The following is a 143169-nucleotide window of genomic DNA, read 5'->3' as shown; positions in this document are numbered from 1 at the left end:
CTATCGCTCTACGTGTAGGCCATTTATATATCTGATGCTGTCTGGTCTAAACAAGCATGACATTGTTGCCGCCCGTAGAATTGAAGGCAAGCGAAGCCAGCGAGCCCCTATCAAATCCCATTGAGAGCATACGTCATTGACAGAAAAACATGAATTGATGCATCTTGTTGTTTTGTCCTTCGGTGGCTAGCTTGCCAACTAGCTAAAATTGAACCTTTCCTAAATTAGCTATGGATGGAGATAGGGATTTGGACTTGTGGTTTTACTTAATTCTCCATACTGGCCAATGATTATAACGGTGAATGATTATAATTCTGATCCAACCATTAATTCATACATTGTTGTGCCCCTGGCCTGAGATGGAAATTCAATATGTAGCTAGATGTAGAAGGCTAATATTAACTAGCTAACGTTGCCCATGAATGGAAATTAGCAAGCATTTTAGCCAGGTAGCCTAAGATTTTAGCCAGGTAGCCTAATATAACAAAAAATACAAGTGTGTACTGTATGACAGAATCATATACATTTTCTTCAACATGAAAGAGATGAGGATGGCATTGGCGTTTCTCTACAAGTAGGGTGAGTCGACATGTTTTCTACCTGAACCCCACAGATAGAAATCAGAACCATGGACAGCCACATCATATTTAGCTTACATTGATTGGACTACATTTTTTTGGCTTCCCCAGTGATTTTACCCACGCACTGGTACTGCAAGCAGACCCGGATGCCAGCGACAATGAAAAATCTGCTGTGGCGACTGTGGACTTTGACCGCTCGTCCTCGATGCAATTGGTGCATTTCCCCACAGCCATAGACAGCCGGATGGCGATGAGTGCGGCCATGATGGAGATGACCACCAGGGCACGGGGTGCCTGTAGCTCCTAAAGTAGTGCCAGCATGGAGTCGAAGACTAACACTGCATTTGCCCCGTACTCTCTACCACGCAGTTAACCCAAAGGCCAGCCACATTATATGTGCTGTGACAATGTTGTTGCCAATAAACGTGATCACTTTCCAAAGGGAAGCGCACAGATAATAATGTATCCAAACCATCCGGGTCACGCCGAGGCTAATGCCCAGAATTTGCGAACAAGCTGAAGGCATTGTAGGCTACTTCTAAATGGTGCTACGATGCCAACAGTGGTTACCTTTGATTAAAAGCCTATGATTGTACCTGTCGACCATGCCATGGCAAAGCGGTTTGTATGCACCTGTGGGGTCTAGATTAACCGCACTTGATAACAATTGTCTGGTGCTGTGCGGATTGGCCCATTGGTGTGATAGACGAATCAGTAGGTCTGACTGAAACCTAATGTAATAGGCCTAACAATGACAGTAGGCTACAGATGTTTTAGAGGCAGCATTTACACAGGCAGCCCATTTCTGATCTTTTTTCACTAATTGGTATTTTGGTCAATCGGATCAGCTCTGACAAGATCTGATGCGAAAAGATCTGATGTGATTGGGCAATTAGTGGAAAAAATATCAGAATTGGGCTGACTGTGTAAATCGCTTACTGTTTTATGGTCAAGTCAACATGCATCTCTGATTGTTATCAAGCATCTCACAAGTCATTCTAAATAGGTCAAGGTTTACCCACCAAGCAGAGCAGAGCATATAGGGGTGTATGTACTGGTACTGGCGCAAATGTTTTACCACAACAGAGAGATAATGCTCACTAAAACTCCAGTCAAAGTACACATTTGAGGGATTAATTGTTGCACTTTCATAAATAAATGGACAATACGGACTGATTATATTGTACTGTTTATTTACAATGATCATACAATTGTTTTAAATCACAGGAACAAAGTTAAAACAGTGCCAAAATGGAGACATAACTCCATTGATATATTCCTAACCTAATGGATTTAATTGTACATTAATGGATATAAACAGGGTACTTTAGTGGTTGAGAAAACAGGTGTTTAAAAAACAACAATATTACACTTATAAAATAACTCACAACATTATTACTTTTAACTCAACAAAGCCATTCAAGTTCTTTGTGATTTCAACACTCACTGTTTTCGCTATAAGAACTGTCAGACAAGTCCTTTGAGCACAGTGTCCTAATTTAAATTGAATTAAGTGGATCTTTGACATTACACTGACATGATCAACATCTCAGACATTATGGCACACATGCAGTTAACAAAAATATATGGAAATGTCTGCTCTACTCAAAATGACAACCAACTAATTACAGCATCATCGCAAAAATGGAAGAGGCAAGTGGAAGGGGGAGAAAGTAAGGAACATGTCTGTCGGCTCTGCATTAAAGACCAAAATTGGTTAAAGAAAATTGTGATGAACAAAAAAGTATACCAGTTTCATTTAAGCTGTGCCATATGGATTGGAAATAAAAGGCGCATGGTTTATGAACTGATACACAAAACTACGCTGGATTCAAAACTTCAAGTTTTTCTATTTAAATTATTATACAAAATTTTTGCAACCAATAGAATAATATATATATTTGGGATAAAACCATCCCAGCTGTGCAGATTTTGTTTGCGAAGAGACAGAATCATTAGATCATTTTTCTTGGTACTGTCCATATGTCGTTTTTGGTCGCAGGTTCAGGAATGGCTGAAGAATTGCAACATTTACCTGGAGCAAACTCTGCAAATAGCACTGCTGGGTGATTTAAAAACAGTCATAGTCAATTGATCAATAATATAATAATACTCTTAGCTTCATGATTATCTTTCATTTACAATATGCAGAGTCTGAGAATAGAAAGGTTCAGAACATTTGTGAAACACCACAGCACAGTTGAAAAATATATGGCAAATACGAATCAAAACTGGATGGTGTTCAGAGATAGATGGGAGGTGTTGAGGGGAGCTGAAGGATGGGACTGGATGGTGTTCAGAGATAGATGGGAGGTGTTGAGTAGAGCTGAAGGATGGGACTGGATGGTGTTCAGAGATAGATGGGAGGTGTTGAGTAGAGCTGAAGGATGGGACTGTATGGTGTTCAGAGATAGATGGGAGGTGTTGAGTAGAGCTGAAGGATGGGACTAAAAACAAACAAAAGATAACTATTGTAAAATATACTGTGTCTGTGAAATGTATATAGTATGTATAAGCTGGAAGTAGGAGCTTAGGTATTGTTGTCGATTAGTATACTACAATTAGGGGAGGGCTGGTAGGGTTAGTGGAAAATAATAAAGGAAAATATATGAAAATATATGTATATTTTATATACAGTACTAGTCAAAAGTTTGGACACACCTACTCATTCAAGGGTTTTTCTTTATTTTTACTATTTTCTACATTGTAGAATAATAGTGAAGACATCAAACCTATCAAATAACACATATGGAATCATGTAGTAAACCATTCTTTTTTTAAACAAATATTTTATATTTGAGATTCTTCAAAGTAGCCAGCCGCCCTTTGCCTTGATGACAGCTTTGCACACTCTTGGCATTATCTCAACCAGCTTTGTGAGGTAGTCACCTGGAATGCATTTCAGTTAACAGGTGTGCCTTGTTAAAAGTTAATTTGTGGAATTTATTTCCTTCTTAATACGTTTGAGCCAATCAGTTGTGTTGTGACAAGGTATGGGGTGGTATACAGAAGATAGCCCTATTTGGTAAAAGACCAAGTCCATATTATGGCAAGAACAGCTCAAATAAGCAAAGAGAAACGACAGTCCATCATTACTTTAAGACATGAAGGTCAGTCAAAATGGAACATTTCAAGAACATTGAACGTTTCTTCAAGTGCAGTCACAAAAACCATCAAGCGCTGTGATGAAACTGGCTCCCAAGGGGACCGCCACAGGATAGGAAGACCCAGAGTTACCTCTGCTACAGAGGATAAGTTCATTAGAATTACCAGTCTCAGAAATTCTGGCCCAAATAAATGCTTCAAAGAAGAGACTTGCTTAGGCCAAGAAAGATGAGCAATGGCCATTAGACTAGTGGAAATCTGTCCTTTGGTCTGATGAGTCCAAATTTGAGATTTTTGGTTCCAACTGTCTTTGTGAGACGCAGAGTAGGTGAACGGATGATCTCCGCATGTGTGGTTCCCACCATGAAGCATGGAGGAGGAGGTGTGAGGGTGTGGGGGTGCTTTACTGGTGACACTGTTGGTGATTTATTTAGAATTCAAGGTACACTTAACCAGCATGTCTACCACAGCATTCTGCAGCGATACGTCATCCCATCTGGTTTGCGCTTAGTGGTACTATCATTTGTTTTTCAACAGGACAATGACCGAACACACCTCCAGGCTGTGTAAGGTCTATTTGACCGAGAAGGAGAGTGATGGAGTGCTGCATCAGATGACCTGGCCTCCACAATCACCTGACCTCAACCCAATTGAGATGGTTTGGGATGAGTTGGACCACAGAGTGAAGGAAAAGCAGCCAACAAGTGCTCAGCATATGTGGGAACTCTTTCAAGACTGTTGGAAAAGCATTCCGGGTGAAGCTGGTTGAGAGAATGCCAAAAGTGTGCAAAGCTGTCATCAAGGAATAGGGTGGCTACTTTGATTTGTTTAACACTTCTTTGGTTACTACATGAGTTATTTCATTGTTTTGATATTTAACTAGGCAAGTCAGTTAAGATCAAATTCTTATTTACAATGAAGGCATAGGAACAGTGGTTTAACGACCTTGTTTCAGGGGCAGAATGACAGATTTTTACCTTGTCAGCTCGGCGATTCAATCTAGCAACCTTTCGATACTGGCCCAACGCTCTAACCATAGGCTACATGCTGCCACAAATAGTGACCCAATAGTGATGTCTTCACTTTTATTCTACAATGTGGAAAATAGTCAAAATAAATACAAATCCTTGAATGAGTACTTGTGTCCAAACTTTTGACTGGTACTGTATATATTTACATAAAAATATCTGGGGGATTGGAAATTATGCAGACAATTACATTGATGGAAACCACAATCTATCTGCAATATTAAAGCTAATCTGCCCCCTATTATTAATTTTTATATATATATATATATATATAAAATTAAATATACACTACCGTTCAAAAGTTTGGGGTCACTTAGAAATGTCCTTGTTTTTGAAAGAAAAGCACATTTTTTCTGATCAAATTGATCAGAAATACAGTAACATTGTTAATGTTGTAAATGACTATTGTAGCTGGAAACTGCAGAATTTTTATGGAATATCTACATAGGCGTACAGAGGCCCATTATCAGCAACCATCACTCCTGGGTTCCAATGGCACGTTGTGTTAGCTAATCCAAGTTTATCATTTTAAAAGGCTAATTGGTCATTAGAAAATCCTTTTGCAATCATGTTAACACAGCTGAAAACTGTTGTGCTGATTAAATTAGCAATAAAACTGCCCTTCTTCAGACTAGTTGAGCAGCTTGGAGCATCAGCATTTGTGGGTTCGATTACAGGCTCAAAATGGCCAGAAACAAATAACTTTCTTCTGAAACTCATCAGTCTGTTCTTGTTCTGAGAAATGAAGGCTATTCCATGCAAGAAATTGCCAAGAGAGTGAAGATCTCGTACAATGCTGTGTACTACCCCCTTCACAGAACAGCGCAAACTGGCTCTAACCAGAATAGAAAGAGGAGGGGGAGGTCTAGTTTGAGAAACAGACGCCTCACAAGTCCTCAACTGTCAGCTTCATTAAATAGTACCTGCAAAACACCAGTCTCAACGTCAACAGTGAAGAGGCAACTCTGGGATGCTGGCCTTCTAGGCAGAGCTGCAAAGAAAAAGCCATATCTCAGACTGGCCAATAAAAATAAAAGATTAAGATGGGCAAAATAACACAGACACTGGACAGAGGAACTCTGCCTAGAAGGCCAGCATCCCGGAATCGCCTCTTCACTGTTGACGTTGAGATCCCTCCTCTGTTGTGCAGTTGGTGCATTTCCCTCCAGTGATCGACAGGCAGATGCCGACGATACCGGTCAGGAGGGAGATGATGATCATTAGACCTGGAGGCCTGGAGGTCCTGGGGTAGTGCCAGAATGGAGTCGTAGACCTTACACTGCGTCTGGCCCGTGCTCTGCACCACACAGATCATCCACATTCACTCCCAGATGGTTTGTGCTGTGACAATGTTTGCTCCGATGAAGGCTGTGACCTTCCACATAGGCAGGGCACACACGATGATGAGCGTCAAACAGCTGATCAACAACATTACTTTTCCCATGATCTGGATCCCCTGGGAAACCATCTTGACTAAATAGTTCCTCACACACACACTGTCAACTGATTGTTCCTGACCTCACACACTCCAACCTGAGTCTCACACACTCCAACCTGAGTCTCACACACTCCAACCTGAGTCTCACACACTCCAACCTGAGTCTTACACACACCAACCTGAGTACGGACAGATCCCGAGGAGTCCAGCTATTCCCAAAGAGTTCAAAGATGGTTCACACAAAAGAGACCAGTATTTTTAGAGTTGTGTTGTAGAAGGTAGATTTTGTAATGTGTTAAAAACAGAGATATGATGCAGGTATGTGTTACTAGAATTCCCTGCTCTGCTCCCATTTGCTGAGAGATGTTTATACACAAACAGACAGAAGCCCAATAACCTCTAGCAGTGCTGACCTAAGAGAAAAGAGCAGCTTCACGGTCATATAGCCACTTGACGCAGAAACAAAACAGCTATTCCTTCTGACTCACTAGTATGTGACTGATATCAAAGAATGACTTGGAAACTGACTATGGAGTTTTAACAAGAAGACTGTGAAGAAAGAGTTGGGTTATTAAGAAATGTGTTATTTGGAGGTGTTTAAAACTATCATTTTTTATGACTGCACACTGATTTACACTTCTATCAGGACACACAATGTTTTCACTGAGACTGCCAAAATACAAAATGAAGTGGGGTGTAGTTAGCAGTGATGGGGACCATGTAACAGAATGTTGTTTTTTCTTCTTATGAGGATGTTCTATGTTTCTATTCCTATAGAGGGCATCATTGCACAATGAAGGATTCTCAAGATGCTATGGGAACTTCAAAGGTGTGTCATCCTACTCTGAATTCTAGTGTAGGCTAAAGTAACATTCTCATTCCAAAGGCAAAGCATTCCTCAATCTCAGGTCTTATCTAGCCATCAATCAGTTTTTTTCTTCCCCTTTTGTTAAATGTACCAATTTTGGTGTGGGTCATCAAACTAGGCTACTGTAGGAAATGTTAGGCCTACATTTCAGCATGGCTAGAGGCTATATATGGTATATATTTAAAAGAGAATAGAGATGTTTACTCTTAAGGTGAAATTGTCTACTAATCTATCTACTCTGTGATTTCTCTAATCTATCTACTAATCTATCTACTCTGTGATTTCTCAATGAAATAGTCTGTTTGACGGTCGGTGTGGGGTGTGGCTGAAGAGCTAAGAATTAGCATGACCATGCTGAGGGATAAAGATTCATTAATTTGATATATGATCAAAGCTTGTTGCTCATGTACAGTCAAAGAAAACATGAGACAATGCATTTGAAGTTGAACAAAAATATTTATTTACAGTTTTATCACCATTGAAATTCACATTTTCTGAATCACACACATTTAAAAAATATATTTAGTGAAAATGATGAATGAAATGTACACTTTCAATGCAAACGTTATGGGAAACCCATTCAGATCATTCTGAAATATTTTATACAAGTTTTCAAATAATAGCTTTGGCTAGTTCCTATTCCTATATAGCTTTGGCTAGTTCCTGTTCCTATATACCTAGCTATTCATTCTATGTATTGTGAATATACGTCAGAAGGAGTATTAGCTGGCATTGTCCATCCACACCCTTTTCTGGGTGCGTTACATGCCATCATGTAATTTCTTACTTATACAAGTGCCACTGTCTGGAAGTCTGTCTTTAATGAAATACATTGGAATTTTGTCATTTAGCAGTGGAACCAAGCTGTGATATCATACAGACATGATCGAACAATCACAAAATCACAATGTGAGACAGTAAGGATCACACTGCACAGCACCTGTATAAATATACATAGTCTCACTCTGTCTTTTATAATCTCTCTTGCTTTTCTTTCTCTTCTTTCTCTCTCGGGCATTTCTCCCACTCCTCAAACATAGTCCCTGGGTGCTGTGGACCTGGCAGCTGAGTACTTAGTGGGGTAATTGTCCTCTTTAGGGGGACAGTTGGCACAGAGGAACCCTCCTCCCATGATCATGAGGGCCGCGGCCCCCCATCCGATGTAGAGCGCAGCCCCCAGCTCCATCTTCTGAGAGCTGGTCAGCATGGGGTTGTAAAAGTCCCTGATGATGGTGTTGGCCGACCAGCAGACGGGGATGAGACACAGGACGCCAGCGATGATGAAGACTACACCCGAGCCCACGCCTATTCTGGATTTGGCCCTCTCATCCTCCACGCAGTTGGTGCACTTGCCCCCGGCCACGGAGAGCAGGATGCCCACCAGGCCCATCATGATAGAGATGATGATGAGAGCACGAGCAGCCTGGAGGTCCTGGGGTAGTGCCAGCATGGAGTCATATACCTTACACTGCATCTGACCTGTACTCTGGACCACACAGTTCATCCAGATGCCTTGCCAAGTGGTTTGGGCTGTGATTATGTTCTCGCCGATGAAGGCTGTGACCTTCCATTGAGGAAGAGCACAGACCACGATGGCCCCGATCCAGCCAATGATGCCCAGGGCTGTGCCCAACATCTGAAACCCAGCAGATGCCATCTTTACTTCTTCTTTAAGTCCTGGAGGAGTTGATGAAGGAAATCTGCCGAAAATGAGTGTCTTCTTAGAAATCAGTTGCTTGGTATGTCTTGCTTGAAAAATATCCAAGTGTCAATGTTTAAGCCATACTGGGAGCAGGTGCTTTTATACACCTGACTTGGGAGGGGCTTGGCACACAAACGTTCCAACACACCTTTGACATGACTTGCCGCTTCTCCCTCAAGGCATGTGTCGTAATTCTGTTTTTTGTCTTCTCTTGTCAGTTAAATGGTACAAGTGGAACAGTCTCATTGTGACTCACCATTGTTCAAATAGTTTTGGCCAAACTAAAGAGGAACTGTGTGTGCCAACACCCTTAAAATATAAACACAGTATCAGGGTTTCAGTATTCTCTTCTCTCTGTTGCCAGTTTCATGCTGACACTACATTCTGTTGAAAAATCTGTGAATAAGGATTTTCTACTTTTACATCAAAACCAAATATCAAAATTAGACAGGTATAATTATAATCTGACATTTACACAATTATATTGAAATGAGTTCCAACCTCTTTCCTCTTAATATGAACAGAGCCCTTTAATTTCTCAAATGAAAGGGTTGGCTCTATATAGAGCTTTAGATTATAGAGTTTTAACAAAATGTTATTTTACTTTGGCTATCTATTACTTGACATTCACTATTCACCTTTGACCCCATGGCTAACCTTTGCAGCTCTGGGACTCCCATCAGATCATATTGACTTGAAACAATGCCAGAATACACCAAGATATTCACTTATTTAGTTATGTGAGAAAACCAATGTATCATCCTACAGATCCCCTTGAATACATAGGCCTACCGTAACTTATTATTTTCCTGCTTGACTTTACAATCCCTCACATGGAATATGTTAGAAGACTGCAACAACAGTAAATATGTAAGGTGCTCTTTGGTTTCCCGGGCTTGTGACATTGTCAAAAGAATGAAGACATGTTCCCTTTCCAAGAGATAATCTATTTTCCCTTACAGAAACAGTACAACTATTTAAACTAAAGTTTCATTTCATCAGGGGTGTAGGGCTGCAGGAGCACAAGGAAGCAGCGCTCCCTCACTTTTTTCAATTTGAGAATACATGGAGCTGGTAAAGATATTTATTGAAAATGATTAAGTTGAATCAATTACTAGCAAGATCACATAATGATGAATTTGTATTTTAAATAGCGTCACCGAATATAATAGCATTGCATTGTAGGCCTATAACACCTCCTCATTTGTAGTGAGATTTTAGGATGGTTAGTTGAAGCTGAATAATCGCATTTATTTTCTCATGCAGCCAAAACTCAACAGTGGATGCCACTAGGCAGGATTTGCAGTATGCTTTGATTGAAACAAAATGCAAAGGCTAATTGTTTGTTAACACCCTCTGTTCTAATTCACTCACAAAACAGTAATTCAAGAAAATGTAAATGCATATTCCCATGAAACTGATTGAGAGCTTGCAGGTGCAGCTTGGACATTTCACCGGTAAAATGTGAAAAATGATCATTCATGATTGACAGTGATGATGGCCTATTTTGAAATTAGGAAAGCCTAATTTGGCGTTTGAGGGTATAAAAAATAAAACTTTTCTTGAGACAATATGTGTGTGGGCATAGACAGACGTTGCATTTGGAGGATGCATTTTAGCATATTCTATAATAATATTCAATAGGCTACATCTGTCGGTACAAACTTTGATTTAGAAATGATGATGTAATTAAACATTTTGGGGGCGATCCCGCACCAAAAAAAATAGCACTACACCACTGCATTTCATTAAAGCTATTTCACAAATTTGAACCTTACAATTGCACATAAATGTACAGTCTGATAAAGACTAACGTATTGAGTCAGTGAACGATTGTCCTGTTACTCTACTCATTCTCAAGAGAGAACTCCCCTCTAGCCATGTCTGTTAAAGTATCAATCAAATCTTTCTTTATGTCACCTGAGCAGTTGATAGATTCACAGCTGACAAGTCATTCAGTTCATCCACCATTTTGTAAAGAGGCAAGAGAGAAAAAGAATATTTGAAAGCTGACCTTGCAAGGTGATGTCAGTCCTTGGGGGTTGGAGGGCTATAGACTGTCGTTCTTCCGTTCGCCTGGAGGACGTGTCTGCTTTGACGGACAAGGAGTTTGACAGGTTAGTTCTGTGGACGGGTCTGTCTTCAACCTGCCACAAATAACACCAAGGTGATCACAGTTGTCGGACCGTAAAGAGAATGGGGGGGAGAAAGAGAGAGAGAGAGAGAGATACACATTGTTTCCATATATGAAAGAGCCCACTGTTAGCGAGCTAAAATGACCTTTAGGAACAATGCCTCTATTTTACCCAGGCAGGTAGCACGTTAAAGATACCTTGGCATGGAGCAACCCAAGGAGATTGAGTACCACACGCAGGTACTACACATTGAGGAGGAGAGATTGTTTTGGAGCGTATTTCCTTCAAACTGAGATTATACTCCAAGCACTGGGGATCAGCTAGGCCTCAGAGGGTCCACTATTTCAGGATCAGGAGTCCTACACCAGATCATGTAGTAAACATGTAGTCAAACACTCAAACATCAGCTGTGCTACTTCAAACAGCATACATCTGGTTCTATGGTGTAATGTTAGTGATTACTGTCTTATTTCACTATAGAGCCTCTAGCCCTGCTCAATATGCCTTAACCAACCATGTTGTTCCACCTATTACATATGCGATGACATCACCTGGTTTAAACGTCTCTAGAGACTATATCTCTCTCATCATTACTCAATGCCTAGGTTTACCTCCAATGTACTCACATCCTACCTTACCTTTGTCTGTACACTATGCCTTGAATCTATGCTATCGTGCCCAGAAACCTGCTCCTTTTACTCTCTGTCCCAAACGTGCTAGACGGCCAGTTCGTATAGCCTTTAGCCGTACCCTTATCCTACTTCTCCTCTGTTCCTCTGGTGATGTGGAGGTTAAATCCAGGTCCTGCAGTGCCTAGTTCCACTCCCACTCCCCAGGTGCTCTCATTTGTTGACTTCTGTAACCGTAAAAGCCTTGGTTTCATGCATGTTAACATTAGAAGCCTACTCCCTAAGTTTGTTTTACTCACTGCTTTAGCACACTCTGCCAACTCGGATGTCTTAGCCATGTCTGAATCCTGGTTTAGGAAAACCACCAAAAACCCTGAAATCTCCATAGCTAATTATAACATTTTCCGCCAAGATAGAACTGCCAAAGGGGGCGGTGTTGCAATCTACTGCAAAAGATAGCCTGCAGAGTTCTGTATTACTATCCAAGTCTGTACCCAAACAATTCGAGCTTCTACTTCTAAAAATGTACCTTTCCAGAAACAAGTCTCTCACTGTTGCCGCTTGCTATAGACCTCCCTCTGCCCCCAGCTGTGCCCTCGATACCATATGTGAATTGATTGCCCCCCATCTATCTTCTGAGCTCGTGCTACTAGGTGACCTAAACTGGGACATGCTTAACACCCCGGCCATCCTACAATCTAAGCTTGATGCTCTCAATCTCACACAAATGATCAATGAACCTACCAGGTACAACCCCAAATCCATAAACACGGGCACCCTCATAGATGTCATCCTAACTAACTCGCCCTCCAAATACACCTCTGCTGTTTTCAATCAAGATCTCAGCGATCACTGCCTCATTGCCTGCATCCGTAATGGGTCTGCGACCAAACAACCACCCCTCATCACTGTCAAACACTCCCTAAAACACTTCTGCGAGCAGGCTTTTCTAATCCACCTGGCCGGGGTATCCTGGAATGACATTGACCTCATCCCGTCAGTAGATGATGCCTGGCTATTCTTTAAAAGTGCCTTCTTCACCATCTTAAATAATTATAAGCATGCCCCACTCAAAAAAATGGAACTAGGAATATATATAGTCCTTGGTTCACTCCAGACCTGTCTGCCCTTGCCCAGCACAAAAACATCCTGTGGCGTTCTGCATTAGCATCGAATAGCCCCCGTGATATGCAACTTTTCAGGGAAGTTAGGAACAAATATACACAGGCAGTTAGAAAAGCTAAGGCTAGCTTTTTCAAACAGAAATTTGCATCCTGTAGTACTAACTCAAAAAAGTTCTGGAACACTGTAAAGTCCATGGAGAATAAGAGCACCTCCTCCCAGCTGCCCACTGCTCTGAGGCTAGGAAACACTGTTACCACCGATAAATCCACGATAATTGAGAATTTCAATAAGCATTTCTCTACAGCTGGCCATGCTTTCCACCTGGCTACCCCTACCCCGGTCAACTGCCCGGCACCCTCCACAGCAACCCACCAAAGCCCCCACCATTTCTCCTTCACCCAAATCCAGATAGCTGATGTCCTGAAAGAGCTGCAAAATCTGGACCCATACAAATCAGCCGGGCTAGACAATCTGGACCCTCTCTTTCTAAAATTATCTGCCAAAATTGTTGCAACCCAAACTGCTACAGACCTATATCTATCCTACCCTGTCTTTCTAAGGTCTTCGAAAGCCAAGTTAACAAACAGATTACCGACCATTTCGAATCCCACCGTACCTTCAATGCAATCTGGTTTCAGAGCTGGTCATGGGTGCACCTCAGCCACGCTCAAGGTCCTAAACGAAATCATAACCGCCATCAATAAGAGGCATTACTTTGCAGCCGTCTTCATCGACCTGGCCAAGGCATTCGACTCTGTCAATCACCACATTCTTATCGGCAGACTCGACAGCCTTGGTTTCTCAAATGATTGCCTCGCCTGGTTTACCAACTACTTCTCTGATAGAGTTCAGTGTGTCAAATCGGAGGGCCTGTTGTCCGGACCTCTGGCAGTCTCTATGGGTGTGCCACAGGGTTCAATTCTCGGGCCGACTCTCTTCTCTGTATACATCAATGATGTTGCTCTTGCTGATGGTAATTCTCTGATCCACCTCTACGCAGACGACACCATTCTGTATACTTCTGGCCCCTCTTTGGACACTGTGTTAACTAACCTCCAGACGAGCTTCAATGCCATACAATTCTCCTTCTGTGGCCTCCAACTGCTCTTAAATGCAGGTAAAACTAAATACATGCTATTCAATCGATCACTGCCCGCACCTGCTCGCACCTCCAGCATCACTACTCTGGACGGCTCTGACTTAGAATACGTGGACAACTACAAATACCTGGGTGTCTGGTTAGACTGTAAACTCTCCTTCCAGACTCACATTAAGCATCTCCAATTCTAAATTAAATCTAGAATCGGCTTCCTATATCGCAACAAAGCATCCTTCACTCATGCTGCCAAACACACCCTCGTAAAACTGACCATCCTACCGATCCTCGACTTCGGTGATGTCATCTATAAAATAGCCTCCAACACTCTACTCAACAAACTGGATGCAGTCTATCACAGTGCCATCCGTTTTGTCACCAAAGCCCCATACACTACCCACCATTGCGACCTGTACGCTCTCGTTGGTTGGCCCTCGCTTCATACTCGTCGCCAAACCCACTGGCTCCAGGTCATCTACAAGTCTCTGCTAGGTAAAGCCCCGCCCTATCTCAGCTCACTGGTCACCATAGCAGCACCCACTCGTAGCACGTGCTCCAGCAGGTATATCTCACTGGTCACCCCCAAAGCCAATTCCTCATTTGGTCGTCTTCCCTTCCAGTTCTCTGCTGCCAATGACTGGAACAAACTGCAAAAATCTCTGAAGCTGCAGACTCATGTCTCCCTCACTAGCTTTAAGCACCAGCTGTCAGAGCAGCTCACAGATCACTGCATCTGTACATAGCCCATCTGTAAACAGCCCATCTATCTACCTACCACATCCCCATACTGTATTTATTTATTTATCTTTCTCCTTTGCACCCCAGTATCTCTACTTGCACATTCATCTTCTGCACATCTACCATTCCAGTGTTTAATTGCGATATTGTAATTTCTTCGCCACCATGGCCTATTTATTGCCTTAACTTACCTCATTTGCACTCACTGTATATAGACTTTTTGTTTTCTTTTGTTCTACTGTATTACTGACTGTATGTTTTGTTCATTCCATGTGTAACTCTGTGTTGTTGTATGTGTCGAATTGCTACGCTTTATCTTGGCCAGGTCGCAGTTGCAAATGAGAACTTGTTCTCAACTAGCCTACCTGGTTAAATAAAGGTGAAATAAATAAATACAATTAAAAAATGTATCTCATTGTTGTGGAAATCCTAATAACGAGGCAGCTGAAACCGAATAGTAGTATTTCCAGAGATTGTTATTGTTGTTTTGGGTGTGACAAATAAAAGGCTTGTTGAGACACATGCAGTTAAAATAAAGGGCACACACTACTCCCAGGATCACATGACGTTGGTCACAAAGACACAAAAACAACTACTCCCCTTGTTTACACCAGGGTTGTTCAATGTCTGTCCTGGATGGCCAAAACACTTCTGGTTTTCATCCTCTCCTTCTAATAAGAGACTAGTTAAGACCTGGGACACCAGGTGAGAGCCATTAACTACCAAAACAGAACTATTTCGGCCCTCCAGAACCGGCATTTAACATCCCTGGTCTAACCTGTACCTTTAGTACTTTTCACACCACAGAAAGTGCCAAAAAAGGTGCTTGAAATTAAACCCATTTTGGCATGTGAAAATAGTTTTTGAGCTAAATTCCAGTTGATTTTACAGTGATGTCACAGATTAAGTAGAACATTTCCACTGTGAATGAAACAGTTTGGCACTAAAGCTAAGTTATTTCACATTACAGGTAGTTCAATCCACCTGTCAGTAAGTCTTGGGGGCGGGGTAATACATTACAAGTGTCAACAGGAACAGAGGGCAGGCCGGGGCCTCATACCTGGGCCTCACACACTCTAACGGATGCTGGCTTTGGATTATAAAAGTACAACCGAGTAAACTGGCTGGGTCACTCTGGCTGTGTTTACACAGGCCACCCAATTCTGATATTTTGTTCCACTAATTGGTATTTTGACCAATCACATCAGATCTTTTCACATCAGATATTTTTCAGAACTGATCTGATTGGTCAAAAGACCAATTATAAAAAGATCAGACTTCGGCTGCCTGTGTAAACACAACCTATGTGTAGTGCTCATAGAACTATGGGTTGGATAGTCAAACATCGTTACTGTACCTTTTTGAATGAGTGATTCAGAGATCAAGGCTTCTTTTATATAATACTAGGTGGTATCACCCAACCACACATTTTATAATTCTTAAAAGTGTGAATTAGCTTATATAGAGGCTCAATAGTACTATTTTCAGATATTGTTGTTGTTGTGGGTGTGAACAAAAATTTAGAAGGCATGTTGCACCCCCCTGATGCTACTATGGGAGAATTTGTATTTGGTATCAGCATAATGGTTGAGGAAACTGGGATGTGTGATTTTCCCCTACAAATACGGATATCTGTGTGTGTATCTGTGTGGGTGGTTGGGCAGGAGTTAGCGGTAAGTTGTTGTGTGTGATCTGTGATGTATTATTCCGTGCCCAAGAGTCATGCTCAAGGGGACGGAGTCACAGTTTCAGTGGGTTATCCAAGCATGCCACAAAGATCTCACGTTACCTAGCAACCACAGGACATTCAATGACTCATGTGGTTCTGGATTAACAGAGCATAACATGCATCATGACATGTAAATTAAATCAAAGGGATTCAGGTGTAATAAGAGTTGATATAATACTTTATTTCTTATCATGAGAATCTTTACCATTCTCAGAAGATTTAGGTGACTATCCTCCAGACACAGTCAACTCACAAGTTCCTTTAAACTCACATGCTGAATGTATCCCCCTGTAATTTCATATTTTTTAATAAGGGATAAATTTAGAGGCAGTGATCACTTTTTTCATTTTTTTTAATGCTGAGAGATGTGCCATAGTGTGTTGTGGCATCAGAGACACCAACAGTTACAGCCTGGATTGTGCAATAGGTAGGGAGTGACAGGGAGAGAGAGGAATTCTGCCTCCAGGGATTTTCTGTTATTTATTTTCTGGAACCTTACCTTAACTGTGAATGTACTAGAGTACAGGAATGTCAGAGAAAACCATTTCTCCCAAAGTTCTCTCTCTGTTTACTTTTGGTTACTTATAGTATTTCATCTATGTTGTTTCATTATTTCAGATACTAGAAGAAAAAGAGTCACCAAAAAAAGTTTAAAATTGAAGAATTTCCCTTTCTACACTCTTCGGCTGTCCCCATAGGAGAACCCTTTGAAGAACATTTTCCACAGAGGGTTCTACTTGGAACCCAAAAGAGTTCTACCTGGAACCAAAAAGGATTCTCCTATCGGGACAGCCAAAGAACCCTTTTTCTAACAGTGTACCTTCCACTCTCCCTCCCTTTTTTATTTTTACCTTTTTTTAACTAGGCAAGTCAGTTAAGAACAAATTCTTATTTTCAATGACGGCCTAGGAACAGTGGGTTAACTGCCTTGTTCAGGGGCAGAACGACAGATTTGTATCTTGTCAGCTCGGGGATTTGAACTTGCAACCTTTTGGTTGCTAGTCCAACGCTCTAGCCACTAGGCTACCCTGCCGCCCCCCTCCCCCTCGTAGGGCGAGTCTCTACTTAAGCAATAAGGCCAGAAGAGGTGTGGTACATGGCCAATATACCACGGCTAAGAGCTGTTCTTATGCACAATGCAACACGGAGTGCCTGGACACAGCCCTTAGCTGTGGTATATTGGCCATATATCACAAACCCCCTAGGTGCCTTATTGCTATTATAAACTGGTCACCAACGTAATCAGAACAGTAAAAATACATGTTTTGTCATACACATGGTATACAGTCTGATATACCATGGCTGTCAGCAAATCAGCATTCAGGGCTCGAACCATCCAGTTTATAATTGTTAGTTATTAATGTAAGGCAGGCAGCTGCCTGGTGTGTATAGTTTAGTGTATTTATACATGGGCAGGAGGTAGTGACGAGCTAGCCAGGCACCTGTAACCCTGGAAACTGGTCTAACCTGCTCCCGTTCCCATGGCAGGTGAACAACTGGGAAAGTGTTTGTGCTTGTTCCCTTTCCAGGGAGAACTCTTACCAAATACCTGCTTCAAACCTGATGACTCCCTAAATTATACCAATAGTAAACATTTAATTTCCACATAAATAAATGTGTTGGTCAGTCGCACCTAAATGGTCAGAAAATAACTTGTATCCTAGAGTACAGTCCTTCATAGTCAACAGTTAACTTCCTCCACCACATGGTGTCTCCTTCAGTTGCAGTCTGTTAGGGTGGGTTGCACCAACATGGATTAACTCCTAAACTGGGTTAAATCTATTAATCTTGTTGCACCAAATGTTTAACCTAGTTTTAAATTAATCCTAGTTAAATTAAATCCTTCCTCTAATCTAAATTTAGTTTTCATTTTAAACCTAGATTACTTTTAAGTCTGTTGCTCAATTTTTTTTTTAAATAAGATACATTTAGATTGGAAATTAATTCTAAACTGCCACTTGAGGTTGCATAACTGATAAAATGGCAGCATATCTATTGCGCAGAGACCAAAATGACAGAGTTCCTCTGAGAATAATTAGAGGCAGGTTGAATCCTATTGAGTTTTATGATAGTGATCAGTTTTCAAGGAGATAGCGCTTCCCCAAGGACTCTGAAATGCAACTGGAAAGAAAGGCTGGGCCAACCATTAAGCATGGGCGTGATGGGAACACGGCTGAACCCTAACTACTTCAGCTCCACATGGTGGATGGCGATCTTATTGGACTCCACAAGTCAACCGTCTGCAGGATTGTAGTCCGGGTCCAGTGCTATTGCCCCTCTGAAGAATCAGTACATAAGGTTCAACCCTACAGAGGAAACAGCAGCTTGATTTTACAGAAGACCTAGATTTTCCCAGGTGTACTAGGGGCAATAGACTGTACACACATTCCTATTCCCAATCCTGGTGGCCAACCCATGAGAACCTTTCACGATGGAGTAGCAGAGGTGCTACATAGTTATTATTTTATAAGGAACAACTTTGTGGCCTCATTTGTCAAGTTAGCTAGCTACTTCGTTTCAACTCCCGAAATACCTCATATATTGGTGTAACATGTCACTAATCATAGTTTAAAAACGTTAATCATAGTTTTACTGATCCAGATTTAAAATTAAGTGGTGCAATTCATCTCCGATTAATTATAAAAATAGATTTACCAAATCTAGATTAGCTCTAATCCTAGATTAATTTAACCAGGTTGGTTTAACAAGATTAATAAACCTTGATTTAACCCAGTTTAGGAGTTAATCCATGTTGGTGCAACCCACCCTAACAGGCTGCAACTGAAGGAGACACCATGTGGTGGAGGAAGTTAACTGTTGACTATGAAGGACTGTACTCTAGGATACAAGTTATTTTCTGACCATTTAGGTGCGACTGACCAACACATTTATTTATGTGGAAATTAAATGTTTACTATTGGTATAATTTAGGGAGTCATCAGGTTTGAAGCAGGTATTTGGTAAGAGTTCTCCCTGGAAAGGGAACAAGCACAAACACGTCCCCAGCTATTCACCTGCCATGGGAACGGGAGCAGGTTAGACCAGTTTCCAGGAGGTGTTCTGTCTGTGGGGAGCCTTCTCTAGGTGTTCCTGGACAAGTTTTGTTGTATTGTAATATGAGTCTAGGATTATAGCCAGTCTCCCTAACGCTACCACAGACTGGTACAAGGCTGCTGCCAATTGTTAGGAAAATAGGCATTTTGCAACAACGAAACTATGCATTTCTGATTCATTTTGAGTCGCAAAGCTGCTCACACATATTTTGTTTGCGAATATTATAGTAACTACAGTAGCAGGAGCTAATATATACTACATAATTATGTTGAACTTAATCGTAGCTTCAGTTTTCATGACAAGGCTTGTGTTATTGATGCTTATCCTCACACAGCACTGAAGTCTTCAGTAAACAGAGATCAATCGTCTCTTTTTACTCCTCAGTTCCCCTTCGTATTAGGAAGTAACCACTGAGATCTTTGAATGTTTAGTTGACACTTTTTAAGTTATTTTTGTAGTTTGCATTTAACACCACATTTAATGAGCTTAATACAATGTGCTGGAGGCAAAACAGCAATAGGGTCAACCTGAGATCTGGTGTAAACCAGATCCTCTTTGGACCATTTCGACAGACAGACAGAAACAGACAGACAGACAGCTATTCAGTAAGACACTCACAGGATGATAATGTTCAGTACAGTTTAACTGAACCAGTACTTCACGTTGCTCCCTCTGGCTGCAAAAACATTATACACACACCCATAAACAACTCTGGCTGCAATCACCCCGTTCTGATCTGAAAAGGACATTCTGCATCTCACAAAAAACAGAGATTTCATAAGGTAATCCAGGGACATTCGGTGATGATTCAGTGATGATCATTTTCTAGCCTTCCAACAACCTGTAGTGGAGATCATCCAAGTGAGATGGTATGTGTTAGGTGTTGATTTCACTATCAGGTGGGCGGTATGAGAAAGCAGTGACCCCTGTTTTGAGCTATGACCCCAATGATGACCCCTGTTAGTGAGACAAGGGCCTATAATGGGCTATAGATCACATAGAGCTGCCCAGCCAACCCTAACAACCCTACCAGGACAGGACAGTTGTTTGATAAGTGTAGTGTAGCCACGCTTTATCATTTTATTTACATCCAGAGAACATCCATTACAACTTGAGTGAGCACGCTAACAAATAAGGGCAAACGGTGATAGGGCTACTAGAGTTTTTCCTGTTCAGGTGACATGTTTTTTTATGGTTTAAGACAAACTTTATTGAACAAAACAGGCAGAGAGAGACACATGTTCAGTGCCAGGCCTGTTCTGAACAGAGCAGTTTTTCCCAAGAGGTATAATGTGTCTGTCTAACTGACTGAACAAAGCCTGTCATTTTCTCTCGTTTGCAGAGACGGTGATTCAGCGTTTGGTGTTATTTGAATGTAAACTGACTCCACCTTACAGTCTTCTTAGCAGTATAAAGAAAGAAATAATCGGTTTATCCCACTCTTCTTTTCTTTCCCCCTCTCTCCATAACTGACTAAAGTATTATCCAGGGCATTCTGAGCCAAGGAGATCTGATATCGTCTTTAGAGGTCTGTGCTCTGACACAGAGCACCTTCTATCCAGACCAGACCTGAGAGACCTAGGGATAGGGAGTGACTGCTGCAGCCCAACACCAGCCCAGAGAACCAAGGGACCGAGAGAGACAACAGCCCAGAACCAAGGGACAAGGGGAGACTACGACAGCCCAGAATCAGGGACAGACATATTTTTTTTCAGACCACTGCCCCAGATCAAAGCACCAAGGACAAAGAGAGACAACAGCCACAGACCAGGACCAGAGCACCTAGGGACAGGGAGAGACTAGTTCCAGAGATGGCCTCGGCCGGCCTGGAGATCCTGGGTATGATCCTTTGTGTGTCAGGCTGGCTAGGGGTCATGGTGGCCTGTGGCCTGCCAATGTGGAGAGTAGCCGCCTACATTGGCCAGAACATCGTCATCTCTCAAGTGATCTGGGAGGGCCTGTGGATGAACTGTTCTGTCCAGAGCACGGGCCAGATGCACTGCAAAGTCCACGACTCCATGCTTGGGCTCCCTGTGGACCTACAGGCGGCCCGTGCCCTGGTCATTGTCTCTATGGTGCTGTGCATCATGGGCATCGGCCTGTCTGTAGCCGGGGCCAAGTGCACCAACTGCAGCTCAGACACAGGCAGCAAGCCTCGCATGGTGCTGGGGGCCGGGGTGTCCTTCATCGTGGCGGGGCTGTTGCTGCTGACGGCCGTATCGTGGACAGCTAACACCATCGTCTTGGATTTCTATGACCCGATGATGGAGGAGACGGGGAAGAGGGAGTTTGGGAACTCACTGTATTTTGGATGGGCTGCCTCCTGTCTGCTTCTCCTAGGGGGAGCTCTGCTCTGCTGCTCCTGCCCCCTGAAAGCACCCCAGGGTGTTAGCGGGGCTGGGTCTGGACCCAACAGTGTGGTGAACTACTCTGCGGTCAAATACCCCATGTCTGTCAATGGATATGTGAGGAGGGACTATGTGTGAGAGAGAGTGTGTTCAATGGCTTTTGTATAGAGACAGCCCCTTGAGACTGATGGGACTAAGGGGAAAGCTAGTGTTAGTGAACCCCCTTTCCTGACTGCACACTATAGGGTTAGTGAAGAATAAATGCAGTATGAACGATTGGCGATTAATGCTAGATTGTGTTTTACATATATGATTTCTGTAGAGTTGGAGACATGCATTTATAGACGATTCAAGTAAATGTAGATGGTAGGATTAGAGAAATATCTTATTCATGTTTTGCTGTTCGGAAATAGTTTTTGTACTAAATTTCACATGAATGTTACTCAATGATGACGATGTAGATCATGAACATTTTTCTTTAGATTAAAAAAAATAAAAATAACATTTCCATTTAACCTTAAGTCATTTTTGCCCACTCAGAATTTTCTTGCACATGACTGCAAATGATGATACAAAATTAAGATAAGTTCACTCTTGATTTCATAATGTGAGGAAATCATGCATTGCGCTAACTAATGTTTGTATACAAGCAACTTCTTTTTCTTTGCTTAATTGGCTTATAGCAGGGCAATTCCCATCTGAAAGTAATGTCTTATCGCAGAGGATGTCACCACAGGAATGTTATGTGAGTGAGGAGAGGTAGTCTTGCCTACATTTAAGGACAAATCTGGCTTAATCAGGTCAGGCTACCAACAGAACACTGAGACAGGAAAGGACAGGACATCCCATCGAAGACACAGGGTCTAAAGAAATAGACCAAAATATCGGGCAGGAATGCCTGCAGGTCCATATCACCTGAAATCTAGAAAACCGAGCACCTCTACCCCGCACAATACGGTTTATGATTTCAATGCATTTGTGAGCAGCAACATTGTCCCTTTTGTTCCATTTGGGTGAGTGAAACTGAGCCTGACAAAAAGCAGCCATTTTGATAAGGAGGGGAAGTAGGTAACCCACACTGTAATCATGGGGTGAACCAATTTCTTTCACAATGCTCCCATTTATTAAAGATAAGACAATGGCTTTATTTACATTGTAGTCTAAGAACAAGATAAGGGAAAATACTTTTAAGACAGTCTTATAGCATAGACTTAAAGTACTTCCTAGGGAAGTTTGAGTGTTGTACAAACAAACATAGCCTCCAATAGCTGTATTGTGACAGTCAATCTGTTCACTTGTGGAGTATAAGTACTCGTCTTTAACCAAGTCAAGTGCCTGTGTGTGGAACGTCCTATGCTGATAGAAACTTGTCTAACTTTGATCCCTAAATCTGTCAGCCAATCAAAAAGACAAAAGATAACGGATTCTCACTTTTTGTCATCAATCTTCAATGGCAGTCAGAAATAAGATATAATTTACTATGAAATTCAGGCTTGTCTGTTTCCTGAATCATGGCAGTGGGAAACAATGAGCACATGCAGATTTGCATTCATTCATTGTGCAACGTCATCTCCAAAAATGATCTTATCTGGTACCAGAGAGAGCGTTCATTGGCTCCTGACCCAGATCATTTCATTTTGAAAGAAACGGATCCAAGAAAGAGCCCTGCTGCTGGGGTTGGAAACCAGATTAAACAATATTAAGCAACTTTTTCTATAGGTCAATGGAAGTTTGTTTAAAAATATATTGATTATTAAAACCAATGCAATTCAGCTTATGACTTCATCGGGGTATTTGGGTTGGAAACTAGCCAATAGTGCTTGTATACAATAGGCTACCACAGTTCCTAGGCAGCTCTCTCTCAGGGTTAGCAGTAAGTCACAGAGGTTAATGCTCCATAGAGAGCTAAATATTTGTAAACTGGTAGACACCTGTTGAACGAACACATTAGTTAATGTTATTCCCAATTCCTCCACTTGTAATTATTAACTTGTCTATTCTTAACCTGTTCGTTATCCTTTAACTATTTAGCATCGGTACTTTGGCCATTTATTGACCTTCCCCCTCAGCCCAAACAGCGGGGGAACAACCATGGCCCAACCGTTCAATCATTAATCTGTGCAGCCAAGCCGTTCACATGGGGGTTGTTGAGAAGAGAGAAAAGAAAAAACATTTGAAAACCTCCTTGGCCAATCCCCATGAGACTACCTTCTGTTGGTGGAGTGCTATAAAGATAGCTCTGAGTATACAGACGGTGAGAATTCCAAAGCAGAACCCAGACAGTGAAACACTTTTGTGTGTGAAGTTGAGAAAGTTAAGAGAGTGAAGACACATGTAGACTTGCTTACAAAGGAAGGTAAAACAACAAAATGGCTGTGTTGGGACTAGAGATCTTGGGGGTGATCCTGGCTGCCCTGGGTTGGATATTGAGCATCGTGTCCTGCGCCCTGCCCATGTGGAGGGTGTCCGCTTTCATCGGGGTCAACATCATCACGGCTCAGACCATCTGGGAGGGCATCTGGATGACCTGTGTGGTGCAGAGCACGGGCCAGATGCAGTGTAAGGTCTACGACTCCATGCTAGCCCTCAGCTCTGACCTGCAGGCAGCCCGAGCCCTCACAATCATCTCTATAGTTGTGGGCATCACGGGGGTGCTGGTGGCCGTGGTGGGGGCTAAGTGTACCAACTGTGTTGAGGACGAGACGGCCAAGGCCCAGGTGATGATCGCAGCGGGGGTGGCCTTCATCGTAGCATCCCTGACCCAGCTGATCCCTGTGTCCTGGTCAGCCAACAGCATCATCATGGATTTCTATAGTCCTATCACTCCTGAGGCTCAGAAAAGGGAGATTGGAGGGGCTCTCTACCTGGGCTGGGCAGCAGCCGCATTTCTCCTCATCGGGGGGTGCATCCTGTGCTGTAGTTGCCCCCCACAGCCTGAGAAGAGGTATGCAGGGCCGCCCTCGCGGATGGTGTACTCCCCAACCAGGTCTGTGGCCCCCAGCAGCTATGACAAAAGAGACTATGTTTGAACTGACCAGGGTATCTGGCAGAAGCTGCTTTCTGCTCACCTTTTTCCCACAGTGGATGAAGGATATCTGATACCAACTTTGAATTGTAGAACATATCAAATGGGGGTGATTTCTACTGAAACTATTTTGTTATATGTTTTGACATGAAGAAAATACTGCTTTTTAGTGGATCATTTTTGATGGTGCTCTGTTGAAGAGGAACAACATCAAACTGGACTTGATGTACTTGTATTTCATACTGTATGCCTATTTAAAACAAACATAGGTGTTGTAAATATTGTTTTGGAATCTTAATATTTGAAAGGAGTTTAATTAAAACCATCTGCATTGTTAGATTTTATATTCTATAGACTGAATTAATAACAGCTTATGTTGTGCATATGTTGGATAACAATGTGCCAAATACTGACAGTTTAGCATCTTTCGTTAAGTGTGAAATATTTTATTTTGATGTTTAAAGTGTGTCAATTTCACAGTAAAAACTGTTTCATAATACTTGCATTTTTTTTCTTCAAATATTTTAATACGATGACAGAAAAATACATTGTTGCTATATGTTACTTTATACAGTACATTTCATTAACATTAGTAAGTGCTTTGCTACATGAGAAGTGCCACTAAGTCCTGTGGTACTAGCTATGCCGTTTACCAGAAAAATATGTTTGAATCTGCTGCCAAAAAAAGACGTAGGCTAAGGCTAACTGCCTCTGTGTCATTCATTCTGCCCAGATCAGGATATAACAGGCATTTTTTTTCACTGATCCTTGGGTATCTATGGTAAAGATGTGTTGAGTTGGATTGTCTTTCATAGCTGCTATCTACCTGGCTGACTCTCATATCTGTTGGCCCTTAGATAACAAGAAGCCTTGCTTTGTCAGCCCCCCACTATTCAGCCATTCCAAAATGGCCCCCAGAACATTGGGTCCATTTCATAGCACGAGGGAGGTCAGAGTGAGTTATCAACACTGGGCCATGAAATGTTGGGGGAAAGACTATTATCCCAGTTTCTGGGGCATAATTAGGGGAGACACTCCAGTTGTAAGGAATTCAAGGGCACTGGAGTCAGTGACAGACAGACATGGCCATTAGACCACATCAAATAGAGTGAACAAGATAGCTTATTGCAAAGGAACTGAGGTCAGGCATTCTTCTTTTACAAGCTGCTTCAAATAATGTTGTGAGAGAGTGATTGCTCTGAGGAGACAAGATTAGGGCTAATCTATTAATGAGTAAAGAGCAATTCCACCACTCTTCAACCTCATTTTCATTATGTCCAACACATTATGTAAAAACTGTGCATTTATTTAAAAGGTTAAACGGTTCTACCCAATGACATCATCAAAAGTTAAAACATTTTGAAAACAGTGATTTTCAAACACTATGAGATTCGCAGTGATGTGGGGAGCAAGATAATACCCTCCCTCTGGCTAGTAACTCCTTGCAGGTTTTGAAAGTCGCTATAGGTTTTCTACTTTTAATCTCACACTGTGATGTCACAGATAAGCTTTTTTTTTTACCTTCCAGGGCTCCTCCCTTCAGCTGATCTGGGATATAAAGGATACCAGAACATCACACATCACACACTCACAGGTACTCAGGCTAAATTAAATCAATTGGTGTTATTGTCTCTGGCTCTGTCTGGTCTCTTTCTTTCTCACAGATCCTCTGTCAGATCCTCTCAGGTCTCTCAGGTGTGACGGAACACGGAGCACTGAACGGAACACCGAAGGAGCTCCAGTAACATCAGGATTACCACCATGTCTGCAGGGTTGGAGTTAGTGGGGATCGCTCTATGCATATTAGGATGGATCATTGCCATCGTGTCCTGCACCCTGCCCATGTGGCGAGTAACGGCCTTCATCGGCAGCAACATTGTCACGGCTCAGATAATCTGGGAGGGTCTGTGGATGACCTGTGTGGTCCAGAGCACAGGTCAGATGCAGTGTAAGGTCTATGACTCCATGCTGGCTCTCTCCCAGGACCTCCAGGCCACCAGGGCCCTCACGGTCATCTCCATCCTCCTGGCCATCCTGGCCGTGCTCATTGCCATCACTGGCGCCAAGTGCACCAACTGCATCGAGGATGAGGCATCCAAAGCTAAAGTCATGATAATCTCTGGGGTGTTCTTCATCGTGTCAGGAGTCATGCAGCTGATCCCAGTGTCCTGGTCGGCCAACACTATCATCAGGGACTTTTACATCCCGCTGCTGACTGATGCACAGCGCAGAGAGCTAGGGGCAGCGCTCTACATTGGCGGGGGGCCTCAGCCCTTATGATCCTCGGGGGAAGCCTCCTCTGCTACTCCTGTCCCCCTCGGGAGTACAATCCCTCACAGATGGCATACTCTGCCCCAGGCTCTGCCCCAGGTGGGCCCGGGTTCCAGAGAAAAGACTATGTGTGATGGGACGATGGATGGGACAAGGACTATTTATGTAACAACAAAACGTTATTCTACACCTGTTTCTAATGGTGTGTCTAAGAAAGGGCTTCATGAATCCCAAGGAGACTCCGGGATGAAGGGATGTGTTTGTTTAGGCTTTTTTTACCATTGTTTTGTTGGATTTGTCTATGTGTGTACAGTATTTGTCTCTGTAGTATCTATTCTGAAAGGAAAGCATAGAAATTCTGGCTGTGTAAGAAAAACATTTGAGAAGGATCGTGTTCTTTTCATTTGGGTTTAATGAGAACAAAGGAAATGAAGAATAAGATCAGTAGTTAGTAAATGTATTCATTATTAACACGTTTTAAGGGTTGGATTATTGGTGAGCTATGCATATTCATTGAAACTATAGCAAGCTCATTTAAAAACATTCACAAGCCTCATATAATTATTTACATAATGTTTGTACTTTTTTGAATATTCCTCTCTAAGATGTTAGTCATTGAGTCCATTAATATATTAAATCACTAACATTGAATTATTTTCCTAGCTTCAGGCAACTACACTACATCAAATGATATCTTGTAGAATATTCAATCACTATCTTCTCATTGACATTTCTCTATGTTATTGGCTCATATAAATGAGGCATTGCTTAGGCTTCAGAAACTAAGGAACACTGTTAAAAAGTCAACATTTGACTGATGCTTTCACAAAAAGATAGAGGTGGAAAGGTTTTTATTTTACTGCAAGAATACAGTAGAGTGTACAAAATCAGTATGTTCACATCGTTTTTAAGGAACTATGTTTCTTTTTTATGTAGGCTTTTTTTTATGTTGGGAAATGTTGTATATTTTTTCCCAAATCATTTGTGAAAGAGATGCATTTGTGTGATGGTGATGTTCTATCATCAGTGTTAAGGGTGTGACTGTGTGATGTACTCATCTGTTTGGACCCGAGCAAGAGGAGCGGCTGCCGTGGCAGCAGCTACCGTAATTTCCGGACTATAAGCCGCTACTTTTTTCCCACGCTTTGAACCTCGCGGCTTAAACAATGACGCGGCTAATATATGGATTTTTCCCGCTTTCATATATATATATTAAAAAAAATTAAAAACACATTCTGTGACGTGCTCTGTTTTTTGGCGGCATGAAGCTTTCTTTAGACCAATGAAATTGCCGAACGGGTTAAGGTCAAACAACTTTTTTGTTTACTGTTTAGATTAAATTGAGCGCGCTCAAACTTCCCATCATTCTGATTACGGTAGTCATTTTGTCACCCTCATCATGGCAAAGACACGGAGAAATGCATATGATGCAGCTTTCAAGTTGAAGGCGATTGATCTGGCTGTTGGAAAAGGAAATAGAGCTGCTGCATGGGAGCTTGGTCTGGAGCAATGACTTTCTTGGTAGGCTACTGTTTACTGCTAATTTTTTTTTTTTGTTACAAGCCGTGTTTCGTTAAAGCCTATTTCTTTTTGTTACAAGCCGTGTTATGTTAAAGCCTATTTATTTTTTGTTACAAGCCGTGTTATGTTAAAGCCTATTTATTTTTTGTTACAAGCCGTGTTTCGTTAAAGCCTATTTATTTTTGTTACAAGCCGTGTTATGTTAAAGCCTATTTATTTTTGTTACAAGCCATGCTTCGTTAAAGCCTATTTATTTTTGTTACAAGCCGTGTTACGTTAAAGCCTATTTATTTTAGTTACAAGCCGTGTTTCGTTAAAGCCTGTGTAAAGATAATTTGTTTCAATGTACCGGTAGGCACCTGCGGCTTATAGACATGTGCGGCTTATTTATGTTCAAAATAAAAATTACAAATTAATTCAGTGGGTGCGGCTTATATTCAGGTGCGCTCAATAGTCCGGAAATTACTGTAATTGGGATCCAAATAAAATACAAAATACTACTAACATACAGAGTACTGTATCTATCTGTACTGAATGCTGTCACCTGAACTCCAGACAGATGACAGATGTATTAAACAGAGTGTGGATAGCAGTGCACAGAGGGAATGGGGAACAGGTTGGGAGCAGACAAACTGAAGGCCTCAGTGTTTTGGGGCAATGAGGAGTAACGGGGGCATTGTGCACCTGTGTCCAGCCAGAACAGTGCTAATGTGTGTGTTAGTCCTGCAGTGTTAACTGCACATCACCTGCTTTTTAATAAAGATAGTTGTTGTTTTATAAAGGTTTGCACCTCAACTGATTTAATTCAGAAAGCAATAATCAATTTTGGATATTTTCCTCTTGAATTACCATCTGCACACAGAGGTTCACACTATCAACAATATATTTGTTGGACTTCAGCAGTTTTGTAATGTATTTTTTTAACCTAATGAGAAGGTGACGGATGCTGGGATAAGGATCAGTACATGAGCCAGTGTAATGGTAGCCTGATATGCAATCCAAGAGGCCATGTTACCGGCCACTAATCAGCAACTTCATCACAACAGCTCTAAACAATTACCAACAAGAGATCACCTCATAGGTGCAGGTGACAAATGTTATGTCAGCAGAGAAGGACAAAGAAGACTGAAAGAAATAATGAAAAGGTAGAATTATAATCAGTAGCAGCAGGCCTAGAGTATATGTCATCTCAATTAAGGAAATAGAAATACACAGGAGTCAAATTTTCAATTCTTTCTATAAGTAATTTCAAGTCTGTTTCCTGCATGCTGGCTGTGACTTTAAGACTTCCAGTCTCATGTTTAAAACAAGGTACTAAATGAAAGTTAGGATAATGGGATATAATTTATATTTCTAAGAGGGTTGGATATCTTGGAAGTGTGATGTCCAAAAGCTTCAGTTTCAACACATGTAGAGCTGGCGAGAGACTATTATTAGACTGACCACGTTCAGTGGTACCTGCTACATATGAAGTTCAGATGGCTTTTTCTACATAAGACGGGCAGTATAGTGTGTTTGAAGGGTGTTAATCGTTAGTATATTTGGTTTGGGGGTTATACAGCAGTCAGTGCAACATATTAAATTGAAAGGACTAAGGAAAGTAATGTTGACATAGTAAACAAAGCATTCTATGACATGTGTCATAAAATTGGAGTTCAGAGGTGGCGAGAGACTATTATTAGACTGATCACGTTTAGTGGTACCTACTGTGTTACATATGCAGTTTAGATGTCTCTCTCTCTCGCTCTGCTGGCTCTGGACAGCGAAACCCTGGCTGATCACATGACCGATACTGAGCTATGTGAAGGACGGAACAGAGAGAGAAGTCGCTAGTCTGCTGGAGTTTCCAGGGAAAAGGCCTTCCTTTATTCATCCACCATGAAAGGAACAACACAGCCCCTTTGAGTGGGTCCTGTCCGGTCTACTCTGTCAGAACAAAAACTTAGACACTACCGTTGACTCACATGCTCCCACAATAAAAAATATGCTAAGACCTACAGTATGGTTCCAGTGGCATGTTGCTTTGCAGATGAGGCACAATATTTTTGGTGCAATAAACCAAGTGTGGCTAACAAAGTGGCTGATCTGCGGAAGCTACTTCCAGACATTTCTTAATATGTTGGTTTGTCTTCTTCCTCTATCTTCATCAATAAATTGAAGATAAACTAACAACTAACAGCTAACAGCCAACAGATAATGATATCATGAAGCAGGTGAGCATAATGATATCATGAAGCAGGTGGGCATAATGATATCATGAAGCAGGTGAGCATAACGTCTTTATCTAGGTCCATCCACACACAGCCAATCATTCTAGATCTATTTTGTGGCGGTTTCACAACTGTCTTAAAGGTCCAATCAGCAGTTGAAACAATACTAAAGAGTACTCCCTGCCATTGTTTCGGTAAAAAGCTGAGGGATGATCCACTCTCAAATTCATAGACAGAGCTATGGATACAAGGACTGACCATCCATGATATGAAAATGATAGTTTTAACCATGTTTTGAGGCCATAAAGTGTTTGTTAGTATTTACTTTGTTTACAAACATTGGAGTAAAACAAGCTTATATTTTGGGTTCTGATGGGGTACGACAGTTAAACTAAGCTCATGAGGCATTTATAAGTTATATTCTTCAAGAATCAATGGGTGCATATATTTAAATAATATGTCCAAAAATAGATGTAGAAACTGCTGATTGCCCCTTTATTAAGTCTACTCCTGGGGGATTAATATCCAAGCAGACCCTCTGCCAACAGCCTCACCTAAGGACGGTCAGAGACAGAGAGCACGGCCTGTACCTGACACCCATCTTTAATAAACAACAGTTGCCTGATATCAGTGTTTTTTCTTGTTGCTATTAACCTCCCTACATTCCTGTGATCCGTCTTCCAACTGACTTAATCTATGAAAATAGCAAACAAGGCCTGAGATTGAAGCCCAACCACACAGGCCATATATGCTTTCATTCTTTTATCCCACTCCAAAACACAGCCAGAAGTTTACTGCCTATCATGTTCCTATCTAAACACCTCGTTATTGTGAGAGAGATGCCCCATTAGCTGCATACCGGAACATTGAAGCTACACTCTAAAAATAAAAAGTTCCTGGAGTATCCTTTAAGGGTTCTTCAAATTGAAACTGTGAGGGAACCCCTATATTGTCACGTCCTGACCATTGTGTGCTCTTATTTTCTATAGTAGAGTTGGTCAGGGCGTGACTGGGGTTTTTTGTCTAGCTTAATTTTTCTATGTTGTTTTCTAGTTTCTTTTTTCTATGTTGGGGTTTTCGTATGATTCCCAATTAGAGGCAGCTGGTCATCGTTGTCTCTAATTGGGGATCATATTTAAGTAGTTGTTTGTCCCACTTGTGTTTGTGGGAGATTATTTTGAGTTAGTGCATGGTGCACCTCTTTCATCACGGTTTGTTGTTTGTTTGGCTAAGTTTCACTTTCTAATAAAAGATGTGGAGCGATATTCACACTGTGCCTTGGTCTGTTCCTACACACATGCGTGACATATAAGTGGATCCTTGAATGGATCCTTGAATAACCTTTTGAAGAACCTTTTGGGGTTCATTTTTGAACTATGCCCACTCCACTATTATTATAAACGTTTTAGTTGTCAGTGTTTATTATGATTTTAGTGACAAAGCAGAATAAAAATCCAAATATGAGTTAAGCTCCCAGCAGAGCCCCAAGTCCAATGGGTATTCATACCTTGTATTCATACCTTGTTTTCTGTGGTGAATGTGAATGAAAAAAACTATTTTGACACATTTCTTGTCCATAATGTAGAGGCCTATGGGATATTCATTGACGAGGTAAGGGAGGAGGATGGTGAATGTGATCTGCATAACATCTGCATAAATGGGAATTGCATTTGTATGCCTCCTCGTCTGTACACCTGCAGACACAGACACAAAAGTGAGCAGCTCAGTCATCTGCACCTAATACAGCTAGCCTTCAACATATTCTTATAGCCTACAGTACATATTCTTACCTCTTTGTTGATTGATACCCATTGAATTTTGTTCATTTTCTGTTTTAGAAAGATTTGCAGAAATATGAAAAGATAGATCGTATCATCATAAAACACTATCAATTTAGATCATACAAGGGACAACCCTTACCTTAAATTGAGACCTTTACATTTGTCAGTTAAGTGCCTGCACCTGCTGTCCTTTCAAATTCAAATCCCAATGTTTCAGTTGTTTAGTTAGGTTCTGCAAGAACCCCCACCAACTAAGGAGGTTCCTCGAATAACATTTTGAGGGCAATTTTCAGTGCCTAGAACCTTAAGGTTCTTCGAATAACTTTGAGGATCTTAGCAGAACCCTTGTTGAATCCCACATTTTTTTAATGTACAGTGGGGGGAAAAAGTATTTGATCCCCTGCTGATTTTGTACGTTTGCCCACTGATAAAGAAAGGATCCGTCTATAATTTTAATGGTAGGTTTATTTGAACAGTGAGAGACAGAATAACAACAAAAATATCCAGAAAAACACATGTCAAAAATGTTATAAATTGATTTGCATTTTAATGAGGGAAATAAGTATTTGACCCCCTCTCAATCAGAAAGATTTCTGGCTCCCAGGTGTCTTTTATACAGGTAACGAACTGAGATTAGGAGCACACTCTTAAAGGGAGTACTCCTAACCGCAGCTTGTTACCTGTAAAAAAGACACCTGTCCACAGAAGCAATCAATCAATCAGATTCCAAACTCTCCACCATGGCCAAGACCAAAGAGCTCTCCAAGGATGTCAGGGACAAGATTGTAGACCTACACAAGACTGGAAAGGGCTACAAGACCATTGCCAAGCAGCTTGATGAGAAGGTGACAACATTTGGTGCGATTATTTGCAAATGGAAGAAACACAAAATAACTGTCAATATCCCTCGGCCTGGGGCGCCATGCAAGATCTCACCTCGTGGGGTTGCAATGATCATGAGAACGGTGAGGAATCAGCCCAGAACTACACGGGAGGATCTTGTCAATGATCTCAAGGCAGCTGGGACCATAGTCACCAAGAAAACAATTGGTAACACACTACGCAGTGAAGGACTGAAATCCTGCAGCGCCCGCAAGGTCCCCCTGCTCAAGAATACATATACATGCCCGTCTAAAGTTTGCCAATGAACATCTGAATGATTCAGAGGACAACTGGGTGAAAGTGTTGTGGTCAGATGAGACCAAAATGGAGCTCTTTGGCATCAACTCAACTCGCCGTGTTTGGAGGAGAAGGAATGCTGCCTATGACCCCAAGAACACCATCTCCACCGTCAAACATGGAGGTGGAAACATTATGCTTTGGGGGTGTTTTTCTGCTAAGGGGACAGGACAACTTCACCGCATCATTTGACGGGGCCATGTCCTGTCATATCTTGGGTGAGAACCTCCTTCCCTCAGCCAGGGCATTAAAAATGGGTCGTGGATGGGTATTCCAGCATGACAATGACCCAAAACACACGGCCAAGGCAACAAAGGAGTGGCTCAAGAAGAAGCACATTAAGGTCCTGGAGTGGCCTAGCCAGTCTCCAGACCTTAATCCCATAGAAAATCTGTGGAGGGAGCTGAAGGTTCGAGTTGCCAAACGTCAGCCTCGAAACCTTAATGACTTGGAGAAGATCTGCAAAGAGGAGTGGGACAAAATCCCTCCTGAGATGTGTGCAAACCTGGTGGCCAACTACAAGAAACATCTGACCTCTGTGATTGCCAACAAGGGTTTTGCCACCAAGTACTAAGTCATGTTTTGTGAAGGTGAAGGTGGTGAAGGTGGTAAATGACCTTTTAATGACGTCAGACCGAGGCTCTGCATCTGTCCTCGTGCTCCTAGATCTTAGTGCCGCTTTTGATACCATCGATCACCACATTCTTTGGAGAGATTGGAAACCCAAATTGGTCTACATGGACAAGTTCTGGCCTGGTTTAGATCTTATCTGTCGGAAAGATATCAGTTTGTCTCTGTGAATGGTTTGTCCTCTGACAAATCAATTGTAAATTTCGGTGTTCCTCAAGGTTCCGTTTTAGGACCACTATTGTTTTCACTATATATTCTACCTCTTGGGGATGTCATTCGAAAACATAATGTTACATTTCACTGCTATGCGGACGACACACAGCTGTACATTTCAATGAAACATGGTGAAGCCCCAAAATTGCCCTCGCTAGAAGCCTGTGTTTCAGACATAAGGAAGTGGATGGCTGCAAACTTTCTACTTTTAAACTCGGACAAAACAGAGATGCTTATTCTAGGTCCCAAGAAACAAAGAGATCTTCTGTTGAATCTGACAATTAATCTGGATGGTTGTACAGTCGTCTCAAATAAAACTGTGAAGGACCTTGGTGTTACTCTGGACCCTGATCTCTCTTTTGAAGAACATATCAAGACTGTTTCAAGGACAGCTTTTTTCCATCTACGTAACATTGCAAAAATCAGAAACTTTCTGTCCAAAAATGACGCAGAAAAATTAATCCATGCTTTTGTTACTTCTAGGCTGGACTACTGCAATGCTCTACTTTCCGGTTACCCGGATAAAGCACTAAACAAACTTCAGTTAGTGCTAAATACGGCTGCTAGAATCCTGACTAGAACCAAAAAACTTGATCATATTACTCCAGTGCTAGCCTCCCTACACTGGCTTCCTGTTAAGGCAAGTGCTGATTTCAAGGTTTTACTGCTAACCTACAAAGCATTACATGGGCTTGCTCCTACCTATCTTTCCGATTTGGTCCTGCCGTACATACCTACACGTACGCTACGGTCACAAGACGCAGGCCTCCTAATTGTCCCTAGAATTTCTAAGCAAACGGCTGGAGGTAGGGCTTTCTCCTATAGAGCTCCATTTTTATGGAATGGTCTGCCTACCCATGTGAGAGACGCAGACTCAGTCTCAACCTTTAAGTCTTTACTGAAGACTTATCTCTTCAGTAGGTCCTATGATTAAGTATAGTCTGGCCCAGGAGTGTGAAGGTGAACGGAAAGGCTGGAGCAACGAACCGCCCTTGCTGTCTCTGCCTTGCCGGTTCCCCTCTTTCCACTGCGATTCTCTGCCTCTAACCCTATTACAGGGGCTGAGTCACTGACTTACTGGTGTTCTTCCATGCCGTCCATGGGAGGGGTGCGTCACTTGAGTGGGTTGAGTCACTGACGTGGTCTTCCTGTCTGGGTTGGCGCCCCCCCCCCCCCCCCTTGGGTTGTGCCATGGCGGAGATTTTTGTGGGCTATACTCGGCCTTGTCTTCGGACGGTAAGTTGGTGGTTGTAGACATCCCTCTAGTGGTGTGGGGGCTGTGCTTTGGCAAAGTCGGTGGGGTTATATCCTGCCTGTCTGGCCCTGTCCGGGGGTATCATCGGATGGGGCCACAGTGTCTTCTGATCCCTCCTGTCTCAGCCTCCAGTATTTATGCTGCAGTAGTTTATGTGTCGGGGGGCTAGGGTCAGTCTGTTACATCTGGAGTATTCTCTTGTCTTATCCGGTGTCCTGTGTGAATTTAAATATGCTCTCTCTAATTCTCTCTTTCTCTCTTTCTTTCTTTCTCTCGGAGGACCTGAGCCCTAGGACCATGCCTCGGGACTACCTGGCATGATGACTACTTGCTGTCCCCAGTCCACCTGGCCATGCTGCGGCTCCAGTTTCAACTGTTCTGCCTGCGGCTACGGAACCCTGACCTGTTCACCGGACGTGCTTGTTGCACCCTCGACAACTACTATTATTATTATTATTTGACCATGCTGGTCATTTATGAACATTTTAACATCTTGACCATGTTCTGTTATAATATCCACCCGGCACAGCCAGAAGAGGACTGGCCACCCCTCATAGCCTGGTTCCTCTCTAGGTTTCTTCCTAGGTTTTTGGCCTTTCTAGGGAGTTTTTCCTAGGGAGGTTTTCCTAGCCACCGTGCTTCTTTCACATGCATTGCTTGCTGTTTGGGGTTTTAGGCTGGGTTTCTGTACAGCACTTTGAGATTTCAGCTGATATACGAAGGGCTATATAAATACATTTGATTTGATTTGATTTGATGTTTTGCAGAGGGGTCAAATACTTATTTCCCTCATTAAAATGCAAATCAATTTATAACATTTTTGACATGTGTTTTTCTGGATTTTTTTGTTGTTATTCTGTCTCTCACTGTTCAAATAAACCTACCATTAAAATGATAGACTGATAATTTATTTGTAAGTGGGCAAACGTACAAAATCAGCAGGGGATCAAATACTTTTTTCCCCCACTGTATAGTCTGCGATTCGAAAAACAACCCAACAACATCCCCGCCACATGTTTTGGTTTACAGCTGAGGGATGGTGCTGGGGAAATGTTTAACGCCTCTCAAATTCTTTAGGTTGTGATAAAGACAGGTGTGCTAAGCTCATAAGGCATTCCTAAATTATTTTCTTCAAGAATCAATAGGTAAATATCAAGAATTGAAATGACCATTGAACAGATTCCCAGATCCCAGACTATTTCAGGTGAAACTGTGAACAATATGAAATCTGTTTTAAGGATCAGTGGTGGTGTCAGAACAGAATAGAACAAGACGTATAGATCCAGGTTGTTTGGCACTGCCAGATGGACGTAAACCAAGCGTAATACACACCCTTATTATGAGCCTGGCCAGGCCAGAGGGGTATACTTCAAAGCAGGATCAAGAGTAAGCCAGCCAACTTTTATAAGCAACCAGAAATAACTATTGATTTTCTGGGTCATTAAGAAAGTTCAACTTATATATATGTTTTTGGTTGTTGAGTCAATTAGACCATGCTCACTTCAAGTTTATCTTTCCAAAAAAGTACTAAGTTATTTCAAAATATTTAGCCTTACTGGTATGCAGTGCCGATGAAATAAATACTTCCAAATCTGAATACTTCTACAGTACATTTCTTACATATAGCAGATATAGTTTTGAGAACATGAATTTGTTACAATATTATGTTTTAAAATGTATTCTTGACCTTTCAAGTTTGATCTGAAATTATTTAATGGTTTTTCAAGGTGAAGATGCTTCTATATGGAGTTAATGTGGATAACCAGCTGTATCTTGTAGGCCCATGTGATGTATGCAACAAAGTATTTTATGCAGTCCATGCAAACTATCAATCAAAGGCAATAGCATATTAAGTACTGTATGAAAAATGACTTTATTTTCAGTGTAAAGGACATTGTGTTCACTAATACATTTTTTTTAAAGTATAGATTTTTTATTTATTTAACTAGGCAAGTCACTTACTATTTACATAAAAACCATCTACATACAGAATACATAAGCTACATACATCATGATACACAACAACATGCATGCACTTTGATAACATTCATATATTACAACAATAAGTAATATGAATCTAGATTTTTGCTATATTTCTTCTGTAATAACAGGTATTAAACGTTTTCAGTCATTCAATCAACATTGTCCTGTGTTTTCACTAAATCAAATAATCTGAGGACATTCTGATTTTGTCAAAAACCTAAATGAATATAAACAACTAGCAAATGTTGATGAACAACAGGACAACCTTACATCATGTATTGACAACATGTTGCATGCATTCGGTCCATTAGATTATTCTGGTACTTTGATCAAAATACCTTATATGACCTTACATGACCATCCTAGTTAGAGTTGATCTATATTGGACCCTTCCCCCAAAATGTCCCCTTCAGTAGTGTGGCAAAAACTAAGGCACATAAGGTAAGAATACAATGCATGAAATGCATTTTGGACATATTTCATAATGCATCTAGTTCCCACAACATTTCACATGAGAACTCATGACATTCTGTAGATGATTGGTTTATTTATGAGCACCAATTTTGTATTTGGTTATGTTCTACTAAGGCCTGTTTTCTGTGAATACATAATGGCAAATATTTTGCTTCGACAGCAGGCAACATTTAATCTTATTTCATCTTTTGAAAAGACTGTAGTGAGTGGAATACCACTTAGATCTGGATCCTCTGTGTTTCTATAAACCTAAATATTTACAACATTCATTATGTGTTATGATTACGAGAAAAAAAATGTATGAAATGAATTGAAATGTATGCATTCACTACTGTAAGTCGCTCTGGATAAGAGCGTCTGCTAAATGACAAAAAATAAATAAAAATAAAAAATTAATTAAAAAAATTAAAAAATAAAATGATTGGAGTCCAGTCACTCTATCAACGTCATGTCCCTTCAGTCTGTCTGCACATTACCTAAATAAAGGTTGGATGAAATAATTAGTCTGAGCAAAGACTGTCAGTGTTCTTTCAAACATTGACATTCACACATACATTTCCAATCTCGGGCATCAATGACTTCATTATAAGGCAGAAGACGGCACAACTACTAAGCATCTTTCGTTGTCGTGACTCTCACCATCCTAGTGTGTGACTCCCTGGCCATTCTAGTATTTACCATGCTAGAGGCTTTTTAACCCGCTCTAACATGCTTTTTATGTTCTTAGGTTCTTCTCAGTGACCGTGGGGAAACTACTGTCTACTTATTGATAACTCTTTGTCCATTAGGGCTCTTATCTGGTCCTTGTTTCCAACACACCATGGTCTTGAATTCTAATACTCTACTGAAGTCTACTATATAACATGACTGAGTGTTCGGCCTGTCCTGTTCTGCTTGGTACTCTATCTACCAAGACTGATAGTTCCACTCAGTAGTGTTAGTTCCACCAGCTTGTTCTTGCCTTGATGACTTGACTCGCCTTCTTCAATGGCCAGCTGGTCAAGACATCTCTGTGCTATGTGCCAGTCCTCCAAGGTGAAGCAACAGACATTCCAGCTTACTATTTGCCTGGTTGTGTCACCTTGCCCCGTCGAAGCCAGTCTCTCCAGGGGGACTGGGGCTTCTCTTGCCCAGCTTCTGAGGTCCAGGAAGCGGGGGAGGAGGAGGGCCGGCGGGGCCTGGTGGAGGAAGCTGTGCTGGGTCTCCTCCAGAAGGACATAGGGTTAGAGGCAGGCTTCTTCTCGACCTGCTCCAACTGCTGCTGTGTCCTCAGCTGCTGGTTGATGATGATCTGGATATCGTCCTGTAGAAAATAAGTAAGAACATTACACCTCTGTTGATAATGAGCCTGATTACACTTTACATACATTTTAAATGCAAAAGCTGCATATAACAAGAGATTAAATACACTTCTAATAGCATGAGGTTGAAATTGTGGGAAAATTTCAATCGTCTCTAATGAACTGGCCCGTTACAGTGAATGTGTTGCCATGTCTTCATATGACCACTAGAGGGAAGTAGTCACCAAGCAGATGGCCTGGCACTAGCACCATGACTCAGCAGTAGACTAGCATAGTAGAGACTCTTCTAGTCTTGGCCACCTGTTGTTCAGATCCCTTCAGTCCAAACTTAGAGGGCTGTTTAAAGGTTGATGTGTCCCTAACACCAGTGAGGATACTACAGTTAAAGAGCAGTCTCTATGGAACACTAGAGTTCTGACTCTGTGACCAGCGATTAGATTGCATTTTGACTATAGGAGGTGCCGTAAAGATAATAGGCTTAATAATATTTTCACAGAGCTTATGAAAGTGCCCTAATATGTTACGAGAGTGCAAGAGAGGAGCAGGGGAAGGGAGAGGCAGAGATAGATAAAGAGAGATCCAGAGGCGGAGAGAGAGCGAAAGAGAGACAGAGAGAGAGTGAGGAGGGTGACAGAAACAGAGACAGACAGAGAGACCGTGGAAACCCACCTGCCAGGCCTCTAGCTCCTGAGACAGCTCCAGCTTGCGTTGTATAGCCTCCAGCAGCTGGTTGTTCAGACACATCATGTCGTTCTTACTCCTCACCAGCTCCGCCTCCATCAGGTTCTTCCTGCCATGATGTAACAGTGGGACAAACACATGTTAGGTCACAGTGACATCATCATAGATTCATAGAAAACAAATCTGGGAATTTTCCAACGACAACCCAGCACAGGGATGGACATATCTTACACTTACACATGAAATGGCATGAACTACATATAAATGCAACATGTCATTTTAAGAATGATAAATGCTGTGTGAAAATTACATTGACGGAAATTACAAAGAGTGAAAATAATTCAATGATAAAGACAGAAAATAACTAAACGATAAAGGCAAAACCACACCTACTTAGCTATGGCTTCATCTCTGTCTCTGATGGCCTGTTGGGCCACCTCTTCTTCATCCTGTCTGTTTCCGAGCCTCAGCCTCAGCTCAGCATTCTCCTCCTGGAGCTGGGAAATTTTAAAGGAGGGGAGAGGACAAGAGAGAATATAGTGAACTGAAACCAGAGTCCAATATAAGCAACTCCAATGTCTTGGTTTCAACTCCTGCTGTATCAAGAACTCATAACCAAAATGACCACAAGGTGGTGCACAAACCACACACACTGAGATGAGCCAATGTAACCACGACTAAAGCAGAGTATTCAGTGTCTGTGGTACTTAGTTATGTACAAATTAGGTTAGAATTACATTAGAGGGCATAGTTTCTAGCCTAAGGTGTTCTATTGACCTGCCACTCTATGAGTGAACACACAGGACAGGAAGGTGTTGTGTTATAAAACAGTAGCTCATGGTATTTACTGGACATTCAGAGCTGTAAACTGACTGTCATTGTACCGAAAAACCCCTCTCGCTCTCTCTCCAGCCCAGTCCCCAGCCCCTAGAGTCCCACACAAATAGGCCAGCAACACAGAAACACATTTTATTCAGTGGTGGAAAAAGTTCCTAATTGTCATACTTAAGTAAAGATACCTTAATAGAAAATGATTCAAGTAAAAGTGAGTCACCCAGTAAAATACTACTTCAGTAAAAGTCTAAAAGTATTTGGTTTAAAATATACTTAAGTATAAAAAGTAAATGTAATTGCTCAAATATACTAAGTCTCAAAAGTAAATGTAAAAGTCTAAATTAATAAATTCCTTATATTAAGCAAAACAGGCGGCACAATTTCTTGTTTTTTTAATTTATCGATAGCCAGCGGGACACTCCAACACTCAGACATCATTTAAAAACAAGCATTTGTGTTTAGTGAGTCCGCCAGATCAGAGGTAGTAGGGATGACCAGGGATGTTCTCTTGATAAGTGCGTGAATTGGACCATATTCCTGTTCTGCTAATAAGCATTCAAAATGTAACGAGTACTTTTGGGTGTCAGGGAAAATGTATGGAGTAAAAAGTACATTCTTTTCTTTAGGAATGTAGTGAAGTAAAAGTAAAAGTTGTCAAAAATATAAATAAAGCACAGTACAGATACCAAAAAAAACTACTTAAGTAGTCCTTTCAAGTATTTTTACTTAAGTACTTTACACCACTGCTTTTATTGTGTCTAAATCTAAATCTCCATGGAACGCAGGCTTGACTGACACCTGATCTCTGTGTTAATGTCTCTGTCTCCTAGGGGATGAATCAGGGCTTTGTTGTCAGGGCCGGCAATCCATGTGAGAACCCGGGCACTGTACTGAGGACTCTGAACAATGAGCCCTCGTGTGCTGGGCTGAGCCGACTGTAAGAGGTGGAGGGTGATTTAGTATTATCTATGTATCAGTGTTGACCTTGTTGCTGTACCTGTTGTCCATCTCATATTCAGTTCGGTTCTCCTGTAGACTATGTTCATTTTCATCTTCTGTTAGTGCTTCTCGTTTCATCCTTTGGTTATTTTCATTTTTTGTCTGATAACATCATGATTTCACCAGTCTCGTTTCCCTTTCCCTCTCTATGACCAGTGTAGGCACTAAAACTAGGGGAAACAACACTTGCATTGTTTTGACAGGCACTTTCCTGGGAAAGTGGGTTTCCCAGTGGGAATAATAAACCTTACCTGCTGTGATCTGTGAAGCATTCAACATTCCCAACCACTCCTCTCCCAGATCGCAGCCACAGGCTTCTAACAACAATGCCTCAACAGAGACGCAAACCAAAAACCACAGCACTGACATAACTCCAACGTCATCTATCCTTATACCGGTACATGGTATTGTATGACACAAACACAATAGCACCTTACAGGTAAGGAAGACTGTGGTGTTAATTTAATTAATTAATTCATTCATTCATTCATTAAATGGGGGAATTGAATAAAAGCTTTGCATTTAGGTCAGAAAGTGTATTTCTTCACTGTGTTTTTTGCAGTGCCTTGTTGCATACAGGATGCATGTTTTGGAATATTTGTATTCTGTTTATTTGTATTCTTCTTTTCACTCTGTTATTTAGGTCATTATTGCAAAGTCACTAAACTGAGGATGGATCAACAACATTGTTCTCCCATCACAGCCATTGATATCTGTTTTAAAATCACCAATGACATCATGTTGACATCACTGAGCAGTTTCCTTCTTTTCCTGCAGCTCAGTTCAGAAAGATGACTAACGTTGATGTGTCTGGGTGATTTAATACATTATTCAGAGCATAATTATTAACTTGACCATGCTTAAAGAGTTATTCAATGTCTGATTTGCTGTTGTTACCCATCTACCAATTACTGCCTTTCTTTATGAGGCATTTGAAAAGCTCCCTGGTCTTTGCAGTTGAATCTGTGCTTAAAATGCTATACTTGACTGGGGGACCTTACAGATGTTGTATGTATGGGGGACAGAGGAAGGAGTAGTTATTCAAAAATAAAGTCAACCCCTATTATTTGCATGTAACTTATTATGCGATTTGTTAAACCAAATTTTACTCCTGAACAAATTTAAGCATTAAGATTTCATTTGTATTCATTTGTAAAAATGTAACTTTTTTTTTTTGTAGATCAATAACAAGAAAATAGCACAATTAAATATATTTCAATCCCACTTCGTAAGGCAGCAAAATGTGAAAAAATCCAAGAGGGGTGAATACTTATAATACCCAATGTAGCTAAACTTTTGTATTTTTCAGCAAAGGTATACAATAACTGTACATAGTTTCCATGATTACATTGGCTTGTACTCTCATCATACAGTGAGGGAAAAAAGTATTTGATCCCCTGCTGATTTTGTGCGTTTGCCCACTGGCAAAGAAATGATCAGTCTATAATTTTAATGGTAGGTTTATTTGAACAGTGAGAGACAGAATAACAACAAAAAATCCAGAAAAATGCATGTCAAAATGTTATAAATTGATTTGCATTTTAATGAGGGAAATAAGTATTTGACCCCCTCTCAATCAGAAAGATTTCTGGCTCCCAGGTGTCTTTTATACAGGTAACGAGCTGAGATTAGAGCACACTCTTAAAGGGAGTGCTCCTAATCTCAGCTCGTTACCTGTATAAAAGACACCTGTCCACAGAAGCAATCAATCAATCAGATTCCAAACTCTCCACCATGGCCAAGACCAAAGAGCTCTCCAAGGATGTCAGAGACAAGATTGTAGACCTACACAAGGCTGGAATGGGCTACAAGACCATCGCCAAGCAGCTTGATGAGAAGGTGACAACAGTTGGTGCGATTATTTGCAAATGGAAGAAACACAAAATAACTGTCAATCTCCCTCGGCCTGGGGCTCCATGCAAGATCTCACTTCGTGGAGTTGCAATGATCATGAGAACGGTGAGGAATCAGCCCAGAACTACACGGGAGGATCTTGTCAATGATCTCAAGGCAGCTGGGACCATAGTCACCAAGAAAACAATGGGTAACACACAGTGAAGGACTGAAATCCTGCAGCGCCCGCAAGGTCCCCCTGCTCAAGAAAGCACATATACATTCCCGTCTGAAGTTTGCCAATGAACATCTAAATGATTCAGAGGACAACTGGGTGAAAGTGTTGTGGTCAGATGAGACCAAAATTTAGCTCTTTGGCATCAACTCAACTCACCGTGTTTGGAGGAGGAGGAATGCTGCCTATGACCCCAAGAACACCATCCCCACCATCAAACATGGAATGGAAACATTATGCTTTGGGGGTGTTTTTCTGCTAAGGGGACAGGACAACTTCACCGCATCAAAGGGACGATGGACGGGGCCATGTACCGTCAAATCTTGGGTGAGAACCTCCTTCCCTCGGCCAGGGCATTGAAAATGGGTCGTGGATCGGTATTCCAGCATGACAATGACCCAAAACACACGGCCAAGGCAACAAAGGAGTGGCTCAAGAAGAAGCACATTAAGGTCCTGGAGTGGCCTAGTCAGTCTCCAGACCTTAATCCCATAGAAAATCTGTGGAGGGAGCTGAAGGTTCGAGTTGCCAAACGTCAGCCTCGAAACCTTAATGACTTGGAGAAGGTTTGCAAAGAGGAGTGGGACAAAATCCCTCCTGAGATGTGTGCAAACCTGGTGGCCAACTACAAGAAACATCTGACCTCTGTGATTGCCAACAAGGGTTTTGCCACCAAGTACTAAGTCATGTTTTACAGAGGGGTCAAATACTTATTTCCCTCATTAAAATGCAAATCAATTTATAACATTTTTGACATGCGTTTTTCTGGATTTTTTTGTTGTTATTCTGTCTCTCACTGTTTAAATAAACCTACCATTAAAATTATAGACTGATAATTTCTTTGTCAGTGGGCAAACGTACAAAATCAGCAGGGAATCAAATACTTTTTTCCCTCACTGTAAGACTACCCCGAAATGCTAACAATTTTTCCCCACCTAGTAAGGTCCTTCAAAATCTCACGGTTTTCCTTTACCTTAGCATTGTGCATGGTGACTTGCTGTTTTGCTGCTCATTTAACAGCAGATCGATCTGTGTGTCCCCCAATTAATTTAGGGTGATCTGATGTTGGATGTGCAATGCCAATTTTTCGTGTTTGCTTCTTGTATTAATGCTTCTTGTATTGCTTCTTGTATAATGGATGGGACGGTAGGCACAGATCAACAAGAGCTTTTGATGCAGCACATTTGGGGATTTTAAGCATAAAAACCTTTAAACAACAGCTTTTTTTATTCTATTAAAAAAATCTACCCTGCCTACCCTGGCTGCACATCACTGGCCTATTGTTAGAGTTAGTTAGCTTGCCCTGGTTAGTGGCTTGGTTTCAAGGACGACATCTCACCTGAGGGATGTGGGTGTGGTTGGCCAGTTTTTGAGCTAAACCCTTTAACTGTAGCAGCATGGCCTGCAGATCTCCTTCCTCCTGACCTATAAACTCTGACCTCTCTGGAGTCTTCACTACCCGGGTCAGGGGTCGCAGGAGCTCCAGGATGGACAGAACCTCCTGGGTCATCTATTGGAGAGAGAACAGAGAGAAAGAGAGAGAGCGAAAGAGAGAGATGAGATTCAAATTTAAACCAAATCAAATTGTATTGGATAGCGTTTATAACAAAAACATTTTAACCCAGATAAACCGGCCTAAACCTGTTCGCCTTTAACAAGCAGTAGCACCGTGGCAAGGAGAAAACTCATTGGAAAGATAATAAAACTAACGATGTGACTATGGTGTGTTAGGTCAATGAGTTCTGTGTTATTTTAACACTACAGTATGAATGTGTAGCTCAAGGCCGCATTATGTTCAGCCTAAATTATGACTAGTCTTCTTTCCTTTCAAAAGTGTCAAACTCATTACTGAGGAGAAAAGGTAAAAGAATAGTAAAAGTGGGTTAACAATATTAAAAAGTTGGTGATCCCATTTTCTTGAACTTGACAGTTCCTAGACCTAGATGACATCAGAGGAAGGAACATTGTGCAGGGCTGTGTTCATTATTTAAATACTTTCCGAAAGCACTGTACCTCACCTCACTACCTAATCGGTCTTTCCCTAGAGCTTTTATGAGTCAAAGATCACAGTTTCTTTCTTTGAGACTACTGAGTTCTATAGGAAAAAATATTCCATTGGTATAACCACTAACACAAAACCTGACTGAATGTGTGAGCTCTCTGACAGTGAGCAGTGGAAAGATCCATCTAGTTTATGTGGTTCAACCAAACAGGAAATGTAGGCTAGCGAATGACTCATGGGATGCACTAAAACATTAGTTTCCTGGTATGGAACAAAACAAACTGAAATAATGACAGAATCAGACAGTCAAAATGTGGTATAATTTGTCTCTTTCTTTCTCACCTTTTATGCTTGGTTTCAAGCATTCATTATCACAATGGTTTCTAGTAATTGTACCCTGTACTCAGGAGCTGTAATACGTTCACACCTCAGTAGCTAGTGGCAAAGCTCTTGCAAATAATGTTCCCCTTGTAGTTTCTTTCTCTTTGAAGACAGGACACACAAGGTAAGACATGTTCCTTTACAGAGGTAGGTACTGTACCATCACACAGAGTCACCAAGAACATACCCAGAATGTTATGTTGCTATGTATCATTCTTCCATTACAGTGTAGTGGGAATATTTATGTGATCAACACAATGTTTAGCATATTTGGAGTTTCTGTAATACACATCATTTCCAGTGTTCAATTTGTGACACTCAAGGTTTAGACTGATGGTCACTAGACTTGACGCTGAATGTTATGGATTATTCACATATCTGTTGATAGTGATTGATGCCAGACTGGAGGTACAAGGACAGAGGACACACTGATTATTCACTATTGTATTGATGACATTCTATGGGCACTGTGCGATTCTGTAGAAGCTGACAAAGTTACTGCCTTTTTGTTTTGACTTCCTACAATTAGGATATAAAGGGCCTGTGTCCAAGAGGCTGGTGTTTAAAGAACATTTGGTGCTGTCTGATTAGGATATAAAGGCCAGTTAGACATGTTCTCTGCTTCTGGTGTCCTTCTGTTGCAACTTGTAATAAAGCAGATAGATTTTTGAAAGACTGCTATCCTTTTTGTTCACCTGGAAATTCCTTTTACATACCGGGAGTGGACTTTGATTGCATATATATCTCTTTATCTGTCTAACACCTCATACTGTATACACTTTTTTAGAAAAAAGGGTTCCAAAAGGGTTCTTTGGCTGTCCCCATAGGAGAACCCTTTTGGTTCCAGGTAGAACCCTTTTTGACTCCAGGTAGAACCCTTTTTGGTTCCATGGAAAGGGTTCCACATGGAAACTAAAAGGGTTTCACCTGGAACCAAAAAGGGTTCTCCTATATGTACTAAGACTATGTATGTACCAAGAGTATTAACCCAGCATAAGTGTGCTAAATCTTGCCTTTGTCCTCTGCACCCCATCTCTTATGTCCGAAGAACTCTTTTAGGTTCTAGATAGCACCTTTTTTTCTAAGAGTGTAAAGATAAATATCACAACAATCTAGGCATCTAACTCTGATATGTACTAAGACTATGTATGCACCAAAGGGTATTAACCCAGGATAAGTGTGCTAACCATTGCCTTTGTCTTATGTCTCTTATGTCCTATGCCCCCTGTCTCTAATGCCCCAGGTTCCATGTCTCCTAGTTTCTATAGTGTTACCTGTTCTCTGTCATGGCCCAAGCCCATGGTGTCCAGACTGGTCTCCAGCTCAGACAGTAGGGATGTGTTTCCATGGCTACTCCTGTACTGCAGGGAGACCTCCTCCTGCAGCTCCTCCACCTGAACCTGAAGCTGCTGGGAACGCCCCCTCGCAGCCGCAGCCTCCTGCCATGCCTCTGTCAGCTACCCACACAGAGAGGGGCACACACACATACACACACAGAGAGGGGCACACACACACATACACACACAGAGAGGGGCACACACACACACACACACACACACACACACACACACAGAGGGGCACACACACATACACACACAGAGAGGGGCACACACACACATACACACACAGAGAGGGGTGCACACACACACACACACACACACACACACACACAGAGGGGCACACACACATACACACACACACAGAGAGAGGGGCACACACACATACACACACAGAGAGGGGCACACACACATACACACAGAAAAACATTCAGAGGGAAACACACACATACACACAGAAAAACATTCAGAGGGAAACACACACAAAGAGAGATACATAAGGTCTGGTCAGTGTGATCTAAAATCAACCACATTATTCAAACACAATGAGATTCAGACCCAATCAGTCTGAGTATTGCAAAGCAGATCTAGCTCTAGAAACACACAAGTGTACATAACATGCAAATGGCATCCATAAATCACATATTAGACAACGTGCACAATATCAACATACAGTGCTATTGTAAAGTTATGTCAAAAATGTAAACTGACATGCCAGAGTCCAGCCTGGTGCAGAAACTCCACTACGGCACGTGTGGAATCCAGCATTGCAAGTTGAAATGACACTTGACAATGGGAGGGATGAGTCTATTGTATAGCAAAGTTTTCCATAGATCAGGGGTTCCCAAACTTTTTATCCCCGGCCCCCCTTGCGTGCACCACGTCTATTTCTATGGGCACAAGCTCTGTTCATGACACAAACTGTTCACACCCCTTTTGTTGGCAAAGAGAACATTTTGGAGGTTTAAAGCGTATTTCCTGCAATTCTACACATTTTGTCATGGGCTGCAAAGAAAATGTTATCGTTTTAAAGCACATTTTCTTGCAATTTTACACATCATTCAATTACCAACAGTGTATCCCAGGGTCACAGTCACTTAGACAAGTGTGCACTATTGACGTGATATTAGTGAGTAAACAAGGAGAAAGATACCGAAACTAAATTGTGTGTGTTTACCTGTTGGCTCTGCTGCTGGTTGTGTTGGTCCTGCAGAGCTGAGTGTGTGTGTAGGGAGGCCAGTCTGTCCCGTAGGTCTGCGTTCTCCTGACACACACTCTCCAGCCGCTCCTCCAGAGCCTGCTCCCTCTGGGACAGACGCACCACCTGGACACACACAGGGAGCGAGATAAAGTGTGGGTATGTGTGTGTGTTTTTGTTTAACAATCCTTGTGGAGACCAGAAGTCTTCACAAGGACAGTAAAACTAGGAACATTTGTTCAAGTGTTGCCATTTTGCCCGTCCCCACGAGGAAAAACGCTATTTTAGGCTTAGGGGTTAGGTTCAGGGTTACAAGTAGAGTTAGGGTTAGAATTAAGGTTAGGGTTATGGTTTGATTTAGGGGTTAGAGAAAATAGGTTTTTGGATGGGAATCAATTATTTGGTCCCCACAAGGATAGCAATGCAAAACTGTGTGTGTACGTGCGTGCGTGTGCGTAGCCTACCTGCTCACTCATGGCACTGAGCAGCTCCTCATCCTGTGCTCTGTTATGGTGGCCTCTCTGACGGAGCTCCAGTTTCAGGGTCTGCAGTTGACTGGTCATTGCCCTCTCCACCTCCATCGCCTAGACCGCAGCACAGACAGACACCAGAGACAGGTATTAGATATACATAGAGAGACAGAGGAGGCAAGAGAAAGAGGCACCCGGTTCAGGAGACATGAGATACCTGAGACTAAAATAGTAGAGACATTTAAGTCACTAGATATTAGATCCAGAGATAAATATCTAAAATATAGACATAATACGAGGGAGTGTAATATTAAATAAGTGAATCTGTATTATTGGTTGCTGTTAGCTACGCTGCAAATGGAAAACTAAGATCACATAATACAGTCAAAGGAATGGTTCTTGCCTCCAGCACATGTGCTTATGTTTTCGTCATAACAAAATAACTAAAAACATCTCTCTGTGGGACCATTGTTCCATTAACTGCCAGATGGCATAGTAAGAAATGATTGACATATGCCTACACAAAAGGTGCTATCTATAACCTAAAAGTGTTCTTTGTTTGTCCCCATAGGGGAACCCTTTGAAGAACCATTTTTGGTTTCAGGTAGAACCCTTTTGAGTTCCATGCAGAACCCTTAACACAGATGGTTCAAAATGGAACCCAAAATAGTTATACCTGGAACCAAAAAGGGTTCTCCTATGGGAACAGCCGAAGAACCCTTTTGGAACCCTTTTTTCTAAGAGTGTACCAAGAGTTGAGGAAAGTAGAAGTTTTCTCCCGTACTAAAAAGGTTATATGCCATAGGTTCCAATGTAGAACTCATTTTGTGTAGCTGAATGAGCACTGACGAACAGAAACAAAAACAGGGGGCATGTAGACACACACTGTAGGAGGAGTGGCAAGGATGCAGGTTCATGTCAGTCAGCCCTAGAGTCCCGTCCACGGCTGATCTTGGAACGAATACGGACAATGGAGCAAGCGGCCCACTAGGAATCCACAGAGGGACGCTCCATTTGTTAGGGACACAAAATCAAATACAATACCCCCCTACTGAGCTACAAGACTTGGCCTTCCCTTGTCTAAACTATGATGCACATAGAAGCTGATTCCTATCGCAGTAGTAGACCCCCAAGGGCCCTCTCAGAGTGGTGGGACAAAGCATTCCCCTGGGATGGGAGGACTCATAGATAACATTAGCACACGCACCATGGGAGGTAACCCCTCAATGGAAAGAATGATAGATGTATATCTTCTCCAATGATAGATCTTCCTAGCGCTTCCCTCTCTAAACGGCGTGACGCTGTCTGAGTCAAAGGTCAAAATTGCGTGTCTAATTCTACATAAACGTAAATCAAGAGTGAGGGATATAACAGGTGCCATCACTATGGAAATCAAAAGTATATCCTGTTGGCCAAATCCCAAAGAAAAGTGCGGGTGTTTCAGGTTACAGAGTAATTTTATTGGTGTCTAAATCTAAAGTTGAAAACCTTAGCTAAACCATTTTAGGTTGAATGCTTTTTTTCACCTGTAGAATGGCATGATTCATCACACCAGTGATCAAAAGCAATCTTATTCACTTCCTTGTTTGAGACATGTGCACTGGTTTCTTTCCTTATGTTGGAAAAATAAATGATTTCCTTGAAGGCCTTTTCCTGTAAGTTAGATTGGACAATAACGTAATTTCTGAAAAGGTACTAACAAACAGAGAGATGTTTAATCAACCAATAGTTGTTCTCATTTCCAGCTTATCAAACTGCAACCGTACTCCCTTCAGAGTAACATGTTCCTTCGCCAAAAGTATGTGTACATCATGTTATTTCCATGCAAGTGTTTGACTTGAGCTTCCACAGAACATCTGTATGAAGTACACTAGAACCAACAGAAGTGAATGCTAGACTCTGAGTGAAGCATTGTTCACAGAGGAATACGGATGAGGTATTCTGTGGAACAGTGAGGCCAAGATCCATCAATTCTTTTGTATCATCTCCATGTTCACATTCAAAACTGCTGACAGGATAGAGAATGTAAAAAAAACAATGCCACTGCCAGGCAGTCACAGATGTCAAAATACTAATTTCCTCTCACACTCAAATGTTTGAATAACCTTCATAGATGCAGCAAAACCTGATAACGAACCAGTTTCTGACTGCCAAAGATCAACATAGTTTTCACACTTCCTTTACAACTGAGGTGAACAGCAACAGTAAGCATATCTAGTGGTCTCTAGAGATATTTATTAGCTGAAAGGGATTTCTGTTTTCCTGGTAGTGTGACCATAGGTTGTTTTGTGGATGTTAGTTTAATACCTGGTAGTCAACGTGACATATCGAAGCTCTATGAGTGGTAACCTCCCTCCCCCTGATTCCTGTCATGCTCTGTCTAATTCCTCACACTACAGTTAGGCCCATCAGACCCTGGTAATATAGAACCACTTCAACCACACATACAATCCCATTCAGACACTGTTGTACACATACCCTATTGAAATCTCTCTTTAGGTACACTGATTGTATAGTTATACAAACCACCATTCAGATATTAAACACATCGATGCCTCCCCCCTCTCTCTCTCTCTCTCTCTCTCACACACACACACACACTCACCATGCCAGGCAGTGCTGCACACCTGGAGAGAGGGGTACCACCATCACCGTTCACTACCACGTCCGGTAAGAAGACGTCAGCGACCGGACCGAGAGAAACACTCTTCAAACCTTTCCTCTCCACAACAACAGCTTCTGAAGTACTACTCTCTAGCTGTTCTTTTACTTTAACATTTCCAGAGAACTCAGAGTCATCCATGGTGGAAGCCAGTCAGCAGAATGAACCCACTTCTCTCCACTTCCTCCTCCTCCTCCAGAACTCAGATAGAGAGCTCCTGTAGATATAACGTTTTCTGCCCCTTTTGGAATTCTGGGAGACTGTGAGTGATAAATAGAAAATATTTCCTCTACATCTTCTGACCACAGGGTGGTGACGATCATGGTTCCTCTATCTGATCTGAAGAATACTGAGCAGTCAAAAGGAGGTTGTGCTTTTTTCCATTGACTTATGTCCGTGCACTGGAATGAAGTTAGATATTCAACTTCCACACTTAAGACAAGCACAGAGTCCAGGTGGTTAGTCATGTGTTTCACTAACTGTAAGTTTACGTCACAATCATAAAATTCAACAAAACAAAACCTGTTGTTAGTTGGCATAGAACTAGTCTAGTGGCCCACACAAGGTTGCTAGCCTAGTACACAATGGCCTGTTATTTAGCCAATCAGTTCTTCTACTGTACCTACAAAACTGATAAGAGACTATAAAATACCTAATTGACTGCAACGGAAAGCTTCAAGACTTAGGTATTATGGTTTTCACCTACACAGCATTTATAGGGATAACCCAGGACCTCACCTTTACAAAAAAGGTGTTGTAGGGTTAGTATTAGGTATCATTGTGGATATAGTTGTAATAAAGTAAACATGAGTCACATTGAAGCATGAGTACACAGCCTGACAGCTGTGGTTTTCCAATCACGTGGTCTAGGTCTTCTACAGCTCAGGGCCACATGGCTCAGTGTACAATTAATTCCAGTGATGACAGATACAATTTATAGACCAATTCCAGATATGAGTCTTTTCCCAAGGTCCACTGATGTCTCCCTGCTCTGAAGACCTAGACCACATTCAAATTGAGTTGATATTCTTCCAGTCCCACTCCCTACTCCTCTTTACAAAATGTTGGCATCCACTCCTATAGCCTCCAAGCTAGATGGGTTGCCTTTAGGCAATGTACCTTAATGACATCCATGTAATAAGATCCTGGCCTATCACCTGATCTGCTGAAGTGGGTTCACTAAATCACAGGTTCGTGTTTTATCTACATTTTATTGCTTATACGTACTGTCTGTGTATTACTTAGCTACTATGTATTACCTAATATCTGTGGCCTTGCTTTATACAGCGGTAGTCTTAGTACAGCACATTTATTTTCAGTGGGTAGATTGGGTAACACCCCACCTTATCCGCTGTTGGCGCTAACCCCAGGCATAGAGGGGTTAGGTTTCACTAAGGTTAATGTGTTACTACAATGACCGGCTTTTATTTACTTCTGCCTTAATAGAGAAATCTTTTCACATGTCACTTTATATGACCAAAATAACAAAGGGTCTTATGTACAGCATTCTTTATTTTATTTAACCTTTATTTAACTAGGCATGTCAGTTAAGAACAAATTCTTATTTACGATGACGGCCTACCAAAAGGCAAAAGGCCTCCTGCGGGACTGGGGCTGGGATAAAAAAATCTACATATAGGACAAAACACACATCACATCAAGAGAGACAACTCTACATAAAGAGAGACCTAAACAACAACATAGCATGGCAGCAACACAACATGACAACAACATGGTAGCAACACAACATGGCAGCAGCACAAAACATGGTACAAACATTATTGGGCACAGACAACAGCACATAGGGCAAGGTAGAGATAGTAATACATCACACAAAGCAGCCACAACTGTCAGTAAGTGTCCATGATTGAGTCTTTGAATTAAGAGATTGAGATAAAAGGTTAGCCTTCCTTGCCGGGCTTATTGCTAGCGAATTAAATAAATGGAGTTTCAGTCTGTTTTCTTCCATTTGGTGCTTAATGAACATGACCCAGGTGTGGAGGGGTGGTAGGTACTCACAGTGCTGAGCTGTTCTCTGAGGCGCTGGGTGTGTTCTGAGTCTTCCTCCTGGGCCCTGGTCTTGTCCCTCTCTGCGTCGGTCAGGGCCTGGGTCAGCCTGTCCACCTGGCTACTCAGATCCCTCATGTCTCTCTCCAGGTCCCCAACCTGGCTCATCCACCCAGACTGGCACCCCTCCAGCTTCACCCGCAGGTCATGCCTGCCTTGTTCCAACTCCTGTGGGCAACACATAACAATCAGATGGGCACAGTGAATGCGTGCCAATGGGGGTCTCTTTGGTCTGTGATTAGGAGAATGATACCACTGCTATTTCATTCTAATCCATGATATTACTGAAAGAGAAGATTAAGAGTATTTGTACAGTAGCTGTTGCTGTGTTATTATGGTGTACTTATTGAAGCTAGGTGATGCATAATTGGTATTTCAAAAGTCTGGTACACCTTTGTTATCTTTTTATTGTAACTATAAACTCTACAGAGCACACAGCATCGAAGACCAGACATGGTTAGACTATGACATAATGACAAGTGTGTAACGTACTTTCTGTAATAGAAACTATAATTATTTCATAATAGTAAACCAATAAATCAGTTTGGTGACTGGTCTATATAATATTCCATGTTTTTGCACCTGTGATGCCTAGACAGCCCTACATTAGATCGATCCATCCGCACAGACAGCAGTAAAACTGTCTCTGAAACATCTCCTAATGTGGATTCATCCCCGGCTGTTAAAGACACTTATTGGATCTAGGAAAGCTACAGCCCTCTCTGGGAAGCTTATAAAATTCCATACAGCATAGCAGTAAGAGAAACATTGTAAATCTGAGAGACTGGGTGACAACCGGAACTACATTACTTCATGGGGCGGGGGGACAATAATTTTTCCCCCCACTCATACAGGAGCAATAAAGGCCTAGTTCACACATTTTGTGATTATTATTATTTCTTTTATTTGGATTTAATACTCTCCAGATACAGACAGGGCATCATATGCTTCCGGTGGTGTTTACTACATGGTCAGGCCTAATGGGAATGAGGGTGCAACAAACTGCAGATGGCTCTAACTAGACCTGTCAGGAACTCAACAAGTACAAAAGGTGCACAAACAACAGAATGTGCTTGTTTTGTTCCTGAAGCTAGACACACACTTGAGGAAGATGTAGACTGCAGGTGTAACACCCTTCCCTACCTGATATTGGATTAAAGTCATATGCTTTTCCTCACATGGAGGGAGCAATTTATTGAATACATCTCTGTGCTGTTTTAATGAGATGTCCATATTAATTAGCAACCCAGGGAGGGGAAAGGGTGCGTGGAACTCAGGCTTATCACACAAACACAAAAGAGCTATTCAGAGAGCAGATCAAGAGTGCAGTGTTATAACATTGGTCTTTGTTTTACGGGGAAGCTCAGACTCTGTACATTCTTATGACATTTCCTTTGAAGAGGGAAGTGCTAGCCTCCTTAGATGATAGTCATATTGGCTGTAGACCCCTAAGAATACTAGATCCATCCATTCACCTATGACATGTCAGTGAATATTTTTAAAGGCCTACCTCAAAACCTTTCATTATTTCTCAAGCCACAGGTGAACCTGAAGTTGAATAATTTGGGTTAAATTGCGCTGCTTTGTAATTGCCTATTTATACATTGTATTATAAAGACTTGCATGATGTAAAGACTGTGAGGGAAAATGTTACGTTTGTGCTTTTCTAATAACCAATTCGATTGGGTTCATGCAAGTGACTGATAGATCGTGCCTGGGAGGAATCCTCACTAATAGTAAAAGTAATTTGGCAGTACGCCCAGAACATTGTTTTGAGAAATGAAAGGGGTATCTCAGTTTCAATGTCTCAGCTTGGAGAGAAGAAGCCTCGTGAGGTATTGGTCGGTCACAGACAGGAACCAACTATTTGTTTGTTGTTGTTTACCTTGAATGATATGTCAACACATAGCAAATAAAATACAATTTTATTGGTCGTGTACACTCTTAGAAAAAGGGGTTCCAAAACTGTTCTCCGGCTGTCCCCATAGGAGAACCCTTTATGGTTCCAGGTAAAACCCTTTTGGGTTCCATGTAGAACCATCTGTGAGAAAGGGGTTCTAACTGGAACCAAAAAGGATTCTTCAAAAGGTTTTTTATTTTAATTTTTTATTTCACCTTTATTTAACTAGGTAGGCCAGTTGAGAACAAGTTCTCATTTACAACTGCGACCTGGCCAAGATAAAGCAAAGCAGTGCACAAAAACAAAGACACAGATTTAGGCATGGGATAAACAAATGTACAGTCAACAACACAATAGAAAAATCTGTATACAGTGGGTGCAAATTAAGTAAGGGGGTAAGGCAATAAATAGGCCAATAGTGGCGAAGTGAATTACAATTTACACTGGAGTGATACATGTGCAGATGAGGATGTGCAAGTAGAAATACTGGTGTGCAAAAGAGCAGAAAAACGAAAACAAATATGGGGATGAGGTAGGTAGTTGGTTGGATGGTCTATTTACAGATGGGCTGTGTACAGCTGCAGCGATCGGTAAGCTGCTCTGACAGCTGGCGTTTAAAGTTAGTGAGGGAGATATAAGTCTCCAACTTCTGTGATTTTTTCAAATTCGTTCCAGTCATTGGCAGCAGAGAGGAGAACCCTTTGAAACCCCTCTTCAAAAGGTTCTCCAGTGAGGACAGCCAAAGAACCCTTTTAGGTTCTAGATAGCGCCTTTTTTTCAAAGAATGTACACATATTTTGCAGATGTTGCAGGTTCAGCGAAATGCACATTCTATCAATGGCTGTTAACATAGTCAAAACATTGGTTGATACTATGACTTGCTCTGTCTGGAATGATTATCAACATGCCAGAGTAGTGAGGTAAGTAGAAACCAGTATCCTATTTAACTATTATGTTATATTTCTCTCAGTGATTGATTACATTTGCTGTCACATAGTCGGCACAGAAATGTAAAGAAATGTAAAGAAAATGAGGAAAAAACCTACCCTAAATGTTGTTTTTCATAAACCCTATCGAAATAAATCTTTAACAATAGTTTATAAATTGACTCATTGCATAGGCCTACTTCTCAAGATCTAAATTAGATGCGCTTGTGAATCATGTTTTCATTAAATTTAAGATAGGAACAAGCGCGCATATTACACATTCACTGGATCGACCACAACAACCTTCATCATCTCGTACAACACAAGGGGCTGCTTTTAACACTTCTCTCTTACCTCAAGTTTGTATGCATACTGTTCATTAAGTTTGTCGCTCTGTTCTTTCAACTGACGATTTTCCAAAAGCAATGCATTTCCCAGCTGGGCCGCCAAAAGGACTTCTTCCTCCTTTTGTTTCAAAGCAGCTAAAAGTTGATTGGGATCTTGATAATCAGATATTTCTTCCGCATCATAATCAAAATAGAAACCATCCTCCAATTCCACTTTCATCTTCTTCGGTTTGAAACTCCATTCACCAAGTCGATCCATAGCTCCTGATTTAATGGAAATAGCCACATAATAATATATTACATTTAAAATAAAAAAAATGGTGGCATATTTGTCAACTCAGTCATTCAGGTCCATTTCAATAACTATTTAGCAGTTGCCTATGCCCCATTGCGCAGCCTGTGCGCGAATGAACCTGTGGTTTGACAAGGCGGTCTCCAGTATGATGCGAGTGAAAGTAGGCTGGTCCCCAGAGAATCCATTGCATCTACTTTAACCTGCGCGTCTGATGCGTCGCTGTGCAACAGTTACCTCCCCGAAGTCTGTTTGTACCACCCTAAACATATACATTTGACAATTCAAATCAGTTACTGCCCCATGCAATAAAAGTGCGCTCAAAATTAGAAAAGTGTTTATTATTGTTCAATGACTGACTAAATCAAATTGCTGTTCAATTGGCCTAACTGTGGAAGAGTAGCCTATTAGATATAGAGTATTAGATATTTGTTGACCTTCCCTCTCCCACTTCTTCATGATGCCTCTGTCTCAATCATGTTCTCTTTCATGCCAGTGAGGCAGTCCTTAAACAAATGGCGCCCTGTGTGGACAGATCCAGAGTCCCAGCCTCGGCTGGGTTGCAGCCCTGCCTATGTCTGCATGTGGAATGTGTCCCGCTCCTTTGTATAGGCGCTACCCTGGGGTCACAGCTCAGCTACCACAAGGCTTCAGGAAGCAGGGGCCAGCAGCACCACAATAAAAGACACAGCATCCTGACGCATGGCACTGCCATTGTTCCAGGGCATCTGTACATTTTAACATCTTGACCATGTTCTGTTATAATATCCACCCGGCACAGCCAGAAGAGGACTGGCCACCCCTCATAGCCTGGTTCCTCTCTAGGTTTCTTCCTAGGTTTTTGGCCTTTCTCAGGAGTTTTTCCTAGGGAGTTTTTCCCAGCCACCGTGCTTCTTTCACATGCATTGCTTGCTGTTTGGGGTTTTAGGCTGGGTTTCTGTACAGCACTTTGAGATTTCAGCTGATGTACGAAGGGCTATATAAATAAATTTGATTTGATTTGATTTGATGATTTGATATATATGGCAGGGCTCCTAAAGGGAGTGTGCTGAAAGCATGACAGGATGCCACACATGGGCCCTAAGCACTAAATACGGGCACTCAAGGACTAGGCTTTACAGAGAGGTATCACAATATGAGGTCAGCGAGGACACACTTATCCTTGCCTACTCAGAGTCAATGGTCTCTATAATAGACAGCACAATCACATTGTTTTTTATCCATAACTTTAACATTAATTTGAAAGCTAATGCATCTCTATGGGGTCTCTGATATAGAAGGTTGTAAGTGATCAAATTGGTCCTATCAGTCTTCCTTGATTGCTGATTAGTCTAACTAGGTAGACTACACTAGCCTTCTGTATGAAAGATTATGACAAAAGGACTGATCCAATTCAATGGTAATTTAACTTATTTTTAGTCCAGATCAGGGATCGCCAACCCTGTTCCTGGAGAGCTACCCCTCTGTAGGTTTTCGCTCCAACCCCAGTTGTAACTAACCTGATGCAGCTGATCAACCAGCTAATTATTAGAATCAGGGGAGCTAGATTAGGATTGGAGTGAAAACCATCAGGAAGGTAGCTCTCCAGGACAGGGTTGGAGAGCCCTGGTCTAGATCAATGTGGAACCAATTACTCACTTCCCACCAATAGCCTACCTGATAACCTCAGTTAAACATAAGCATAAAAAACATCTGTTAACATTTCCATTTCAAATGTTAAACTAATTACACAGTCAACTCCAGCCTGGTCTAATACACTAGATGTGACATAGTAAACGTTTGTGTGTTCTAATCTCATCATGGACAACTTTCGTATTTTAGCTAATTAGCAACTTTAACCTCCTAACATTAACCCCTAGCCTAGCTAAAGTTAGCGTTAGCCACCTAGCCACAACAAATTGAAATTCGTAACATATCATAGGTTTCCCAAATTAGTAATATATTGTACCAATTGCAATTCTTAACATATCACACGAACTGGAATTCATAACATATCATACAAAATGGATGATGAACATCCACTAATTAATATACCATAAGAAACGTAACATATCATACTAGTTCGAGTATCTCAGATTTACATTTTCTATCTTATGTCTACACATGAGTCCAGGTTGCTCCACCACCAACTCTTCCACCACCATTAGGGCTCAACGCTTTATTTAATTGACTTAAAAACAAATATTGGCCTATGTAGGCTAGAATAAATAAATGAAATGCTAATACTACTACTACTAATAATAATACTTCTTCCATTTCAAGTTTTTGACATTGAAAATACAAATGCGATGTTAACTCCCCACACTTGCATAAACTGAAGTTAAAAGTCCAAGGGCAACATCTAGTGGAAAGATAGAAAAACTGCATTTCCAGAACTTCACTGGGCACTGGAGATTAGATTTTTTTCAGCACTCGAAAACGTAATATGCTAAAACCACAACATATATATCAGAGGATACCTAGCGTCATGTGCTAGCTTTACATACCGTAACGTTTTTTTGACACGGAGTCATGATTATAAAAGGCTACATATTACAACAGATTACAAAAGATTCAAAACAAGTCGTCTTCTCACCGGAAGTTACACGCACAAAATATGACGTGACACGTAGAAACTTCCGGAACAGCAGTCCTTTTTATTCCTACGAAGGTCGATTAGACACAAACACATTAGCTACTGTACAGAGTTGCTTTCTTCAAATACGAAGGTCTTTTCCTGTTATATTTGACTAGCTAGCTAGCTTCATCAAAAATGCCAAGAGGAAGCAGAAGCCGGACGTCAAGGATGGCCCCTCCAGCCCGGTATGAAAATTGACAAAGTCATGACATTAACAACACATTGCCAGCTAGCTTACTTGATGCTAAATTAACTAACGCTAGTTGCCTGATTTTACTTGCTCGCTAGGCTTGCATAATTTCCCCAGTCTATATTTCATGTGTTGTCTGTATTTCAAAAGTGTTTTGATAGTCAGCTAACTTTAGCCAGATAACAAATATAGTAGCTAGTTAGCTATAAATATTGTATTTTGGGCTAGCTAGCTAGGCAGCTAGCACAACTACTAGCTAGCTTGCTAGACACTGCTGGTGACGTTAGGTGAAACTGATAATAATAAGATATCTAAAGTAACTAAATGTACTGAATAAATATCTGGTAGGCTAATGTTTACACTACCCTAATTTACTTTGATCTATGTTACTGAATTGGCCCAGAATAACTTACTGAGGTTGATGCTGTTCATGGACCTAATTCAAGTTCTTCAGTGACACATGATTGAGTGTTGTTACTTGATTGCTCATCTAATGACAGCACTCTCTCTTAAAAACCAGGATGGCTCCACCACCACCCCCCATGGCCAGGGCTGCACCCCCTCCATCCTACGCGCCTGCCCATGCCCCTCCGTCCGCCATGGCTGCCCCAGCCGCTGTTGCCCCCCGGCAGCCAGGCATGTTTGCGCAGATGGCCACCACAGCCGCTGGGGTAGCAGTTGGCTCAGCCGCAGGGCACATGATCGGCCACGCAATGACTGGAGGAATGGGTGGGGGCGGAGGAAGCCAAGAGGCTGCCAAGCCTGATGTCACCTACCAGGTAGGTGATCACTGCTTAGTCACAGTGAGTGACAGGGCCATGGGATTGAAGTGGCTTTGTGTCATGTAGCCTAGTTAGTAGTGATGAGTATGAGTGAGTCAGAGAGAGGATAAGCCATTTAGAACTATACCCTGTGCCAGGCCTTAAAGAGCATCTAAATAGTTGAGAATAACATCATCACTAACCTCAAATGCTTTATGTTTCTCAGGAGCAGCCCCAGCAGTACCAGCAGCAGTACCAACAGCCACCTCCCATGTACCAGCCAGCCCAGTATCAGCCGCAGCCCCAGTCCATGTTCCAGCAGGAGCCTGCACCACAGCAGGGATCCTGCTCATACGAGCTCAAGCAGTTTATTGAGTGTGCTCAGACCCAGAGCGACCTGAAACTCTGTGAGGGCTTCAGCGAGGTGCTCAAGCAGTGCAAGTTCTCAAATGGTGAGTCTAAAAGTGTGTGTTAATACAATCTTAGCTGTTACTGGACATATTTGTGAAAAAGAGGGTGCTTTTATGTATCCCTGAAAGTTTTAAATGGTGATGTTGTATCATGACTCTTATATGCATTCATTAGATTTGATCAGTTGACTTGTTGCCTATCCCTTGCCTTACCTGGTGTCACTCACCTTTTGGAATAGGATTAATAAACTCAGCAAAAAAAGAAACGTCCCTTTTTCAGGACCCTGTCTTTCAAAGATAATTGGTAAAATTCCAAATAACTTCACGGATCTTCATTGTAAAGGGTTTAAACAATGTTTCCCATGCTTGCTCAATGAACCATAAACAATTAATGAACATGCACCTGTGGAACAGCTTACAGACGGTAGGCAATTAAGGTCACAGTTATGAAAACGTAGGCCACTAAAGAGGCCTTTCTACGGACTCTGAAAAAACCCAAAATTAAGATGCCCAGGGTCCCTGCTCATCTGCATGAACGTGCCTTAGGCATGCTACAAGGAGGCATGAGGACTGCAGATGTGGCCAGGGCAATAAATTGAAATGTCTGTACTGTGAGACGCCTAAGACAGCGCTACAGGGAGACAGGACGGACAGTTGATCGTCCTCACAGTGGCAGACCACGTGTAACAACACCTGCACAGGATGGGTACATCACACCTGCGGGACAGGTACAGGATGGCAACAACAACTGCCCAAGTTACACCGGGAAGGCACAATCCCTCCATCAGTGTTCAGACTGTCTGCAATAGGCTGAGAGAGGCTGGACTGAGGGCTTGTAGGCCTGTTGTAAGGCAGGTCCTCACCAGACATCACTGGCAACAATGTCGGCTATGGGCACAAACCCACCGTCGCTGGACCAGACAGGACTGGCAAAAAGTGCTCTTCACTGATGAGTCGCGGTTTTGTCTCACCAGGGGTGATGGTCGGATTTGCGTTTATTGTCGAAGGAATGAGCGTTACACCGACGCCTGTACTCTGGAGTGGGATCGATTTGGAGGTGGAGGGTCCGTCATGGTCTGGGGTGGTGTGTCACAGCATCATCGGACTGAGCTTGTTGTCATTGCAGGCAATCTCAACGCTGTGCGTTACAGGGAAAACATCCTCCTCCCTCATGTGGTACCCTTCCTGCAGGCTCATCCTGACATGACCCTCCAGCATGACAATGCCACCAGCCATACTGCTCGTTCTGTGCGTGATTTATTGCAAGACAGGAATGTCCGTGTTCTGCCATGGCCAGCGAAGAGCTCGGATCTCAATCCCAATGAGCACATCTGGGACCTGTTGGATCGGAGGGTGAGGGCTAGGGCTATTCCCCCCAGAAATGTCCGGGAACTTGCAGGTGCCTTGGTGGAAGAGTGGGGTAACATCTCACAGCAAGAACTGGCAAATCTGGTGCAGTCCATGAGGAGATGCGCTGCAGTACTTAATGTTACTTTTGATTTTGACCCCCCCACCCCCTTTGTTCAGGGACAAATTATAAAATTTCTGTTAGTCACATGTCTGTGGAACTTGTTCAGTTTGTCTGTTGAATCTTATGTTCGTACAAATATTTACACATGTTAAGTGTGCTGAAAATAAACGCAGTTGACAGTGAGAGGATGTTTCTTTTTTTGCTGAGTTTATAAGGTTTTATGGCAGCAAATGTTCTTTAGTCTGGTTCCTCGATAGTGTTCTGTAGGTGTCAGGTATTCATTCAATTAAGACTGACTTGAGTCAACTGAGCTCATTTGTTGAACGCCACTCAAACTGTAGCTAGGCCCACTTTAATGTATGTCCTCATAATAGTTACAAGGTCCCACTTAATATTCTTGGCCCCCAAGATCTTTAACCACAAATGTATGCAATACACTGAGCGTCTATATCGTGATGCAGAACTATGGGACATTAAATCATGAAATGTGTAGGAGCTCATGCCAGGCTCTCACACATTTGATTTCACTGTGAGTAAGGACTGTCCTCCATTCCCGGTGAGGGAGTTGCTGGTTAAAAAAAGTTCACGAAATGTTTTCTCTAATGTTGATCTAAGGGTAGTGCTGCTGCAATGCATTGCCCCTGGAGTCCTCTATCTCCATCTATCAATAAAAACTACAAAATATGTACAATTTCCCTAATGTAATTTTTTTTTCTTCCCTCCACAGGGATGTCCTGAGAGACAAACAAACCCAGCAATGCTGAACGTACACACTCAACATACACACAGTACTATTAAAGAAGTAATTTACAAACACTCGATAGACTTGGCTTTGTTTTGGCACTTGATCAAATAACTGTTAATTATCATATATGGACAATTAAAAACATTTTCCTCAGGTTGATGCTGTGAAGCTTGTATTAATAGTCATATTTCAAATGAAAACATGCAAAAAAAGTAAACTACACTTTTGATTGTCTTTAATGCTTAAACATGGGGTGTATTCATTGCGTATTGCAACGGAAACGGTTTACCTTTTTAAGATCCAACCAGAGCAAACGGAATGTAACGGGGAGGGACCTACCTGAATTTATCCAATAGAAACTTGTTTTCGTTGCAAAACGTTTTCCGTTGGGAGTAAACGCTTTTGGTTGCAAAACGTTTTGTAACCGACAATGTTTTGCTACAGAATCGGCGTAATGAATACACCCATGTTCTAAATTAACCTGGCCCCAAGTCTCTGCCGGCAAGATTAGTTGTAAATCTACCTGATGTATTTTAACAGTAATATTCCCTCATAGCCTGGTTAAATCCGACTGAAATTAGTGTTGAAATCCGGTCGGATGCCAGGCTAACTCCCTCATAGATCACAATGTAAACTTCATTGTTGGTAGATATTCCCTTGGTCCACCCATTTCCATCATATCTGGATTAGGGTAGTACAGTCGCAATTTGCTTGTAACAAGCATAGGATCTAATAAAGCTATTCACATTAAAGACTCTTCTGAATCACCTTCTCCTATCCCTGATGTCTCTCTTGCATGCCGTGATAATGTGACGCAGATTACATAAATTGGATCATCATTGTGGAACATTTGTCTAAGTAACACTAGACTACAGCAAGAAGAACATGTAGTTATTTTTATGCCGTTTCTTTTATTGAAGGTTTACTACTACAGTACGTCTATTTATGTGCCACCTATTATGCCCAGTTTTATACGAGACTGATTATCTGTTGCATGCAAATTAAAGGAGTGATCTAGCGGAGAGGAATCGTTTTGAAGGGGGGTACTGTCACAGGTGAGAATGTTAACCCATGTGTTATTTCACGAATATGAAGAAGATATGTGTACACGCGTAGGTTGCTTGTGCTCTTCAACTAGCACGGATTTATTTTTGGCATCTGACATTAGCATTTGCCCTTTTCCTGTTAGCACAGTCCACCATGAAGACTGACCAGATGTGTTGATATCGTTAGTGAGCCAGTTGTTCGTTTATTCGTTATATTATGTGTTTGGATGATGGATTTGAACGGCTTTGTAAGGACTAAACACGCATTGATTGATACGGTAAGTGTTGATCGTAAGAATTTCGTGTTTGTTCAACTTGACAAGATTGCTATTTAAAAGGGCAAATATTGATAGGAGCGAAATGTACGACAGCAATTATGGCTGATAGATTTGTTCTCCAAAATGACTTGATATTCAATCGGTTAGCCTAATTTGTATCAACGTGTGACAAAGGCTGACAATGCTCACAAAGAACGGAATAGTGTCTTGTATCCCACAAAATGCAACGCTCGCTTGCATCATGATGATAACGGATGAATTATATCTAGTAATGGTTACATGTATTATTAGTCGATATAATCTATTAAAAAAAATATTTCTGGAATATATTGGACACTGTTTTGTAATACTTTTAACTAAAATTTAATCATTATATAATGCCGATTTAATTCACGTGCTAGTCGGAACTGAGAAATTCAGAAATGTCCGACTTGCAAACTGGTTGAAGCGGCACGTGTATAACTACAACCAGTTAGACATTTTACATTTTAGTCATTTAGCAGACGCTCGTATCCAGAGCGACTTACAGTAGTGAATGCATACATTTCATGCATTTATTTAACTTTTTTTTGTACTGGCCCCCCGTGGGAATCGAACCCACAATCCTGGCGTTGCAAACACCATGCTCTACCAACTGAGCCACTAGTCGAACATTACCAGTATTCTAGTTCCGACAAGCACGTGAACGCGGCATAACGCGTAGACTAAATCAATGTTTATTTTTTATATTGTCATGGGTTTATGAATTACCTAGTGTGAAATAGCATAGATATGTCTATTATAGTCTGTCACGTTCTTTCCCTCTGGTCATGGCTACCTGCGGGGGGAGGAGCTTCGAAATGTTATTACATAGACAGCATTTACACCAGTTCAACATGGAATCTGCATCTCTATCCCGTGTTTCCAACCTAGCTAATGTTTATTAGACATATATCCAGCCCCTACCATTAAAGGGTCCGTTTGCACATGCCTCCTGTGCCTATTGTGTGTTTTATTTTATACAACCATTGTTTTCAAAACAATTGGGCTACTGTCACCAAAAACCTACATCAATTGTCTCCTATGTGCTTACTTATATTGCTGTTAGAGGCGTTTAGAATGGAATTATTTTGGGAGGATTAAATTTTTTACTTAATGTTATACATTTCACTGTGATAGATTTAATTTATTACATGTTTCGTTAAAAGGGCAATCAACTTCACAAATGCAGCTCAGTTCAATGAGAAAGTGAGTTTGCCCTGTATATTACCTGCTGTGTTTTTTCTCTTCTTCAGCTTGTGGGCAGCAGCATCAGTACAGTAGTCTAGTAGCCTTAGATAACCAGTCACGAAAACATGACCAAAGAGAACGAGATCCCGGATTGGGTGGGAGCTCAGGAGTTCTATGGCAAATATGACCCCAAGGAGATCCTGGGAAGGTATTGTATCATTTGTATGTCATAAGGGATTATTGACATGAACCTCGCATGAGGTAAAAAGAGCATTAACCCATTTTCTATTAATTCACTGCATAGAAATAGCCTGGCCAAAGATCGGTTTGTGTTGTATACCTGTAACAAACTTGCATGTCAACTCAACAATGTTTGGCAATGCATCACACTGACCATATTATCTGGGACCAGACTAGAACATAAATAATCTCCACAGAAATGAGACTCTAAACTAAAGAACCAATCCAACTCTAAACACACACACCAACCTCACCTCAGTCTAGACTGGTTATGGAAGGGAGTTTGGTTTCTGTGAACTCACTAGTAAACCCTGTCATCAGGGACATCCTTTGTGTCACTGTGTGCAGTTTGTTAGTCGAGCAGTATGCCATTACGTAACTAAACTATGCATTGTTGAGCCGGGCAGTGTTCATTTGAACGTGTTTTAGGACAAAAGGTTTGGCACTGAACACTACCAGTCATTGGTCAGCTAGTAGAGTCATTATGTCATCCCACTCAGATTCACACAACAATTCACAGAAATGTAACAATTCTTTGTAGTTTTTTGTACATAAAAAACACATGCAGTATGTGGGCCACATGGGAATAAGACCCACCACAACTCTGGTGTTGCCAACATCATACTCCAACTAACCGAGCCATTCTACCCATGTCAGCACAAGCTAACCATTTGCCTTTAAGAAAACCTTGATGATAAACCTCAAATCAAGATCCCACCACAAGATAATGTATTATAGTATGTACAGTACAGTACTCCAACCTAGCTATTGTATGTGCACTCTATGTCCCTGGAGAGTGTTGTTTTGAAGTGGACACACCCCCTAACCAGGGGTGTGTGTGAATAAGTTAGCCATTACTCCTGGTGACACACTATACCACTGTTCCGATTGGGCCAATGGGCTCTGACATGTCACACAAACAGCACACCGTATAGTATTGCATAACACACACATCCCCTGTATTATCGTGTCAGTTTCCTGCACACGTGGAGAGAGACAACACGCTTTTGGAGAGAACACCTGCATTTCAATGTACTGAGGAGCATGTACTTGCTTTTGTGGCCTAATGCAGCTTTATGTCATTATATGGAGTGTAGGCCTACATTCAAAGAGGGTTCTCAAAAAGAAAATGGTAAGGATGAACATGTTTTTGAAGCTGCCTTAATATACACTGCTCAAAAAAAGAAAGGGAACACTAAAATAACACATCCTAGATCTGAATGAATGAAATAATCTTATTAAATACTTTTTTCTTTACATAGTTGAATGTGCTGACAACAAAATCACACAAAAATAATCCATGGAAATCCAATTTATCAACCAATGGAGGTCTGGATTTGGAGTCATTTGATTTGATCCAACTTTGATGTAATGTCCTTAAAACAAGTCAAAATGAGGCTCAGTAGTGTGTGTGGCCTCCACGTGCCTGTATGACCTCCCTACAACGCCTGGGCATGCTCATGATGAGGTGGCGGATGGTGTCCTGAGGGATCTCCTCCCAGACCTGGACTAAAGCATCCGCCAACTCCTGGACAGTCTGTGGTGCAACGTGGCGTTGGTGGATGGAGCGAGACATGATGTCCCAGATGTGCTCAATTGGATTCAGGTCTGGGGAACGGCGGGCCAGTCCATAGCATCAATGCCTTCCTCTTGCAGGAACTGCTGACACAACAGCCACATGAGGTCTAGCATTGTCTTGCAATCGCACCAGCATATGGTCTCACAAGGGGTCTGAGGATCTCATCTCGGTACCTAATGGCAGTCAGGCTACCTCTGGCGAGCACATGGAGGGCTGTGCGGCCCCCCAAAGAAATGCCACCCCACACCATGACTGACCCACCGCCAAACCGGTCATGCTGCAGGATGTTGCAGGCAGCAGAACGTTCTCCACGGCGTCTCCAGACTCTGTCACGTCTGTCACATGTGCTCAGTGTGAACCTGCTTTCATCTGTGAAGAGCACAGGGCGCTAGTGGCGAATTTGCCAATCTTGGTGTTCTCTGGCAAATGCCAAACGTCCTGCACGGTGTTGGGCTGTAAGCACAACCCCCGCCTGTGGACGTCGGGCCCTCATACCACCCTCATGGAGTCTGTTTCTGACCATTTGCGCAAGACACATGCACATTTGTGGCCTGCTGGAGGTCATTTTGCAGGGCCCTGGCAGTGCTCCTCCTGCTCCTCCTTGCACAAAGGCGGAGGTAGCGGTCCTGCTGCTGGGTTGTTGCCCTCCTACGGCCTCCTCCACGTCTCCTGATGTACTGGCCTGTCTCCTGGTAGCGCCTCCATGCTCTGGACACTACGCTGACAGACACAGCAAACCTTCTTGCCACAGCTCGCATTGATGTGCCATCCTGGATGAGCTGCACTACCTGAGCCACTTGTGTGGGTTGTAGACTCCGTCTCATGCTACCACTAGAGTGAAAGCACCGCCAGCATTCAAAAGTGACCAAAACATCAGCCAGGAAGCATAGGAACTGAGAAGTGGTCTGTGGTCACCACCTGCAGAACCACTCCTTTATTGGGGGTGTCTTGCTAATTGCCTATAATTTCCACCTGTTGTCTATTCCATTTGCACAACAGCATGTGAAATGTAATGGCAATCAGTGTTGCTTCCTAAGTGGATAGTTTGATTTCACAGAAGTGTGATTGACTTGGAGTTACATTGTGTTGTTTAAGTGTTCTCTTTATTTTTTGAGCAGTGTATAAAGCTGTGCTTCAAATATTTTAATATCTTTATCTGATAGGGATAGACAATCAGTCTCAGCCTTGTGAGATTTTAGCTTTAGTAAATGTTCTGCATTGGATACACATTGTGTCCTGTATTGGTTTACTTAGGTTTGTATTACGTCCTATATAATCTCTTGTGGACAGATGCACATAACATAAATGGTAGTAGCATCTGTCGACAGACTGGAATACGATGACTAATGAGAAACTTGGTTCCGGTACGCAGATTATTTGTCGCTTATCATTTGGAAAAATCATGATTTCGCATTTTGGAAATTTGGGAAGGGGAGGGGACATTTTGCCCATAGACTGGCCTGAAACTGGCTGAGAGTTTCCATTTAGAGAGATGGAGACTTCGCTAGCTTCGTTAGTACATTTTCTAACACGTTTACCCTCTAATTATAGTACCTCCATGCTCCCCCAGAATTTAATCGTGACTATCTGACGCAATTACACAAGATTTTAGTTCTGGGTGTCTAAGATTACATCCTATAAAGTGAATGGAGTGGTGATCAGAGGGTTGTCGGTTCAAATCCCTGGTGGGGCACATTGCCATTGTTTCTTTGTTCTGGAACACATCTAATAAGAACATTTCCACTTAAGTATTCAGCTGTACAAATAAAATCAAAATGTGAAATATGTGTGATGTAACTTACTACTTTTAAATAAGATGCTGTTTGTTGACGTTTGTTTTTCTGTCTTTGTGCCTCAGGGGGGTGAGTAGCGTGGTGCGACGTTGTATTCATAAACAAACCCAACAGGACTATGCAGTCAAGATCATCGACGTCACTCCTTCTGACAAGATCTCGGCTGCAGAGATCGAGGAGATCAAAGAGGCCACAGTGAAGGAGATTGATATTCTCAAAAAAGTATATGGAATGGACAACATCAGTAAGCAAAATAACACCATAATACATACATTATTGTCCCTTTAATGGACTTAAGATACAGTTGAAGTCAGAAGTTTATATACACTTAGGTTGGAGTCATTAAAACTCGCTTTTCAACCACTCCTCAAATTTCTTGTTAACAAACTAGTTTTGGCAAATCGGTTAGGACATCTACTTTGTGCATGACACAAGTAATTTTTCCAACAATTGTTTACAGACAGATTATTTCACTAATAATTCACCATATCACAATTCCAGTGGGTCAGAAGTTTACATACACTAAGTTGACTGTGCCTTTAAACAGCTTGGAAAATTCCAGAAAATGATGTTATGGCTTTGGAAGCTTCTAATAGGCTAATTGACATCATTTGAGTCAATTAGAGGTGTACCTGTGGATGTATTTCAAGGCCTAACTTCAAACTCAGTGCCTCTTTGCTTGACATCATGGGAAAATCAAAAGAAATCAGCCAAGACATCAGAAAAAAATTTGTAGACCTCCACAAGTCTGATTCATCCTTGGGAGCAATTTCCAAACACCTGAAGGTACCACGTTCATCTGTACAAACAATAGTACGCAAGTACAAACACCATGGGACCACGCAGCCGTCATACCACTCAGGAATGATATGCATTCTGTCTCCTAGAGATGAAGTACTTTGGTACGAAAAGTGCAAATCAATCCCAGAACAACAGCAAAGAACCTTGAGAAGATGCTGGAGGAAACCGGTACAAAAATATCTATATCCACAGTAAAACGAGTCCTATATCGACAGCAAGGAAGCAGCTCAGCAAGGAAGAAGCCACTGCTCCAAAACCGCCATCAAAAAAGCCAGACTATGGTTTGCAACTGCACATGGGGACAAAGATCGTACTTTTTGGAGAAATGTCCTCTGGTCTGATGAAACCAAAAATAGAACTGTTTGGCCATAATGACCATCGTTATGTTTGGAGGAAAAAGGGGGAGGCTTGCAAGCAGAAGAACATCCTGCCCAACCGTGAAGCACGGGGGTGGCGGTATCATGTTGTGGGGGTGCTTTGCCACACAAAATAGATGACATCATGAGGATGGAAAATTATGTGGATATATTGAAGCAACATCTCAAGACATCAGTCAGGAAGTTAAAGCTTAGTCGCAAATGTGTCTTCCAAATGGACAGTGACCCCAAGCATACTTCCAAAGTTGTGGCAAAATGGCTTAAAGACAACAAAGTCAAGTTATTGGAGTGGCCATCACAAAGCCCTGACCTCAATCCTGTAGAAAATTTGTGGGCAGAACTGAAAAAGCGTGTGTGAGCAAGGAGGCCTACAAACCTGACTCAGTTACACCATCTCTGTCAGGAGGAATGGGCCAAAATTCACCCAACTTATTGTGGGAAGCTTGTGGAAGGCTACCTGAAATGTTTGACCCAAGTTAAACAATTTAAAGGCAATGCTACCAAATACTAATTCAGTGTATGTAAACTTCTGACCCACTGGGAATGTGCTGAAAGAAATAATTCTCTCTACTATTATTCTGACATTTCACATTCTTAAAATAAAGTGGTGATCCTAACTGACCTAAAACAGGGCATTTTTACTAGGATTAAATGTCAGAAATTGTGAAAAACTGAGTTTAAATGTATTTGGCTGAGGTGTATGTAAACTTCCGACTTCAACTGTATATAAGAAAACTACTTGAAAAAGCTTGAGGAAGAAACACATCCATCTAGTTTATTCCTGGAGTAGGCTTAATCTAGGTTTGGAAAATGGGCTCTATAAAAACATTCACACATCTTGTCTAATGTGGAGTACATTGACCTCTCAATTTCTGAAGTTATTTAACAATAACATTTTAGTCATTTAGCAGACGCTCTTATCCAGAGCGACTTACAGTAGTGAATGCATACATTTCATTTCATGCATATTTTTTTTTTGTACTGGCCCCCCGTGGGAATCGAACCCACAACCCTGGCGTTGCACACACCATGCTGGCGTTGCAAACACCATGCTCTACCAACTGAGCCACTTGCTACTCGATTATGTCTATGCATCCTAGAGTGTTGGACAACTTTAGCCTTTGCTCTCTACTGCTCCATAACCATATTGACTGCACATCACTTGTTTTGTTAGAAAAGGTCAAATGTATAATAGAACATTTGTCTAACTCTATGGCTGTTTACACAGGCAGCCCAATTCTGATCATTTTACCCTCTAATTGGTCTTTTGACCAATCACCTTTTTCAGAGCTGATCTGACTGGTCAAAAGACCAATTAGTGAAAAAAAGATCAGAATTGGGCTACCTGTTCTTCTGGTTGTAGACATGCCTCATAACAGGTCTATTATCTCTCCACAGTCCAGCTGAAGGACTGCTATGAGTCCAAAGCCTTCTTCTTCCTGGTGTTTGACCTGTAAGTATCCAGACAGACTCTCCATCATACAATCACGTAATCTATCAATTTCTTAAAAATGAATCCTATAAATCTTTATTTAACATTTTAAAAACACTTTCCAATTAAGATACAAGGAAGAGGGATATTTTTAATGCACTGATTATTTTTTACAGTGATTATTCAGAGTACATTTACTGGCCCTCAGGATCTATGCATAACACTATAATCTGTGTCTCTCCCAGAATGAAGAGAGGAGAGCTGTTTGACTACCTTACAGAAAAAGTAACTCTGAGTGAGAAGGAAACCAGGTCAGAAACTCTGAACTCCCACACATTCATTCATTGGTGTACATTTGGGTTTGATCCAAATCCTCTCCCCTTGAAAATGTATATCAGGACAAGACAGTTTGGGGTTGAGGGGTTCATTAAGACATTTGAGGGACATTGAGAGATTTGCTGTGTGTGCTTTAGATTTTGAGTGATTTGGGGCTAATTACAGAAAAGAGTCTTGCATGTTTAGGGAGTGTGAGAGATTTAGATCAGAAGGGACAACATTTCCATATTTCCCTGTAGGAAGATCATGCGTGCCCTGCTGGAGGTGGTTAAGTTCCTCCACGACCAGAACATCATCCACAGAGACCTGAAGCCTGAAAATATCCTGCTGGACGACAACATGGACATCAAGCTCACTGACTTTGGCTTCTCCCTGCAGATTGAGCCCGGACAGACACTCAACGGTTAGTTAGTAGTTTCTATTGACAGATGTGGGGTCTACGACTAGCAAAGCAAATCTAGATAGTTACTGTAACCACACAAACTCATTCTGACTGAGTGAGCTGTGAAATCATTGTAGAAACTCGTTGGAATCTCCAATCTCAAATATGGCTGGCTCTGTTCCAATGTCCATACTGGCATACCACATAGAATGAAGCATTATAGCAGAAGGGAATGAGATCTACATACTGGAGGCTCAGTCAGTGGAAGGAAGCCTCATGTTTTGAACATTGTGGCACTAAGTCTGAACACTAGCTGTCAGTGCTATGCAGAGGAACTCTTTCTAGCTAGTCAATGCCCCTAAGTCCTCTTCCACAACCCCCTCCCCTTCCTGTCCCTGTTGTTAGCTCAAGCAAAGGTTAAGATGCAACAGGACACTTGCTGAGCTATTTGCTGCTCCCCAATCATTAGGAACGTGTGTTGACCTTTCAAAGGGCGATGCTGCGACTTATCTGCATGCACAGAACTTCAGGACTAGGAACTGCAGTCATTATTTTGTGTAAAAATACAATTGCGCACTTATACGTTTGTCAACAAATACTATATAGGTTCAGGTTGAATAATATACGAGCAAAGAAAAGTAAATTACTGTAACAGACTAGGATGTGTTTCCTGTATCAGCTTGAGACTGATGCTACATTGAATGTGTTTTTACATACATTTATTGTACTCAGAATTATAGGAATATACATTATTACTAATATTCACCTAGCAATGCCCCCCATTCTGTTTTCTACACCAGAAGTGTGTGGGACCCCTGGATACCTGGCTCCTGAGATCATTGAGTGCTCCATGGACCCCAACCACAGGGGATATGGGACTGCAGTCGACATGTGAGTACTCAGATTACACACAACTACCCATTCACTTTTCCATCTACACACTGGATACCAGATCTTGGTTAAATACTGTACATAAAGCTTATCTGTCCTCCCACTGCTCCAGCCCTTAATTTATTTTAATACAAATGATATATACTCCTCAAAAAAATAAAGGGAACACTTAAACAACACAATGTAACTCCAAGTCAATCACACTTCTGTGAAATCAAACTGTCCACTTAGGAAGCAACACTGATTGATAATAAATTTCACATGCTATTGTGCAAATGGAATAGACAACAGGTAGAAATTATAGGCAATAAGCAAGACACCCCCAATAAAGGAGTGGTTCTGCGGGGGGTGACCACAGGCCACTTCTCAGTTCCTATGCTTCCTGGCTGATGTTTTGGTCACTTTTGAATGCTGGCGGTGCTTTCACTCTAGTGGTAGCATGAGACGGAGTCTACAACCCACACAAGTGGCTCAGGTAGCGCAGCTCATCCAGGATGGCACATCAATGCGAGCTGTGGCAAGAAGGTTTGCTGTGTCTGTCAGCGTAGTGTCCAGAGCATGGAGGCGCTACCAGGAGACAGGCCAGTGCATCAGGAGACGTGGAGGAGGGCAACAACCCAGCAGCAGGACCGCTACCTCCGCCTTTGTGCAAGGAGAAGCAGGAGGAGCACTGCCAGAGCCCTGCAAAATGACCTCCAGCAGGCCACAAATGTGCATGTGTCTGCTCAAACGGTCAGAAACAGACTCCACTAGGGTGGTATGAGGGTCCGACGTCCACAGGTGGGGGTTGTGTTTACAGCCCAACACCATGCAGGACGTTTGGCATTTGCTAGAGAACACCAAGATTGGCAAATTTGCCACTGGCGCCCTGTGCTCTTCACAGATGAAAGCAGGTTCACACTGAGCACGTGACAGACGTGACAGAGTCTGGAGACGCCGTGGAGAACGTTCTGCTGCCTGCAACATCCTCCAGCATGACCGGTTTGGCGGTGGGTCAGTCATGGTGTGGGGTGGCATTTCTTTGGGGGGCCGCACAGCCCTCCATGTGCTCGCCAGAGGTAGCCTGACTGCCATTAGGTACCGAGATGAGATCCTCAGACCCCTTGTGAGACCATATGCTGGTGCGGTTGGCCCTGGGTTCCTCCTAATGCGAGACAATGCTAGACCTCATGTGGCTGGAGTGTGTCAGCAGTTCCTGCAAGAGGAAGGCATTGATGCTATGGACTGGCCCGCCCGTTCCCCAGACCTGAATCCAATTGAGCACATCTGGGACATCATGTCTCGCTCCATCCACCAACGCCACGTTGCACCACAGACTGTCCAGGAGTTGGCGGATGCTTTAGTCCAGGTCTGGGAGGAGATCCCTCAGGAGACCATCCGCCACCTCATCAGGAGCATGCCCAGGCGTTGTAGGGAGGTCAAACAGGCACGTGGAGGCCACACACACTACTGACCCTCATTTTGACTTGTTTTAAGGACTTTACATCAAAGTTGGATCAGCCTATAGTGTGGTTTTCCACTTTAATTTTGAGTGTGACTCCAAATCCAGACCTCCATGGGTTGATAAATTGGATTTCCATTGATTATTTTTGTGTGATTTTGTTGTCAGCACATTCAACTATGTAAAGAAAAAAGTATTTCATGTGATTATTTCTTTCATTCAGATCTAGGATGTGTTGTTTAAGTGTTCCCTTTATTTTTTTGAGCAGTGTATAATTGGAATATTATCGCTAATCAGCTTTTAAGTGCAACATTTCTGTCTAAAAGTATCGATCTAGTTAAGCTTGTTCCATATTTATTTAGTTTAATAATACATGCTACCTAGTTTTTACATGGTACCTACAGGTGACTGCCAAAATAAAGGAAACACCAACATAAATTGTCTTAATAGGGTGTTGGGCCACCACGAGCCAGAACAGCTTTAAAGCACCTTGGCATAGATTATACAAGTGTCTGGAACTCTATTGGAGGGATGCGACACCATTCTTCCACAAGAAATTTCATAATTTGATGTTTTGTTGATGGTGGTCGAAAACATTGTCTCAGGCACTGCTCCAGAATCTCCCATAAGTGTTGGATTGGGTTGAGATCTGGTGACCGAGACAGCCATGGCATATGGTTTACATCGTTTTATGCAAATCAAACCATCAAGTGACCACTCGTGCCCTGTGAATGGGGGCTTTGTCATCCGATGGGTAGCCAAAATGTCTTGTCCAGCATTATTATACATGACCCTAGGCATGATGGGAGGTTAATTAACTCAGAAACCATTTACATTTTAGTCATTTAGCAGACGCTCTTATCCAGAGCGTCTTACAGTAGTGAATGCATACATTTCATACATTTTTTCCCCCGTACTGGTCCCCCGTGGGAATCGAACCCACAACCCTGGCGTTGCAAACACCATGCTCTACCACCTGCTTTCAATGTACTTTGTATCCCTCATTTACTAGTTTCCATTATTTTGGCAGTCACCTGTATATTATATGGTGAAAGAAAGTCATATACATTTTTTTTCACTATAATCTTGATGATGATTTATTGTGATTCCAGATGGAGTTCAGGGGTGATCTTGTACACCCTGCTAGCTGGATCCCCTCCCTTCTGGCACAGAAAACAGATGATGATGCTTCGTATGATCCTAGCTGGGAACTACGACTTCACCTCTCCTGAATGGGACGACCGCTCCGACACTATCAAAGACCTAGTGAGTTTGGAATGAACACTGTAGCTTCAAAACATAGTTAAAACTATACTTCTGACCTCATGGATAGTCAATGAATACACTTTATTGGTCCATTTGCACAGATACTCTTTATTTTTGCTGTCACAGTACCCAATCTGACACACATCACAGGCTGGAGCACAAGGGGTATTGCCTTGGGAAGAGGGAAGAACGGCGGGAGGTTGTATACGGGATATTGAAGCCAGTAACCTTCGGCTGCCGGCTCACTCCCTGCAGATTTCGTCTCTGGCAGCTCGGGGGTTCCAATCCTCCGTTACCTGCCCGCCTCTCTAACCTCGCGGCTACCTCCTCCCCCTAATTTGAGTGCCTACATTTCTCCAGCCCCGTCCTTAAATTGTTTACCAAAACAAGTGTTGGAATTATTATTTTTTGGGGGGGGGTCCTTGATTGCCCATTTAATGTTGCCTCATGTTTCCCTGTTTTCAGATCTCCAGGATGTTGGTGGTAGACCCAGATCAGCGTTACACAGCCCAAGACTGCCTGAACCACCCCTTCTTCCAGCAGTATGTGGTGGCTGAAGTACGACACTTCACCCCCAAGAGGAGGTTCAAGGTAAGAGCAGCAGCACTATACAAATATTCTCATTTGAGGACCATGTGATGTCACCACGGTTGGGGATTTATGTTCATGAATTCAGAAATCCTCATGGAAAATTAGTTTTCTGAATCTCAATATCGGAACTGACTGGGATCGATGGCAGTAGATACCATAACTGACTGGGATCAGTGACTGAGCAATATATGACACCGTAGTAGCTGAGTCATAACGTAAAATAAATCATAACAGGCAGTCTACTGATGTACATTGAACCAACACATTCTCTTCGTCCTGTCACCAGGTCGTCTGTATGACAGTGCTGGCCGTGATGCGCATCTACTGTAATTACCGCCGCGCAAAGCCTATCACCAAGGAGGTGATCAAGAACGACCCGTACGCCATCAAGCCCATCCGCAAGCTGATCGACGCCTGTGCCTTCAAGATCTACGGCCACTGGGTCAAGAAGGGCCAGACCCAGAACAGAGCCGCCCTGTTTGAGAACACTCCCAAGGCCATCCTGCTGTCCATAGCAGCAGAGCCCGAGGACTCCTCCATGCACTCCTGGTAATCACGATGATGCTGCTGCTGTTTGTTTCTCAGCCCAGGTCCTGAGAGGAGGGAGGTGTGACTTTACATAAGAATTCCATCTGTCCCAATTCTCTATCATTTTTAAATCAATGGTTTTAAATATGTGGGAGGAGTGTACAGCTGCACACATCAGGAGAAATAACAAAATTGGGCTGGTATGTCGTTGGGGTCAGCTCAGGATTTAATTGGGCTGATTGAAGCATGGGCGTGATGCAATAACAAAAAAAACTTTGGGTGGGACACTTTAGAGATGAGATATATATTGTTCTTTGTATTAAAGGGGGGGGGGGGGGGGGGGGGGGCTGAAACTCCATGCCAATGGATTGCAGCTATTTGTTGCTTGACTGGTATGTCTTTAAAACCAGTGGTTCTCAAACCTCTCCCCCTGGGACTCTAAGGCGTTCCATATATTTGATCAATTCCAGAGCTTGCACACCTGATTCAATTTGTCACTAATCGTCAATGCCTTATATAGGTGAATCAGGTGAGCTAGTTTAGAGCTACAACAAAATTGTTAAACGTCTGGGCGTCCCAGAGGTTTGAGAACCACCGTTTTAAACGATGGATTGATTATAACGAAGATGTGGGAAATGTCCTATAACTATACCCTCCAAGACCTGCACTGAGGAATATTGGTCCGCTGTGTTTAGTACAGAACGGAACAAATAGCTAGACGACATCCACAGTGAAATATCAATCACTTATCTAGAGCTTATACCCTTAACTCAACTCTGGACCTCAAAGCAAGTGACACTGCATTGATAAAGAATGGTGTCCATTCTATTATATAGATTTCTGTGTTCTGAAATATTGCACCCTGAATTATTCCTAGATGTGAAGTGTTACACTATGGTTAAAAGGTCATTTCAACTCAGCACAAAAATGCCATATGCATAGTGTTATGTAAAAGACTATGCATTGCTCTGCTTGTTAAGCTTCTTAGTACTATGTAGCTAGTGATTTTCTTCCCTTTGCTCAGTATGTGCAATGAACCCTGCATACGTGAACTGGCATGCACTAAGACTTTTTATTTTGACACCTACTCATTCAAGGGTTTCTATTTTTATTATTTTCTACATTGTCTTAACTATTGTTCTACATCAAAACTATGAAATAACACATGGAATCATGTAGTAACCAAAAAAAGTGTTAAATAGCTACCCTTTGCCAGCGTTGCATTCTCTCAACCAGCTTCATGAGAAATGCTTTTCCAACACTCTTAAAGTTCCCACAAATGCTGAGCACTTGTTGGCTGCTTTTCCTTCACACTGCGGTCCAACTCATCCCAAACCACCTCAATTGGGTTGAGGTTGGGTGATCTGATGCAGCACTCTCCTTGCTCAAATAGCACCTAACACAGCCTGGAGGTGTTGGGTCATTGTCCTGTTGAAAAACAAATGATAGTCCCACTAAGCGTAAACCTGATGGGATGGCATATCGCTGCAAAATGCTGGTTAAGTGTGCCTTGAATTCTAAATAAATCTGTGTAACCAGAAAAGCACCATCACAACACCTCCATGCTGGGAACCACACATGGAGATCATCTGTTCACCTACTGCCTCTCACAAAGACAGGGCGGTTGGAACCAAAAATCTCAAATTTGGACTCGACAGATTTCCACTGGTCGTGTTTCATGGCCCAAGTAAGTCTCTTCTTATTGGTGTCCTTTAGAGGGTTTTTCTGCAGCAATTCAAGCATGAAGGCCTGATTCATGCAGTCTCCTCTAAACAGTTGTCTGTTACTTGAACTCTGAAGCATTTATTTGAGATGCAGTTAACTAATAAACTTATCCTCTGCAGCAGAGGTAACTCTGGATCTTCCTTTCCTGTGGCGGTCCTCAGAGCCAGTTTCATCATAGCGCCTAATGGTTTTTGCAACTGCACTTGAAGAAATTTCAGATTGACTGACCATGTCTTAAAGTAATGATGGAATGTTGCTTATTTGAGCTGTTCTTGACATATGGACTTTGCCCTAAGACCAACTTCTGTTTACCCCCCTACCTTGTCAGAACACAACTGATTGGCTCCAATGCATAAAGACATTTCATCAATTAACTTAACAAGGCACACCTGTTAATTGAATTACATTCCAGGTAACTACCTCATGAAGCTGGTTGAGAGTGTGCAATGCTGTCAAGGCAAAGCGTGGCTACTTTGAAGAATCTCAAATGGAAAATATATTGATTTGTTTACGTTATTTCATAGTTTTGATGGTCTTTACTATTCTATAATGTAGAAAATAGTAAAAATAAAGAAACCCTTGAATAGGTAGGTGTGCAAACTTTTGACTGGTACTGTACATTGTGGGTTATACTGCAAACTGTTTTAAGGGAGAGTGTGAGAACACTTAAATTGTATGCTAATGTTTTGATGAATTTTATTTATTACAAATCTGAACCGGATTGATGTATCCTAAATGGTGCAAATGTATAACTCACAAGACTCAATATACTGATTATAATGAGCTGCAAACTCAACATCAGAGCCAAGCTACAGGTTTATTACATACTAAGAGTGAGGTTTATACATTCTTGGTATGATCCATAGCAAAAAACAAAACAAGAACACATTTGTGGGAGGGAAATTAACTAATTTGTGGGATGAAATGGAGTGTCCATGTATAATATGACAGAAGGGACATATCAACAAGCAGGGGAACAAGAGCATTCTCCATTCATCACCTGATGAGAACCTTCTAATACTGGTCCATTTATTCCCCTAGTTATTCTACGAGGCTGCTCTAATAACTAGAATCTTAAGCGGTAGTCATCCACAAGAGCTCATCGGTCCTGACCTTAGCCCTTCAGGGATGACATGCCTGCTCTCATGATCTCATCCACCAACAGGATGTTGCTGGCTATTACCGTGCTGTGTACAGAAAGAAAAAAAATCAGATGAACAGTTTAATCCAAAGGGTCATTGATTCGTAAATCTACAGGGTAATACTGATTTGAGATTTTAAAAGGGTGTGTTCTTACCATGAGTGAAGGAGTTGTTTCTTAACACTGTAGTTATCCCAAACCCCAGCTTCCGAAGCGACCATTGGTTCACCTAAAGAAAGGTAATGAGTCAATTTAAAGGTAATTTTAATATTTCTTTATTTGACATAGGAAATGGGTATGATGTATCTTGGATGTGAAATAAATCCATATATACACCCAGTTTGAGCTTTTAGGGGAAAGAACATTCCATACCAGAGCTCAGGTCCACTCCAACCAACTGACCACTCTCTTTGTACTCAGTCTGGAGTTTGACCAGGGTCTCCATTGGATCATACCCAGAGTTCTGGGCAAGGACCTGAAGAGAAAGAAAAAGTCAATTAGCAGTAGACTGCAAGACTTTTCTTAAAGGGTTACTTCAAGATTTTGTCAACGAGGCCCTTATGTACTTCCACAGAGCCAGATGAACTCATTTTTATGTCTCGGTGTCCAGTATGAAGGAAGTTAAGAGGTAGTTTCATAATCCAATGCTTGCTAACACTACTTAACAATTGCGCTAGCTAGCAACTTTCTTCAAACTGCACGCAGAGACATAAGTTCATCCAAGTCTTGGGAAGCAGATAAAGGGTCTAATTGTCAAAATCCCAAAGTATCCCTTAATCTAAAAGCTAGATATCCTTCATTATCAGAGTTATATCAATAGAATGTCAAAGCATGGACAAAAATAAGAAAACTTAAAACCTTTCTTGTAAGACTCATTACTTACCTTAGGGATGATGAGGAGGGCATCAGCGAAAGCCTGCACACCCAGCTGAGCCCGGCCCTTCACTAACGGTTTGTGCTTTATCAGAGCATCATGCACAGCCACCTCAAAGGCCCCGGCCCCTGACACCACGCAGCCTGCAAAGTCAACGCTGGGGTCAGTCTCTGAACAACAGCTGATAAGCAGTACTGAAGAGCTCAGTCAGGCACACATTGACAAACAAAATTAAGTGATTTGAGGCAAAGTGGAGTTTGAAGATGTGAATGGATGCTATCTGACCTGACTAATCAACATTCTATAGGGACTTGACAGTGGGATGTAACCTGAAATTTGTGTATGCACTAAAACTAACTACTTCGAGAGCTTAGGACTTCTAGGTTCTATCTGCAAAAATATGATTCTGAGATAATTGGCTTTAAAGTTCCGAACCCTCATTGGTTTGAATGGTGTCAGCAATTCCTATCTTGTATTCTTTAGAACTTAACCACATGAATTGAGGTATTTAAAAGTATATACATAAGTAGAGAACATTGAACAGAACAAGGCTATGGCAATAAAATAAGACAAAAAAAGCAGATAGAACCTTGTAGTCCCAAGCTTGACTTATATTCACTCCTCTATTGAGTAGGTGAGGCACAGGACAGCACTCACTCTTAGTAAAGAAGTGAAAGGATGCTTTTGCATGGTGTCTGACTGCATCCACTACTGACAGTGACACAGAATTCATCCATGCCTACAAATCTATTTCAGCAATCAACATTTACAGAATCAGCCACATCTTGATAAAATCAAAGACTCCCCCATTCAATCTATCATCTGACGGTAAAGCCTAACAGAGCAGGATTCAAATAGTTTCCGATTAATCCTGCCTGGAGTGCCAGATGAACAGGGTTTGAACTTCCATTGCAGCGTTACGTACCGTCCTCGATGGCGTTCTTGACGGCCCTGAGCCCGTCCCTGACTGCGTCTTTGATCTGGGTCAGGGTGTGTTTGTTGGGTCCCTTCACCAGCAGGGTCACTGACCGGGGGTTCCCACACTTCTCTATGAATGTGTACTTCTCCTCACCCTGTATGGGGGAGAAACCACTACATTACATATTTAACTTCATGATAAACCACAACATTACATATTTCACCATCATGATATCTTACACATTTTTCCCAAATCATAGATTTTCATAGTATTGGAAAGAAGGGACAAGGCAAGCTGATAGGCCCCTTTAGTATCCTTACTCAGTGTGGTGAATTTGGACAGTGATTCCACACACACACACACACACACAACAGGAGGAATTCTGTACTAACTGTTTGGGAAGCAGACTGGTATAGACCATTTATGACTGCTTGTTCTGGTCATGAGGTAAATAACCAGTATGTTAACTCACCAGTGTGTGTTCATAGACCAGACCAGCCTGGCCCAGGCATTCTGGAGTGAGGTCTTCAAAAGAGTTCATGGCGATACCTCCACAGGCCAGGGTGAGTCTGGGGGGAGGGGAAGAGACCGGGGGCAGACAGGTCAACAAGACAAAGTAAATAATTCAAAAGTAGTAACACAGACACATTGTATTCACTCCTCCACTGAGTAGGTGAGGCACAGGACTGCACTCACATTTAGTAAAGTAGCAGTGAAAATATGCTTTTGCATTGTATCTGACTGATTTTTATCACTGACAAGAGTAACAATTGGTCCGAGCCTAAGAAGTGTACCTCAGCAAAATGCACTGTTCAAGCTTGTAAACAAACAAAGATGGAGGCAGGCTATATTTATTTTACCTTTCCATGTTCCTCCTCTTGGTCCTACGCAGAGCTACAATGCCCTCTTTGGCCAGAGCATCCAGGGAATATGGGTCAATTCCCTGTGAGGAGGAAAATACAGTTGGGTTCATTAAATATCAAAAATATAATTCCAATCAATACAACTTTATGGTGCAACACTGAATGTACTGGTCTGCTGAATACATGTGGAGGAGAATGCAGCTCCACCAATGCAGAGGTTACAGACCACACTACTGTAGCACAGAGTCAAATCCAGTGGAGCTACAAAGAAAGCACACAATGGTGTTCCCTGTACCGTCATAGTATTGCATGAGTCTTCAAATCATTTCCTTTGAAAGATTGAGATCACAGTCCACATTTCCAAAATAATTTCTTCACTGGCGAAAAAAGCAACATACCTTCTGGTTGAGGACCACAAAGCCTTTGTTGTTATCAGCACACACTGCATTCTTGAGCTCGATGATCTTCTTCACACGCTCCTCAATGAACTTCCTCTCAGCAGCCACCAGCTTCTCCCTCTCGCCAGCACTCTTGTAGAAGAAGCCAGAGTTCACCTCGCTGAAAGTAAAGCAGCTGTTTATGAACCCATGCTCTTTTCACAAACTGCTGAGGACACTCCATTGGGAAAGTATACAACATAGGCGGACACACCACAAGCCCCCTTACTGTAATAGTTACATCCTATAAATAGTGACTTTCCAATGACCAAAATTCATTGCTGCTTAAAAAGAGCTTTGCCTTATCTCTTAAATTAACTCAACTGCTGTACTTGTATTAACTTCTCCATGAAGTAGGTGAGGGACAAGACAGCACTCACCTTAGTAAAGAAGTGAAAGGATGCTTTTGCATGTTGTCTGAATGCATCTACTACTGACAGTAACACAAAATTTGTCCATGCCTACAAATATATTCCAGATAGTTAAAGGCAAAGCTAGCTGCACCAACATTATACTGACGTTTTCTCATATTCCAACGAGGCGTTGCAAGTGAGCACAAAGGCATCCTCCACCCGTTTCTTCATGTCAGGATGACGGGCACCGTGGTCCAACACCAGGCCTCGTATCAGCCTAGGGAGGGGACACAAAAGTCACAATGTTGGACACAATTTGAATGTACTCTGTGTCAGTGACTGTCAGGTGAGTGTGTATGAGAGAGATGTACACTCACTGTGTGTCGCTGTCAGTCTTATGCTTCATCTCCATTATCTCCACCATGAACAGGTCAATAGGCTCGTTGGGTCTGTTGATAGCCAGCACAGCATCCACCACAGCCTGCAAAATATCCACAAAGTGAGGGGGTGAAGTTATTAGATGTACTTATCATACAATCAGATGACAAGTACAGCAATTACAGTATTGCTTGATTGAGCTTGTCCACAGAGTGATTTTTAAAAATGTATTATAAAAAAGTGGCCTAGCGGCATGCTCGCCCCGGACACTTGTTCACGTTTTCTAAACGTTCTCCCAAAACCTGTCACTGAAATTCACACTTCTACTCAGTACAACACACACATTGAATCGGAGGAAGGAATATACATCAGTGGAGGCTGCTGAAGGGAGGACGGCTCATAATGGCTGGAACAGCACAAATGGAAAGGCATCAAACACAGAAACTAAAGATGCACGATATCAGTGAACATATCGAAATCGGCCGATATTAGCTAAAAATGCCAACATCGGTATCGGCCCAATGTCTAGTTTAATGGCGATGTGCAAAACCAATGTCAAAGTTGATGTGCATACCTATATAACGTAGGTAAATTACGTAATGACGCCACGTAAAATTTTGTACAACACAGCATTCCTAACCTAACCCACAATGTCTGCTGTGTGGATCGAGCAGTCATTTGAAAGAAAGAAAATTTCCACGAGACAACTCAAAAGGTGAAATCCATTAAACGCCAAGATAATGGAATTCATTACCCTTAACAAGCAACCGTTTTCTGTTGTGGGTGATGTTGGCTTTCGCGACTGGTCGAGCACTGGTACACACTAACGTTATCAGGTGCGCTATTTTTCAGATGTTGCCCTATCGGAGTACCACAGTAATAGCGTCACTGCTATTAGCTTCACAACATACTATGGACCGCCGCTTGGGTCTGCGTGTCAAATTATACACGTCAAACACTATTTGACGAGCACTGTAGGTGCGCGAGACAACTCTACCAGCATCATAGCATACGTATCGATGAATGAATCGTTGTGACATGAAATACGAGTGATAGCGTAATCAATGTGTAATAACTACGTAAAAAATGTATGAACGTGTTAAATTATTATGTGATGTGCAGTCATATTCAGGTCCTGATTGGTCAAATAGTGTTATTTGACCCGCAAAGACCCAAACGGCATTTTATAGAAATCCTGGTTGAGAATGAAACGACTGAACAAATTAACAACGAAACAGCACAGCAAGTAAGTGAAAGAAATCGGTTTTGTTTATGTTTTACTGGGACATATGAAAATGCCAACAAAATTACTTTTGTGTCAGTGTGGTGTGTGTAACCTTTATTTAACTAGGCAAGTTAGTTAAGAACAAAATCTTATTTACAATGACGGCCTACCCCGGCCAAACCAGGACGACGCTGGGCCAATTGTGCGCCGTCCTATGGGACTCCCAATCACGGCCGGATGTGATACAGCCTGGATTCGAACCAGGAACTGTAGTGACGCCTCTTGCACTGAGTTGCAGTGCCTTAGACCGCTGCGTCCATGTGTGTGTGATAACTATTTAACTGTACTAGAATGCTTAAAAGGCCGCAATTTTTTTAAATATCGGTATCGTTTTGTTTTGGAAAGGAAAATATCGAATATTGTTATCGGCACATCACTAAATGAAACCATGTGTTTGACACCAATCCAAGACACCAATCTGGATGAGCTCAAATGTAAAAATCTAACAGAAGACTCATCAGGTTCTGCATCCCCGCTCGTCATCACGGCTAAATTATATACATTTTTAAAACTGACGGAGGAACAGACACGCGTGAAGAGCGAACGGAGAGAAGCAGGTGAGAAGGGTGGCTGGTAGGGGATGCGGCTGGCAGATTACAACTGCCTCGTGATATGCGCATAAAAGTGAAGTGGCTATTTTTGGACGTGCGCATTCAAGAGACTAGAGACTGTTGCTTAAATTCACCTATATTTATAAACAAAACTGACTTTATAAACATTTTATCAACAGGTGCCATCAGGTTCTTTAGAACGGTAGGGCTGAAAAAGTCAGTAGTATCATATGAAACGTTACTACGGTATTCTAAAATGTTGATATCATAAGTATCATAATGTTTTGTTACTGGTATACAGTGCAACAGTACCTGACTCAAGTAAATCAGCTAAAATTAATAACATGATTAGAATGCATTAAGTTTAAAATCAGCTGTGTTTGCTTAAGATGGGGAAAAAGTGTGACATCACGCCGTCCCCCACGGACTGGAGTTACCCATCCCTGCTCTAAGTATTTGAAAGATGTCAAATCGTTTGGACACAGATCTGGACAAGTGCTTGCTTGAAGAGCAATAAAGTAATGTAAGCCAGATTCAAGAACTCTCCAACCCACCACTCACAACTAACAGTCAAACACACACTCCTACCTCTGTGAGGAGATCAGCCAGCTCAGCATGGACCTTGGTTCTGAGGGAGGTGCGGGCTACGTGGATGAGGGTCTCTCTGTCCATCTCTCTGGTCACCTTCATCTCCTCCAGCACCTCCAGAGCCTTATCCTTGGCTGCCTCAAAACCTTCTGCTATTATCCGTGGGTGGAGACCCTTTTTGGTGGGGGAAAATCACATAAAACCGGTTGGGGGAAAAAGCACAGGAATAGGGGGTTAACTAATGGTACTGGGATGCAGATTCTGAAACCTGCTTTAGTGGCACTGATTCTACATTTATCAATTAACTATCACACAACCTTGCTAAAAATGAAATTCTTTATCAAAATCCCTTCTTTCAACAAGGAAACTACCAGTGTTGGAAAGGGTATTTCAATGACATGTTGGAGGCTTCCCCCAAGCCAAATCTCACCTCTGACACATACAGGTCTGCTTGTTTCAGGAGCTCCCCAATGATGAGCACATTGGATGTTGTACCGTCACCTGTGATGTCATCCTGTGCCGTAGCCACTTTGGCAATCAAGGATGCTGTCGGATGCTGGATTTGCTGATTGAAGAAAAGACATAAGTGTCAAAGCAAGAATATAAAGCAATCCATCTCACACTTAGAAAGGTTACAGCTGTTAGATGAAATGTACTGGTCTGTTGAATACATGTGGAGGAGAATGCAACTCCTCCAATACAGAGGTTACAGACCAAACTTTACTCTAGCACAGAGTCAAATCCAGGGGAGATACAAAATAAGTAGACATGGGTGTTCACTGTGCATCAAACTCATGGGAACATTTTTCTTACCATTTCGTGCAACAAGACATTACCATCTTTGGTCAGCTTTATGTCACCAGCCCCTGATACAAGCCTGCAAGCAAGCACACAAAAATGATTTGTTAGAGAGACATGTTTGCATATTTAATACATTACTAGATGCATTGTAGGCTTATGTCTCTAATCATGTGTATAGCTAGAAGGCAATAAGACTAGTTGTATATAAACTATGATACAGTCAGCTTTTAAGTTAGTGTCTAAAGGGCCTAGGTGTCTGCTGATTATCCTTTCTAACTAATACCATTGGTCAGATAATCCAGTGCCTATTGTAAAACCTCTCCCTGATATTCCAGCCAGCTAAATCAAAGCCCTTGATCATAACTCAGTTCCATTACACATAAGAGTCATTGGACAAAGGCATCTTCTGTATGGGTGAGTTTTGTTAGGAGTAGAGGTCAACCGATTAATCGGAATGGCCGATTAATTAGGGCCGATTTCAAGTTTTCATAACAATCGGTAATCGGTATTTTTTTACACTTTTTTTTACACCTTTATTTAACTAGGCAAGTCAGATTAAGAACACATTCTTATTTTCAATGACGGCCTAGGAACGGGGGTTAACTGCCTTGTTCAGGGGGGATTTGGGGATTCATTTTTGCAACCTTCTGGTTACTAGTCCAACGCTCTAACCACCTGCCTTACATTGCACTCCACGAGGAGCCTGCATGGCAGGCTGACTACTTGTTACGCGAGGGCAGCAAGAAGCCAAGGTAAGTTGCTAGCTAGCATTAAACGTATCTTATAAAAAACGATCAATCTTAACATAATCACTAGTTAACTACACATGGTTGATGATGTTACTAGTTTATCTAATGTGTCCTGCGTTGCATATAATCGATGCGGTGCCTGTTAATTTCTCATCGAATCACAGCCTACTTCGACAAACGGGTGATGATTTAACAAGCGCATTTGCGAAAAAAGCAGTCGTTGCACCAATGTACCTAACCATAAACATCAATGCCTTTCTTTAAAATCAATACACAAGTATATATTGAGCAGTGGTAGGCACCAGCTCGTAGGCACCAGCTCGTAAGCATTCATTCAAACAGCACTTTCATGCGTTTCGCCAGCAGCTCTTCGCAATGCGTTGCGCTGTTTATGACTTCAAGCCTGTCAACTGCCAAGATTAGGCTGGTATAACTGATGTGAAATGGCTAGCTAGTTAGCGGGTGCGCGCTAATAGCGTTTCAAACGTCACTCGCTCTGAGACTTGGAGTAGTTGTTCCCCTTGCTCTACATGGGTAACGCTGCTTCGAGGGTGGCTGTTGTCGATGTGTTCCTGGTTCGAGCCCAGGTAGGAGCGAGGAGAGGGACGGGAGCTATACTGTTACACAGGCAATACTAAAGTGCCTATAAGAACATCCAATAGTCAAAGGTATATGAAATACAAATCGTATAGAGAGAAATAGTCCTATAATTCCTATAATAACTATAACCTAAAACTTCTTACCTGAGAATATTGAAGACACGTTTTACATTTACGTCATTTAGCAGACGCTCTTATCCAGAGCGACTTACAAATTGGTGCATTCACCTTAAGATATCCAGTGGAACAACCACTTTACAATAGTACATCTATATCTTTTCTTTTGGGGGGGGGGGAAGTTAGAAGGATTACTATATCCTATCCCAGGTATTCCTTAAAGAGGTGGGGTTTCAGGTGTCTACGGAAGGTGGTGATTGACTCCGCTGTCCTGGCGTCGTGAGGGAGCTTGTTCCACCATTGGGGTGCCAGAGCAGAGAACAGTTTTGACTGGGCTGAGCGGGAACTGAACTTCCGCAGAGGTAGGGGGGCCAGCAGGCCAGAGGTGGATGAACGCAGTGCCCTTGTTTGGGTGTAGGGCCTGAAGGTACGGAGGTGCCGTTCCCCTCACAGCTCCGTAGGCAAGCACCATGGTCTTGTAGCAGATGCAAGCTTCAACTGGAAGCCAGTGGAGTGTGCGGCGGAGCGGGGTGACGTGAGAGAACTTGGGAAGGGTGAACACCAGACGGGCTGCGGCGTTCTGGATGACTTGTAGGGGTTTAATGGCACAGGCAGGGAGCCCCACCAACAGGGAGTTGCAGTAATCCAGACGGGAGATGACAAGTGCCTGGATTAGGACCTGCGCCGCTTCCTGTGTAAGGCAGGGTCGTATGCTTTTATATGTTCCCATGTTCTGAGCAAGGAACTTAAACGTTAGCTTTCTTACATGGCACATATTGCACTTTTACATTCTTCTCGAACACTTTGTTTTTGGATTATTTAAACCAAATTGAACATGTTTAATTATTTATTTGAGGCTAAATTGATTTTATTTATGTATTATATTAAGTTAAAATAAGTGTTCATTCAGTATTGTTGTAATTGTCATTATTACAAATAAATGCAATGTAAATAAATAAAAAAATAAAAAAAATAAAAAAAAAATCGGGCGATTAATCAGTAGCGACTTTTTTTGGCCCTCCAATAATCGGTATAGGCGTTGAAAAATCATAATCGGTCGACCTCTAGTTAGGAGCCCAGCGTTCGTTCTGAACATTAACGTGCATTGCTTGCAATATGGTTTTGGAAACCGTATCTTTCATATCAGCGAGAAATAATTTTCAAAATACAAAAAAGTTACACTGATAAACACCTTTATTGGGTTAGTGGTCCCATATGGTCATATATCCATGTTACAGCGCGTGTTTATGGAAGACAGAGGGACCACCTGCGCTAATTAGCCATCTAGCGTTAGCCATCTACCAAACACCTGTGTGTAACGGAAGGCTGCCAGAAACGTGTTGTCACTGAAAAATGCAGCTGGCTGCAACTGTGATAAAGCCGGTTAAAAGTGTATATTTTGCATTTGTGAAATTATTTTGATGTGATAAGAAAGTCAAGGGCTTCATGTTTCTAGAACCATAGCGCAATTGAGAGTCGATTCACGATTAGATGGAGCATTTGGCTGTTTTGGCTACCAGAGCCAGTCTACCTCTAAAAAGAACATGTGATGTTCTTAGACCTTAAAGGGATACTTTTGGATTTTGTCAATTAGACCCTTTATCTACTTCCCCATCCGGGTCTCAGAGAACTTTGTATGATTCTTTACATAATGCCGAGACCCACCATTTAGTATGTTACGATTCATATGGTATGTATTAATTTGTGGACGTCCATCACCCATGTAATATGATATGTTATGAATTACAATTTGTAAGATATGTTACGAATTTAAAACATTTACAATATGTTAAGAATTTGCTAAACATATGGTATGTTACAAATTCCAATTAGTTGTGGCTAACGTTAGCTTGCTGGATAACGTTACCTAGGCTAGGGGTAGGCTGGACAATAGAACGAGTCAAAATTCACCCAAGGCTGAAAATAGCAAAATAACATTTGCTAAGCTGGAACACTTGCGTGAGCCCATAGCAAATGAATGGAATGGAAGGTTCGCAGAGGCTGTTTTGACTGGAGTGATGCTTAGAATTCCATTTCGCCTAAATGGCACCAAAAAAATGTATCCCTTTTATTTGACCACTACAATCTGTTCTTAGGACAAAACTGAAAAATAACAACTTGTGTAGAAAGTTAACATCCGCACCTCGATGGTGCCAAGTGTGCTTATGTCTGCATAAAGAGGAACTGGGATTAGAACGTTCGGAACGCGAGTTGGTGCCACAGTGCTCAACAGAACTAATAGGAGCTGGCAGGGTGAAAAATTCCCTAAGGCCTGTTTATTCATGATTACTTCAAAACTATGGCAGGCAGCTGGGACATATGGTAATATTATGAAACTGGGCTCCACCGCAGATGCAATTAACTAGTTTTTATTAGAAAAAAAGCATTGCTAAAAATGTCATGTGTCCAGCCTACTAGGGGTTAGATTATGGTTAAAGATAAGCTTCACCCATTTTTAATGTTATATTGTTTTTGTGCATCTGAGTGTTCTATCGATTCCCAGGGTCATTTCATGTTTTCATGTGTATCTGAGTTATTGGAGTTCAAGCAGGCACAAATCCAGACAGTATGATTTAGCACTGTGATAGAGTTTGCAAAGCTGTCATGAAGGCAAAGGGTGGCTACTTTTAAGAACCTCAAAATATATTTTGATTTGTTTAACACTTTTTTGGTTACTACATGATTCCATGTGTCATTTCATAATTTTGACATCTTCACTCTTATTCTACAATGTAGACAATAATAAAAAATAAATAAAAACCCTGGAATGAGTAGGTGCCCAAACTTTTGACTGGTACCGTGTGTGATATATAGTTTTTTTAAATACTTCCCACGGCTATGCTCAGACTTTTAGTGATTGTTCTAATGCTAGTGCATTGCTCAATTGTGCTAGCGCTAGTTAGCAACTTCATTCAAACTGCACGCAGAGACATACCACGAGTTTAACGTTACCCGACTCTGGAGAAGTAGATAAAGGCCCTCATTACCAAAATCCTGAAGTATCCCTTTAAGGAGTAATACTGTAGTAGTAACGGTAGGTTCCTATGAGTACATATTCGGCTAGCTAAATCAAAGCTAACTAACAGTAACGTTAGTTAAAACAAGTATTTTGGAGGTGGCTAGGAAAGCCACTATCTAGCAAGTTATGAGTTTCTTAGAAACTACTGTCTACAATGGATCTGACAAAAGAAAAATGTTTAATACCATAAATGGCCTACTGGCTGCCAGGCTACCACGATGCTAGCTACAGCTAGCAGCAGTAGTAGTAGTAGCATGCTAGCTAGCATGACCAGTCGCACTCACATTTTCATTGTTCCTTTTGGTCCCAAATTACTTTTGAGCACATCCTGAAGACCACGCGCAGCACTGATATTTACTGCAAGAGCGGCTTGAGCACGGGCCACCTCAGCTTTTGGGTTTAATGCCTTTATTGCAGTCATGGTGTAAACATGAGCTATTCAGTTAATCCACGCTGTAGAATTTACAGTAACGACTAAACTAACAGAGGCCGGTTTCTGGAACTCTCTGGGCTTCACGTGCGGAAATTGACAGAGTGGTCCCGCCTTACTGTATTTCATTGGCCAGCTGTTAGACGGAAGTCCAAATTACCCTGATTGGTGGAACAACAGTTCACTCAAAAATCGAAAGAAAGAGTCAACCGGTTTCTTCACAAGATTCAATTTGGCGCTGAACTGGACATAATACAAATCTGTTCAAACTGAGCTGTTTATAAATGTATGTGATTTACAAATCAATTAAAAAAGTGCACTGCGCCTTTCTAAGCTCTGCCGTCATTAGCAACAACATTGTATTGCACATGTGTAAAATGAAATGTTATGAGTATGAACATAAAAAGCAAATGTAGATGTAAAAAGATACATGTCATTGGTCACACTGTCAAAAAGACAATGCAATTGGTGGCGCTATACTGATCGTGGCATGAGGCCACCACTGCGTAGTGGGTAAACTAACGTTACGTAAAAGGAAACAGTAGTGGGCGGTCTCACGTACCGGCTTTCATTTGATTCGCTCAGCTTTCTCTTCCTCAGCAGTGAACCTATTGAATGCATCTGGGAAGTCGGACAATGCTGAAACCGGGGACAGTGCCATATCAACACTTTAGTAACCAAGAACATTTTGCACAAAATTGTTTTCTTATTGAATAAATTAGACTTAGCTTGCAGGTCCAGCACATGCCAAAAAATACATGAAAATCACCATTTAACACCATCAAGGACACGTTGTACAGGTAATGCAGATTTATAAATTGTCCTTAAATTGATACATTATGTAACGCATTGCATGATTTCAAATTAACTCTATTGTTTTGCTCTGTGATGCCAACCGTGCACAAATGTATTGCAGTGAAAACGCAATCTGGCAATGGCATTCATTACCTTTTGCGCGCATGCAATTCATTTTTTCTCGAGGAGAGTGTTACGCAACAGTTCAATTGCGGGATAGTTTTCTCCAAGGCCAGGGTGCTGTTGTGCTCTTTGTTTCTACTGCCAGCTCCTAGAACTAAACGTTGCACCAACAGACTTGGTCATTACGATTTAATTTTTAACAATAGAAAATTAAAGGTAAAGTTGTTAAATTCAGTGGTGGAAAAAGTACCCAATTGTCATACTTGAGTAAAAGTAAAGATACCTTATTAGAAAAGGACTCAAGTAAATGTCACACAGTAAAATCCTAGTTAAGTAAAAGTCTAAACGTATTTGGTTTTAAATATACTTAAGTATCAAAACTAAATTGCTAAAATATACTTAAGAATCAAAATTAAAAGTATAAATAATTAAAAATGACTTATATTAAGCAAACTAGACGGCAGCACTTTTCTTTTTTAATTTACGGATAGCCAGGGGCACGCTTCAACGCTCATAATTTACAAACGAAGCATGTGTTTAAATCCAACAGATTAGAAGCAGTAGGGATGACCAGGGATGATATCTTGATAAATGTGTGAATTAGACCATTTTCCTGTTCTGCTAAGCATTCAAAATGTAACGAGTACTTTTGGGTGTCAGGAAAAATGTAGGTAGTAAAAAGTACAAACTGTTCTTCAGAAATGTAGTGAAGTAAAAGTTGTAAAGTAATATACAGATACTCCCCCAAAAAACGACTTAAGTAGTACTTTCAAGTATTTTTACATAAGTACTTTACACCACTGGTTAAATGCATGTTTGAGCTGATCATATTATCTTATTTTTCATGTTGTCGCCAAATGTTCAGCCTGGTCTCATGGTTAGACATAACATGGTAAATGTAAACTCTGGACACTGAAATCAGTATGATACAGTATGTTACGTTTGGTATGGTTACAAAAGACAGAAGGTTACTTAAGGCAAAAATGAAAGGAGGGTGATTGGTCGGGATGGGTGGGCATTTTAATGCGAATGTCTAGCAACTCAACAGTTGTGTGTTTGAATCTCATCACAGACAGTGTTAGCTAATTAGCAACTTTGCAACTATACTGAACAAAAATATGAACGCGAAGTGTTGGTCCCATGTTTTATTAGCTGAAATGAATCTACAGGTAGCTAAACACTAACAAATTAGGTTCAAAGTTAGCTAACATTAGGCTGTAACTAGCAATGCAAATGGCTCTGAGATACGAATACTATTACTACACAGATCATACACGGATGCCATGGTTGCCCTTAGTTTGAAGATGTAATCCGGAGACCGGAGATGTTTTATACAACAACCTTCTGTGTTCTCTTTTCGACTCCCTCCGCATTTGCAATCAAACATCTGAATTTTCTCCATCTCCTTTGCTATAATACTCTGCTTCCACGGGGCATTGAGTCCTCCAAAAAGTGGAGAGCTATCTTTAAAAAAAATCTGTGTTAGTAAAGATTACTCATTGAGCAGCTCATTACAGACAGAAGGGTGATGCATAGCAGACCAATCCAAACTCATCTCTCAGCATGTCCAGCCCATCCATTATCTCAGCCAATCATGGCTAGTGGAAAGGTTCCTGCCGTTTTCAGTGGCTAAACCAAGTAAGCTCATAATTTAACAATTGTATTCGTATTTACAAATGGCATACACATTTGTTATTAAGGCACATGAAAGTTTGCATGTTCCAGAAGGCATTTTTGCCTAAAAACGCATTTTGATTAAAAAAAATCCTCACCTGGGAAGTAGTGATGTGCAACATATGCCTAGTTTCCTGAAATAAGGCACAAATGTGGTGTTTTGTCACGCAACACAATGCTACAGAGGACTCAAGTTTTGAGGGAGTGTACAATTGGCATGCTGACTGCAGGAATGTCCACCAGCGCTGTTGCCAGAGAATTGAATGTTAATTTCTCTACCATAAGTCGCCTCCAACGTTCTTTTAGAGAATTTGGCAGTACGCCCAACCGGCCTCACAACCGCAGGGTACGTGTAACCACGCCAGCCCAGGACCTCCACATCTGGCTTCTTCACCTGCGGGAGGCATCATCTGAGACCAGCCACCCGGATAGCTGATGAAACTGTGGGTTTGTACAACTGAACTATTTCTGCACAAACTGTCAGAAACCGCCTCAGGGAAGCTCATCTGTAGTGCTCATCGTCCTCACCAGGGTCTTGACCTGACTGCAGTTTGGCGTTGTAACTGACTTCAGTGGGCAAATGCTCACCTTCGATGGCCACTGAAACGCTGGAGAAGTGTTCTCTTAACGGATTAATCATGGTTTCAACTACTTGGCAGACAGCATCTTATGGTGTCATGTGGGCAAGTTGTTTGCTGATGTCATCATTGTGAACAGAATGCCCCATGATGGAGTTATGGTATGGGCAGGCATAAGCTACGGACAACAAACACAATTCAATTTAATCAATGGCAATTTGAATGCACAGAGATACCATGACGATATCCTGAGGCCCATTGTCATGCCATTCATCCGCCACCATCACCTCATGTTTCATTATGATAATGCACTGTCCCATGTAGCAAGGATTTTTGCACAATTCCTGGAAGCTGAAAATGTCCCAGTTCTTCCATTGCCTGCATATTCACCAGACACATCACCCTTTGAGCATGTTTGGGATGCTCTGGATCGGTGACAGCGTGCTCCACTTCCAGCCAATATCCAGAAACTTCACACTGCCATTGAAGAGGAGTCGGACAAGATTCCAAACGCCACAATCAACAGTCTGATCAACTCTATGTGAAGGAGATGTGTCGTGCTGCATGAGCCAAATGATGGTCACACAAGATACTGACTGGTTTTCTGATTCACGCCCCTACCTCTTTTAATGGGTATTTGTGACCAACTAATGCAAATGTGTATTCCCAGTCATGTGAAATCCATAGATTAGGGCCTAATGAATATATTATAATTGACTGATTTCCTTATGAACTGTAACTCAGTAAAATATTTGGAATTGTTGCATGTTGTGTTTAGATTTTTGTTCAGTGTACATAGGGGAAGGGTTAGCTAACATGCTAATTTTAACTGAACCCTAACCACTAGCCTAGCTAATGTTAGCTGCGTAGCTAACGTTAGCTGCGTAGCATTAGCCACCTAGCTAACGTTAGCCACAACAAATTGGGTGTTTTTTAACATATCATACGTGTTGCAAATTCTTAACATATTGCATGAATTGCAATTCATAACACATCATACGAATTGTAATTCGTAACATATACGAAATAGATTATGGACATCCACAAATTAACACATACCATACGAAACAACATATCATACGGAGGGATACAGATTTACATTTACTAAGTCCAGGTTGAAATGTTAGCTAAATCTCAAAGAAAGTGTAATTGATTTAGGCATTCAAAAATATATATTTTCAGTATCAACCAATGTTATTGCATGCATATTAGTATTAACGTTCAATGCATATAGCAGTTACAGATATATTACCATATTCAATCAAAACTGTTATCTGGTTTTCGGGGTAATGATTCTCAGAAGACATCAAATTTTATTTGTCACATGTGCCGAATACTACAGGTGTAGACCTTACAGTGAAATGCTTACTTACAAGCCCTTAGCACACAATGCAGTTTTAAGAAAAATAAGTGTTAAGAAAGTATTTACTAAAATAAACAGAAGTAAAAAAAGTGAAAATATAAAATTAAGAAAATAGAAAAATAACGAATTAATAAAGAGCAAAAATAAAATAGCAGCGAGGCTATATACAGGAGGTACCGGTACAGAGTGAATGTGCGGGGGCTGAGGTTAGTCGGTGTAATTGAGGTAATATGTACAGTGGGGGAAAAAAGTATTTGATCCCCTGCTGATTTTGTACGTTTGCCCACTGACAAAGAAAGGATCAGTCTATAATTTTAATGGTAGGTTTATTTGAACAGTGAAAGACAGAATAACAACAAAAATATCCAGAAAAAGGCATGTCAAAAATGTTATTAATTGATTTGCAATTTAATGAGGGAAATAAGTATTTGACCCCCTCTCAATCAGAAAGATTTCTGGCTCCCAGGTGTATTTTATATAGGTAACGAGCTGAGATTAGGAGCACACTCTTAAAGTGAGTGCTCCTAACCGCAGCTTGTTACCTGTAAAAAAGACACCTATCCACAGAAGCAATCAATCAGATTCCAAACTCTCCACCGTGGCCAAGACCAAAGAGCTCTCCAAGGATGTCAGGGACAAGATTGTAGACCTACACAAGGCTGGAATGGGCTACAAGACCATCGCCAAGCAGCTTTGTGAGAAGGTGACATTTGGTGCGAATATTCGCAAATGGAAGAAACACAAAAGAACTGTCAATCTCCCTCGTCCTGGGGCTCCATGCAAGATCTCACCTCGTGGGGTTGCAATGATCATGAGAACGGTGAGGAATCAGCCCAGAACTACACGGGAGGATCTTGTCAATGATCTCAAGGCAGCTGGGACCATAGTCACCAAGAAAACAATTGGTAAGACACTACGCCGTGAAGGACTGAAATCCTGCAGCGCCCGCAAGGTCCCCCTGCTCAAGAATACATATACATGCCCGTCTGAAGTTTGCCAATGAACATCTGAATGACTCAGAGGACAACTGGGTGAAAGTGTTGTGGTCAGATGAGACCAAAATGGAGCTCTTTGGCATCAACTCAACTCGCCGTGTTTGGAGGAGGAGGAATGCTGACTATGACCCCAAGAACACCATCCCCACCATCAAACATGGAGGTGGAAACATGCTTTGGGGGTGTTTTTCTGCTAAGGGGACAGGACAACTTCACCGCATCAAAGGGACGATGGACGGGGCCATGTACCGTCAAATCTTTGAGATCCTCCTTCCCTCAGCCAGGGCATTGAAAATGGGTCGTGGATGGGTATTCCAGCATGACAATGACCCAAGAAGACAATGACCCAAGAAGAAGCACATTAAGGTCCTGGAGTGACCTAGCCAGTCTCCAGACCTTAATCCCATAGAAAATCTGTGGAGGAAGCTGAAGGTTTGAGTTGCAAAATGTCAGCCTCGAAACCTTAATGACTTGGAGAAGATCTGCAAAGAGGAGTGGGACAAAATCCCTCCTGAGATGTGTGCAAATCTGGTGGCCAACTACAAGAAACGTCTCACCTCTGTGATTGCCAACAAGGGTTTTGCCACCAAGTACTGTTACGAACCGGCTCAGAGTTCGCAACAAAAGGGAGACAACATGGCGACAAGGAGTATCAAAAATATATATTTATTAGATACCACAACTAGCACAACCAAAACAACAAGGGAGTCTCCCCAATGACTGTGGAAGAGGTCTATTTATCCTGGGACACAGCCGGGCCCAGGTGTTTCCCATGTAGCTGACGACCCTTCCAACTCCACCCACCGGCATCCTAATAAAGAAACAAGAACAAAGAGAGAATACGGCAGACAGAGTGGGAGGGTCGTCACAGTACTAAGTCATGTTTTGCAGAGGGGTCAAATTCTTATTTCCCTCATTAAAATGCTAATCATTTTATAACATTTTTGACATGCGTTTTTGTGGATTTTTTTGTTGTTATTCTGTCTCTCACTGTTCAAATAAACCTACCATTAAAATTATAGACTGATCATTTCTTTGTAAGTGGGCAAACGTACAAAATCAGCAGGGGATCAAATACTTTTTCCCCCCACTGTACATGTAGGTAGAGAATAAACAGAGAGTAGCAGCAGTGTAAAAAAAGGAGCTGAGAGGGACAATGCAAACAGTCCGGGTAGCCATTTGATTAGCTGTTCAGGAATCTTATGGCTTGGGGGTAGAAGCTGTTAAGAAGCCTTTTGGACCTAGACTTGGTGCTCCGGTACCGCTTGCCATGCAGTAACAGAGAGAACAGTCTATGGCTAGGTTGGCTGGAGTCTTTGACCATTTTTAGAGCCTTCCTCTGACACCACCTGGTATAGAGGTCTTGGATGGCATGAAGCTTGGCCCCAGTGATGCACTGGGCCGTACGCACTACTCTCTGTAGTGACTTGCGGTCGGAGGCCGAGCAATTGCCATACCAGGCGGTGATGCAACCAGTCAGGATGCTCTCGATGGTGCAGCTGTAGAACCTTTTTGAGGATCTGAGGACCCATGCCAAATCTTCTCAGTCTTCTGAGGGGGAATAGGCACTGTCGTGCCCTCTTCACAACGGTCTTGGTCTGTTTGGACCATGATAGTTTGTTGGTGATGTGGACACCAAGGAACTTGAAGCTCTCAACCTGCCCCCATTCCATCGATGAGAATGGGGGCGTGCTCGGTCCTCCTTTTTCTGTAGTCCACAATCATCTCCTTTGTCTTGATCACGTTGAGGGAGAGGTTGTTATCCTGGCCTCCTCCCTACAGGCTGTCTCATCGTTGACGGTGATCAAGCCTACCGCTGTTGTGACGTCTGCAAACTTAATGATGGTGTTGGAGTTGTGCTTTGCCATGCAGTCATGGGTCAACAGGGAGTACAGGAGGGGACTGAGCATGCACCCCTGAGGGGCCTCCGTGTTGAGGATCAGCGTGGCAGATGTGTTGTTACCTACCCTTACCACCTGGGGGGCGGCCTGTCAGGATGTCCAGGATCCAGTTGCAGAGGGAGGTGTTTAGTCCCAGGGTCCTTAGCTTAGTGATGAGCTTTGAGGGCACTATGGTGTTGAATACTGAGCTGTAGTCAATGAATAGCATTCTCACGTAGGTGTTCCTTTTGTCCAGATGGGAAAGGGCAGTGTGGAGTGCAGTAGAGATTGCATCATCTGTGGTTCTGTTGGGGTGGTATGCAAATTGGAGTGGGTCTAGGGTTTCTGGGATAATGGTGTTGATGTGAGCCATGACCAGCCTTTCAAAACACTTCATGGCTACCGACGTGAGTGCTACGGGTCGGTAGTCATTTAGGCAGGTTACCTTGGTGTTCTTGGGCACAGGGACTATGGTAGTCTGCTTGAAACATGTTGGTATTACAGACTCGGTCAGGGACAGGTTGAAAATGTCAGTGAAGACACTTGCCAGTTGGTCAGCGCATGCTCTGACTACACGTCCTGGTAATCCGTCTGGCCTTGTGGCCTTGTGAATGTTGACCTGTTTAAAGGTCTTACTCACATCGGCTATGGAGAGCATGATTACACAGTCGTCCGGAACAGCTGATGCTGTCATGCATGCTTCATGCATGCTCAAGTAGTTAAGGATTTGCTTTTCCCTTCTCATGACCCCTGTAACTGTCTACTATTGACAAATTGAATTACTTGTTATCTGATGAACTTTCAATGTACTGTCCTGTTCAAATAGAAATGACCACTGTCAGTTAAACAATCAATTATGTTTTTGTCTACCCTGCATGCTTTTGTTTCAGCATAATGACAACTTTATCACAGACAAAGGAAATCTTCCGGAGAGCAGACGCTGTGTGCTTTGATGTTGACAGCACTATTATCAGAGAAGAAGGCATTGATGAGCTTGCCAAATTCTGCGGGGTTGGAGATGCTGTCACAGAAATGTATGTTGTCTAGCAATTCGTAATGATTTTAAGATGAAAAGCATGTGCTTTCTTCTCTCCTTTATCTAGGCCCATCTACATTCCCCTGTACATTTCTCTGTGCCATCATTTTCTACATGTTATGTTTTAAATGTTTCATTCTCAACATATTTGTTGAGTACATTGAGTTTCTCTCATTTCAGGACTCGCAAGGCCATGGGGGGGTCAGTTACTTTTAAAACAGCTCTGACAGAGCGCCTGTCAATCATCCGATGCTCGAGGGAACAAGTGAACAAACTGATAACTGACCACCCTCCCCAGTTGACGACAGGTATTAAGTAAGTGGTTGCTGATTTCAATTGGTCAAAAGAAAATTCCACTCAACACTATATAATTATTAGCAGAGGCTATTGTAATTGTATCATCATTCGCACATAAAATGGTTGAACTTCCAGTAGCCTCTTCAAGCTGGGTGTCTAACCTCAAGTTGCACAATTGCTTATGAAACCTGTACTAATTTCTGCATGTTGTAGAATAAATGGACACATTTCCATCCATTGTCCAGGGAGCTTGTTGATACTCTGCACCAGCGCAGCGTGAAGGTGTTCCTGGTCTCTGGCGGTTTCCGCTGTATCGTGGAGCATGTTGCCACTCAACTCAGCATTCCCCTCCAACACGTGTATGCCAACCGCCTCAAGTTCTACTTCAATGGTAAGAGCAGATCAGAGCACAATCACCTCACACTTTTGCAGGGATGAACTGCAATTGATTAGTGTATGATCATTAATGTTTGAATATTATGGGTTATTTTGGTTTGACGACTGGAAGCAAAAACGGGTGGCCATCTTCTCACTCCAGTATCGCTGCACATTGTACATTTGGTATTGGCACTGACCCTGCATATACAATTATTGTGTTTTTTTTATTATATACAGTACCAGTCAAAGGTTTGGACACACCTACTCATTCAAGGGTTTTTCTTTATTTTTATATTTTCTACATTGTAGAATAATAGTGAAGACATCAAAACTATGAAATAACACATGGAATTATGTAGTAACCCAAAAAGAATTTGAGATTCTTCAAAGTAGCCACCCTTTGCCTTGATGACAGTTGTGCACACTCTTGGCATTCTCTCAACCAGCTTCATGAAGTAGTCACTTGGAATGAATTTCAATTAACAGGTGTGCCTTGCTAAAAGTACATTTGTGGAATTTCTTTCCTTCTTAATGCGTTTGAGCCAATAAGTTGTGTTGTGACAAGGTAGGGGTGGTATACAGAAGGTAGCCCTATTTGGTAAAGACCAAGTCCATATTATGGCAAGAACAGCTCAAATAAGCAAAGCAAAACGACAGTCCATCATATATATTTTATATTTGAGATTCAACAAAGTAGCCGCCCTTTGCCTTGTTGACAGATTTGCACACGCTTAGCATTCTCTCAACCAGCTTCACCTGGAATGCTTTTCCAGCAGTCTTAAAGGAGTTCCCACATATCCTGAGCACTTGTTGGCTGCTTTTCCTTCACTCTGCGGTCCAACTCATCCCAAACCATCTCAATTGGGTTGAGGTCGGGTGATTGTGGAGCCAGGTCATCTGATGCAGCACTGCATCACTCTCCGTCTTGGTTAAATTGCCCTTACACAGCCTGGAGGTGTCTTGTGTCATTGTCCTGTTGAAAAACAAATGATAGTCCCTCTAAGCGTAAACCAGATGGGATGGTGTATCGCTGCAGAATGCTGTGGTAGCCATGCTGGTTAAGTGTGCCTTGAAATCTAAATAAATCACAGTGTCACCAGCAAAGCACCCCCACACTGTCACACCTCCTCCTCCATGCTTCACGGTGGGAACCACACATGCAGAGATCATCCGTTCACCTACTCTGCGTCTCACAAAGACACACGGTTGGAACCAAAAATCTCAAATTTGGACTCATCAGACCAAAGGACAGATTTCCACCAGTCTAATGTCCATTGCTTGTGGTTTTTGGCCCAAGCAAGTCTCTTTTTATTGGTGTCTATTAGTAGTGGTTTCTTTGAAATTTGACCATGAAGGCCTGATTCACACAGTCTCCTCTGAACAGTTGATGTTGAGATGTGTCTATTACTTGAACTCTGTGAAGCATTTATTTGGGCTGCAATTTCTGAGGCAGGTAACTCTAATGAACTTATTCTCTGCAGCAGAGGTAACTCTGGGTCTTCCTTTCCTGTGGCGGTCCTCATGAGAGCCATTTTCATCATAGTGCTTGATGGTTTTTGCGACTGCACTTGAAGAAACGTTTAACATTTTCCATATTGACTGACCTTCATGTCTTAAAGTAATTACAGTGAGGGAAAAAAGTATTTGATCCCCTGCTGATTTTGTTCATTTGCCCACTGACAAAGAAATTATCCGTCTATAATTTTAATGGTAGGTTTATTTGAACAGTGAGAGACAGAATAACAACAAAAAATCCAGAAAAGCGTATGTCAAAAATGTTATAAATAAATTGATTTGCATTTTAATGAGGGAAATAAGAATTTGACCCCTCTGCAAAACATGACTTAGTACTTGCTGGCAAAACCCTTGTTGTCAATCACAGAGGTCAGACATTTCTTGTAGTTGGCCACCAGGTTTGCACACATCTCAGGAGGGATTTTGTCCCACTCCTCTTTGCAGATCTTCTCCAAGTCATCAAGGTTTCGAGGCTGACGTTTGGCAACTCGAACCTTCAGCTCCCTCCACAGATTTTCTATGGGATTAAGGTCTGGAGACTGGCTAGGCCACTCCAAGACCTTAATGTGCTTCTTCTTGAGCCACTCCTTTGTTGCCTTGGCCGTGTGTTTTGGGTCATTGTCATGCTGGAATACCCATCCACGACCCATTTTCAATGCCCTGGCTGAGGGAAGGAGGTTCTCACCCAAGATTTGACGGTACATGGCCCCGTCCATCGTCCCTTTGATGCGGTGAAGTTGTCCTGTCCCCTTAGCAGAAAAACACCCCCAAAGCATAATGTTTCCACTTCCATGTTTGATGGTGTTCTTGGGGTCATAGGCAGCATTCCTCCTCCTCCAAACACAGCGAGTTGAGTTGATGCCAAAGAGCTCCATTTGGTCTCATCTGACCACAACACTTTCACCCAGTTGTCCTCTGAATCATTCAGATGTTGATTGGCAAACTTCAGACGGGCATATATATGTGCTTTCTTGAGCAGGGGGACCTTGCGGGTGCTGCAGGATTTCAGTCCTTCACGGCATAGTGTGTTACCAATTGTTTTCTTGGTGACTATGGTCCCAGCTGCCTGAGATCATTGACAAGATCCTCCCGTGTAGTTCTGGGCTGATTCCTCACCGTTCTCATGATCATTGAGATCATTGAGGTGAGATCTTGCATGGAGCCCCAGGACGAGGGAGATTGACAGTTCTTTTGTGTTTCTTCCATTTGCTAATAATCGCACCAACTGTTGTCACCTTCTCACCAAGCTGCTTGGCGATGGTCTTGTAGCCCATTCCAGCCTTGTAGGTCTACAATCTTATCCCTGACATCCTTGGAGAGCTTTTTGGTCTTGGCCATGTTGGAGAGTTTAGAATCTGATTTATTGGTTGCTTCTGTGGACATGTGTCTTTTATACAGGTAACAAACTGAGATTAGGAGCACTCCCTTTAAGAGTGTGCTCCTAATCTCAGCTCGTTACCTGTATAAAAGACACCTGGGAGCCAGAAATCTTTCTGATTGAGGGGGTCAAATACTTATTTCCCTCATTAAAATGCAAATCAATTTATAAAATTTTTGACATGCGCTTTTCCAGATTTTTTTGTTGTTATTCTGTCTCTCACTGTTCAAAACAACCTACCATTAAAAGTATAGACTGATCATTTCTTTGTCAGTGGGCAAACGTACAAAATCAGCAGGGGATCAAATACCTTTTTCCCTCACTCTATGGACTGTTGTTTCTCTTTGCTTATTTGAGCTGTTCTTGCCATAAAATGGACTTGGTCTTTTACCAAATAGGGCTACCGTCTGTATACCTTCCCTACCTTGTCACAACACAACTGATTGGCTCAAACACATTAAGAAGGAAATAAATTCCACAAATTAACTTTTAGCAAGGCACACCTGTTAATTGAAATTCATTCCAAGTGACTACCTCATGAAGCTGGTTGAGAGAATGCCAAGAGTGTGCAAAACTGTCACCAAGGCAAAGGCTGGCTACTTTGAATAATCTAAAATTCTAAAATATATTTTCATGTTTAACACTTTTTGGGTTGTGTGTTGTGTTGTTTCAGTGTTGATGTCTTCACTATTATTCTACAATGTAGAAAATAGGAAAAATAAAGAAAAACCCTTGAATAAGTAGGTGTGCCAAATTTTAACTGGTACTGTATACTTTTTATTTGCATTAGTTATACTATTTTGATATTAATTACTGCACTGTTGGGTAGCACTTGCAAGTGAAAATTTTACTGTACTTAATAAAACTTGAACTGAACTTCAGAGGGCTGGTTTCAGCCAAGCAAGCAGTCGATTGGCCTCTACAGGGAGGAATTCTTTACGAATTCAAACCGTAATATTTTCCTCCTAGGTGAGTATGCTGGCTTTGACGAGACCCAGCCCACATCTGAGAGTAATGGGAAGGGGAAGGTGATCAGCATGCTCAAGGAGAAGCACGGCTTCAAGAACATGGTGATGATTGGCGATGGAGCCACAGACCTGGAGGCCTGTCCCCCTGCAGTAAGTGTTTTCTTGTCAATACACTTAAAGACAGGTGACAAGCTAGTATTTAAAGCTGTTATTTATGTAATCTCCGGCTTTCGGTCATAGAATACTTTATCCATCTTGTGAATGAAATTTGTATTTTTTTCTCTGCTCCCAACACTCATAGACACCACAGAAACACACACAACACATTTTAGGTGGAGCAGTGTTAACAGCAGAGCAGTGCCTGTGGAGGAGTTAATTATTAAGTGCCTTTTTCAAAGACACAATTACAGGGGTGTATTCACTAGGAACCAAACAGAAGCAAAAGGAATGAACCGGGGAGGAACCTAGCTGAATTTGTCCAATAGAAACTCAAGTGTACATTGCAAAACGTTTTGCTACAGTCTGCGACTAATGAATACAACCCAGTACCAGATTGTCAGGTGTTAAAAGCAGCTATAATGTAAAGTAACACTGGAATAATGGACACTGGTTGCCTTTTAAGCAATTTTCCTCAGCACATTGTTTTGTTTTTCAGAATGCATTCATTGGATTTGGTGGAAATGTGGTCAGGCAGCAAGTAAAGGAGAAAAGTTTGTGGTACGTCACAAGTTTTGGAGAGCTGCTAAAAGAATTGGAGAAGATTTAAATAAATACCATACAAACCTGAAACCTCTTACAACTATTGTTACTAATGCTAACATCAGTTTTTATTTTCACCTAATGGTGTGCCTTTTATGGTTTTATCCAGTGCACACTTTTTTTTCTTCCTCCAGTCAATAGATTTTTTAAAAATGTTTTAATTAAAATGTTTCCACAACAATTGTGTCTTCTTGGGTTTGACCCTTGTTGATTTTTCTACTAGAGAATATAATTTAAAAAGAATTCAGGTTAACCAAATGTTATTCTTTTTGGAGGGATTTGAGCAGGGTTGGAGTCAATTCCATTTCAATTCAGTATTTGTTTAATTCCAGAATTAATTGAATTGACCCCAATCCTGGATGTTTTTAAACCACTTTTGTGGTTTTGTCTTCATTTCAACACTTTAGTGGTCAGGATAATACAACTACTGCATTTTACAATATGTGCCATCAAATGTGCATTTATAGATGTTTTAAATTTGCTATTGACACTAATAATAGTAAAAGTGTAAAATGCAGTTCTGAGTGTGCGTGATCATTTAATTGTTTGTTTTCTTTGTGTCAGACTCATGGTACCATCCACTAAATAATGACAAACACATCCATATTGTACTGGCTAGCACATAGGCCGGCAGCAATTTCCACAGTTACTCTTTCTATAACTTTGTGCTGACAATTCTTGCCACCTTTCATAAATACCCTGTAAATCAGGGAATAAAAACTAGTATGAGGCATGCTACTATCAACCCTTAAACATCTTTTAAAATCATAATGAGTAGCAGCATGACTCCACAATTAGACTTTCATTTCAGTACATTGGTAGTTGTACCTGGGCACAGAAATGTTCCATGATAATATTAGCCTTGTGGTTTAACACTACAGAATAGATTATTCATTATGCCTAACTGAAAACATGTTAAATCTGATAAAACTGGACAAAATTTTCTCCACAAGGTTAAAACAAGCCATGTGCAATAACAACACGTCAAGCTTATTGCAGATGGGAGAGAATGCCCATGACTGCAATCAATACCTGTACTTAAAAATTCACAGAAGACATTTAGGGTTAATAGGCATGGGCTCTAGCTCTGTATTCATCATACCAGTTCTCAAATAAATCCAAGTTTATTTTTCGCGTACACAGATTAGCAATGTTAAAGTAGGTGCAGCGAAATGCTTGTGTTTCTAGCTCCAGCAGTGCAGTAAATGTCTAACAGTACAATACACAAATTATCCCAAGAAGAAATAATCCCGCTCAGTGCCTTCACTTCATAAAAGTTACATAATTGACCATTAAGTAGATATTCTCTGTTGACAAAATACAGTAACAATGCACTTTTGCCATTTGGACTGTCTTTCTAGCACTCTGTTTTAATCTGTAACAGCATTTCTTAGATCAGATTTCATCCAAAAGCATAATTTTGCAATGCAACAATGTGATTCATATATTTACATTAAATAAACGAAATAACCGCTAAATTACACATTGTGCATCTATAGTGACTTTTTTTGTCAAGTCGTGCCCCAGTTGCCCATTTCTTATTCACTGCAAACAGAACACACTGCTAGGCTAGCCTTCTTTCCAAAGCAGCACTTTGGTTGGTTCTAAAAAAAGATATACTAGATCAGCTGTGGCCAAGTGACCAGTGTTAATATGACCCAGTATGTTAGACATCAGTTCTCCACCCAACCACTATCAGGAGGTTTCAATATGCTGATTTTGCCCATCCTGTCTCCCAAGGACAAAAAAGCAGTGTTGAGCTCTCGTGCCAGTGCCTTACAGTTCTTCCAATTATCAAGAGTATTTTAGCCAACAGTTTCAAGATGGGATACGATGATACTTTAACCTCCTGTGTCTCAGTGATGTTTTTTGAGTACCAAATAATGCTTGCTGGTGCAAAGTCAGAAATGGGTAAAGTAAAGGCAAACCAAATCAGAGGGGGGTTGGTTGGCAACATTAACTAGAGGTTGAGACCACGGCAGTGAGATTTTTTTACTTTTTGTTACATTTAAAACAGGTGAGGTTTGGCGTTCGGCCTTCTGTGTTCTCTCAGGTTACTGCAGCGGGGAAGCCTTCATTGGGATCATGATTCTGGAGTCCATGTGCTGAATGAGAGGAACTGAAACAGAGATACATGATCAGATGAGAGTTCAAAGTAATTCATATTGTTTTTTCATTTAAAAAGTGTGCACACTATGTGAAAGTACACTTCATAACTGATTTTGCTGACCTGTATAATACACAACCTCATCCCAACCCTCATGTTGCCAAGCTGCGTTCCTTGTGGCTTCTCTGGCCTCAAGGTCTTTGTAAGCTGAAATCAACAATGAAACACTATTATAAAATTGTTAGTCTTCTTTTAGAAAAAGAATAACAGCTTTGTATATAAGATAGCCTTAAAGCCTAGTACGAGAGGCTACAAGAATGTTAGATCTGTGTGAATGAACGAGAGGAAAGGAGAGAGGAGCAATACAGCTTGTCTGCCTGGCCTCACCCCAGAGGTGGTGCACCATGTAGAGGTTTCCGATCTGGGAGAAGAACCCTCCGACAGCCTCACTATTGTGCTGGCGGTAGCCAATAGCTCTGGCCCTTGGGAAAACAACAAGGCCAATCACAGCATCAGTCACAACACTCCCTCACAACCAATGCTTCATCCTCACATTTGCTCAATGCCACCCCATGCAGATTATAATTTTTATATCTATTTAACCTTACTTTATACAGGTATTCAATTAAGAACATATTCTTATTTGTCATGATGACCTGTCAAAGAGGCGAGCACAGCAGCCATATACAATTATAATGGACTACTGTGCATGTGGTGTCTCAACCAATGTTGACTGTTTGGACACTCATTTGACTACTCATACGGTTTGATTGAACTTGCTTAAACTATCATTCCAGTTTGGCAGAACCGGTTGGCTATACAGACAGTTGGATTGGACGTACTCATGCATTGAGACTGCTAATTGTATGGCGTGGGGTTGGAGATATTTCATTATTGGCTCTGAACCAGTCCCATTAGTCATCGTATATACAATCATATCAATTCCAAACATGTACAGTAATTTTGATTAGCCAAATCATACTGACTTAATTCATGTTGTTTTAACAATGTGGCATGACTTAAAAAAAAAAAAAAAGACGACATTTTCCCCAATTAGAATGAATAATTCTGATCAATTACTGAATCAAATAAGAGAGTACGCACAATCACAAATTAAACTTATTTTGGCAGACAAGTTTGAAGAATTCAGAACAATTAATTAACATTGAAATATTGAATATTTGTCATAAACAAACGTTTGCAACATAAACCTGAGAATGGAGTCATCCAGGCTCATAGGCTCCTGTTGAAAGTAAACAACTAAATTCAAACTGAAAATAGTAAGGACAATAGTATAATCTCCCTTTAAGTCCTGTGCACTCTGGGATCTAACAGAGTATCAAAATAGTGTCTCTCTGGAATAGCTTTTATTAAGGAGAAAGTGGGGAAGCAAGTGTTAACCGAAAAATAAACTATATGCATAAAGTAAAGATGAGTAATTCAAATGTCATCAGATTGCCTTACCAGTAATTACCCCACTCAATCATGGTGCCAGGCTGGAAAAAGGAAACATGAGAAAAAAGGTTTTGTATTTTACAGGAATATCAAAGTGTGTGACACAATTTCCTCCAAGATTCAAAATTAATCATAATGTCCCTTTCACATGGATTGCAATATAGGCCTACATTAATGAGCATAATGTTTCCATAGAGAATGCACAAACTCTCCAATGTTTATGTCAACAATTGCCCACCTTTTGCATTATCTGATGGTGATTCATATTTGTTCAGCAATGTAGCACCCTCCTAAACTAAACCCCTAGTAGTGCTATGGTTAATGAGGTTCAGTCACTCAGTACTCACTCTGAGCTGGTAGGACCTGAGCTCGTAGATGTTGGGTCCCTTCCTGGGGATGGGCTCATTCCAGAAGCTGAACTCCAGGAGCAGTTGGTTCCTACGAGACAACAGCATCTTCCCTCTCTCCTCCCGGTACTTCATGAACTCCTGTGGATGAACGCCAATCTGGGTGTCAACCTCACATCAATAAGCACATATGATACCGCACTGTCTATCTAGAGAGGGGTTCATTAGCTGTAGATTATAAGCCAGGGGTTATAGTAGGGCTGGAGCAAAAGCCAGCACACCCAGTAGCTCTTCAGAAGGAAGGTTGGCCACCCAGTATATGAGTTAATGTGACAGGCAACCTCAGACAATACTAGCATATGAAGCTATATTCAAAGTGAAGGCTTCTAGATGCTGCTGGCGAGGAATTGACAGTCATGGAACAGTTTGTTACCTTGTTCTGCCTAAGTTTGCTCATGACCTCAGTCAGAGCTGGGTATCCTCCTCTATACCGCCACATATGGACTGGAAAAACAAACAGCAATTATTTTGCAAAGCAATAATAAGCATATTCAGAGACATATCCATAATCCGTCTGATAAGTGTAAGGGCATTATTTCAGTAATGCAAAACCAACAGCCAGGTAACTATGGACAACATGTGTAGACATGACATGGGTAGGCTGGGGTTAAGCAACACTGGTCCTAGAAAGGTAGATGTCTGCAGGTGCTGAGCAATTAGTGCTTTTTGAGGTCGCTTTGGTTTCAGTTCGACTAAAAACTATAATCGCAGTTTTCGATTATTTAGGTTGATTGCTGTAACAACACAGAATAAAACAATTAATAGTCCCATGATGGTTGTGACTGCCCATTACTTCTTATTACTTAATAACCATTAAGTGATAAGCAGGTAGTGACTGCCCATTACTTCAGTTGTTGTGTATATTACATTTGTTTTATTTGATTACTTTATTTAATTCCAAGTCAACATCTCATCTCTATAGAGCTGCTGCCTATGCTTTCTGACAAAATCATTATTTTGTAGTTCTTCAAAGTGAATAAGGCATACTTTTATGACTGCTGAATACCAACTATTAATCACTTATATCATGTATTTTGAGGTAACAGCTGCTCTCTATATCACCTCGCGATTGCGCATTATTCTCTCTTCTGTAGAAGGCGTAAAAGAAACAGACCGGCCAAGTATATGCACAATGGATTATGGTCATTTTAGTTAATAACCATGTTTTTGGCACTAAACTATGTAGAATATTGGCCTGTTGGAAACTACAACTCCCTACTACATAGCACAGTTCAGGCTGGATCTGATTTAACTCTAGAGAACCTGTGCGATGTGCGCATTGAGCTCACAGAAACAAAGCTAATTAAATGGTATTCAAAGAATTGAACTAACATTCGTCAATTAGTTGCACAGGAGGCTGCTGAGGGGATAATTGCTCATAATAATGGCTGGAAAGGAGCAAATGGAATGGCATTAAACACCTGTACATCATGTGTTTGATGTATTTGTTACCATTCCACATACTCTGCTCCAGTCATTAACACAAGCCCGCTCTCCCCAATTAAGGTGCCACCAACCTCCTGTGATTAGTTGTTTAAGAAACAAAAAATAACCAACATTTTGGTTAATCGCTCAGCACTAATGTTTGCAGGCTTTGTTATTATTGCCAGGTGGGTGTAACGCCAACTTAATTGAATCATCATATCACTACGAAAATGTGCGAGACTGGTTCAATGAAGGCCATTTCTCCTGAACTAAGGTTGCATATCCCTACAGGTGTGCCAATTCCAGAGAATGTGCAGTTCAACTAGATTAGAAAGTGGAGGAGTGTGTACTCTGCTGCCAGCATTCTTACCGGCCTGGTCTTGCTCTCCATACCAGGTGTTCCAGGTACCCACCAGCTCACAGGGATAGTACTTATCATTATGGATAGATGGCAGGGTCTCCTCACTGTCAAGGGAAAACAATAACAAACACATTCTACCAGGGAGCCTAGCGGTTAAGAGCGTTGGGCCAGTAACCGAAAGGTCAGTGGTTCGAATCCCTGAGCCAGCAAGCTGGGAAAATCTGCCGTTCAGCTTTTGACCAAGGTAGTTAACCCCCAACAACCACTGCCCCCCGGGTGCTGATGATGTGTAAGTCGATTAAGACAGCCCCCCGCACCTCTGATTCAAAGGGGTTGGGTTAAATGCCAAAGACACATTTTGGTTGAATGCCTTTAGTTGTGCAACTGACTAGGTACGCCCTTTCCCCTTATAATAATTGTTTGATATATAATATTAAAAATGTGACTTATTATGACTATAACAGATTAACTTATTATTGATGCCTGGATGCAATCATTTGATGTTAGCACAGACACCACTGTAGCTTTCTTGTCAGGTTTCTCTTAGGACTTCAACATACACTTCCCAGCTAAATAGAATGCTCTATAACAATCCCCATCCCAAATGTTTAAAATAGGCATTTTGGCTGTGTCTTCTGTGTCTAAACCAGTTGTGCAGATTATACGATAAGTAAAAGGTTATTATGACTGAGTCATCTTAAGTATGAGCATAGATAAATTATTCTACACACTGTTGCCATGTCAGTGTGTCAATTGCATCACAGGAATAGAAGACATTTTGGCTAAACTCTGCCCTTACGGAAAAATTACATGAATTTCACGTGATCTTATGTGACGTTCATTTGATAACGTGGCAACATGTGAGAACGTGTGTTCCAAAGACACGTTTTCACGTCATGTGATTTTCCACACATGAAAGCATGTGTTTTTTCTGTAATGGTGCACTACCCACTGGTGACACCAGCTGTGCAGTCATAATATCCCAGCTAACACTACTGTTTACCTTATATAATCACACATACTCAACAACCAAATTAAACAACCATTTGGGACAGTACTACCCTCAGTATGGCTACTACTTGAGCGGCTTCAGGTATAAAGGCCTAGACTGAACAAGGTCCATTCTACTTACCAAAGCTGGTTGTAGGCATCCAGGCACTCTGGTTTCACGTTATGGACTGTAACAGAACAAGCTCTATTAGACATAGTGCCATCTGTGTTGGAAGGGGTTAAATTGGTCACACTTTACATTACAGTCAAGGTCTGTAAGTACAGTGAAACAAGTATTGTAACTACACATTTCTACACTATGCTTATTACACTGCACTCAAAACTCTGAAATATAAAAAGCCATTTGGAATTAAAGTGAACAAGTTACAGTAAAGCACAACTTACACTGGATTTTGTAGAGGTTGCTTTCCTCATTCTTGGTAAGCAAGTGGGAGTGGGCATCCTTTCTGGGATCAACTTTACGCACAAATAGCGACTTGAACCAGCTGTCTTCACGATTCCTATGGTTTGACGCTGACAACCCCCTGGAGAAAAAAATACAGATGGTAGTGTTAATACACATGTGAACGGAGACATCTTATGAAGTAAGTGAGTGACTCATCTATTCATGCAGCAAAGGATTTCACTGCTGAGTAGTCAGTTGGAAGTCAGATCTGCACATGTATGTATCCCACATTTCTCTACAGGTGAATTATGACAGCAAGGTCTATCTAAGAATAATAACAGTAACACATGCACTGTATGATGTTGATGCCCAAGCTGCCTACACACAATGTTTGGGAAAATGCACACTAGTTTCCTACATGCAGAACCATTTCTTGCATGTCTCTGGCTGTTTCCAAAGTAAACAACAAGCATTGACAGTTACAGCGTGCCACAGACTACCACTGCTGCACATACAGTACACACGCGCAATCATGGTGCTTATGAACAAAAAATTATTAAAATAAAAACGATGTATCATTAACTACACATAGGTAAAGAAATGCTGATGTAGTAACATAGTAAATTAATGGCATGCAAAATATAGTAAGCTACACTATATATACACACACAAAATGTGGATATCCCTTCAAATGTGTGGATTTGGCTATTTCAGCCACACCAGTTGCTGACAGGTGTATAAAATATAGCACACAGCCATGCAATCTCCATACACAAACATTGGCAGTAGAATGGCCTTACTGAAGAGCTCTGTGACTTTCAACCTGGCACCATCATACGATGCCACCTTTCCAACAAGTCAGTTAGTCAAATTTCTGTTCTGCTAGACCTGCCCCGGTCAACTTTAAGTGCTGTTATTGTGAAGTGGAAACTTCTAGGAGCAATGCCGCCACACAAGCTCACAGAACGGGACTGCTGAGTGCTGAAGCGTGTAGCATGTAAAAATCGTCTGCGCTCAGTTGCAAATTTCCTCTGGAAGCAACTTCAGCACAAGAACTGTTCGTCGGGAGCTTCATGAAATGGGCTTCCATGGCCGAGCAGCCACACATAAGCCTAAGATCACCATGCACAATGCCAAGCGTGTAAAGTTTTTGCCGCCACTGGACTCTGGAGCAGTGGAAACACGTTCTCTGGAGTGCTGAATCACGCTTCACCATCTGGCAGACCAACGGACAAATCTGAGTTTGGTAGATGCTACAGCATACACTGACATTCTACACGATTCTGTGCTTCCAACTTTGTGGCAACAGTTTGAGGAAGGTCCTTTCCTGTTTCAGCATGACAATGCCCCTGTGCACAAAGCGAGGTCCATACAGAAACTGTTTGTCAAGATCGGTGTGGAAGACCTTGACTGGCCTGCACAGAGCCCTGATATCAACCCCATCGAACCCCTATGGGATGAATTGGAACGCCGACTGCGAGCCAGGCCTAAACGGCCAAAATCAGTGCTCGACCTCACTAATGCTCTTGTGGCTGAATGAAAGCAAGTCCCAGCAGCAATGTTCCAACATCTAGTGGAAAGCCTTCCCAGATGAGTGGAGGCTGTTATAGCTGCAAAGGGGGGACCAACTCCATATTAATGCCCATGACTTTGGAATGAGATCTTCGATGAGCAGGTGTCCACATACTTTTGGTTATGTTGTGTATATCCACAACAGTAGCCCTACCTTTATAATAATGACCTTGAGCAAGTGTAATAATTATTCACTATTAGACAGACACGTACACTAGTAACTGGGTATGCCGTGCATTAACTTCAAGAATGTAACCATTTTAGAATAGCTCAAATTAGAAGGTGCACTAATATGTAGCTTATCAAATAGACTACAGGCCAATAGTTGACTGGCTAGCTATTTATGCTAGCTTGCTAGCAGTCATTTGTTCAGGTTCACTCCTGCACTCTTGTAGCATAGACGAGTCAGTGGGAGCCTCTATTCTCCAAAAACGACAATGGAACAAAAGTCAGAACCCAAACGCTTTAAATCCTAAACGTGCAAAGTAATAATAGTCACACCTGGATAAAACGACGGTCTGTCCTGTTGACTGGGCCATGTTTTTTGCCTGATTCAGGCCATTGCCAAATCTCTGAAGGACTCGCGTCGCCATCTTCCATTGATCACGCTGGAGCGTGTTCATTATGCCGAATCGGTTGCAAAACGTTTCTTAAACGGAAGCAAACGGAACAAACGGGGCGGGACCTAGCTGAATTTGTTCAATAGAAGCTCTCGTTTTGTTATGCTTGCTTCCGTTTGGTTCTTAAACATAAACGGTTTCCGTAATGAATACACCTCCGTCTTATGCAAAAACACTATTATTACTTTGTCTACAATGAAGCCACCAGGTGGTAGTAAAACACCAACAAATGAATGGTGTGACCAGGGGAGGACCACCTGTCCTCGGTACTAAGTTAGTTTTTACATACACTTGAAAAGGAGACTGGTGTGTGTGTGTTCCTCTTCTTTGTAGACTTCACTTTTTCTTTGCTTGACTGAATAGATCTACTGTATTTTCTATGATTGGGGATAAATGGAAGACTTTATTCATGCATTCTAAAATCTTAGATTACGTGCCTGTTCTAAATTCTCCTGCCTCCAGGACAGCCAACATCAGGTGACTGGAATGATATACTCTTTTTTTATGTACTCTTCCAGCCGACGCTTGACTGACCTTTATGTATTAAAGTAATGATGGACTGTCGTTTCTCTTTTCTTATTTGAGCTGTTCTTGCCATAATATAGACTTGGTCTTTACCAAATAGGGCTACCTTCTGTATACCACCCCTACCTTGTCACAACACAACTTATTGGCTCAAACACATTAAGAAGGAAAGAAATTCCACAAAAGTACTTTTAGCAAGGCACACCTGTTAATTGAAATGCATTCCAGGTGACTACCTCATGAAGCTGGTTGAGAGAATGCCAAGAGTGTGCAAAGCTGTCATCAAGGCAAACGGTGGCTAACTTTGAAGAATCTCAAATACTTTTTTAGTTACTACACGATTCTATATGTGTAATTTCATAGTTTTAATGTCTTCACTATTATTCTACAAAGTAGAAAATAGAAAAAAATAAAGAAAAACCCTTGAATGAGTAGGCGTGTCCAAACCTTTGACTGGTTCTGTATATACACATTACATGACCAAATTGCCTGCTCATCAAACATCTAATTCCAAAATCATGGGCATTAATATCCAGAGTCCAATGGCGGCAAACTTCACACCATTCCAGCCGACGCTTGGCATTGCGCATAGGGATCTCAGGCTTGTGTGCGGCTGCTCGACCATGGAAAACCATTTCATGAACCTCCCGACGAACAGTTCTTGTGCTGCAGAGGTAGTTTAAAACTCGGTAGTGAGTGCTGCAACCGAGGACAGACGATTTTAACGCGCTACGCACTGTCCCGTTCTGTGAGATTGTGTGGCTACCACTTGGCGGCTGAGCCGTTGTTGATCCTAGACGTTTCCACTTAACAATGAGAGCACTTACAGTTGACCAGGGCAGCTCTAGCAGGGCAGAAATTTGATGAACTGACTTGTTGGAAAGGTGTCATTCTATGACAGTGCCGCTCTATGACAGTGCCACGTCATAGGATCACTGAGCTCTTCAGTAAGGGTCATTCTACTGCAAATGTTTGTCTATGGAGATTGCATGGCGGTGTGCTCTATTTTATACACCTGTCAGCAACGGGTGTGGCTGAAATAGCCGAATCCACTCATTTGTAGTGGTGTCCACATACTTCTGGACATGTAGTGTGTACAGTGCCTTCGGAAAGTGTTCAGACCCCTTTACTTTTTCCACATTTTGTTATGTTACAGCCTTTTCCTCATCAATAGTGGAGCAGGTTGAGAGCTTCAAGTTCCTTGGTGTCCACATCACCAACAAACTATCATGGTCCAAATACACCAAGACAGTCGTGAAGAGGGCACGACAAAGCCTATTCCCCCTCAGGAAACTAAAAACATTTGTCATGGGTCCTCAGATCCTCAAAAGGTTCTACAGCTGCAACATCGAGAGCATCCTGACTGGTTGCATCACCGCCTGGTACGGCAATTGCTCGGCCTCTGACCGCAAGGCACTACAGAGGGTAGTGCTTATGGCCCAGTACATCACTGGGGCTTAGCTGCCTGCCATCCAGGACCTCTACACCAGGCGGTGTCAGAGGAAGGCCCTAAGAATTGTCAAAGAACCCAGCCACACCAGTTATAGACTGTTCTCTCTGCTACCGCATGGCAAGCGGTACGGGAGTGCCAAGTCTAGGACAAAAAGGTTTCTCAACAGTTTTTACCCCCAAGCGATGACTCCTGAACAGGTAATCAAATGGCTACCCGGACTATTTGCATTGTGTGACCCCCCCCCAACCCCTCTTTTACACTGCTACTACTCTCTGTTTATCATATATGTAATATGTATAGTCACTTTAACTATACATTCATGTACATACTACCTCAATTGGCCCGACCAATCAGTGCCCCCGCACATTGGCTAACCGGGCTATCTGCATTATGTCCCGCCACCTACCACCTGCCAACCCCTCTTTTACGCTACTGCTACTCTCTGTTCATCATATATGCATAGTCACTTTAACCATATCTACATGTACATACTACCTCAATCAGCCCGACTAACCGGTGCCTGTATATAGCCTCGCTACTATTATTTTTCACTGTCTTTTTACTGTTGTTTTTATTTCTTTACTTACCTATTGTTCACCTAATACCTTTTTTGCACTGTTGGTTAGAGCCTGTTAGTAAGCATTTCACTGTATTATGTATTATGTATTATTCACTGTTGTATTCGGCGCACGTGACAAATACACTTTGATTTGATTTGAATCTACACACAATACCCCATAATGACAAAGCCAAAATAGGTTTTTAGAAATGTTTGCAAAAACAGAAATACCTTATTTACATAAGTATTCAGACAATTTGCTATGAGACTCAAAATTGAGCTCAAGTGCATCCTGTTTCCATTGATCATCCTTGAGATATTTCTGCAACTTGACTGGAGTCCACCTGTAGTAAATTAAATTGATTGGACATGATTTGGAAAGGAACACACCTGTCTATATAAGGTCCCACAGTTGACAGTGGATGTCAGAGCAAAATTGTCTGTAGAGATCCGAGACAGGATTGTGTCGAGGCACAGATCTGGGAAAGGGTACCAAAATATTTCTGCAGCATTGAAGGTCCCCAAGAACATACTGACCTCCATCATTCTTAAATGGAAGAAGTTTGGAACCATCAACACTCTTCCTAGAGCTGGTTGCCCGGCCAAACTGAGCAATCGGGGGAGAAGGGCCTTGGTCAGAGAGGTGACCAAGATCCCGATGGTCACTCTGATAGAGCTCCAAAGTTCTTCTGTGGCGAAGGGAGAAACTTCCAGAAGGATAATCATCTCTGCAGCACTCCACCAATCAGGCCATTATGGTAAAGTGGCCAGACAGACACTCCTCAGTAAAAGGCACATGACAGCCCACTTGCACTTTGCCAAAAGGCACCTAAAGACTCTCAGACCATGAGAAATAAGATTCTCTGGTATGATGAAACCAAGATTGAACTCTTTGGCCTGAATGCCAAGAGTTATGTCTGGAGGAAACTTGGCACCATCCCTACGGTGAAGCACGGTGGTCACAGCATCATGCTGTGAGAATGTTTTTCAGAGGCAGGGACTTGGAGACTAGTCAGGATCGAGGGAAAGATGAATGGAGCGAAGTACAGAGAGATCCTTGATGAAAACCTGCTCCAGAGTGCCCAGGACCTCAGTTTCGGGCGAAGGTTCAACTTCCAACAGGACAACGACCTTAAGCACACAGCCAAGATAATGCAGGAGTAGCCTCGGGACAAGTCTCTGAATGTCAGAGCCCAGCCAGAGCCCGGAATTGAACCCGATCTAACATCTCTGGAGAGACCTGAAAATAGCTGTGCAGCAGCGCTCCCCATCCAACCTTACAGCGCTTGAGGGGATCTGCAGAGAAGAATGGGAAAAACTCTGCAAATACAGGTGTGCCAGGCTTGTAGCGTCATACCCAAGAAGACTCGAGGCTGTAATCGCTGCCAAAGGTGCTTCAACAAAGCACTGAGTAAAGGGTCTGAATACTTATGTAAATGTGATATTTCAGTTTTTTATTTGTAATACATTTGCAAATATTTTTTGTTATTGTGGGGTATTGTGTGTAGATTGTAGATTGATGTCGCCTATTGTCAAGTGTCAGTTGTGCAGAGGTGAGGATGGAGTCAGGCACAGGACACAGAACTGAGTAAAATAACGTACTTTACTCTGAAAAATAATCAGCCAATAAATCCACGCAGGGATAACAAACCCTAACACAAAAGACTAACACAAAAACCAGGAAACAATAAATGATCAAATGAAACGTGAAGACAGTGAAGTGCAAATAGGCACCAACACAAAAACAAGATCCCACAAAACACAGTGGGGAAATAGCTGCCTAAATATGATCCCCAATCAGAGACAACGCTAAACAGCTGCCTCTGATTGGGACCCATACCAAGCACACCAACATAGAAATAAACAACATAGAACACCCCCAGTCACGCCCAGACCTCCTATACCATAGATAACCAATGGCTCTCTATGGTCAGGGCATGACACCTATAGCTTAATCCACCACTGGATAAGGCTTTGGATGTATTTTCTGTGCGTCCATTTCCGCCTAGCTCTACCAACACTTTACCTGTGCAGACGTGTGTGCTGGAGGCAACCTGTCTGCCTAGGGATACTAAGTTTGTCCCAGTCAAGTTTTTAGGAAACATGCCTTCACTTCTTCAACTGTGTAGTGAACAGTTTTGACTCCTGAGCATTAAAAAAATATATATAATAATTCTTTATTTTGGTTATTCGAACGAGTCTCCACCTTTTTATGGTCAGTTGGTGTGTGGAATTAACTGAAGGAATGGGAGGTGTTCAAGTCCAGGCATTCTGGCGGTTGTAATTCTTGGCACAAAGTACCAACGGCCTCAATCATGGTCTCTCAACAAGCCTGGGAACAGCTAGGCCTAGGCTACCTCTTTCTCCGAGTGGAATATGTTTTCAGTATCCAGAGAGACATGCTCTCAATGCAATAAAAATAACATAAATATTGTATTTCAGTTTGTTGTATTTCTTCTTCCATTCATTTTATGGTGGATAGTAATGATCTAATATTACCTTTTTAAATATCTATTGTTTTGGGTGGCTGTGGGAGAAATCCAGAACAGACCCTGTGAACTCTATTAGGAAACTGAATCAGAAGATGGGTTCTTCTCCTACGTTGTGGTTACTTTGAGGAACTGCAGTGATTCGGCTTTCAAGTACACTCTAGCCTTGGTACTGGCAGTAAATCTTAGCTGATGGTTGTGTTTTCAAATCTAATGACTGTACGCCGCAAATGATGGAAAACTCTATCAGTATGATTCAGCTTTACAATGCCAAGAGGAAATGAGTAATGGATTGTTAAGACTGTTTACAGAAAACGGAAAGTGAGATGGTGTCATGGTCATGTAAACATTCAGCACACATTTAAAAAAATGTTTCAGAGTATTTTACCTTCCCAAAACACGAAACAGCTTTAAAATGGAGCTGTAGAGGGTGTTAGAAGCATTTCTGCTTATGGTTTTCTTTCTCTCTCAGAGATTTGATCTGAATTCTAGAATGCATGTCTATTATTCTGGTTTTTGGAGTGTCTTGTGAGTAAGATCAGGGATATTGGCCTTCACTTCCTGGATAGGTAACAGTTTTTCCCCTTTGTCGCATGTCTTGTGTTCAAATGTTGACTTGTATAGAATGGAGTAATTTATTTATTTATTTATTTATTTCACCTTTATTTAACCAGGTAGGCAAGTTGAGAACAAGTTCTCATTTACAATTGCGACCTGGCCAAGATAAAGCAAAGCAGTTCGACAACATACAAAAACACAGAGTTACACATGGAGTAAAACAACATACAATCAATGATGCAGTAGAAAAAAATAAGACTATATACAATGTGAGCAAATGATGTGAGATAATGGAGGTAAAGGCAAAAAAATGCCATGGTGGCAAAGTAAATAAAGTATGGCAAGAAAAAACACTGGAATGGTAGATTTGTAGTTTGAAGAAAGTTAAAGTTAAAATATAAATATAAATAATATGGTGCAAAGGAGCAAAATAAATAAATACAGTAGGGGAAAAGGTAGTAGTTTGGGCTCAATTAAAGATGGGCTATGTACAGGTGCAGAGATCTGTGAGCTGCTCTGACAGCTGGTGCTTAAAGCTAGTGAGGGAGATAAGTGTTTCCAGTTTTAGAGATTTTTGTAGTTCGTTCCAATCATTGGCAGCTGAGAACTGGAAGGAGAGACGACCAAAGGAGGAGTTGGCTTTAGGGGTGACCAGAGAGATATACCTGCTGGAGCGCGTGCTACAGGTGGGTGCTGCTATGGTGACCAGTGAGCGGAGATAAGGGGGGACTTTACCTAGCAGGGTCTTGTAGATGACCTGGAGCCAATGTGTTTGGCGACGATGATGAAGTGAAGGCCAGCCAACGAGAGCATACAGGTCGCAGTGGTGGGTTGTATATGGGGCTTTGGTGACAAAACGGATGGCACTGTGATAGACTGCATCCAGCTTGTTGAGTAGGGTATTGGAGGCTATTTTGTAAATGACATCGCCGAAGTCGAGGATTGGTAGGATGGTCAGTTTTACGAGGGTATGTTTGGCAGCATGAGTGAAGGATGCTTTGTTGCGAAATAGGAAGCCAATTCTAGATTTCACTTTGGATTGGAGATGATTGATGTGAGTCTGGAAGGAGAGTTTACAGTCTAACCAGACACCTAGGTATTTGTAGTTGTCCACAAATTCTAAGTTAGAACCGTCCAGAGAAGTGATGCTGGATGGGCGGGCAGGTGGAGGCAGCGATCGGTTGAAGAGCATACATTTAGTTTTACTTGTGTTTAGGAGCAGTTGGAGACCACGGAAGGAGAGTTGAATGGCATTGAAGCTCGTCTGGAGGGTTGTTAACACAGTGTCCAAAGAAGGGCCAGAAGTATACAGAATGGTGTCGTCTGCGTAGAGGTGGATCAGAGATTCACCAGCAGCAAGAGCGACATCATTTATGTATACAGAGAAAAGAGTTGGCCCAAGAATTGAACCCTGTGGTACCCCCATAGAGACTGCCAGAGGTCCAGACAGTAGGCCCTCCGATTTGACACACTGAACTCTGTCAGAGAAGTAGTTGGTGAACCAGGCGACGCAATCGTTTGAGAAACCAAGGCTACTAAGTCTGCCGATGAGGATGTGGTGATTAACAGAGTCAAAAGCTTTGGCCAGGTCAATGAATACGGCAGCACAGTAATGTTTCTTATCGATGGCGGTTACGATGTCGTTTAGGACCTTGAGCGTGGCTGAGGTGCACCCATGACCAGCTCTGAAACCAGTAATGACTGTACACTGCACAAATCAAAAGGGGAAGGTGCTGAGACACTGGCCAAATTGATTTGATGATGGTGCATGATGCATTTATAGGGCATTTTGTTATTTTTCAAAATGTGTGAGTGAAAGTAGTTCACTCCTTCTTTAGTTTTATGTTACATGTAGGCCTATGCTAGTTAAAAAAAAAAAAAATCTGCAGCAATTTTATCAATATGCCATTGTTTTGTTTTAGGACTGTTTTTTTGTATTAATCTTATGATGTATAGACATATGTGATGAATTACAATACTCAGTACTGTACATAAAAAAATACTGATTTCTGTAAACTGCTGCCATCATCTTTCTGGATGTGCCTTGAAATAAACTGACCTAAATCCATGTTCTCTTGTTGATGGGGTCTTGTAGTAATACTTCATATGGATATCACCACAGGAGTCCATTGCAAAATTTAGACTAGGGAGGTGAATTAAAATGTTCCCAGACCCTATTGCTATATGTACGTTAGGCCTATCCCTATAGAGAATCCCAATGTTAGCATCTCAAGCTTATGGGCTTAAACTGAAACGCTGAAAGCCATTATGCTCTCTGAACAGCCAAACACTGCTTCATCTTAATGTAAACAGAATAAATAAGTACTGTAATTGTTCAAAGCAGCCCTTATCTCCAATTCGGGTCTGCATTTGAAAAACTGTGACAGAACATTATGGAACATTCATGCAATATAGCCAATAATACTGGTTTGGAAGATGATCTTTATAAAAGCGTTAATGAAAGTCAACCCACTTTCTCCCTTTTTCAAATTGCTTTCACAAATTACATAGACTTATATCTTGGTTAGGCATCAGCATTCAGCAGCACACAAAACTAAGTCCAAAGCTGGCCATTCCACTGCATTATTGGATTATAACAGAACGAAAAGCCCAGGCCTGGCAGTAGATACACATTCCAGTTGAGTTTCCTTTCCTCTGTGAGGAGATGCAGAGAGAACCTTACACTGAGATGAGGTATATTCAGTAAGACATGCTGCATTTTTTCTGGGAAACCATATTTTTGTTTGTTTGGTATCAGCTGCTTCCATAGTACATCCTTTTCTGGAGGTGATGGTTGAAAAGCCTTGTTCCAATTAGTGTAGATAAGGGTAAGTAAAGGGGGAAAGATTGGAGTGGGCATGGCATGGGTGGTGGAAAAGTATGGACGGATGAACCAGATTAATTCATCATATAAAGAAAGACAGAAAAAAGGAGGGACCAGGAAGAAGAAGGAGAAGATTTAGTGTTCTCTGATTTAGAAGAATGCTTACCCCCCCTGGAATTCAGCATGACTCTTTAGAGGGATTTGTTTTTAATCCAGAGATATGCATTATAAGTGAATGCATCAAAGGCAGACTTTTTGTCCAGAGCTGCCTCAGTTGAGGTAAAATATGTAAATGTCTGGACGTAAACAGAAGATTGGGCCGCTTGGCTAACATATTGCTAACATTTTCCTTGTTCATTTTGTTGTCAAACATTCGCAAACAGTAAATGTCTGTCGGATCAATAATTTACAATGTCACTGCAGTTGCCTGGTTCTGTATTTGAAGACACTACCGAGACAGAAATATGTGACCTTGCAGCAGCTTTTGTGTTACAAGGGCACCAGAGTGGTGTACTACAAATCTATATATAGGTCTACTCTGAGTTCAACTCGGGATAACCGGTGACACGAAAGTGGCCTTAACCTTTAGCTAGGTACATTTATATGGCAACGAATCCTTCAGAACTAACCTGCTCTGGTGCAGGCTAACTCAGGGTTAACTCCATTTATCTTGATTGAAGTGTCTGAGATGCGAGTTGAGGACCAATCAAACTAGATTCCCTCCCTCTCGCAAAGAGTGCGTCATCATCCCTTCATCCCCCAGACCATATTTGAGGAAGATGACTGATTTTTATTAATAAAATGTTCTTGTGTTAAAAATAGTAATATTAAAATATACTGAAAATATACTGAACAAAAATATAAACGCAACATGGAACAGTTTCATGGATTTTACTGAGTTACAGTTCATATAAGGAAATCAGCCAATTTAAAATAAATAAATTAGGCCCTAATCTATGGTTTCACATGACTGGGAATACCTGCAGGACTCTGAGATAAGCCAGGTGAGCACAGTAGTGCAGTCAGACCATAAAGCACAGACAGCTCCTTACATTCTGCCCCAGTGAGAGCTGCACTCAGCTTGAGGCGTGGTATGGTGAGTGTTGTGTGTGAGTGTGTGTGTGTGTGTGTGTGTGTGTGTGTGTGTGTGTGTGTGTGTGTGTGTGTGTGTGTGTGTGTGTGTGTGTGTGTGGCCCTGCTCATCCATGACACACAGGTAGGCCACAGAGCCGTAGGACCTCTCGAAGGCATCACAAAAAAGAAGATCAGCAGGGGTAATATCCAAGTCGACACTGAGGGGTGTGTAGCAGTGTGGCATGGTAATATCCATCAGGTGGGGTATTAGCTCTTTGACCTGACCTCCGTGGGCATGTGGACCACTACCTTTGGAACATTGCTAGCCCACTGCCTGATCTCAAAGTCGCCTGTGGCCAGCAGGGCTCTCATTTTGATAGTAGATTGACATAGGCTAGTGCTTTTGCTGTTCATTTGGCCTACTCATCTTGTTGCTTGACGAAAAGTAAATGTGGACAGTTCTTTCAATATCTTCAATATGCACCTCGGAATTGGATAAGGACACCCGCAGTTGCAGTCCCGATGTGTCTGTCTTCACTTGTAGCCTGTGAGAAAGACCCGATGAAGTGATGGAGAGCCATGTGAGTGAGAGGTGCTTCAGTCCGGGCAGCGCTCAGGGAGAAGGGCACAACGCAGCACTCCGGGCCAAGGGCACAACAGCCACTGGCCGCAAAAGGCATGGACTTTTTTTAGGGTGCATTACTGCCACTCGAAGGGGATGCCACCTTGAAATTTGAGTCATTATCAAATTGTGAATGAAAGACTGATGAAGTGAACTACAGGCTGTGCAAAAAAACAAAGCAGAGCTTATGCCTTTCAAGCAACTTTTTTCAAATCATCATTAGAGTCGCATCATGAAAATGGCGCCAAAGGACATGGCTGACGTTTTACATTCTCCCAACCAATTGTGCAATTTTGTTATTTTGTTTCTGCATTTTGTGTAACATATTTTTTAACTTGTGTACATAATGTTGCTGCTACCATCTCTTATGACCGAAAATAAATTCTGGAGATTAGAAAAGCGATTACTCACCACGGACTGGAAGAAACATTTTCCTTTAACGAGTCCGACAAGAAGGATATCCTGCTTTCACTGGAACAGGCCCAGACCCACACTTTTTGCGTGAAGAAAAGACGCCTGGAAAGGGGGACGCAGATCGGGGATCCTTCTGCAAGGCCGGAGGTGAGCGAGCAAACTCCCAATGCCTTCCATTCTCCTTGCTAATGTGCAATCGTTGGAAAATAAAACTGATGACCTACTATTAAGATTATCCTACCAACGGGACATTAAAAACTGTAACATCTTATGTTTCACCGATACGGGGCTGAACGAAGAAACTGACAATATAGAGCTGCCGGGATTTTCCATGCACTGACAGAACAGAGACACTACCTCTGGTAAGACGAGGGGTGGGTGTGTGTGTCTGTTTGTCAATAACAGCTGGTGCGTGGTACGCGATGTCTAATATTAAAGCAGTCTCGAGGTATTGCTCATACCTTATGATAAGCTGTCGACCACACTATCTAGAGTTCTCATCTGTATTATTCGTAGCCATCTATTTACCACCACAAAGCAAAGCTGGCACTAAGACTGCTCTCAACCAACTTTATAAGGTCATAAGCAAAGAAGAAAATGCTCACCCAGAAGCGGCGCTCCTAGAGGCCGGTGACTTTAATGCAGGCAAACTTAAATCAGTTTTACCAAAGTTTTACCAGCATGTCACATGTACAACCCGGGGAGAAACAATCCTAGACCACCTTTACTCCACACACAGAGATGCATACAAAGCTCTCCCCCGCCCTCCATTTGGCAAATCTGACCATAATTCTATCCTACTGATTACTGCTTACAAGCAAAACTAAACCAGGAAGTACCAGTGATTCGCTCAATACGGATGTCACGTCCTGACCATAGAAAGCTGTTATTTTCTATGGTAGAGTAGGTCAGGTTTTTTTTCTAGTTTAGTTTTTCTATGTTGTTATGTTCTAGTTTTGTATTTCTATGTTGGGTTTTGTTTAGAATGATCTCCAATTAGAGGCAGCTGGTCATCGTTGTCTCTAATTGGAGATCATACTTAAGTAGGTGTTTTTCCCACCTGGGTTTGTGGGAGAGTGATTTTGAGTACATGTATGTTAACTCTTCATCACGGTTTGTTGTTTTTTGTTCTTTAGTTTATTTGTATGTATTGCATAGTTTCACAGTTCAATAAAATATGTGGAACGATAATCACGCTGCACTTTGGTCCGCTTCATCCTACGACAACCGTGACAACGGAAGTGGTCAGATGACGCGGATTCTACACTACAGGACTGTTTTGCTAGTACAGACTGGAATATGTTCCGGGATTCATCCAATGGCAGTGAGGAATACACCACCTCAGTAATCGGCTTCATCAATAAGTGCATCGATGACATCGTCCCCACGTACATATCCCAACCAGAAGCCATGGATGACAGGCAACATCCGCATCGAGCTAAAGGCTAGAGCTGCCGCTTTCAAGGAACGGGAGACTAATCCGGACGCTTATAAGAAATCCCGCTATGACCTCAGACGAACCATCAAACAAGCAAAGCGTCAATACAGGATTAAGATTGAATCCTACTACAGTGGTTCCTCCATTAAAAGTTGCGAGCTTGCACCACGGGACTTAGAGGTACCCAGTGTCACGGCTTCTTTGCTCCAGACCACCACAAGGAGGAGTTAGAGCACTCATTATGCATTTGGGTCCCAAGGTTTTTATATGACCAATCATATTGAGTGGTTCCAATGACGAATTTTGACGCAAGCCACCCTTGCCTTGTGGCGTTCTTCAACAAAGATCGCTGACAAAACATTACGGTGGAACCAGATGTAAGTTGTAATAACGTCTATAACGAGTCAAGCAAAAAATGTACAATTGAGAGGAATATGTTAGTTAATGTAGAGACAAACGTTTGTGCATATTTTTCTGTCACAAAGTTAATTTACAAAATCGCTATTTAGCAAGTTATCTGACTAGTTGACATTAGCCAGCTAGCTAGTGTTAGGAGAATGAATTTGTCATTTGTATTGTTTAATGTTTTAGGGACTCCTGAGAAAACCAGCAAACCAGGCTGTCATCTTGTGAATCTAGCTAGCTAAAGCATGTGTAGCTAGCTGTGTATGGACCCTAAAACGTTAGGTTCTGAACTAATATTCATACCAATCTATGAACCTCAGCTATCATAGTTGTTGTATCAACTTCAAGTCTGAATGGCATTAATGAAGCCTATGGATAGAGTAGAATATAATTACTTTATTGCGCTAAGGATGCAACTCCTATATACACATGTACTGTAGTTATTACCGCGCCTGAGATTCCCACATTGTAGCCTGTACATTGAATATACTCACTGATCATATACTCTTCCTTGGCAAATAAAGGTGTGGTTCAGGTATGAATCTCTGAGACATTATTTTTCAGTCATATCAAACTCCATTATTTGAATGATGCTGTGTCTGCATGTATGTATAACAATTATAAACTTCAACAGTGTTTACCACTCCTTCTCCTGCGACATCAATGATTACACATTGTAACTATGCAATAGACTAGAAACATGATTGATTTGTATTTCAAATATACAGAGAAAAAAATATGCATATCTAACTCCCTTCATCTGCATTAATCTGAGGACACAGGATAGTATTTCAATGAGATACTTAATTTCAACCAGTGGAGAATGTGAAACGCTTTATTGAAAGAAGTTCATTGTCCAGGTGTTATAAATACATAAATACATTAGAATTATAATAATTGTAATATTATAAATACAAGTTCAATCTGTACTTCAATGCACATATGGTGTGCATTATAAAACGAGGAAGAAAGACGAGGTGGGGAGAGAGGTGTAGAAGACAGAATAGGAAAGAGTTAAGAACAGCGGCAGACAGCATACGATTCATGAATTACAGTGCTACCCTAATATTCTCTCAGTTCATCACAATTGCGTTGTCTCCTAACCAGCCTTGGGCCCCCAGTTGACCCAAAGGTTATCTTAAGAGTGGGTGAGTTGGCGATGACGGGACTGGCTTCCTCTCTCACATCAAAACATACCTGCAGACGAGTGACACATGGATAGAGAGAGAGCATGATTAAGCCTTGTTTTTTTGTCTAACATGGTTAAAGTAAGGACTTTTCAAATAAGTTACCTTACACGTTATGTTGGCTGACAATTTGTTAGCTACGCTGTCCTTACAAACCACATAGCATATCATTACAGCAGTATGTACTGGTATGTTAGCTAGCTACCTAACGTTAGTAGTTATACATCAAACTTGCCAGTATATTAACTAAAGGCTATCTAACTACCCAACGTTTATTGACTTGATTATTCTCGTCATTCTAAGCTTAGCTAAATGGTATAGTTGTTGTGCTTTCTCAATGGACATTCGGGTGCTTTCGTAAATTCGCTCTGGCTATCTATAGGCTGGACAATAGAACAAGTCAAAATTCACCCAAGGCTGAAAAACATCACCGGCTCTGACGCTCGTCGGATGTGGCAGGGCTTGAAAACTATTACGGACTACAAAGGGGAACCCAGACGTGAGCTGCAGTTTCGTGAAGTCCACCATCAGCTCCTTTGCTTTGTTGACGTTGGGTGAGATGTTATTTTCCTGGCACCACACTCCCAGGGCCCTCACCTTCTCCCTGTAGGCTGTCTCATCATTGTTGGTAATCAGGCGTACTACTGTTGTGTCATCTGACTTGATGATTGAGTTGGAGGCGTGCGTGGCCATGCAGTCATGGGTGAACAGGGAGTACAGGAGGGGGCTGAGCACTAATCCTTGTGGGGCTCCAGTGTTGAGGATCAGCGAAGTGGAGGTGTTTTTTACTACCCACCACCTGGAGGCGGCCCATCAGGAAGTCCAGGACCCAGTTGCACAGGGCGGGGTTCAGACCCAGGGCCTCGAGCTTAATGATGAGCTTGGAGGGTACTATGATGTTGAATGCTGAGCTATAGTCAATGAACAGCATTCTTACATAGGTGTTCCTCTTGTCCAGATGGGATAGGGCAGTGTGCAGTGCGATGGCGATTGCATCGTCTGTTGATCTATTGGGGCGGTAAGCAAATTTAAGTGGGTCTAGGGTGTCAGATAAGGTAGAGGTGATAGGATCCTTGACTAGTCTCTCAAAGCACTTCATGATGACAGAAGTAAGGGCTACCGGGCGATATTAATTTAGTTCAGTTACCTTGCTTTCTTCATACAGGAACAATGGTGGACATCTTGAAGCAACTGGGGACAGCAGCCTGGGATAGGGAGAGATTGAATAGGTCGGTAAACACTCCAGCCAGCTGGTCTGGGCATGTCCTGAGGACGCGGCATCGGGATGCTGTCTGGGCTGGCAGCCTTGCGACGGTTAACATGCTTCAATGTCTTACTCACGTCAGCCACGGAGAAGGAGAGCCCACAGTCCTTGGTAGTGGACCGCGTCGGTGGCACTGTGTTATCCTCAAAGCGGGCAAAGAAGGTGTTTAGCTTATCCGGGAGCAAGACGTCGGCATCCGCAACGTGGCTGGTTTTCCCTTTGTAGTCCGTGATTGTCTGTAGACCCTGCCACATACATCTTGTGTCTGAGCCGTTGAATTGCGACTCCACTTTGTCTCTATACTGACGTTTTGCCTGTTTGATTGCCTTACGGAAGGAATAACTACACTGTTTGTGTTCAGCCATATTCCCAGTCACCTTGCCATGGTTAAATGCGATATTTCACACTTTCAGTTTTGCACGAATGATGCCATCTATCCCCGGTTTCTGGTTTGGGTAAGTTTTAATAGTCACTGTGGGTACAACATCTCCTATACACTTCCTGATGAACTCAGTCACCGTATCAGTGTATTCGTCTATATTATTCTCGGAGGCTACGCAGAACATATCCCAGTCTGCGTGATCAAAACAATCTTGAAGCGTGGATTTGGATTGGTCAGACCAGCATTGAATAGTCCTTGGCACGGGTACTTCCTGTTAGAGTTTCCTATAGGAAGGGAGGAGCAAAACGGAGTCGTGATCAGATTTGCCAAAGGGAGGGCGGGGGATGGCCTTGTAGGCATCCCGGAAGTTGGAGTAGCAGTGGTAGAGTGTTTTAGCAGTGTGAGGACTACAGTCAATGTAAAATTTGAACATTTTCCTCAAATTTGCTTTGTTAAAATCCCCAGATACAATAAATGTGGTCTCAGGATATGTGTTTTCCAGTTTGCATAAAGTCCAATGAAATTCTTTGAGAGTCATCGTGGTATCGGCTTGAGGGGGAATATACACGGCTGTGACTATGACCGAAGAGAATTCTCTTGGGAGGAAATACGGTTGGCATTTTATTGTGAGGTATTCTAGGTCAGGTGAACAAAAGGACTTGAGTTTCTGTATGTTATCACAATCACACCATGAGTAGTTAATCATGAAACATACACCCCCGCCCTTCTTCCCAGAGAGATATTTATTCCTGTCTGCGTGGTAAACTGAGAACCCAACTGGCTGTACGGACTCAGACAATATATCCCGCGAGAGCCATGTTTTCGTGAAACAGAGTATGTTACAATCCCTGATGTCTCTCTGGAAGGAAATCCTCGACCAGAGCTCGTCAACTTTATTATCCAGAGACTGAACATTAGTGAGTAATATTTGGAAGGGGTGGGTGGTGTGCGCGCCTCCTGAGTCGGACTAAAAGACCACTCCGAGTACCTCTACTCTGCCGGCGGTGTTTTGGGTAGGCCTCTGGAATCAGTTCAATTGCCCTGGGCGGTACGAACTAGGGATCCGATTCGGGGAAGGCTAATAATGTAGGAAATAACACTTAAAAAACGAAATACTGCAAAGTTTCCTAAAAGCTAGATGCACGTCAGCCTTCTCTGTCGGTGCCATTCAACAAATACTAAGTGACCTAAGTGACTTTCAGCGTGGTATGATCATTGGTAAGAGGGGCGCTGGATCCAGTATCAGAAACGTCCCCCCTCCTGGGCTTTTCACACATGACAGTGTCTAGCGTTTACCGAGAATGATGTGAAAAACAAAACATCCAGTCAGCGGCAGTCCTGTGAAAACAGCTCGATGACGAGAGAGGTCGAAGGAGAATGGCAAGAATCTTGCAAGCTAACAGGCGGGCCACAAACAGACATATAATTGTGCAGTACAACAGTGGAGTGCAGAACGACATCTCGGAATGCACAACTTGTTGATTCTTGTCACGGATGGGCTATTGCATCAGACGACCACACCGGGTTCCACTCCTGTCAGCTAAAAACAAGAAGAAGCGGACACGCGATCACCAACACTGGACAATTGGGGAGTGGAAAAACATTGCCTGGTTCCTGTTGCGTCATGCTGCGTCATGCTGATGACAGTCAGGATTTGTCTTAAGGGGTGTGAGTCCATGGACCCATCCTGCCTGGTGTTAACGCTACATGCAGGTGGCGGTGGTGTACCGGTATGGTGAATATTTTCCCGGCGCACGTTAGGTCCCTTGATACCAATTGAGCAATGAACGTTTACGACACCTTATAGAATCCATACCCCGAAAGAATTCTGGCTGTTCTGGAAAAAAAGGGGGTACTAGATGGGTCTACCTAATAAACAAACCACTGAGTGTATTTCTAAGTTCAATATAAGTAGTCTACTGATAACATGTGTCCAAACTTCAGGTGGCTAGTCGGCTCTGTCCTTTGCTGAACTTGGTTTTCTCCATCACTCTTGTTGTTTGCTAAGCAGTTGAAGAGAAGTATCATTCTCTCCCTTTTGTGGGGATTGTGGTTTGTGGTTGAAATGACTAAGCAGTCAAGGAGCAGAGGTAAGCTTATAGGCGAGGCCGCTATGGAGAAAACAATCCATTGTTGAAAAAATATATTAGCGTAACATTGGGTGAGTCATTGCAAGTATTTATTTGTACAAAAAATTTAATGAAGCCTAATGACTACTCCCTGAGGGATGTTGTCTAGATTTTATAGATGTTTGCAGAGATGCTATCATTCCTCTGAATAGCCTTTCTCTGGCTTATTTTCTAAACCAATTTCTATGGATTTGGCAGCAATATATTGAGGGGACGAGGTATAAATGGAGTGAATTAGTTCAAATCAGAAATATTTACTGCACCAGGATTTACATGAAATTATATAATTAGTTTCATTCCAATCTTAAGTTTCTGCACTCAACGGATGTCTCCAGATCTTGCTTGCAAACAGTGACAGCTGTGAAAACTTTACCTCATGGGACAAGTTTTGAAGTGTAAAAATTGGTTCATGTTATGTAGTAATATATTTATAGTTAGAATTTACTTTGAATTACATTATGCTTTAGTGTCTTCCCCTTTTAGATCAGATACTCATACAGGCACAGTAAAATTCAGATTTCTTCAACTCCAGAATGCACAGCACAAGTGTGTGGAAGAAACAATAGCTACGATTATGAAAGAAACCACAAAGTGAGATAGATGACGACGAGCTTTGTTCCAAAACAACTGCTTTGACTTTTCTGATGCATTTCTTTGAATGTGAGGTCAGAACAATGCCCTAACCTCCTATAGTAAGTTGTAGCCTCCTCTTCTGGCCTGTTCAGTTTTTTTTAAATTTTTTTTTATTTAGTTTTCAGAAGGAGATTTGCTTTGGAAGTGCTCAAACTATTGGGATTGGAGGTGGGAAGTTCTCTCTCTGTCTCTCTCTCTCTCTCTCTCTCTCTCTCTCTCCTCTGGTGGCAGTAAGTAAATGTCAGAATTTCCTGTTTTAGTTTTAATGACTTTTTAACAAAGAGCTCTGGAACAAAAAATCTATCCGCTCATTGAAGGCTGTGGAACTGGCAGCGGGAGTTCAAAGGTATCTCTGGTGGCCTGATCTGGCCTGCTCGCTGTAGTTTAACAATACGTATCAGATCTACATGATAATAATCATATATTATAAAAAATATTATTTGCATAGTTATAACAAAACCTTTTACTACACACTATGTTTTCACTTGTGAACACATGTCAGTCTTGTGGTGTTTACATGGTCATACACATCCATCATAGGACCCTTTCTGATACTTAAAGTAGCATAGTGTCCAGGAGCAACCAGAGTCCAGGAGTAGGCTTTATCTTCGTCAGTGAAACTGGCAAAGAAACAGATTTTGTGAGACCTAGCCTACACGTTCAAGTATTTGATCATATCAATCTCAGAACATAGGCCTGTGACCTATTAGTGTTATTACACAACCCAAAAAAGAAATTAGACTCCATAAATATGTCTCTTTGATATACTGTACTGTATATCCGTGATATATAACTCTGTGTTACATTGTGCCGTAATGATTCCATGCTCCTATTTAATTTAGTCATGGACAGTTTTGATAACGTACCAAATAATGTCATTGCAGTTGTAACTGTAGCTCTTATTTGTTTCACAAATTTCCAAACATTGTGTATACACGTTGCTTTTAACTTTTTTCTAAAGGGAGAGATTTATAGCCTTTTCCTGGGATCTTTTATGTCCATTCGCAGGACAAGTTACCCAGGGATACGTCTACAAGTCTTTAGCGCTATAGCTAATGACATCATCATCATTGCAACTTGGCAAGCCTTCCAGAAGCACAGGAGCATAAATAACTTGGTAATTACCATAGATGACGTCTGGTCATGGGGGATCAGGCTATCAGCAACAGTCTGTAGTGATGTATTAATGTAACGAATAGGCTACATCTTCAGCACCACTCCCTAAAAGTAAATATATCAGCCATAATACCAGTTATAAATCAATCCGGGCCTAGCCTCAAACAAAGGCAGCATAGTTTGCAATTGTACCAAGAGGTTCAGTGAAAAGCTTCCATAAAACTTGTTTAAACAGTGTTGATTTCTTTTCATGAACATTATCTCTCTCTCCTTTGAGAGAATGCGGAATGACAGTATGACACAAGTCATACAAAGATTTAAAGGTCCTTTGTAACTGCTGAGGATTTTCATGGCGTCCAAATCTGTCTACCTTCTCTGTCTGAGCTTATTAAATGTTCCACGCATTTTCCATAACGCTCAGACAACAGGTCAGATGTGTGAATGAAGAATTAACCGGTCGATGTCCCAAGGCCAAAAATAAGAATATGTGGAGGAATGAAAAAGGGCCTCATGCCCAGCTCCTGCTCAGGATCTGTTTTGCCTGGGAGCAATCTCTCCTGTAGATCATGTCTCGTTGCATACCGACAGGTATCCAACAGATCGGCAGGGGAGTGTTTTTCTTATAAATCTAAATCAAATCTAATTTTATTGGTTACATACACATATTTAGCAGATGTTATTGTTGGTGTAGTGAAATGTTTGGGAGCCAAGCATCACAGGCGGCCTGGCTGATGAGGAAATGGCTATGGTGTTTTGACTCCTTAATGAAATGGCAGACACGTTGTGTAGCCCGACCTGGCTCTTGTCTTCCACTTGGTTGGTTAGACAGGGAACATGCTGAGGTTTGACAGATGAATGATGCATAGTTTATCTCTTTCGTTTTTCTTAGTCTCACTTCTTTGCTCTCATTTCAAGGCAGATGTTTTCCCATGGATGCACATCTCAGTAGGGGATTGGATACAGACTCTTTGTATTGAGTGCTCAATCTTGTCTTAAACAAGCACTGATTATCACCAGATTGTATTTCCTATCACGACACAGGAGGCGGATAGTACAGTTCTCATAATATTTATTATACAAGGGGAGGGCAGGCAGAGGTCAGTAATCCAGGGCAGAGTCAATGAGATACAGAATGGAAGGCAGGCTCAGGGAAGGCAGAATGGTCAGAAAACTAGAAAACAGCAACTAGACAGACTTAAAAACGGAAATCACGCTGGTAAGACTTGACGGGACAAGACGAACTGGCAACAGACAAATAGAAAACACTGGTATAAATACACAGGGGATAGTGGACAAATGGGAGACACCTGGTGGGGGGTGGAGGCAAGCACAAGACAGGTGAAATAGATCAGGGCGTGACATTTCCAGGATGACAGTGTGGGACATGACATTGATCAATATATGGTGTGCATTAGTACTCATTCTTTTTAGATCTGTTTTTGCATTTAATAAAGGTTCTGGTTTGATACTTTTCATTCAGTTGACGGTCAGCCTGGAACTCTGAGGTTCTACTTAGTGTTGACTTTTGGATGGAGAAAACTCTTGTTTGACCTCATTTTTCCATGTTCTATCGGGGTACAGTATCCCCTAACATGCCCTCTCAAGTCTCATAAATCTGCCTCCAGAAAGGAGTTCAGAGTTCTGGAATTCTAGGGAATCGTTTCAGTCATTCTTGCCAGGGGAAGGCTGCAACGATGCGTGTAAAAGGCTGCTTTCCTCTCCAGAGAAGTTTTTACTGTTCCTCTGTGACACATTGGTCAAACACATTGCCTCATCTGCATGTCGTGTCACTGCCTGGGTTAGAATATGAGGGTTGTAAGGGTTGCAGACTAGAACAATTGAATCAGGTTAGGTTAGTATAATTTTCTGGCACAAAAAGTTATATAGACTGCTTAATTGAATCAAGCCAGTTGACACAAGACTGGCGAACCTTGGTCCACTGATCTACTTGGGTGTCCCAGGATGTGTTGTCATGATGCCGGTGTTGTCACCAGAAAAGAATGTCCCAGGAATGTGTACCACCCAGAGACTTAATGTGGTTTGGACGAGGTAATGTGTCGGTACATTAAAATGTCTCTATGTGGGGGAATTGTCCTCCTCCCCGTTCCCCTCTGCCTTCCACTCCGATTTGTCCCTGCCTGGTTTCAGCCGTGACTGCATACGTGTCCCTAGCTCCAACATTCTCTAAGCAAAAAGACAGACACTGATGTCACTTGTTGTTGCAGGTTATGAACCAAATCAGGCCATCCCAGTTCTCTTAGCCATGAGGGAAACATCTTGCGAAAATGTTATTTTGCTTGTGAAGGCAGAATGTCTCAATGTCTGCGGAGAATAATATCTTATGTGGTTGGAGACATTGTTATTCCGTTTTGTTAATAACAAGATTTCAATAAGTGCATGTTTTCTGGACAAGCAATTGATCAACAAAGCAACTTGGATCAAACAAGCAAAGGGGTTGAGCCACAAATTGAATTATTTTCATTTGAATAGCCTTTTTGTCCTGAATAACAGTTGACATGGACAAAGCTTACACTTTGAATCTGTGTACTGTGAGTGGGAATAGGAAGAATTTATACTTTAGCTGAGGGCTCAGATGACTACATATTCAGCTTTTTGTGTAAGTGTATTTGAGTTCAAAAGGATGAGAGCATGCCATTTCAGCGATTCATCTGGGTATAACATTATTCTGAGATTTCTGCTTTTAATCACTTAATATATGTTGTAGAGAATCACAGAAACATATTAGCTGGCTGATACTGTGTCATCAAACAGTTACAAAAGTTAGGTAGCAGTTGTGCCAGCATCTCTTTCTGGCTTTTATTGATTTGGTGTTTCAGAAGAGACAAAAAGCTTCAAAAATGATGAAGTCAATGTTTGAGTCATTCTATCTGCAAACCATTTTCAGCAATCTGCCCTGAATTAGGTTGATAAAAATAAATTCAGATCTGTCTAGAGAGCATCACAGTGGCAGCCTATTATGCAGAAGAATCCAGAGTGTTCTACACCTTTTACACCTGGTGCTTATATATCAAATTTGGTTATATGTGACTGGAGGGAGATACTGTTGTTGATTTCAAAATTATGTATTGCAGTGAAAAGACAGCATTAATTTGAAAAAAATGCCTTTATCTACAGCACCATAGTACACTGTATCCTGCTGTTGAAAAGACTGAAGTGTGTCTTTGACCTGGACTTAGCCAATCATCCTTTGTTGGGAATAATTTCTCACACGCTTGTCTGCCTCAGACTCCAGCCATGCTAGCACAATGCCTTAGTATTATTGGTCCCCAGAGCAACACTCTGATTTAGTACTGAGACAGTTGTTGTTTTGAGTTTTATTGTAAGTTATTGTTTGGAAGCACATTGTGTCTGACTGAGATCCCCTAGGCCTGGCCCCTGAGCCCTGAACATCCTTCCTCTGCAAGCTCATAGTTCTAACGGGAAACGTATATCGGCACTCCTATTTGTTAGTCTTGTGTAATGGCCTACCTTGCGGCGCTTGGAAACCCATTTTCCTGAACTTGAGCCTAATAAACAAGAACGGGAGGCAACTTTAGTGACTTCCCCTTACTTCACCCTCCTTGGCTACATCCACCTTATTCATATGCTGACAGGATTTAAGCCTATGGGTCACAACACTTAAGGGGATAAGAACAGTAGCTCAGTCCTGCCGAGACTTTCCCTCTGTCCTCTTCATGAGCTATAACTTTACTAGCTTCATCATTGTAAATGATTGAACCCTTGTCTGGTATTTAAACAGGCACTTAGTGATTCATGCATCACTGAAGAACTCAGGTGGACCTGCTTCCCTGATGTCCGCTTTATGTGATATATGGGTAGACACTATGAGATATCATGTTACCTGCACTTGTCCAAAAATGTTTTCAATGTTGCGTTATATTTTTTTGAGTTTGTGGATGTCACGGACTGTTTTTAAAAGATACAGAGGGTTTCTGACTCACATTAGCATGGGAAGCTAATTTAGATGTGATTGGGAATTAGCCTGAATGAGGAAGAGAGTGCAAAGCCAATGTTAATGAAACATTACAACTTCAGAGATTATTAGAGAATCAATTCATTAAAAGGAGAAAGGAACATTTTATAAATGGTTTGAGTTTGAAAGAATATCCTCTTTCTTCTAAGAATCTCTTATCTAATTCTATACTTGATTGAAATGTTTGATAACATTCTTATGGTTGTTAGTGTTTGTTTGCAGATGCAGGTCATTCCAGGCCGATAGGGTCTTCCATGGAGTTTATGAGAAGTCTTTCCCAGATGAATGACTCTGACGTCATGGAATTCCGCTCTGACGGCATGTGGCAAAACATTGCGTCCATATGAAAGTAATTTGCTGCTCATGTGCAAAGTCAACAGTCACATATAAAAGTGTTTTACCCTCAAATAATTATTGAATCAAATTATTTGATTTGTTTTGTATAGTCAACACTGACAGAGAAATATCCAATTATGTCTCCATTTTGAAGTATTTTTCGCACAACACCGGGAAAGTTGCAAAGAATGCAATTAGTGGAATAACCAGCAGTGATGTTAAAATGTGATTCTAAGACAGTGCTCCAAGCCATTTATTGAAGGTCATTAGAAAGCATTTTATTGTTGAACACCAGTGCAAAAAATGATGACAGACATGAATGATTTTAGATAAATACATTGATTGAAGTGTGGAGCAGTGGATCAGACTCTTGGGAATAGCTCATAAAATCTTATTGAGGAATCTGATGTTTTATTTTATTGCATGCTTTATGTCATGCTTATTTTATTAACCACTGACTAATCAACAAAGTGTGATATGTAGACATGTCCAACAGTCTGTCTGATTTGTAGAATTGTTTATACTATATATAGTCTGGGAAGAAATTAGATGTGCATCAGCGAAGGCCCAAGGTTACGGTAATCATAGCCTGTAGTAGAAATATGCTCCAATAATTGTTTGTATTTTTTTCAGTTCCAGATTATTTAAATTGCTCGGCATCATTTGTTTTACAATCAAGGGAAATGGATTAGAAGAACACACCAGTATGTGTCACGTCCTGGGCAGGGCGTGACAGGGGGTGTTTTGGGTTGTTCTATGTTTTCTATTTCTATGTTTAAGTTCTAGTTTGTCTATTTCTATGCTGGGATTGTTTGGGGTTGATCTCTAATTGGAGGCAGCTGATCCTCATTGCCTCTGATTAGAGATCATATTTAAGTAGGGATTTTTCTCTTCCTCTTTGTGGGTTATTATCTGTTGAGTAGTGTGTTGTCCTTGCTGTGTCACGGTTTGTTGTTTTTCAAGTATTTAAGTGTATTGCATTTCAGTTTCACGTTTAATAAATATGTGGAATTACGAACATGCTTCATTTTGGTCCGATCCTTCAAACATCCGTGACAGAATAACCCACCATAAAAGGACCAAGCAGTGTGGAATGGAGCAGCAGGAGAAATGGACTTGGGAGGACATACTGGAGGGAAAAGGATCCTGGACGGACGTGGGAGGAAATCCAGGCCGGATTGGATCGCCTCTCATGGGAACAGGTGGAAGCAGCAAGGGAAGTACAGCGATGAGATCAACAGGCAAGGCAACGAAGGAAGCACGAGAGGCATTCCCCCCACCAAACATTTTTTGGGGGGCACATGGGAAGTTTGGCAGAGTCAGGGTGGAGACCTGAGCCAACTCTCCGTGCTTACTGTGGGGAGCAAGTGACGGGGCAGGCACCGTTTTGTGCGGTGGTGGGCACTGTGTTGTTAGGGCGCATTCACAGGCCGGTGCGATCTGTGCCCGCACCCTGCAGTTGTCGAGCTGAGTTGAGCATCCAGCCAGGGCGGGTTGTGCAAGCCATACGCTCCAGACCTCCAGTGCGCATCCGCTGCCCAGTACGTCCTGTGCCTGCTCCTCGCACTCTCCCTCCAGTGCACCTCCATAGTCCTGTGCCTGCTCCTCGCACTCTCCTTTCAGTGCGCATCCATAACCCAGTACAGCCAGTGCCTGCTGTGAGCACTCGGCCCTTAGTGCGTCTCCCCAGTCCGGTGAGACCGATTCCTGCTCCTCGCACTCTCCCTCCAGTGCGCATCCTCAGCCCGGAACCTTCGGCGGCGGCGCTCCCCCAGCCCAGAACCTTCGGCGGCGGCCTTTAGCCCAGAGTCTTCAGCGGCGGTTGGCGGTCCGAAGCCTCCGGCGATGATCCATGGTCTGGTTCCTCCGGACATACAGAAGCGGGGGGATCAGCGGGCGGTGGGGGTACTACGCCCGGAACCAGAGCCGCCGCCATAGACATTAGTCACCCACCATACCCTCCCTTTGTGTTTTTTTTAATTATTTTTTTTCATTCGGAGTCTGCACCTTTGGGGGGGTACTGTCATGTCCTGACCCTAGTAAGATGTCATTTTCTATAGTAGGGCAGGGCGTGACAGGAGGTGTTTTGGGTTCTATGTTTTCTATGTTTAAGTTCTAGTTTGTCTATTTCTATGTTGGGATTGTTTGGGGTTGATCTCTAATTGGAGGCAGCTGATCCTCATTGTCTCTGATTAGAGATCATATTAAAGTAGGAGTTTTTCTCTTCCTGTTTGTGGGTTATTATCTTTTGAGTAGTGTGTTGTCATCTCTGTGTCACGGTTTGTTGTTTTTTCAAGTATTTAAGTGTATTGCATTTCAGTTTCACGTTTAATAAATATGTGGAACTACGAACACACTGCATTTTGGTCCGATCCTTCAAACAGCCGTGACAGTATGATCCTTGCTGTGGAATACTCATAGGATACTTTTTTTTTTTTATTACACATTGACAAAATCAACAGGAGTCTAGGTAATCACTACATTAATTGTCATTCATTTCATTCAAACTGTTATTTTTGTGATATATAACAAATACAATTTAGACTGTAGCTCAAACCCCACCTAAATAAAATTCCACTTAATATATTTCCTTTTGTAAATTGTATTGACATTTAATTGTGAATTTTCTAAAGACAAGCTTGTCTAACAGAGTACAGTACTGCCATGAGGATACTATTTCATAAGAATTACAGCGATTAAATAACTTAAAGCTATGTCGGCAGCAGATGTTTCCTACATTCGCTCCCAACAAATCCAATCTTAACTGGAATAATAGTAAAGGGTGATATCATATTGGAAACCATTTAGGCCTTATTTAATCTGCAAATAATGAAAAAACATTCATGAACCCAAATAATTTAAACCAAACTGATCTGGTTCATTGACTCAGCAGCTCAGTACGAACTGATCTGAGGAGACTGTAATGACCTGCAGAAAGTGCATGCAGTGATAGCTGTACCATGTTGGGTCTGCAAAATGAATCAACTGACACTTGGAAACAGCAGCAGGAGTGGGATTTCCTCTTTCAGTAATCTTGGGACTCTGAATTGTGGAAAATGGTCACTCTGGAGCTCAGTTTCCGGAGGCAGATCAATACCTATATAATCTTACAGATCTTTGTAACACAGGACAATGTCCCCAACTGTCTCTCTAAGGAGCATGTCAAACGTTGACACTTGTGTCAGTCTGGCACCAACTTTGTGTCAAGGCTCTTCTGAAGAATCTTATGTTGAGATGTGAGAATACCTAGGTCTTGAATTGCTTCTCAGTCCCTGCATCTATATCTATGTCTTTGAATTTTAAGAGGGATTCATTATCTCCAGCCCGGCCCCATCCCTCACCTTATGTGGCGTGGCTCCCGTTGAGCAGAAACACAAATCCCATATTTTGTCTTTAATCTTGCATTATCAACGACTCATTCATCATGGGAAGTAAGATGTATCCAGGATTGAGGCCTTTGATACGGACTGGGGGTTTCCAGTAGAGAGTGGATTACTATCACTTGAAGAGCTGCTTGGGTTAAAACTCTACAAAGCCTGGAAGTAGAAGACATAGGATGAAAATAAGAAGATCTTACTGTACTCTGTGGAAAAGAGGCTGATGAGAACTAACTAATTATTAACTAACTTTTTAGGCTAGCCTAGGCAATCCATCCAGGGATTGACCAGGTCAAAACCAGCTTTGCTTCAGAATAAAGTCAACAGAAAGCTGCAGGGTGGTATAGCTGCTGTCTTGATAGTTGATAGCAGCACTGTTAACAGGGTTGAAAAGTCATGTTTCGCTTAAAGACAAGTTGCAGTAAGAGCTGGGACCTGTGCCCACAAGGATTTTGCTTGGACACCTTTAAAACACCTTTAAAACACCAAGACCCGTAAATTACAGCACGGTT

The 143169-nt window shown here is 41.9% G+C and overlaps 9 protein-coding genes, 3 non-coding genes and 1 pseudogene across 15 annotated transcripts; 6 read left to right on the top strand and 7 right to left on the bottom strand.

Moving 5' to 3' along the window:
- Nucleotides 1-7456: 7456 nt before the first annotated feature.
- On the bottom strand, nt 7457-8811 carry LOC115206302 (claudin-4). The gene has a single exon (XM_029773091.1). It carries the CDS (start codon nt 8675-8677, stop codon nt 8051-8053), a length of 627 nt encoding a protein of 208 aa, XP_029628951.1. The 5' UTR covers nt 8678-8811; the 3' UTR covers nt 7457-8050.
- Nucleotides 8812-20714: 11903 nt separating this feature from the next.
- On the top strand, nt 20715-22091 carry LOC115204934 (claudin-4-like). The gene has a single exon (XM_029770514.1). The coding sequence runs from the start codon at nt 21040-21042 to the stop codon at nt 21712-21714; it is 675 nt and encodes a 224-aa protein (XP_029626374.1). The 5' UTR covers nt 20715-21039; the 3' UTR covers nt 21715-22091.
- Nucleotides 22092-23708: 1617 nt separating this feature from the next.
- LOC115206300 (claudin-3-like) lies at nt 23709-25100 on the top strand. The gene has a single exon (XM_029773090.1). It carries the CDS (start codon nt 23946-23948, stop codon nt 24603-24605), a length of 660 nt encoding a protein of 219 aa, XP_029628950.1. The 5' UTR covers nt 23709-23945; the 3' UTR covers nt 24606-25100.
- Nucleotides 25101-25195: 95 nt separating this feature from the next.
- LOC115206301 (claudin-3-like) lies at nt 25196-28044 on the top strand (annotated as a pseudogene).
- A 9471-nt stretch (nt 28045-37515) lies between these two features.
- Nucleotides 37516-60154, bottom strand: LOC115206296 (BICD family-like cargo adapter 1). 3 transcript variants are annotated; one of them, XM_029773085.1, is made up of 9 exons: nt 60070-60154; nt 54071-54286; nt 49384-49503; nt 48899-49045; nt 47659-47841; nt 45341-45511; nt 40494-40597; nt 40089-40209; nt 37516-39421 (listed from the first exon to the last, which is right to left on the bottom strand). In XM_029773085.1, the coding sequence occupies exons 1-9, from the start codon at nt 60094-60096 to the stop codon at nt 39179-39181; spliced, it is 1332 nt and encodes a 443-aa protein (XP_029628945.1). In that variant the 5' UTR covers nt 60097-60154; the 3' UTR covers nt 37516-39178. The 3 variants fall into 3 exon arrangements, with proteins under 3 accessions (XP_029628945.1, XP_029628944.1, XP_029628946.1); XM_029773084.1 differs by lacking the exon at nt 60070-60154 and adding an exon at nt 57299-58167; XM_029773086.1 differs by lacking the exons at nt 54071-54286; nt 60070-60154 and adding an exon at nt 51995-52420.
- Nucleotides 60155-60168: 14 nt separating this feature from the next.
- On the top strand, nt 60169-63934 carry LOC115206299 (coiled-coil-helix-coiled-coil-helix domain-containing protein 2). Its single transcript, XM_029773089.1, has 4 exons — nt 60169-60385; nt 60911-61169; nt 61378-61603; nt 63760-63934. Exons 1-4 carry the CDS (start codon nt 60336-60338, stop codon nt 63768-63770), a joined length of 546 nt encoding a protein of 181 aa, XP_029628949.1. The 5' UTR covers nt 60169-60335; the 3' UTR covers nt 63771-63934.
- A 744-nt stretch (nt 63935-64678) lies between these two features.
- LOC115206297 (phosphorylase b kinase gamma catalytic chain, skeletal muscle/heart isoform) lies at nt 64679-78261 on the top strand. 2 transcript variants are annotated; one of them, XM_029773087.1, is made up of 10 exons: nt 64679-65101; nt 66376-66518; nt 69988-70166; nt 72499-72553; nt 72778-72843; nt 73108-73271; nt 74051-74141; nt 76695-76848; nt 77314-77439; nt 77726-78261. In XM_029773087.1, exons 2-10 carry the CDS (start codon nt 66436-66438, stop codon nt 77990-77992), a joined length of 1185 nt encoding a protein of 394 aa, XP_029628947.1. In that variant the 5' UTR covers nt 64679-65101; nt 66376-66435; the 3' UTR covers nt 77993-78261. The 2 variants fall into 2 exon arrangements, with proteins under 2 accessions (XP_029628947.1, XP_029628948.1); XM_029773088.1 differs by lacking the exon at nt 77726-78261 and having other exon boundaries at nt 76999-77439.
- Nucleotides 78262-80371: 2110 nt separating this feature from the next.
- LOC115206295 (T-complex protein 1 subunit zeta) lies at nt 80372-92883 on the bottom strand. The gene is made up of 14 exons (XM_029773083.1): nt 92651-92883; nt 87895-87958; nt 87512-87646; nt 87082-87255; nt 84657-84760; nt 84446-84556; nt 83888-84047; nt 83487-83569; nt 83099-83195; nt 82633-82780; nt 81717-81850; nt 81206-81308; nt 80990-81062; nt 80372-80879 (listed from the first exon to the last, which is right to left on the bottom strand). Exons 1-14 carry the CDS (start codon nt 92785-92787, stop codon nt 80807-80809), a joined length of 1596 nt encoding a protein of 531 aa, XP_029628943.1. The 5' UTR covers nt 92788-92883; the 3' UTR covers nt 80372-80806.
- LOC115206899 (small nucleolar RNA SNORA15) lies at nt 82315-82446 on the bottom strand. Its single transcript, XR_003880879.1, has one exon. It is a non-coding gene; the product is annotated as a small nucleolar RNA SNORA15 (small nucleolar RNA).
- LOC115206900 (small nucleolar RNA SNORA15) lies at nt 84257-84387 on the bottom strand. Its single transcript, XR_003880880.1, has one exon. It is a non-coding gene; the product is annotated as a small nucleolar RNA SNORA15 (small nucleolar RNA).
- On the bottom strand, nt 87730-87868 carry LOC115206902 (small nucleolar RNA SNORA22). Its single transcript, XR_003880882.1, has one exon. It is a non-coding gene; the product is annotated as a small nucleolar RNA SNORA22 (small nucleolar RNA).
- A 495-nt stretch (nt 92884-93378) lies between the features above and the next one.
- Nucleotides 93379-107052, top strand: LOC115206294 (phosphoserine phosphatase). The gene is made up of 6 exons (XM_029773082.1): nt 93379-93596; nt 101095-101238; nt 101421-101555; nt 101783-101928; nt 105778-105926; nt 106432-107052. Exons 2-6 carry the CDS (start codon nt 101099-101101, stop codon nt 106540-106542), a joined length of 681 nt encoding a protein of 226 aa, XP_029628942.1. The 5' UTR covers nt 93379-93596; nt 101095-101098; the 3' UTR covers nt 106543-107052.
- A 548-nt stretch (nt 107053-107600) lies between these two features.
- LOC115206293 (protein NipSnap homolog 2) lies at nt 107601-116066 on the bottom strand. The gene is made up of 10 exons (XM_029773081.1): nt 115760-116066; nt 113686-113825; nt 113423-113468; nt 112300-112394; nt 110878-110948; nt 110445-110585; nt 110107-110138; nt 109030-109124; nt 108766-108849; nt 107601-108654 (listed from the first exon to the last, which is right to left on the bottom strand). Exons 1-10 carry the CDS (start codon nt 115879-115881, stop codon nt 108590-108592), a joined length of 891 nt encoding a protein of 296 aa, XP_029628941.1. The 5' UTR covers nt 115882-116066; the 3' UTR covers nt 107601-108589.
- Between the last annotated feature and the right edge of the window lie 27103 nt (nt 116067-143169).

The sequence above is a fragment of the Salmo trutta genome, chromosome 13, assembly GCF_901001165.1.
Source record: "Salmo trutta chromosome 13, fSalTru1.1, whole genome shotgun sequence".
Taxonomy (NCBI): Eukaryota; Metazoa; Chordata; class Actinopteri; order Salmoniformes; family Salmonidae; genus Salmo; species Salmo trutta.
This window is presented reverse-complemented; position numbering and strand designations above follow the sequence as displayed.

What these genes read in the sequence shown, in the direction of transcription:
- LOC115204934 (XM_029770514.1), top strand. Translation starts at nt 21,040, where the DNA reads ATGGCCTCGGCCGGCCTGGAGATCCTGGGTATGATCCTTTGTGTGTCA.
- LOC115206293 (XM_029773081.1), bottom strand. Translation starts at nt 115,881, where the DNA reads ATGAACACGCTCCAGCGTGATCAATGGAAGATGGCGACGCGAGTCCTT. An exon ending in ATTGAGTGGGGTAATTACTG is followed by an intron (nt 109,125 to 110,106) that starts GTAAGGCAATCT and finishes TGTTTTCCCAAG; the next exon opens with GGCCAGAGCTATTGGCTACC. An exon ending in TGAGGTTGTGTATTATACAG is followed by an intron (nt 108,655 to 108,765) that starts GTCAGCAAAATC and finishes TCTCTGTTTCAG; the next exon opens with TTCCTCTCATTCAGCACATG.
- LOC115206296 (XM_029773084.1), bottom strand. Translation starts at nt 57,550, where the DNA reads ATGGATCGACTTGGTGAATGGAGTTTCAAACCGAAGAAGATGAAAGTG. An exon ending in TCAGTGCCATGAGTGAGCAG is followed by an intron (nt 49,046 to 49,383) that starts GTAGGCTACGCA and finishes GTGTGTGTCCAG; the next exon opens with GTGGTGCGTCTGTCCCAGAG. An exon ending in AGAGATGAAGCCATAGCTAA is followed by an intron (nt 40,210 to 40,493) that starts GTAGGTGTGGTT and finishes ACATCATGGCAG; the next exon opens with GAAGAACCTGATGGAGGCGG.
- LOC115206297 (XM_029773087.1), top strand. Translation starts at nt 66,436, where the DNA reads ATGACCAAAGAGAACGAGATCCCGGATTGGGTGGGAGCTCAGGAGTTC. An exon ending in GCCCGGACAGACACTCAACG is followed by an intron (nt 73,272 to 74,050) that starts GTTAGTTAGTAG and finishes TTTCTACACCAG; the next exon opens with AAGTGTGTGGGACCCCTGGA. An exon ending in CCCCCAAGAGGAGGTTCAAG is followed by an intron (nt 77,440 to 77,725) that starts GTAAGAGCAGCA and finishes TCCTGTCACCAG; the next exon opens with GTCGTCTGTATGACAGTGCT.
- LOC115206302 (XM_029773091.1), bottom strand. Translation starts at nt 8,677, where the DNA reads ATGGCATCTGCTGGGTTTCAGATGTTGGGCACAGCCCTGGGCATCATT.
- LOC115206300 (XM_029773090.1), top strand. Translation starts at nt 23,946, where the DNA reads ATGGCTGTGTTGGGACTAGAGATCTTGGGGGTGATCCTGGCTGCCCTG.
- LOC115206299 (XM_029773089.1), top strand. Translation starts at nt 60,336, where the DNA reads ATGCCAAGAGGAAGCAGAAGCCGGACGTCAAGGATGGCCCCTCCAGCC. An exon ending in AGGATGGCCCCTCCAGCCCG is followed by an intron (nt 60,386 to 60,910) that starts GTATGAAAATTG and finishes CTTAAAAACCAG; the next exon opens with GATGGCTCCACCACCACCCC. An exon ending in AGCCTGATGTCACCTACCAG is followed by an intron (nt 61,170 to 61,377) that starts GTAGGTGATCAC and finishes TATGTTTCTCAG; the next exon opens with GAGCAGCCCCAGCAGTACCA.
- LOC115206295 (XM_029773083.1), bottom strand. Translation starts at nt 92,787, where the DNA reads ATGACTGCAATAAAGGCATTAAACCCAAAAGCTGAGGTGGCCCGTGCT. An exon ending in CCAAAAGGAACAATGAAAAT is followed by an intron (nt 87,959 to 92,650) that starts GTGAGTGCGACT and finishes GCTTGCTTGCAG; the next exon opens with GCTTGTATCAGGGGCTGGTG. An exon ending in CAAGAACGCCATCGAGGACG is followed by an intron (nt 81,851 to 82,632) that starts GTACGTAACGCT and finishes TTGACTTTGCAG; the next exon opens with GCTGCGTGGTGTCAGGGGCC.
- LOC115206294 (XM_029773082.1), top strand. Translation starts at nt 101,099, where the DNA reads ATGACAACTTTATCACAGACAAAGGAAATCTTCCGGAGAGCAGACGCT. An exon ending in GGAGATGCTGTCACAGAAAT is followed by an intron (nt 101,239 to 101,420) that starts GTATGTTGTCTA and finishes CTCTCATTTCAG; the next exon opens with GACTCGCAAGGCCATGGGGG. An exon ending in CCTCAAGTTCTACTTCAATG is followed by an intron (nt 101,929 to 105,777) that starts GTAAGAGCAGAT and finishes TTTTCCTCCTAG; the next exon opens with GTGAGTATGCTGGCTTTGAC.